We start from the raw sequence: 142,243 nt of genomic DNA on the forward strand, positions 1-142,243 counted from the left end.
GTGTATATGAGTAGTTAATTTGAGTATATATTACAAAATATCATTCAGCTATTTCTAACACATTTTAAAAAGCATATGAAATCTTTACACGTTATTCCAGTGCTCAGACCTCTTCTCAGTCACTGGATTGATTTTAAGATACTGCTGTCAGTGGATACGTCATTAAATGGCTTAAGTCCAGAATACATTACAGAGCTGAATTTAAACCACTGCGATCTTTAGGGGCAGGACAGCTGGTTGTACTCAGAGTTAGATCCAAGCCGCCTTTAGCCACTGTGCCACAAAGATGCCATGATCTTCCAAAAAAAGTTGCTGCATTTGACTGATTTATGTACAACGCTGCACTATTATCTGAATTGAAATGCTGCTGTATTTTAGACTTTCTTCATTTTACTTATCGTTCTTACCATTTTATTGCCTTTAAAATTTGCATTTTATTGTGTTTTATCATTTTTATAAAGCACTTTGAATTGCTTAATAGTATGAAACGTGCTATACAAATTAAGTTCATTTGCTTTGCTTTGAACATATTATTTTTGAGATATACAATGCTGCTGTGAATGATGTCAGCAATAACCTTCAGTTGGCTAGAATAGACAGGACAGGAGTGAATGTACAGATTGGAAGAAGCTCTCTTGATTGGATGATGCTGTAAGCTCTAGCTGCTTATCCTGAACAGGACCACTGGAGGGTCCCAGACCTTATCCCACGCAGCATGAGATGTGGGGCAGGGGGTTACCCTGGGTGCGATCTCAGTCTATTGCAGGGTACACTGTTCAAAAATTAGAACGTGTCTTCATATTATCTAGAGATACCTAAAATTAAATAAAAAATTTTGGATGTACCGAGTTGTTGCTATCAGTTTAAAGAAACATCGCATCAATTTGCATTTAACATTGTTTATTGATCCCACAACCTTGGATAAATGGATAAATGGTTGGAAGATGGATGGATAGATGAATATGTCGATCTAGATATCAATAAATTAATTAATTTGGCTTTCCGTGCTGCTGGGTGTGAAATCAATTAAGTTTGTTTGCACTGTGTAAGAAGCGGCGTTGACCAGGACTGCAGATGAGAGGAATCCTTTAGCACCTCTGGAGGACTTAGAAACGCTTCACAGCTTCCGTAGGCAAAAATCAGTACTACTTATGCAGAACTGAATCATTGTTATCCACTGACTTGTTAATGAGCAATTGCTTTGATATACTTAACCTTTGATATCGAAGCTAAGAGGACCTGCTTCTTAACTGCGGTGAGTGTTGATGCAACGTCACGGACACCGAGTCTCACCAGTAGACGGCACTTGAGGCATTGTCACGGTGGTGGCCTATCGTCACTGTTTACAGGCCGCTGTAGTCTCTGAGGGGGGGCGGGGGAGCCGGCGACCCGTTTAATGGGACGCGAGCAGGTTAATCATCGGCTCGTCACTCAGGGCGACAGCGAGGAGCCAATGAGATGCGCCGCGGCACGGTGACGGACGCCTGCCTCCGTCCCACGCGTCACTGGGGGTGATCGACGAGCTCCGCAGGACCCCCTTGGGACAATGGGTGCGGGGGGGACGCATCAGTCGAGGAGCTGGCCTGCCTGCACAGTTCAGTACACCCCACCACCCCACCCCAGCATCTTCCTTCTCCCTGCTGGCCAGCGCCATCCCACAGAGGCAGGGCCCCTCACCAATGGCCCATCACCACATGTGTATCTCCTGAGCACTGCACAAGGGAGCGATCGATCAGCGCCTACTCCTTCCTGTTCCCCCGGCGTAAATGGGACAGATGGAAGAGTGGGGTGGGGGCAGCTTGGGAGAGGGGGGGTTAAGCTGAATCCAGGATGATGCTATAGGTTTAAGTTAATCCTCAAAGCAGAGAACAAAAAGGTTCACCTGTGTCATGTATAATGCGATATAAAATATAATACAACATAATATAAATAATTTTTGATACAGGTTATTTTTTTGCAGGTTAATAACAACTAGTGTAGCAAAACTAGTCTATTTCCTGTGCACGGCTATTTGATCAATTACGGGACTGAGGAAAGCTCATGTGACCATGTTCTGACCCAGAAGTAGGGGCTGCAGGTTCTTCTCAGAGTGAGCAGGGACCTTTGCTGCATTTTGAGCACGAGACCCAGCACTTGATTCTGTGCTTTGGAGACCTGCTTGCAGGTTTTGGGCTTCTGCTTGTCTGCATGAATTTCGGCTGCAGGTCAGTGTCTTTTCTTGTGTCTCGTTTCTGGGTTGAGGGTCTCTAACTGGTGTCTCTTCCCTGGGTTTGTGGTTCTGGCTGAATGGCGTCTAACCACAACCACCTTCCCAGTTTTCGTTGACCAGAGTCCTGTGTCTAGGCTGCGGGTGTTTATCAGTATGCATACTTGACTGTTCCTATGTTGCTGCGCTCCCGTTTGGTGTCATCTTCCATACTGCTTTCTGTGTTTGTCCACCATGTCCTGGGTCCAGTTTCTCATTGCTCCAGATCTCCACATCTGAGGTCTTCTGCTCATCCTATCAGCAGCCAGAAGTCTTAGCTGCCAACTGGTATCATCTTCAATGAGCTTGGGAACCCTCAGGCAGAAAAAAACATCATCAAACGGGTGGGCTGATCTGCTTTATGCTGCTGTGATTTGTATTTGTATTGAATGTTGAATTAAATATAATGAGATTTAACCCAGAGTCCCTTGTGTTACAGTTGAAATTGTTTTTGTGGCAATTCAATTCTTCTCTCCTGCTGATTAATGCAATGAACTGTTAATTTTTATTAGTTAGAAAATTAGCGAAGCCGTATCTGCTATCCCATCCATGGTGTCCCCTGCTTGGTGTCCTGGGCTCCCTGGGACAAGGCCCCAGGCTCAGCACAACCCATTCCAATCAGCGGTTATGGAAGTCCGATGGATGGATCCCTCATCTGTGTTTTTTTTTTATGTTTTATGGGCCACATCCGTTGGATTCAAAAGAGATGTGGCCTTGGTGATGTGGCTGTCAGTGCTGTGGTCAGGCTCCTCAGGTCTAAAGTGCTCAGTGCTGATTTACAGCTCTCCTGCAGTCCGGCGTCCCTCCACAAAGGAGCCTCTGATTCTGCCTGAAAGCCTTCCCAGTATATCCTCCTCCTTTTTGTTTTTTTGCTTAAGCCACATCCACAAAAAGATACGTCTCCGCTGTTTGATCATACACACCCCGGTTACTGTTTGGCCTTTACCCCCCACCCCCCGCCCTGCCACCCTGCCACCCTGCCACCGACACAGGAGTCGTATTTATTCCAGACTTCCATCTTCCCCCTGGAACTAATGTGATAAAATCTAAGCAAAAGACAAGATGCACAAAGAGAGAGATGTAGCCCTCGGCATGGCTGTCAGAGGTCTAAGCCAAGGCAATGAGTCCCTTTGGGACGTAATGGGATTTTCCGGGTGCTTCTATTGATCCCGCTCTCGCTCATTCAGGACGGGTCTTTTTTCAGCCGGGCGGCACACTTCGGCCCCCGTCTGGGGGTGGAGAGGTGATGCTGATGGGCGGGGTCATGGCCACTCTGACCAAAGTGGGTGTTCAGGAGGACACAGGTGACCCACAGAGAGATTTGGTGCCAGGAGGGAATGCAGCTGCAGCTGGATTTTAGGCCCAGACCTTGTTGGTCAAGAGGGCGGAGGTTCTGTTCGGGGTGAGGTGGAGATGTCAGAGATACAGGTGATGCTGGAACGAGAGGCTGTCCTGGCAAAGTCTAGAAATTAAGTGATTTTTAACGCTAAAGGAAGGCTAGGGTCAAGGCCCTGCGTGATGTCATACCTGGGGGAATGTTGATTGTAGCCAATAGATGATGTCATGGGCACCAGTCTACAGCATGGCACTAGAACTTCGTGTAGGCCTCTCAGCTGGGACATGTTAGAGATACGCAATAGCTAAGTGATGCTTAGCGCCGACAAATGGATAAAGGAATGGATAAAGCCATTAGACTTTGGTCACCCATGATTAAGAAATATGTAATTCACAGTTCACACGCATCATATGTGTCGATATATATGTGCCCTTGAGAGGTAAAGTGGGCTTTGCCACAAAAACAAAGTTTTGAGAAAATAAGCTCCAAAGTTGAAATTTTTAAAAAAAATCAGTGTGCCTATACCCTACAATTGATATATATCATAGGTAGCACAGAGGTATGACTTAGATAATAACAACTTATCCTGTTGAAAATATTCAATAAAAAGGGGGTAGGGGTCAAAAATGTGGGATAGCCCACTTTACCTCTCAAGGGCACATATAGAGGATGTCTTACATATATTACAGCCTGGTATGCATTTGTAGACATATTCTTCAGCGTGTTACGACGTTAATTGGTGTACTGCGGTAGCTCATAAACACCGATGCTGAGAGAGCACGGCGGCTGAGGCCTTTAAGCGCTGGAGAGCCATCAAAGTGATCTAAGCTCCGGGATCAGGGGGGTCACGGATCAATGACTGCCGTCGATTGTCGGGACAAATGCTTCCGACGCAGCCCAACATTCCATTTTTACAATTAACAAAGGATTTGAAAGCCCAGGACTCCTAATCAGGAATATTGCTGTTGGACAAAACTCAGGCTGCTCTCCTGAGGGACGTGTATCAGAAAGGACACAGGTGTTTTTTTTTTAGGGGGGGGGGGAGTGGGCAGGTGGCGGGGAAGGCTGCTTTTTCCTAATGGTGAACCCAGAAATGCCCCCAGGCCTGACGCAAGAGTACGCAGGGCTGACAGTAAAGTCAACATTGTGTGTTTCCGCACGTGGAGGGGGGGGGGGGGGGAACGTGGGTTGGGGGGTGGATCGAGGGGGCCGTGTGGGAGGACCCTTGAGCGTCCAACCTTTTCAAAGCTTTGTCATCCACTTTGGGATGCCCCCTGGTGACCCTCCCTGTGCACTCACTTGGCGCACTGAGGAAGTCGGGGGGGGGGTCATTGTGGAGGGGGGGGAGCAGGGTTCAAACACACACGACTGCCATTCCCTCGAGGACCGGCAGAGGTGAGGACCCTGCCAAAGGTGAAGCAAAGAAGGACTTGTCAGGCTTATCGGGGGGGTGGTGAGGCAGGGAAGATCAGTGTCCACAGGTGACCCCCGTGTTGCATGAGGCTGTTATACACTGTCTCCATTCTATCAACCTCTTTGTCTGCTCCATCCCTTTCATTTTAGAATGAAAAGCCAAAATTTTAAACCCCCCTCCACCCCCACTGCTCAAAGGTGGGCATCTGTGCCCACTTACAAGGTGGGAGCACTGCAGTGCCTGAACATGCAGGTGTAGCAGTTGGACAAACTACGACAGGAAGAAAAGTTTGAGCTTTAAAATGATCCACTACTGACAAAATGACCCGTTCTCTTCGAAGAGATTCTTTGCTGTTTCATTTAAATTGTATCTTTGTATGATTTGCCAAGAAACTGCAGGAAAATTCCGGACAAATTAACTAGCTAACTTGTTAGAGAACAGATTAGAGTGAGGAAATAGGCCGAGCGATCAGGGGGAAAACCCAGTTCGTGTAGCATGGACTTAAACTACACAATTTCTTTTAATTTCCAGCAGGGAATTAAGAAGCTGATTTCCAAGTTGATACAGCTATATGCCCCCCCCCCCCCCCCCCCCCCCCGTAAACCCCTTTGAAATGTATCCTTGTTCTGGGCAAGAAACATTCAGTGGCCTTTGGTTGGCGCCGAATCAGTCGCTCGTTAGCTTTGTGCTCTGCGTCTCCCCGTGACGTATGATCCGCTGGATGGCAGGTGGGCCGTGTTTCCTTAATTACCTTCCCAGGAAACGAAACTCAGGCAGTTTCATGAAGTTCGCCGGCGTGGCGAAATGACACCCCTTAGGACCCCAAATAATAATAACAGTAAAGGGAAAAAGATGGACTGAACGTGTCTGTCTACCCTCATCTGGGATTGTGTGTCGTTTTTATCAATACTACTATATCCCCCCCCCCCCCCATCACAGAGCTTCATTTAACTCGTTATGCTTTCAGAAGTAGCCTGGGACACGGATCTTCCCTGGCGGTGCAAAAAAAAGGTGGGGGGGGGGTTTAAAAAAAGAAAAAAAATGCAATTAAGAAGGGCTGGCTTCTTATTTGCCCGTCCCAGAGACTTTCTCTAAGGCTTAATCCGAGCCTCGGCTCTAAGACCCTAATGCGATCTGGGGCACACGGCTACCATTCACGCAGCTCCATCCCGGCCCTTTGTGTCCCTAATTGTTCCACGGTATTAGGCCAGTTGCGCGGCCCCAGTCTGCTCCTGAGCCTCACGCCCAGGCGCTTTTGTCCAGCGTCGGGCCCCCTTTCTCCCCCGCGCCGCCGCCGCGCCCCAACCCCTGCCGGCGGGGTGGCAGAGGTGTTGTCGGTGGCTGGGTGGAGGGGAGGTGGGGGGGTGGTCTTTCTCTGCTTTGTCCCGTTGATCCCGTGTCCCCTCACGTGCCCCCCGATGTCCCGGCACGCACTGACAGAGGGCCCACGCTAGCCTCCCATAATCCCCCCCCCACCCGGGGGCCCCCTGTCGTGGCCATCGCAGTGCCGGCTCTGGGGATGAGCGTGTTTTTAAACTTGGTTTCCTGTAGGCCGGTTGTTAACCGCGAGACAGTTTAACTGGCATCGGCCTGCCTGGTATTAGATCCCGGCAAACAGCTAAAGACGAACCTGAAAATCGTTTTCCAAGCCTGGGATTCATAAACATCTTGAAGCCAGATCTTTAAAGGATGCTCCACTGCAGCCCCAGCTACAGGAATGTTGTCTTCCTAGACGATCATGTGACCTTAAATTCATCTGAAGTATTATGAAAAGAAAGACTTTTTCTTTTTTTAGTGAAATATCTCAGGCTATCACAAAGGGCATGAAAAACAATTGACATTTCGTAACAGATTCACCTAATAGTAGCCTTGTCTGTTCTGTCACGTTTCACCATTGAGATTCAACAAATGAATTAAAACTGCCGACACATTGAATTGATTGGATGGGACAACAATAGCCTGCAGAATAATTAGAAATGATTCATTTAAGGTTTTCAAAATCAGATTTTGAAAAATAGTAACCTTCTTGTGATCTCACAAAACAAAACAAAATGTAACATCTACCATAACCATCAAACTTTAGCCAATCTCAGATGAGGAGAGGCAGAGTATAACTAATCCAGAAGTGGTGACAATCAAAATCCTTCAATTATCCAGGCTGCTTTAGCCAAACTTAATATCAATATTTATGTAAATAGACACAAATGCACTACATCTTCCAATAAACCCGTGGTGTTGATGATCGTTTGCGTTTGTAGTGTTTTTTGTTTACAATTTTAAACAAAGTCCATTTAGTTCATTTATATACTAACGCCTTTCTCTGCTGTTTATAGCGCTGAATCTATGACATTTCATCTTAATTTCATTGTATATAATTCAGTATCGAGTCCTCGTTCACACACACGGACTGATATGCATAAACAAAAATAGCACCGGAAGCCTTTGATGTCCGTTCATGAGAACCAGTCTCAGGTATTTTTACACTCTGGCATTCAAAAACATTTTCTTTTCTTTTTTGTCATGCTCTCCCCTCTTAAAGAGCTGTTAACTTTGGACAGGAAAAGAAAACACAGCCCCAAACGTCGCGCAAAAGCCCCCGAAAGTATATTTTAGTCGGCTTTGTTTTTATTTTCTTCTCCGCTCTTCTCCAAGTGCTCCTTCAACACCAACTTCGGGTGTCTTAAACAAATGCAAAGAACTCCAAAATCTGTCCATAATGTAACGGGGACCCCTTATTGAGAGATGGGATGAATGGAGTTAAAAAGAGGCCTAATTAATCTAAGCACACAGGCAATGGGCCCACTTGGAATTTTTTTACTCCTTTATCTGGAAAGAAAGAAAGAAAAAGGACCAGGCTACCCACTTTTTTTGCGCCCAAAGAGGGTCTACCTTATTCACTCATCCATGTTAACATTACCAACTTCTATACCCCACGAGGGAAGAAAAATCAATCTTACCTTCTCTTTTTTCCATTCCAATTTCTTTTTTACTGCAGTAAAAAAAAGAGGGGAGGGAGAGGGGAGGGTAAAAGATATATAGCAATAATCTCAGTTTGGGCCTATGCCTTTTTTAAGGAGGGAGAAGCCTGGTGCTAGATTTGTCAGGTGCTGGGGTGGCTGGCCTGAACAATGGGGAGAGAAGCAGAAGGCTGTAGATGAATGGTTTGGGTAAATCAGTAATAGAGCTAAAGGGCATGAGCCTGTGGGGAATTTGCTTGCGTATAAAGAAGCCTCAAGAGGCCTTCATTCATATGGACCAAAAGAGGGCTGAATTGCCCCCTTCAGAATCACTTGAAAGCCTAAGCCCTGGGTGTTCCGAAACAAAGTGGAAATCACTCTGCCTATGAATGCTTCTAATAAGCTTTTAACTATTTTACATTATGGCGTTACCCTCCTCTTCCCCCCCCGGCTTTTCAGTATTGTTTGCCAGCCATGCGCAAGACCAACTTAAATGTCTGATTTATACTTTTCTTCATGGTGAATGAGGAAGGTAGGCAGCAGAGAATATTAAAGAGCAGAGGTTTCGGTTTTATAATGTTGGGGAAAGTAGATCGGACTCAGCCAGGGGAGTCGCTTGAGATGTGGAACAAAGCAATTTTGACGTAGATTTTTAAAAACTTGAACGAGATTAAAGAGCGTCTGGTGCAGTTTTGCAAATTAAATCGTGTGAAATTAACATGTGGCGGCAGACTTGGTTGTAAATTGTGGGTTGTGATGACGATTTTCAAATTCAAGACAGGATTTGTGTTTTTTAATCTCCCCGATGATCTGTGTGAAGAATTTATAACTCAGCAGAGTAATATTTTGGGTTGCGTAGCTAAGATCTCACGTGTGATTCCCTCGGTGGTGAAGGCGGCACTGTGCACGTTTCACACGCAAAGCAAAGTGCTCCGGATCTGCGTTAGCCCTCCTCAGTGTTTTCTGACAGCCTGTTGCCACGGCTCTCTTTACAGCCCTGGAAATTGCCCTCCCCCTCCCCTTCTTGTGTGCATATAGGTCAGAGGTTCATCTTTGGCCAAGCTGGACCCCCACCTCCTCTCAACAGAACCCCAAGAAGCGAGGTTTTCCAGCTTAGTCTTGGTGGGGGTGGGGTGGACTTTAGTGGCTGGGGGGGGGGGGGCAGCCCCCCTCGAACATTCGTCCTTTGGATGACACGTCTAACTCTGAAGTCTCCTCGGCGGTGTGGACATTAACAATTTCATGGTAATTGTTGGAGACGAGGAGGAGGTACCCGACCTCTGCGTCCCTGATTAAGTTCTCATCAAAAGCTCATGGCCTCATCCTGGCAACAGCACCCCGACTGTAAAAAAAAAAAAAGGAGGGGGCAGGGGGCCTGAAAAAATAAAATATTGCCTGCAGAGGCTTCAAAGTTGCCCAGGATGGATGTACTGGGGATGCTGCTTTTTGTTAGGGTGGGGTCACAGGTCATGCTAACATACATAGACATGCAGACCTGCCCCCCCCCCACACACACACCTCATGGGGCCCCAAAAAAAAGAAGGCAGCTCCCCCAAACTGAGAATCCGGAACATTCTTTGCACACGTGCGAAGCACCTCCACCGCACATCGAGAAGCCGTGCACTTCACCATCTTCCCTTTCTGAGCTCGCATCACCTCCTGAGGTCCTGAGAGTGCCTTGGCTTTATTTTTTGTGTGGCCACCAGAGGCAAATAATGGCCGCCGTCTTCGAGAGGCACTTGGAGAGCTGACACTGATTATCGTTCCCCTCACTTAGCCCCAGGCTCGTGGAAGCCGGTGGAACAATTGAGGTTTTAAACCTGCATTTACGCTCCACAGTGATGTATGGGCGGCCGTTCAAAGGGCCTGCGGAAGATGCACGCTTCACCCGAGTGCCAACATCGTTAGTGGAGCCGGCGGGTTCGGGCCGGGTGCACTTACATCGCCCACGGACTCTGGTTTTCTTTCGTTTTTTGTTGTTCGTTTTTGTTCTCGACGGGTCCTGGAAGCCGAATTGGATTCTGGCAGACTCTGGGACAGCTGAGTCGCCTGTCTTTAGAACACCACCCGCGCTCGCTTGCCGTCATTGCTGGCGGTGCGGGGGGGGGGGGGGGGGGGGGGCAATGATATGGGTGAGCCGGTGAACTGGCCGTGCCCTTTTTTTATGGTTCCTCTTTTCAGGTCTTCCAAGGGGGTGGCTGGGGGGGGTCCCTTTTTTGTCGCAGGGGTTTGCCAGCCTTAGACAGTTAAATGCCATAGGGGGCTGTCCTTTCTTTATTGGAGATGGTGTTGGTGGGGGGGGGGCTCTTGTGTTTTTCTGAGTCTTAGTGAGGTTGGGAGGGGGGGACAGCGATACTTAACGGGCGTGTGGATGACAGACACCCTCCTGAAAGATAACAGTGGGTGTAAAAGTACCCCCAGAAACCAAGAACCCAACAAAAGCAATTGTTCTTTTTGTATTTCCGCTCAGAGTGGAGCAGCGTGAGTTTTGTGTTGTGTTTTGCTTTGCTTTCGGATGTTTATAAGAGCTAAGATGGATTGGTGTATATATCCGTGCGTGGATGAGGGCAGGATGAATGACTCCCCTTATTTACAACACTCCACCTCTCAATGTACTCCTTCCCCGGGACAATGGTGACCCTCCAGAGCGGTTTGGGGATCGCTGCCGGTGTCTATCACAGGTCACCCAGCCGAAACGGCGGCATTGGGTGGAGAGAGAGGGCAGCTCCACAGTCACCCATAGCGAGGGGCTGCAGTGCGGCTCCCCCCGTGCCCCAACCACCACAGCTCCCCTACAGGTGCAGTCGGTTGGCGGGCGGAGAGGTTATCTCGCATGGCACTAGACGAGACAACAACAAAAAAAAATCACTCACAATCAATCTGATTATCTGCAGCCTTGGGTGAGATTGGATTTCCCAGATTTCTATCTGGAGTCTCTAAGTCCGCCCACCCTGCCCCAACTCCCTTGTAGAGGGGGGGGGTAAGAAAGTCATTCGTTTCCAGGACTGGGGGTCTGATTCCACTGCTGCTTGGCTGCCTCCCTGATTGACATTTTCCTGTGTCTCTGTTCTGCCTCCCTGGGTATCTAAGCATACGAATGCTCCCCTACAGCCCTGGAGAAAGGTGACACTGGGCTGGGGGGGCGAGCACAGGTGACAGTGTGTATCCACACAGGTTGGCACACCTCCACCGCCCACACCTCCGACACCCCCCTCCTTTCTCATCCCCTCCCGGGCCACTCCAGGCTAATTAGACAGCACTTAACATGGTCGAGAGCACTCCACACATACTGCCAGCCACTTCACTTTAGACCGGGGGGAGTGTGCGTTTGGGGGGGGGGGGGGATTGCGTGTGTCCTCCCAAAAGAGGTTGTATTCTGAACTTGTAAAACAGAGAGAGAAGCACCACCAGCTTTCCTCAAACAGCAGTGCTGTCCTCTAGAACTTGTGAATTAACTTGCTAGCCTGCTAGTGACATTCTAGCTAATTTCAACAGATTAGCTCAGGCAGTGGCATCTTGTGGTTTATCATATATGGCATAAGCGATAAATGGTTCTGTTTTTACTTTTTGCGTGAGTATCTAAAGAACAGTTTCTTTGAGTTTACGCGTGTTTGGTACCCAATTGTACAACAAATTTACGCACTATGATAATCAATGTAAGACAGCGTGCATGTGTCTACTTGCACATGCAAACACCGGCACCCTTGCCAGCCCTGGGTAGATCCAGGGTGTAATGGTTCTGGGACCGAAATCACGTTACAAACGTTCACAACCTCATAAGATAACCTGATGACAGAACAGCAATACCCCCGGCCCCCCCACCTCAACCCACTGCTGTAGGTGCACCTTCTTGAGCTCTCTTTATATTAATAAGGCTACAAAAGTAATTTTCATTTCACAACTAATGCTATAACACATCCATCCATCTATTTTCCAAACCGCTTATCCTACTGGGTCGCGGGGGGTCCAGAGCCTACCCCGGAAGTAATGGGCATGAGGCAGGGAACAACCCAGGATGGGGGGCCAGCCCATCGCAGGGCACACTCACACACCAGTCACATGGTCGAGAGCACTCCACACATACTGCCAGCCTCTTCACTTTAGACCGGGGAGGGGGGGTTTGCGTGTGTCTTCCCAAAAGAGGTTGTATTCTGAACTTGTAAAACAGCAGAGAGAGAAGCACCGTCAGCCTCCCTGAGGGTAACCGCCGTTTAACACCCAGCTCCTCATTGTCTGCTTCTCGTGTCGTTCCCGCTTGACCTGGCCCTGCCTGCCTATTCTGGCCCCCTCCTGCTGCTCCTCTCGTCCCCATTTTTACCAGCAGAAGTGCCTGTAAACTGACTGTCTATCGCGAAGCCTGCCAGCCGACACTATCACGAGGTCCCAATGAACGTCACATGATACTGCTGTTGACCATAACTGAAACCCTGACCATACGCTTCCACATGGTCCGAATGGACCCCATGTGACCATTCCCTGCTGACCGTAACTGAAACACTTACCCTCGGTTACTCATACCAGGCCGTTATCATGTTTCCTTCCTGAATTTTCCTTGGTTCTTCAAGTCAAACCAAGTCAAGTAAGCTTACTGTCATACCAACCATATATAGCTATACAGTGGAATGAAATAGTGTTTCCTCAGGACCACAGTGTAGCATACAGACAGCCAGTGAAGGGGGGGAGAGTTTCACAATACTCAAAGTGCAAAACACAGGACAGTGCAAAACACAGGACAGTGCAAAACAGAGGGAGCTGGACACAAAGGTTTATATACAAAGTACAATGTGTGTACATGTAAACAAGGAGTAATCCAGTTGCAGGATAGTGGTGTGGAATATATGTAACGTTTAGCTATTGATAAACAAATGAATATATAAACAAAAGAGTAAATAAATAAAGTTGTATTTGTCTTTTGTATTTTCGATGTGGCCGATATGACAGATCTGTAATGACTGACTAGTCTCTGGGCCGGAGCTTAGGAGCACATTAGCAGGAGTGGCTTGCCGGTAACACTAACGATGTATTTTAATTTAGTGCGATGTCAACAGTGCCTCCATTGCAGGCAATCCATCAGAGTGTGCGTGTGCGTGCATGCGTGTGCGAGCACTGCTCTCCTTTGCAAATGAAGACGGGATACCCTTGCAGATAGGGGGCAGCCACTTGAAACGGACAGCCCCGAGGCAACAGAGGCCCCTGTGCCTTTGTTTCCTGCCCGCCCTAAGTGGAAGCTCCAGACTCCCAACATCAAGGTCCCCCCGCTCTGCTCGCATGGTGCATTTGCTTATTGTACCATGGAGACACATCTGCACTCGCTTTGTTGCGACACAGGTGGCACTGTGGCTCGATCGAGCGGGCCAAGCGTCGGGGAGAACCGGGATCGGCGTTACGCTCATGTTCCACCTGATCGAATTGCACTCGTCTATGGGATTCACCTGTGGGGCTCTTCTCGGCTACAGGGCTGTGAAAGGCATTGAGTGTATCTTGGGTGGGGAGGTCCTTTCCTCAGACAGCAGTGCTGTCCTCTAGAACTTGTGAATTAACTTGCCAGCCTGCTAATGACATTCTAGCTAATTTCAACAGATTAGCTCAGGCAGTGGCATCTTGCGGTTTATCATATATGGCATAAGCGATAAATGGTTCTGTTTTTACTTTTTGCGTGAGTATCTAAAGAACAGTTTCTTTGAGTTTCCACGTGTTTGGTACCCAATTGTATAACAAATTTACGCACTATGATAATCAATGTAAGAAAGCGTGGATGTGTCTACTTGCACATGCAAACACCGGCACCCTTGCCAGCCCTGGGTAGATCCAGGGTGTAATGGTTCTGGGACCGAAATCACGTTACAAACGTTCACAACCTCATAAGATAACCTGATGACAGAACAGCAATACCCCCGGCCCCCCCACCTCAACCCACTGCTGCAGGTGCACCTTCTTGAGCTCTCATTATATTAATAAGGCTACAAAAGTAATTTTTCATTTCACAACTAATGCTATAACACATCCATCCATCTATTTTCCAAACCGCTTATCCTACTGGGTCACGGGGGGTCCGGAGCCTATCCTGGAAGCAATGGGCACGAGGCAGGGAACAACCCAGGATGGGGGGCCAGCCCATCGCAGGGCAGACTTATACACCAGTCACTCACACATGCACTCCTATGGGCAATTTAGTAACTTGAATTAGCCTCAGCATGTTTTTGGACCATAGGGGGGAAACTGGAGTACCCGGAGGAAACCCCACAACAACATGGGGAGAACATACAAACTCCACACACATGTGACCCAGGCGGAGACTTGAACCCGGGTCCCAGAGGTGTGAGGTAACAGTGCTAACCACTGCACCACCATGCCACCCCACTATATCACATGTAAATCACAAAATTATTATTTTATTTAAAGTTAAGGCAAGTTTATTATATCTTGTAAGTATTTCACATTACTGTGGCTGTAACAGTACACGTACTTGTTTACTTTTAATTTGTATACTGTTACTATTTTACATGTGCTTTTGTATTTCCAGATTACAAACTAAGAGCACAAAAGACAGGTTGCACTTTCTATAATATTATTCTTACTTAGAATGTGCCAGTGATGCCACACAATATTCTTCAAGTTATTACAAATATGGCCATAGGTAGAGACGAATATGACTGAGGTGTTGGAATGATTGGACTGTACTGTGCATTTCATCAATTCAGAGCGTCGAATGCTGTGAACTAGATTTAAACAGTCTTAAGTTAGTGATATACTGTAAGCTTTGGCCCAGAATCTGACATAAAGCTTCAGCTTGTGTCTGAAACATCTCATCCCTGTTACAAATGACACAACCTTAAAGGTTAGCTATATGGCAAACATTTTTTTTTTTTTTAAAAAGATATTTAATAAAAGCTACAAAAATCTAGGAAAACATTCCTGCCTTAGCGGTGCAGTCTGAAGGGAGAAACGCTTTTCTATTACATGAAAATCAAGATTTCAAGACTCAAGAGAATCACAATTGCAAGATTTAAGAGAATCAAGATTTCAAGGTTTAAGAGAATCACAATTTCACGATTCAAAAGAAATAAGATACAAGAGAATTAAACTTTCAAGATTCAAGAGACTTGAGATTTACGAGAATCCCAATTTCAAGATTCAAGAGAATCACGATTTCAAGATTCAAGAGAATGAAAATTCAAGAGAATTACAATTTCAAGATTCAGGTGATTAAGATTTAAAAGAAGCACGAATTTAAGATTCAACTCAGTCAAAATTCAAGAGAATCATGATTTCAAGATTCAAGAGAATCAAGATCTAAGAGAATTGTTATTTCGAGATTCAAGACACTCGAGATTCAAAAGAACCAAGATTCAGGAGGATCAAGATTCAAGGTTTGAAGATTCAATGGAACAGAATATTTTTATCATCAAAATTTGTTATGGTACTCCATGGACAATGCAGAAGGAAAAAATAAAAAATAAATAAAATAATAAACAAACATATAAATAAATGTGACGTATATACAAAAAATATTTATATATATATATATATATATATATATATATATATATATATATATATATATATATATATATAAGACTATATATATATATATATATATGCATGGAGAAATTTACAACAAGGATAACATAGACTGGATGAGAAGTAAAATTCTAGGAGGCATGACAATCATGAGGTAAGAGAATCAACATTTAAGATAAGAGAATTAATATTTCAAGATTCAAGAAATTTTATTTGTCCCATGTACAGTGATACTGGTATAACTTGCAGTTCAATGTAAATCTGTGAATTGCATGTCCTAATCCTCAGCGTTGATTTTTGTGCGGATTGCTCAGAGTGTTCCTTGTCACTGTGACTGGACATTGGAGTCTTTCAGGTTTGGTCTGACTATCCAGGCTCTGTCTCCCACTCCTGGGGATAGGGGTCTGAATAGCTAGATATGTCACAGGCCACATCACCCCCTTTCAGCAACTTTCAAGTGCTTAGCCAAACACACAATCCAATAATTGTCCCATTTCCTATCTTCTACAAGGGTGGAAGCTCGCTTGATTTGGGGGGTCTGGAGCATTGGGATGACCACGGGTGGGTAGACGGGGGAGGCTATCCTGCCCGAGTGGCAGGAGTGGGATGAGGTGCGGGGAAGCCGGAACATTCTACCTGTCAGCATGTTTCCTGCCGTCAGAGGGAGACAAAAAAGGATCCTTCCATTCACTCATTCACCACTATGGGAAGTGGGCGGGCTGCGTTGTGCTGTCGATGATTACCTTCCATCAGACAAAGGGATCTAGAATTTGTTAACTAGCTTAGAATAATTTAGGTGGACTGATGAATCAAGGCACTTCATTTACACACATCTTGTGATTGCCTGAACTCGTCATGCAGTACTTTAAACAAAAACTTCTGTTATCCATTAATAAATTCAAGCCGTGTATGTTAACAATTGAATTCGCTTTGACGACAGATTTCTCAAGAATCTGCTAATAACACTTAGACTATTACATTTCATATCTGATCCAGTATTTTGCTACTCTTTACCTGCTGGATTTAAATCACGTTACCCTTGCTGACTCTAAAGTAAGTTATGAGGCAGCCGAAGACTTAAGTCAATTAGTATCCAGAGATTCCATTTTTAGGGGCTCAAATGGCCTCTTTCATGTCTGCCTCCGAGGCAGGGAGTGCAGAAACGCCGTGAGTTATTTATCCGTCTGTTTATTTATTTATCTGGACATCTGTCAACCTGGACGGACTGCTCAGCCAAGGCGGGCACTAAGCCGTTCGCGGTACTAATAGCCCCAATTACGCTGAAAATAATCCTCTATTTGCTCAACAGATCATTAGCCACCTTAATCGCAGCCTTCGCTGTCGGGCTGAGCTTTGAGATCCTACCTACAGCATCAAGGTGTTGGGCCTTTGGTGAAGACAGTGGGGAGAAGGAAGAGTTGGTGACAGTGAGGGCAGATCGGAGCTGGATAGTGACAGGAGGGCAGGGAAGTCGCTCCACTAATCGCTCCTGGGGCTTCCACCCTAACAGCATCAGCCTGGCAACTGTGGACTCCTAGAGAGGCTCAACCAACCCCAAATAATCCAGGGGGGGTGGGGTGCAGCATCTCAAGACCTGATATCCAGATGCTTGAAAACAGCCCTGGGCCTTTTATGGTGAGGAATCCATTGTCAGATGTATTTTGACTTATTTTGGCTGCATCTGCTCTAGTGTCATTTTTGATATTGTTGTACATACAATCATACGCCAGCTTGAGCTGCCTTTTGCCTTTTGAAAATTTCATCTCAGAACAAAGGAACTACTGTGTCCTTCTTTGCTTTTTGTCCAGTTACTTTATGTCCCAGATCACTGTGGTTTATACTGTGCAGCTACTATTGCTTTATGGCTCTTCCTAAGCCCCGGGGTGGGAGGTGGGGGCCCCGGGATGGGAGGTGGGGGGTGGTTCTGTCCTTCCTCTTGCCCAGCTGAGCTTTATCTCCTGTCAGGAAGCTGTTTGGTCCCCCCCAGATCCCAGAGGGCAAAGGGACCCTGGGGTCTCTGTGTCTTGCTAGCAATTCCATGGAGCCACAATCAATATTTAATGGTTTTCCTGTAAGTATACAGTCAGGGGGCGACGCGGGGGTGTAAGTATACATTCAGGGTGCGATGCGGGGGTGTGGGACACGACCCACACACGAGATGTGCTCAAATAAAATACAAGAAGACTATGTGGCTCCGAATACATTTATTAACATGGAGGATGCTATAAACTGGGGGGCTTAGGACAGTTCCGGGGCCCCCTGAGTGGGGCCTGGGTTGGGGGCCCAATATGACATGCTTTCATGGGGCCGAAAATCTGTAGTAGCACCCTTGTCAACAGCAGCTTTCATTGAAACATTGTGCCGTTACACAACACATACTGGCACTGTGCTGACACATGCCGTCCCGGAGAAGCTGCCTCCGGACCCCGGGACCCCCCCAGTGGGACCATTGTTGCTGTGCCCTTGAGCAAAGTGCTTTTCCTCTGTGGGGCTCCAGCTGTGTGAATAAACAGCGGCGTGAGCCAGAGGTGCAAAGGTGTGCGTGGGGTGGGTGGGGATGCTGGTAGTGGGTGGAGCAGGGGGAGAGCAGCCAGGGCCACCCGGGGATGAAACAATGCCCCCTGTGAAGGGGGGGGGGGCACATCTCAGGCTGGGTCGGTGGCGTCCCATCCATGGAGCCACTAAGACCTTCTACATGTGTGCTCTGTGTGGGGTTTCCCTAGCAGGGACAGATGTAGGAGTCTGGATGTGGGCTAGGCGACCCCCCCCCTCCCCCCTTCACTCCCCCACTGCTGCGCTCCATGGTCGGTTTGATGTTTTTGTTACCGTTTGACTCCAGAAGCGGCCTCTCTGGGGGGGGTCAGGGGTCCTCCACCCCAGTGACGCCCTGTGACCCTCCATCCCTGTACCGGCTTACAGCCTAAGGGATTCTGCGTGGGGAGGGGGCAAACACACAAAATTAATCTCTGTGTTTGGGTAGTGGAATAGGATTTCAGTTTCCAGCATAAGACGGCCTAGCTGGAGATAAGAAGCCCGGATATAATGTGTAGAATTTATACTCACCCATGTTGAAATTCATCCTTTTATTTTTTACAGCTTTAAACAAATGCGCGTTTTTAAATTGTTATATACCTTCATTTGCGATATCTTGAGATGTGTGTTTCACGCCGTTATAGTTAGCTAATAACACATTTGGCGTCGGTACTTTTAAGCTGGAACAGAACCAAGCCACTAAAATCGCAAGACGCAAGCTACATCTCATCAACTTAAACATTATATCCTCCTTCCTAACAAGTATGTCCCTGTTTATCGGGGACGCGAACGCTAACCGACTTTTAATTATTTTTAAAATACCGAAAAACGGAAAAATAAATTGCTTTGTTTTCGTTAATGAGATTTAAGTTTTTCCCCAATGGGTAATGACAATGGCGCGGCTTATGGAGTCTGGAGGCGGCGTTAATTGGTTTGCAGGTGCGAACCAAGCCAGTGGCTCTGGCGTCGGTTTCTCTGTTTAGTAATTGCTTATGGTCCTGTGCTTACGGACAAAGGCGCATATTCATAAAGCATACGCGCGTTATTGCGCGTTACCGCTGTCATGCATCGGCACCCATTTTATCCTGCTGCTAAACAGAAACAGGTGGCATAGTATTGGCGGCAGCGTACCACGGCGAAAATAAATATACTTATTGACATGTTAAATTTAAAGTAATCGAAGTTGTTCCGTGATATTGTTCTTGCTCTGTTTTTAAAACAATATCTTATATGTGATATATGTTTCTATTCGTAGGCCTGTATAATTACAAAAAATTATATTACACTGCAAATGTTTCATTTTTTTTACGTAGTATATCCTAAATCCTGAACAATGCAGGAATATGGTGTTTTCTGTATGTGTTTATTTTTGAACATTCTGAAACTGAATTTTAGGTAAATAAATATGTTTTCTGCAGCATCTCTATAGCCTAATGTTTACGGGGTTGTTTGTTATCTTGTAAGAACATTGGAAATGTGTTTTTCGTTTTTTTTTAAACAATGGCAAAATTGCGAAAATGCACAGCAAACGGAGGCTCAGTCAAGTTACATAGTAAATAACTTGCTAATCTTTATTATTCTTTACGATGAATGCGCGTGAGCTATAGTGTGAGGCTATTACGTATTCCGAAACTTTCCATCACGAAATAATTAATCGTCAGATTAAGCTTTAGGCTCGCCTCCATTCTCGTGATTAGACAGGGTGCAAGCTCGCTTCTTTCTTTCTTTTTAATGTTGGTTAGCATGTGCTTTTCTCCCGGGGCTCGCGCCACTCCCTTTATCCCAGTCTATCCCTGACACGTGCAGATACAAGAGACTTGGCCGGACCTCATGCCGAACTCACAAATAGAGGATTTAACCTGAGCCCCTTCAGAAATAAAATGATCCCAAAATCACAAAGAGCTCCAAATCAAAACCTCTTTAAGGCCATATCAGTGTGAAAGAATCAGTGTGACTGACTTCCCTCCGCAAATAGCAGAAAAAAGACGAAAACAAGAAAAAGTGCTAGCTACCAGCAAGCCGTGCATGTGGCGTTCTAAAGTAACAGTTGGCAAAAAAATACAATTCTGATTTATATACAGCATTACATACATTATAACAAATGTACAACATTCCAGCTTGCAGGAGAAGATTTTATAATGAAGGGAATGAGATGTTAAATTTGTAAAAATCGTATCAGACGCGATTTGGATTTGCAATTAAAATTTTTTTCGATCACTTCAAGAATTATTTACTGTGTAATCAATTAGTCTATCGAATTATATGATATATTCAGAATTATGGCAATTTCAACAAAATTGCAACAATCAAATGCTGATTTTTAAAAATATTTTTTCGTTTGACATGTTTCAGTTTATAAGTACGGTAATTAAATTGCTACAATATGTAGCATGAAGTTATTTTAAATCAGGGTAAAAATCTATTTTCTTTTGATAATTATTCAAAAGAAATCTGAAGGAAACAAACTGGATTCTTTTGCGAGTACAATGATAAATATTTTGACACGTTAGCATTTATTTTTGTCCAAAACAAAGATCGATGTAAACTAACGATCTTGATCGGTTGACTAAACGACCTGGCAGCAATTTCCTTAACAAGTGTATCCACCTGCCGTTGTGACTCTTTCTAACCGTCATTTTTAATGCCTCGCATCTCTATTGTTTAAGGGAGACTCACGAAGACAGATACACAGTGGAGCGTCTCTAACGATTATCGTTGTAATAAAGACAGTATTGATGGTAAGCAAATAAGTCACAATCGCGCAAATGTAACCTATGTGTGCAACTTAAACTCCGAAGTCTAAATGAGTCGTTTACCAGTGGAAACAAATACCACGGCTTCTTACACTAATTCAAAGAAATGGAAGAAATGTCACCAAATATTTTTACAAACGTTATAATTTTATTTGTACAACAGTGTTTGCACCAGACTTAAACTTTGAGGTAAATACATAATAGAATAAATCTCTTTATATACAAAATACATTTTCATATGAAAGAAAATCGTTGAATAAATTAAAACAAAACTATAAAGTCAATGCTGGAGAAACCATTGCTGCTTGTCTGAGAGATCGCGTCTTTCTGCAGACCACGAAGGGCATTTTCAGCGGGTCAAAATACATAATGCATTAGGGCCAGATCCTCCCTCTTTCACGGCCTTTCAGGCTATTGTCAGAGCGTTGAAACCGAATTTCCACGCTCGTTTTTTCCTAATTATCATTCGACAAATTGTAAAATTGACTTTTCACCTCACTCTGCTATAGCAAATCTGTCTTTTCTTCGTTTTAATTAGAATTTTGTTTTAATAGAGGTAGGGGTCAAGATTCTTAGAGTGGATATTGTTATATGTGGACGCGGCGAAAAAGTGCAATGGTTTGAAGGAGAACTGCAGCAAAAGCTACCGTTGGAAATTCCACAAAACAAAATGATGCTCTTACACGCCTTCATGGACAGCAATCTCACTGCAAATTCAACAAAAATGTACATATGTAAAATACACAATTCATCGAGTATCAATCCTGTGAAACATAGTTAAGGCATATAGTGAATTGCTAGAATAAGCTACGGTCCATCACTTCGCACTTAGATTCTTCTAAACTGAGTAACTGAGTTTCGTCTTAAGGCAGTGGCGTTTCAGTTCGTCCCTAGCACACGCCAAAGGCCACAATCGCGTAACAAGATCAAGCCCATTTCCTAGAAGATGCCTGACACAAAGTTGTGGTAGCTGTACAGACTATCTGTCTGCAAAAAGCCATAGTCTTCCGAAGCCGCGGGACTGCTGGGGTTTGAAGTGCAGTATGAAGGGGACGAAGAGGAGGATGAGGCGCTGGACATCCAAGAGCAAGCGTCACTGCCGGGACTTGGCGCATCCACGATGCATCCGAGCCCAGCCGGGAGCAGCGGCGCGTCCCTTGTCTTGCTTGGGCACTGGTCCGCAATTCTGATGGTCTCAGAGAGCGCCCAGATGTAATTGTGGGCGAAACGCAGCGTTTCGATCTTTGTAAGTTTTGTGTCGTCCGGGAAGGCAGGCAGAACGCTCCGGAGAGTGTCCAGTGCATCGTTCAGATTGTGCATTCTGTTCCTTTCCCGGTCGTTCGCCTTCATGCGCCTGTTCTTCTTGACCACATGCACGGTGGCCTCGTTCCTCACGCGTCCCCTGCGTCTCTTTTTCTGCTGCTGCTCGGGGGTCGGCGCATCCTGGCTGTTGCTGATGGGTGATGACGGCTGGCAGGTCGGTGAGCCGACGTGCATGCTGCTGCGAGAGTCTTCGTCATCCGTGTGCGTGTAAGACAGGTCGCAGCTGGAGCTGTCCAAGTCTGAGTAGAGGTTCTCCATGGTGCTGCACATGTCGGTCAAGCTGCAAAGTGATGGAAAAGGGATAACTGTTAAGAGTGTGGATACGGCAGTAAATGCACAACTGTCAATTGGCACGACATTCGCAGAGCGGAGAAAGAAGAGGAATACTTACTTCGTTGGTGCAGATCTTGGAGTGGTAGAAGGTATCAGAGAAGGCTGCCCTTCAGGGAGACAAAGTCTGGTAAAAGTGTTCGGACGCTGAGTAAAAGGCACGCGTCTGTCTTGATCTTGCTGCAGTCAGCTCGTGTGAGCCAGTGAGCCTGGCACACGACTGGCGTCATATCCCTTATATACCCTGATGAAACAATAGACATACCCCCCTCGCTTTTGCATTTTTGTGAAGGAATAATGAATAGGCTGCATCAGGTCTGCCCCGTGCCGCACAACCATCTCATTAGCATAATATATGCCTGTTGTTTGTTCGCCCTTCGAAGCGTGCCTGTAATCACGGCTATCCAATCAGAGCTCGGAACCGCTGCACAGCCACGCGAGCTGCACTGTTGCTATCAGCCCACCGAGGACCAAGCGCACTTTAAGCCAGTCCTCAATAGGAGAAATGAACAGATAGGAAGACCAAACAATCGAAGCGCTTAGCTCCCGAGGCGGGGCTCACTCCGTAACTTTTAGGGGAGTTATTCTTTTTGAACACCTGGACACCTTGCAGTGCTTTCGGAAAAACAGATAAGCGCGCTTGCTAATTGCCCTAGAAAGCACCGCTTTTCATTCTCCCAGGAAGGCAATCTGTAACTTTTAAAAAGAATTCTTAAAAGTCATTATTTATAATATTGCCTGTATAGTACATTTCGATCACACTTAAGGAGCATTTAAAATAAGAAAGATGTTTCCATAATATACATATACTCTGTAGTTTTTTTTACCCGAAGATATACGCATAATGTACACGCATAATTCGTTTATTCAATTTTATGCAGCCTTGTCCTAAAAATAATATGACCTATATTAATTTTGTTCGTTTACATTTAGAAAGATTTTTATATCTTGTTGATTAAAGAAATCCAGGTTAAACCAATGATGCAACACGTAATATTTTGGAAAATCTCGCTGTTCAAGGGAATGGAAAATAGCCGTAGACCGTAAACACACTAATTCATTAACGATCACTTTACACGTTGCTGTGATTTTTATTTTTATCTGTAGGCCTATAGTTTGAAAAATAACGATGGACAAGTAAAGATACTTAAAATTCAACTCGCGGAGAGGCTAGAATGAAAATTATCCAGCCTTGCTTTACGCAGTTTCATTTAGTTAATTTAAAGACATTTTTATGAGACAGCCATACAATCGTCCATTAATTATTCCATTTATTCAATTTCCAGCATCTCGCCTCTCTTTTGAATGCGATGGATGGGGGCACTATTTAGCAATAGTTTGTGGAGAGACCTGCCGCGCCTTTCTCCCTTTGGTTATTATGGGACAGGGGGACAGTCATGTATAAATAATTACACAATGTTTAGAGTCTTCAGGCATGTATAATATATCAAAGCGATTATAAGGTGAATTGTTCCATTGTAAACGTCTCCCCTCCCTTCTTTTCAGTCCCATACGCCTTGTCCCCCTTCCAAATTCTGCTCGTCTCCGCTTTTGTCACTCATTTTTTTCTGCCCGCAACAGTCCAATAGTATTATGCTTATTCAAATAGTCCCAGCGTGAACAAAACACGCCGCCTCTGTCGCAAGTTTGTACTTTCGCTGTTCCATCTTAAATTTATACATGTTGTCCAACAGCAACGAAAACAACAAACTCAATATTACGCAGTGGCAGCATAATAATAATACTAATTATAATTATATTTATAATTATGACAACATCAATAATAATACGACTAATAATGGTGTTTTAATAGAATTGAAAATGCAGTATTATAAATACTGATTATAGTTCTTCTTTAGCCTGAATGTTATAGTGATTTCTTGGTAATCACTATATATTTTTTTACTGAACGTGGCTCACGTCTAAACTTTTTTTATTCATTTGTAAACTGGAATAATTTTAATATGATATATTTAATGGGTGGTGTTATTAAAACATTTTAGACTAAGACGACCGCGATGTCGGGTAAGTGGTAAACGCTGTTTACAGCTGTTTCTTTCATAAGTAGATAAAGACGTCAGCGCGAGCCTTGATATGGTAAAACAGCAATTTCTACTGTTTAGTTCGTTCGTTTGTTTGTTTGTCTCCAATTGTCGTTTTTAGACCTTCCGTTAAAAAAAAAACTAGCGGATTTGAGTGAAAGGTAGAACTTCTTTTTTATTACAACACCAACCTGTTAGCAATAACATGAAAGGCGCGAAGCATCTTGATTGCTTATTTTGCCCTTATTTGGGACATTAGCAGTCTTTCTTGAGAACATGCTTATTGGCCGTATAAAGTGATAAAAGTAACGGTTTCACAGGATGATTTGAATTCAATTCCGCACGACGAGAGAACTGGAGGAATTGAATCTGGTGAATCCTACTGGGGGTTCCAAAATGCACACTTGCTGCCCACACTCGGGAGGGGTTGCCTGGGAGATCCCCTGATAGGATTAGGCGCAAGTGCACGAGATGTGATTGCATTTCAATATAAGAAACAAATGAGAAAAAGAAACAATCGGCTTGCTCGAGGACAGATTAATCCTTGTTAGACAATTCAAAAAGTTCTGTGCTGTAATCAATAGGATTAAACAGAAACTTATAATAATATAATAAAAAACTTTCCCATTTCTCAATGACTCGAAACCAATTATTTTCGATGTTCAATGATTATGCATATACACGTGCACTCTTAAATAAAATGAATAAAAAACTATAACTTAATATTTATACATTATAAACATTATAAACTATGATATATAACTATATAAGCGTGTGACATAAATATTACGTTAAATATCTTTTTTTATTCCAAATATATATATATATATATATCCAATATACAATACTGTTATACATTGTAGGCCTACTTATTGATTTTCTGTTCTAGGCATCATATATTGGACATAAGACTCGCAAATAAAGCGGACGGCGTGTTGCCGAAGTGATTAGCCCAAGGACAGAATATACATTATCATGGCAGGTGTCAAACTCGCCGCGGGTCCGAAACTAAATGCCCAGTGGATCGGCCTACCGATTGTTCCTCTCGCCCCGTCGCCATTAAAACTAAGCAAAGGGACGAGGGGGATAGACTCTCTCCATTCTCTTGCAATAGATTCCTCAATTTATTTCATATCTATTTATTTAATTCGAATTAAAATTCAATTTTGCAAAGCATTAATCCCCGGGTATTAATGCGATTACTGTCCGCAAAAGATCTTTGAGTCAGAAAGTCTGATAGGTGTTTTCTGATGTTAATCTCCGGAATAATCCCTTCCCTTGGCGTTGTAGCAAGACCGGGGCCACGACAGCCTTTCTCCTTGACTAAAAAAAACTCAAGCATGGCAGAATAGGGCCATTACTTTTGAATGGTAATTAATTCTTTACTCCAATGCCCCAATTGTATCTGGATACTGCTCTCCACAATCTAAAAGCTCTCCTTCATCTTTGCAAAGGCGTTAGAAAGAGACAAAGAAAACAGAGTCCATGCTTACAACAACGATGGAAGCTAGCTCCTTTGTTGGTGCCAAACTACGTGTGTCTCAGAGTCTACTTCGCAATTTCGCTAGTTCAGTTCTGCGTTCTCCTATTTTTTTCAGTTTCATCTAAATGTTATGAGTCCTTGCATGACGGGAAGAAATAAGCAAACACCAAACGCAACGCAAAAGGTGTATGTTCCTGCAGCGGAGATTATCCCTCTCAAAACAGAATTAATGTGCACAACGTAGACTTGACTTGTAGTAGTTTGTTGCATCACATATACTTACTTATTTACTATATTTAATTGCACGGCTGCCAAGTAGGTCTTCTTTTACACGAGTATCAGACTTTACAAGAGTAGTGTAATAGTCCAAAATCGAGGTAGAGGGAGCCTCCCAGTTCCTTAAGACGTGCACAATTCGATATAATGTGTTCCCTCACGTGCTCGTTCACGCGTGCCTGCCGTTCTGTCTCCTTGTTCTTATTATCTTCAGTACATCCCTATAAAGTGACAGACTTTAGGACTTTTATTATACTTTTTATTATGCTGTCAGAGTCGTGACAGTGTGTTTACAATATATACCCTGTGGTTTAACTGGTATTATCCCAGAATGTAAATGAAACCCAGTTGCTTTATGGTATATCATATATTATAATAATATTATAATTGTATACGTTATGCTGTAACGTATGGAATATTATGAATTATAACTGACGCACATATTTCAGGGAATATTTTATCTGCTCTCATCTACCCACTTTTCTCCAATTTCACGCGTCTATTGCTTCTTATCAGAATCGTAGAAATCAGGTGTCTTCGAACTTTTACAAAAGGTCGTAAGTGCGGCAGCCTCCGAATCTTCAGCGTAACCATCATCATGCGTATCTATATTGACCTATAATGTCATAAAAGATACTGGAAAATAAATCACCGCAACATCAGGCATTTCGCAATCGGTGCAAGTCAATATGAAACAGTTAGCAATAAAAATAAGTAGTAACAAGATATCGGTCTAACACTGTGCTCGATAGGAAACTGGCCGTCATAAACTATCCATGTTTGATATTTATCAGTGTTGCCATATTGTACTATTCACTGACTCTACAATACCTGAAGTCAACACTGACTTGGCTTATTTAACTAATAACATCCGATGGATGTATCACCTCATGAGTAGGAGCAGCGCATGCGCTCACTGTAGGAGCATAACTACGGTTAACTACGGAAACACAACCTCCCTTCAGTCACGTGGTGCAACACTATATATCTATATGTATAAACCTGTAAGTTTATATCACGTGGTGCAGTATCTGCGTCTGTGTTTGGGTCACCCATCTGTGAAGCTACCCACATCATACGTGCAATATGTGTAATTGTGTGCACAGATTTTTATTTATTTTTATTTCTTACAGTATCTTTTGAACTCTTTTTAAATCGTTTTCATTTATTAATTTATTTATTGGCAAGTAACAAGTATATTTCCCTGGTGTGGGATCAATAAAGTCTTATCTTAATCACCTGGGAGACATCAGATTTAATATAGAAATATTAAAGTCCAAATACCAAATATCTTTAGTGTGCTGGGCCAATCAAATCCTAATTGACTAACTAGCACCAGAAACTCGTGTCATGCTTCACAACAAAACCAGGACGACAAAAGCTTGCGAGAAACACCAAGAATCGAGCCAACTGAAAAGAGATATCGGGGCACACAAAAGCAGGGTCTCGGGTGCAAGTCTCGCCAGGGCACACATGCCTCCGCTGGCACCGTGACCCTTGCCGGTGACGGGCACATTTCTCCTACCTGAAATGTTTATTTTGGTGCATTTCAGCCTTTTCTTCTCAAACAGGCGCTACCATTGAAGTGATGGAATCCGGCTGGATCCGACCTGCATGCTAATTTTATGTCTTCACTATGAGCGTGGCTACAGCAGCATGCCAGTTCATGAACCTGGCACTATCAATCAGACGCCCTGCCCTAAATGCGGAGGGGACACCGCCAGCCATTCACTTGTCTGCACGTATTTGTACAAGTGCATAATTTACCTCCGGTTTACCCTATATTAGCCTGCGCAATAAAAAAAACCCTTTCTGGGGACCTTAAAATGCAGTGTAACCCTGGTAACTATTGTTAGACAATAAGCGATGGCTTTCCCAGTTTATGTCCTGTTCAAGGGAAAACAAATGAATCGTAGTGCCTCAACTATTCCACCACGCAAAAATAATTCCAAAGTACACCTGACCTGGCGGCTGGAGAGTAAATAAGAGGAGCTCTGGGAACGTCGCACGGCCATATGCCTCTCTGTGAACTGTCCCCGCTGAAACTAAAACAGAAATAATTACAGATAAACAGATTAAATCACACTACGACTCAGTATTAGATTAGTGGCCAAGGAGAGCGGATGAGTGAGTGGATTGAATTACAACAGATCGCAAGAGATTGCATCGTATGTGTCAGGCATAAAATATGTGTATGTTGCATGTTACAAAGTTTTGTGCAGAGGCAAGACTCCCCTGACCCGATATTTTCAAAACAGTTTCAGGGGCTGCTAATTTGATATTTACGTCATCTCTTTTATTTACATCATTCCTGGGTTTCGGTTGCTCGTGCTGCTCAATGGGTCAGTACCGGTGCCAGAAGGCATGCTGTTAAAATGGGCGATCCTGCGAAGGTGGTGCCACTTGTGCCGGACCCAAACAAGCCATATGGTTTGGAGAGCGATAACTTGAGTCTGGAGCCAACAATGGCGTAACTGAGAAGGGGGTCTGAGTTTGACTTGACAAAGCTGCAAAGAACTCCCTCTTTCAGTCTAATGAAGCTGTTGTGCGGAGGTGTGTGTGAGTGTGTGTGTGTGTGTGTGTGTGTGTGCGTGTGTGTGTCTGAGAGTGTGTGTGTGGATGGGGGCTGGGACATGATTTGTCAAACAATCTGAATCTTTAGGAGGGCAAGAGAAGCCCTCCTCTCCATATGTCCTGCTTACTTAGCATGTGAAAGCAGAGTTCTGTGAGGTGGTGCTGGGGTGGGGGTCTGTCAGAGAGGCGTGGCGTCCCCCCTCCCTCCCATGGGAGACGCTATTTGACACCAAGCCAAGGAGCGTTCACAGTCACTGCTAGATGTAATAGAGTCTTTAATAAAAAATTAGCGTCAGAAATTTGGATAGGTTTTCCCTGGAAGCTGCCTTCACCAGCCACTCTGCTCCTCTGCTGCACTCAAAAATGCACACCATCTGTAGTCTCTCTGTACTATATCTCTTATACATTCATGTTTATCACAACTGACACTACAGGTTTTATGCAGACAACATTCATTATTGAAAACTCAACATGATTAGTAATCAAGACAAAATATTTTAAATTTGGCAAAAATGGATGGATCCCATTCTTTGATTTTCATCACTAATATTAATAAATTGCTTGAATTGAAATAACTCCCAATATGGTAAATGCATAAATTAGTTGTTTATATCACAATGAAAATGCAAAAATATAGAGACTGTTTGGCTTTTAAATAGCTTTTTTCCCCTGAGAAAACTAACTGCCACTTACATGCAAAATAATTTATTTAGGTAGTAAGCAGACCTCTATTTATGGTCAAATGCTTCCCAAATGCATCGAGAGGGTAACAAATCATTCATATGCAAGGAAGCAGTTAGAGTTTTCAGGCCTCCATACTTCTGCTGTGACATTTTCCTGGGCTGATTCTGAGCACCGAAGAATCACGTCAAAGGGCACCTTTGTGCCCCCCACCTCCCTGAAGACGCAACTTATAACACATTCTTTCAGTTCCACCTGCCTCCTCTTCCGTCAATTTGCTTTTTTAAAAAAAAAAATGTTTCACAACAAGCAGCTTCACTCCAAAAGCGAAATGAACAGGTTAGAGAAATATACTTGTCTTTCATCATCCCCCTTTCTCAGAGACCCAAGGGCCCACCAAGGTGTTTATTATCCCTTTTGTTAAAACAAGACCCCCATGCCAGATCGAAACAATCCCCGATAAAAACGAGAGCCACTTGAAAGAATGCGAGCAGACAAAGGGAACTCAGAGACAATGGTACCACACTTACATTAGGTGTCTCTACGAGGGTAGCTGGACCGCCAAGTAATGAAAGGCCACTGACTGGCTATGCAACTGCAATTATGGGCGCCACAATGACCCCACACAGCCACCAATATAATCTGCTGGGCCGCAGGACTGAAAGCAGGTGTGAAGGAGAGGGGTTCGAGGGCGCCGCCGCTGTTTACACGTCCTCTGCCGAGGCATGGAGCGACTCTTGAGAAGAGATTAGCACACTGCTCACGGGACGGCGATCCAGTGAGCTGAAATGGAGACTTGCTGGTTTTCGAGTTTTCTGGGAATTAAGGGGAATGGGATTTGCTGGGCTTTCTCTTCTTTTTTCTTCTCCTTTTTTTTTTGTCCCTCGTTGTTTGTGTCTTAATTCGGTTCGGGTCGCAGTCTAGGACCCCTTTCGCACCGCTGTGAAGCCATCAAGTGGTTCCCTTCAAAAACCCGGGGGCCTCGTGGAGAGCCTCTCATACTGACGCTGGAATAAAGACCAGTGGGAAAAAGCGGAATCCCTTCCTGTCGTATTCTCCGGCGACGACCTCCATTCAGCGCATTGTGATTGTAATACGCCGCTCGGAATCTGCACCGCGGTGAGCTTCTTGCCTCCGCGTCGCCAGGATCTTATTACTTCATTGACGCCGAGCTAAATGATGGAGCTGAATTGGCACTGATCACTTGGGGAAATCAGAAATGGTCAAATAGAATTTTTTCGTTCCTTTTTTCGTAACTTAATAACGTGATCGTCACATTTGCAGACGTCCCTTGACATATGGCGGCATTTGGAATTCAATTTGAAAACAGAAATGGTGGATTTTGCATATGACCTGGGTACCAAATTTTGGCCGTGTCCTAAAGGGGGCGCACAAGCGACTGGATGGTGGCATCTGCGTGGTTTGTCCGAATTGTTTTTTTTTCCCTTTATGATGTAAAGGTTAATGACCCGGGCTCCCATTTTCTCCCATCAGGATGTCGCGTGCGGAAAGGAGGGACGTCCCCAAGGATACGCATCCACAGGGGCTTGGATCGGTCTGTTGAGCATTCCTTCAGTGGTGCTGGACATTTGCAGCCATCTGCCCAACTTCATCAACATGCATAGCCTCAGTTGGGGGGGGGGGGGGGGGGGCGGGGGGAGGGTCACCTGACCTGCCCACCAACAATAGGGAAGCAGTCTGATGTACGGCGTGCCACAGCCCTGGCCTTTGTACCACCGTCAATGCTGTGGACTCAGGGGCTGCCCTTCAATGTGCCTGCTGAAAAAAAAATGGGGTCCTTTTCAACCTGCAGCAGGAACTGGTGTTTCGTCCTCCTGTTTCTGCTTCTGCCACTGCCTCGTCCATGGCGATGCCGTGTCCCCGGGCGACCGGCCTTTTGTCCTGCCCTTTATCCAGAAGACATGAATTTAGTGCGGGGGGGGGGGGGGGGGGGGGGGGGGGGCGTGTGGGCCAGTGGTGCATAGGTGGTGCGGGGAAGACAAGACGGATACCGTGTGGGTCGTGCGCTCGCTACCTTTTGTCAGCGACCCGGCCCTCCCACTCAGACTCACAAGTTCACAGCTAAAAGCATTCTTACCACAATTGTGGGCAGATGGACGGGCCGTGGTCAGGCAGGGGGCTCAGTTCCTCCCCTGTGTCGTGGTCCTCCTTTTAAATAATTACTTTAAATAATTACCAAACACTACTTTGTACTGATTGTGAATATTCAGGTCAAAACATTCATTTACTAAGAATATTCTCCTACTTTCTAGATACATAATGGACAATTTCAAATGAGGTAAAAATAAAAAGTAAATGATGCACCATGAGTTAAACATAGTATTTTAAAACAATGGTACTAGCTACTGGCCTGGTGTCTGATGTAACAGTTAACTAAAGAATGCTTAACATTTCTTCCACAGGCCCATCTGCTAAATGGTAATTTATCCCTGTATATCATACCTAGACGTACGATCTTGGAGACAGGCATTGTTTTTTTTTTATTACTTGTTTTTTATTTGATTTTATTTTGGATGGATGAATGAAGGAGTTTCTGCAACTTATGAAGATACACACGGTAAGTTAATCGTCCCGTCTTCACAGCTAGTGGAAATGGTTTTAGATGCACAATGCGGACTACAGCGCCCTCTAATGGGAATTAAAACCGACCATGGAAATGCAGCCGTTCGCAAGACTGAGGTCCGGTCCACTGAACAGCTGTGAAATTCATAACGATTTCGTGAAGATAGCTTTGGGAACCGGCTCCCCCTCATTTAGGATATGATTTTATTTACTTTCTATAGAAATACGCCGTTCCCAATTATTTTCATGTTTTTTATTTCGCACATGAGTTCAACACTAATGACGTATGCATTACGTATAAGTAATTTAAGAAAACGAAACAGACATTTCCAATTACCATGCGATTTAGGTTAATTATTTTTGCAAAACCATGTCGGGGATTTGAAAACGGCATGGACCGCACACCTTTCTTTCCGCAGGAGTCCGACGAGTTGTGAAGACTCCCACCTCCAAATTTTCTTAGATTTACTCAACGTACACGTTCCTCACTCGTATCCGCCTGTCTAGGTTTAATCCTCGCTTCGGAAATCACGACCACGGCATTTACGCCTGGGAGGGAGTTTTATTGCATTTCCCCTTCATCTCCCATGATCATCGGGATATCATTCTGCATCAGCTAGCAGACGTGCGCATGACCAGCAGGATCAGGACCAAGGTCAACGGGGCCGCTGGTGCAGAATTTGAGAATCCCAGCATTTTGGGAATAATACTAAAAGGTCATGCATGCTTCACTGCGCCCATTAACGAAGCAAACAATAGCAGGTTGTAATCGCCTGTAAAATATACACGAAGATAATTTTGATGTTCTCATTAGAACTGCCTGAACACGAAAATAGGCAACTATGTAATCTTTAGCAAATGGATGACAAGAATACTTACTTAAAAACCCGTTACCCAAAACTGCTTCATAAAAAAATCCCCAGGACGAATATATTGCAACTTGAGTACTTATAAAGCTAGCCAATATCAGCCATTACCTCTTTCATTGCCAAAATTCTTTTCGGCATTGCCTTGAACAATGTACCAAAGAAATACCACAACACAAGCTTGACAGACTAAAAAATACTCCACCAATATTTATTTTTTTAAATATTTTTGAAAAAATATATATTTTTTTAACATTTTTGTTTTTAACGTGCCTTTTTGCTTTAAGCACTATTCACATTCAACAGACATGGCAGTGTGGAACACAAGGTTCAAGAAAAGGGGGGGCGGAGACATGCCCAAGGGGGGGGGGGGGGGCAGGAGGGGGGCAACAAGTCCTGCAGCCATTCTGATTAGACAATTCTGCCATAAAAGCGAGTGACCACAACATAGAACGTAAGGAACCTCTCAGTTCTAAGCAATTTTTCCCCAAGAGGCACCGTTCAAGTTCGTGTCAGACAGGAATAGTCAATGCGATAGAGATCAGCTACCGGGGCCCATGCATGTAATGTTTACAGACAAACTTCAGGAGGACAAGACCTGAAATAAACAAGCCTATACCACCACCTTTTTGAAAGTCCAGTGATATAAAGCTGCTCTGACAGAAAAGGAAATTATAGGGCATGAATACACCCCACATGAAACTCAAGAGGCTTATATTTCCATAAAGAAAGCAATAAAACAAAAACATTTCTGAATTATTTTTACCAACTTCCTACCATGTGTCCTGAACCAGAAATAATTTGATTGCAGCCCAGAAATTGTACACACTCACTTAAGCCATTAAAATATGACCTAGAAAACAGTTAATGTCAAACAAACCATGGGAAACTGCTTCGGTGATGGCAGAACCTGCTCTGCCCATCTCTCCTAGTGCCTCTTGCGCCCATTGTACCCAGGCAAGGTTTCAGAATATACTTGTTTATATGGATATATAGTTTTCTATATATACACATATATATGTTGAACATTCTCGGAACTTTAAGCATGCAAGACTAACTGAAAACTTGGCGTCGCATTAAGTGTAACACAGTGAAAAAAGAAGAAGATTCCACGACGATGCTTCGAATACTGGCTTCACAGTGTGGTGAAGGGCTACATCCAGCAGGGGGCTGCAACTCAGTATTTAACACCAGGTACAAATTCTTTAGCATTGGGGTTTAAATTGCTGTTGACCTGAAATTAAAGAGAAATGAATACTGGGTTACTTTCCTCACACCGCTGTGACAAATTCAATACGCATTGTGAAAGATATTGACAGATTCAGCACACACTGTTGGCCAAGTCAAGCGGTGTTGAAATTGGTAAATATTTCAAGCTGCAAGTCAATTTTAACTTCCTATTTGAAGGCATGGTAGAAAAGGTAATTGGACAAACCACTACAGGTCTTGTTAGAAAATATTACACTTCGAGCTAGAAATGAATCTGGCCTGTACACAAGAAACACGAGGCTTGTTCGACGGCAGGTTTGACAGATACTGACCACAAGGTCCTCCCAGATGTTTCCATCACCAATGGCCAGTCCATTGAGCTGCTCCTGCAGATGGTTTATGGTCTGAGGCAAGTCCCGGGACGGAATAAACCATTCGTGTTCCTCCTCCTCCTCCAGCATCTCTTGGAAGCAACGTTCAATGAACTCCTCCTCCCAAAGTTCCTCTTCAATCTTCAAGAAGGACAATATTGCAGTTTAACTTATTTTATTATGTAGACAAACAGCACAGGATAATAAAGCATACTGTACTTTATTTAGAGGACATTAAAATGGAACAAAGGGAATCAGAAAAGGGACATGGTGAATGGGATAGCTGAACTGAACACATAGTACTTGGAAAGAACTTAAAATCTGCCTTTAGCCTATACGCTAAGACTTATCTTGTTTCTAACCAAAAGATACATCCAAGTAAAACTAATTATTTGTCATCAATTGACTGATTAGAGTAGCCACTAACTTTTCTTTCAATTCTGACTATTAGCAGAAAAATAAGTTGCTATTTGGAAACAAATGATACACATCAAGAATAATTTCCTGGGATGGGGGATGGAGTAGCAAAAACTAGCTGATGATGATGTTATAAACATGTTCCACACCTGTCTGTTGAACTCCTCCTCATTCTCCATCCACATATACTCAGCAAACGGATTTTCCTCATTGTGGAACTGGCCACTGATGACAACGTCGTCACCAATAATGCTGGGTGTACTGCTGCTGCGACTTGGATCTTTCATCTCTGCCTCTTGCCCCCAGAAGGTTCCCTTTTTCCAACAGAAAGGAAACCATAATTAAGCACTCAAGCCGATCGTAAAGTTTATTCATTCCTGGATGCTTAGTTTCCCAAAGAGCCCTAGGCTGTATATAAATCCTTTTTCTTTCTCTAAATGCCGACAATAACTTCAAGTTTTGCATAACAGAAAGTTAAAAAGTTCCCACTTATTACATGTTTACCTGCTGCTATAACATGGAGAGAAGGTGCCGTTCCCTATGAAAAAGGTATGTCTATTCGACGCTCTGCGAGTCTGTTAAGGTCATTAAAACCATCTTTGGCAACATACTGCGAATAAATGGGAGTTGACCAACTCCCCATTGTCCTTTTTCACCAAGAGTTGAGGCGTATCCCCATCTTGTACATCGCGGCAGTGATTACACTCCTCGAGGGCCAAGAATGATTTCCCAGTACCTGGTTCCGAAACAACTGAAACACGTCACTAGAACAGTTTAACATAATATTTCCAACATTTTAACTTGAGAGCGTCGGACATACTTTCACTACGGATTTTCACCCACTAGTGCCCCCTGGCGAACGTGATACAAAACGACGTCCATTGTACATATATGCAAAGCGGCTAAGAAAAAAAAAAGTACAGACAGGATGTCTAATAATTTACCAGGAGACAGATTTGGTATCTTTTAGTAGCTCAAAGAACTAACATACAAAAGAAATAACCCTAGATAACAAATAAGCTCAATTAATTCAACAATGCTTTCTTTACTTTTCCCTCATGAAAGTTAGACTACAACAAAAACAGTGCAATGCGTTATAAATCCGATTGGTAGTTGGTCTAGTTAAACGGACAATTGGATGGATTTAGTGGCTGTGGAAGGTTTCGGAGACTTAATACATGCACTGATAAGTAAAGGTCGCATAACGTAACAAACAAAACAAAAGCTGTCAGCTGAGATTCAGCTGGCGTGAAAGCTGGTAGACTGCATTACCAATTCGTTTAACTAAACGGTTTTCTTTTCAAACTCGCCTAAAGGTAATTGATGTAATAGTAAAATACACAAGTGGCGACCTATGCGTAGAAAACCCGGACAACTATTTTTTACATTCACTAGTTTCAGACATCTGCCATTTTGACGAGTCGCTACCAGGTGTAGCAGCAAACAAAACCTGCGCCGTTCAGATCATTTTGCGGGCTGCTAACCAAAGGTATACGCACTTCCTAATGACCGAGAAAGGCCTCCTACCTACTACTGTAAAGCAAGTCGTTACCCAAGAGAGTGCCAAGCGTCTAATGGTTGATAGCGAGACTGGCTTTCTTCTTTTCGGGTCAGGTGTAATGGCCGCCCAGCGTTCTTGTTTTGATTGCTTAGCGTCTTTAGCAGTTAGCTTACCACCCGTCTCTGGCACACATAATACGCATGCGCCGGCTCCGCCCCGGGATGCTCACGCCCTCTTATTTCGGATGGATTTCCGAGGGTGACTTGTATTTTTTAGGAAAGACACCAACTTTAGCTGTGATTACATGATCGAATCTATTTTTCTTTTCACACAAACACATTTTGCACCCGATTTTATTAACCACAGTGAGGATAACACTAATCACAGGCCTCGGATGATTTTTGTTTCGTTCGTTTCAGCTAGCTATAGTGCGCATCGAAGATCATTGCATAAAAAATCAAAATCATCGTCTTGTCCATGTTTCAAGATTTGCATCTTTGTCATGATAAAATCTACTCAATGGTTCGGTTCTTGGGAAGTGAAATATAAATAACTAGTAAGCACAGCGAGCATTTTCTTCAGTTATTTCTATGGTACGTTTAAATTAACATTAAGTAAAATTTTAGAAGAGCATGGCGAAAAACATTTAGTTTAAATGTTTCAGTATATATAGTGCTATAACAAACAAGAAAAATGACAACTTCAGTCCATACAGCATAACAGTTATCAACTTGGAGACAGAACAAAAGTAGGTAGTAACTTCTCCAGGGCTTGAAATCAAAGGTTACGTTTGGCTATACTACATACACGCTAAAGCCACAAACAGAAAAAGTCGGCAACTTTCATTATTTTTTTTGAATAATTTTCTATGTAGCTGATGATTTGCAGTTCATTATGGCATAAAGAAACGACGAGGGTGCATATTATTTACAGTAAACCTCCAACATTTCAGTCCCTTTTATTGGGTTCCAGTATTGGAATATTAGCAATGCCCATGATGTTATCAATGAAAATGCACAAGACAAATTATATAGATATACTATGATAAGTATATCAGATTATTGATTAAAAGAGCGAAGACTATGTAATGAAAATTTCTACCGAACATTATATTGCAAAGGCAGCTTTGCGGAAGTTAATGTGGTCTGAGCGAATCAAAAATAGTTTGGACTTCACTCCGGAAGTGAAGACATTTTCTTCACTAAAGGCTCAGATTCACGCCGTGAGCGATAAGGTAAGGAGAAGGAATATCGGAAAATACCACACAAAATGCATAGCGAGGAATGCCCAAGGTAACACAGGCGGGGCTTTTATAATGTCCCACGTTACATTTTCTTATCATTTAGCGTTCGTGAAACTGAAATTCACTAGAGACGAAGCAGCACTTGTTTGTATGCGAGACTTCTCGCGCCACTGTTACCTGGCAACGTTGGTTAGCCGAGTGGCTAAGCTTGTTTATTCAACCGAGCCATTAAACCCAGTGCTGCCCTCTGCGTAAACCTAAAATACGGTAACGACTCGTTAAAATTCCCTGTGGCTTTTTAGTTATTATTATTTCTGCATTCAGCGCGCGGCAATCTGAGTCACGCGCCTTTAGCACGTCTCGGTAGTCTGCTAACGGAGTTAGCATTAGCCGGTAAAATTTCACTTTCCATTTTAAGCCGTCGTGGATATGCAGTGTTTGTTTACCATGTATTTACATGGATTGAATACTTTACTGTAATTAATTCGTATAAACAATTACAGTAAACAGTAAGCCTTATAAATGGTAGGCAACACCTGAACAGTGTATAAAATATTTGTGTGTGTGTGTGTGTGTGAGAGAGAGAGAGAGAGAGAGAGAGAGAGAGAGAGAGAGAGAGAGTAATATGTATGTACTACGTATGTTTAACTCATCCTTATTCGTCCACAATTGACCAAAACGCATACACCGCCCTGCCTCGGCCCGACATCGTGGACTGAGTGCTTGGGCGTTTTTTCCACTGTCAGCGCCTTAATAGATACGGTGCCATCCTCAATAATATTGCTAAAATAATTACGAAAGCTTTTTACTTTCTAGCAAAGCCTTTCAGATGGTGGTATTTTGATCCACAGCCTTGCTTCCTTTGGTGTAATTTCTGCTTTGTTTTGGGGGGGTATGCGGTTACTGTACTTCTGGTTGACTCCCGTTCTCCTTCATGAAGCTCCTCTCCATTATATTCTTAGAACATTTAGCCCCATAAGAAATGCCACACTTTACAGTTCTTTTTGGGGATTTCTTACTGTTTTACTGGTAAATTGTTTTCAGTCTTCTTGCTTGAATGTCATTTTGCTTAAGAGTTGTCATCTAATGTCCCATGTCTTTAAAAATCGCTAATGCAGTTGTCCTTTACATGATTAGGTAATCATTCATTTGGGATATTATACTCTGTCTTCTGCATTTCCTCAACCCTTTGAATGATATCTACAGCCATTTGAATGGCAATCTCCTGTAGCCTTCTCCCGACTCTGCGTTAGATCCGTTCAGAGCTTTGGCGTTGTCCCTCCCGTTTTGTTTCAGTGTGATGGTCATATGCCAGTGATTGCTGAATTCCAGATAGTTGAATGTGTGCTACTTCACAGAGCGACACTCGACTTGAAATCATCCTGGTCGACATTCATGAGCTGTTCTTAGCTAGCACTGGATGTGTGCTATGGAGTGTATGCCAGGTCTAAATGCTGAATGGTTGTGTTTCTGCAGAGATATTGCATACCATCACAGAAGAGGAGTATCCCTTTCACTAAGTTGACTTTATCTTTTGGTCTTAAAAGTTGGCTTATCCACTGACTTCATCCTCAACACTTTGAGACTTTTTTTTTGTATTTTTTTTTTTTTGAGCCTGTGGCTGTGTTTCTTTCTTGGGCCTGTGTCTCCTCCCACCTTGCAGAGTCATCCTCCAGCCTTTGTGAGGCAATGTCCCAGAAGGTTCCTTCTGATGGAGTGCAGAAAGGCTTTGCTGTGGGACGGGGGCTCCTGGCCGCGGCCGAGACCCTTAACTTCAGCATGAGCGAGCGCCGCTCTGATGGCCTCTACGGCATGCCCTCCCGGCCCTCTTATGGCATGGCATCGGCACTTGGTGGTGGGGAGGGTAAGGACCGTGATGCACCGATGTCGCGTGGCCACAGCGGTGGGGGGGGCGGAGTTGGTGGAGGCAGTAGTGGTGGTGGCAGCCACCTTAGCAGCACCATGAAGCTCTTTAACAGCCTGGGGCTCTCGCCCACCGACGTGGACGCGCTGTCACAGATCCCCGAGGAGAACATCAGTGTGGAGACCTTGCCGCATCTTATCATGCAGCTGAAGAGCCGCAAAGCAGAGGCCGGTCGCCGCATGGGGGGCAGTGACCCCCGGGACTTGCCATCCCTCTCCCCTGAACGCTCATACAGGCCAAGCCGGGATGACTGGGAGGACGTCCGGGGAGGCCGCATGGGTGGTTCTGGAGGACAGGGCCTGGGGCATGGCCAGCAGGTTGACTACGGCTACAACTCCATGCAGGAAGGCCCATCTAGGGGCTACGATCGCATAGACTATGGTGAGAGCAGCGGCGGAGGGGGCAGGGACCGGCCGTATTCCGAGCTTTCCCGCGATCGCTACGGTGACCTCGGCTTGGGATCCTCATCCTCGTCTAACAGCTTTATGCCGCGACGGACCGGCGCCCCCTCCCACGGCAAAGTGCAGGACTTCTTGGGAGTCATGCCCCAAATGTTCCCACACGTGTGCTCTCTTTGTGACTTTGACGTGCACTCCACCATGGTGAGTACCCCGAGTGACAGCCGGCACAGAAACACACTCAGCCCATTCAGAGCCATTATTCCCTACGCACACATCTCACCGCCAGGATCACGTTTGCTGATTGTTTCTGCTCATATCCGTAAAGGGTTGTATTTGGCTTTCATGAGGCCGCTCCAGCATTTCTGAAACACACGCGCAGTAATGCACCAGTGCTTGTGCAGGGTTGACGCTGCCTCTCTTGTATTACTGTGTTCCCCTCATGTTCAGCTTATTAAATCATTTCATGATTAGAACCTGCAGTTTTTACCATTTTGGTTTCAGGAAACCATTATTCACTTGTTCCCTGAGGACACTGGAATTTCACCTTCTCTGCACACTAATCATTTTTAGTTTTTTTTATTTTTAATTTTATCTTTAATCTCTTAAATGAGGTCTGTACTTGATCATTGTATTTTGAAAATGTCAGGGGCCTCACACTCAGGACATGCTTTCTGAAAACCAATCCTCTTTCGCTCATAAAATGCTCCCTTTTGTTTTGTTGCAGGAATGGACTCAGCACACAAATGGACTGCGACACAGTGAAAACCGTAGGATCCTCCTGCAAGTGTAAGGCTCCATACTGTTTATTTTGTGGCAGTAGAAATAAGATGTTGGGTAGTTTTCTTTTATTCTGAGTATTGAATACCATTTTGAAATTGCAAAAGATGGTAGATCTGGATATCGGTGAATTTTATTGATCCCAGAGGAATAATCTTGTCCACGCAGCAGCAAGCATGTAGAGCAACGATGAACATACATTTAGTGCAAAAGACTTGTTGCAAAAATATAGGGTGCAGATAGTGTGTGTGTGGTTTTTCTATGAGCAGTATGACGCATGCTGCTGTTTCACCATATTTCAGGTATCCAGACTGGCGACCACAAGAGGCCTCAAGTAGAGTGTGAGTGGTTCACATCTTTATAATACTGTGATGCGTGGTAAGGAGAGAGCGCTACATTTGCGTTATCACTGAGACATCATTGTCATGCATGCAGTTGGGACCCTCCACTGATCAATAGGTGATGAGTGATCTGCTCTGTTTTATGACCGGTTATGATAGTCGTACATTAACACTGTTTAATTTGGGGCACAGCAGCATTGTGTAAATTGATATCTGTGTTCTTGTTGGATGCTACATGGTGTCTAAGGTCAATGCATTAGAATATCAGGAACACCATTTAAGGGCTCCTGCATGTTTACAAGGTAATAAAATATGTATGTATGACACAAATGACTGTGATCCTGTCCTCTAATAGGTCAGGGTCACTCCTGCTGGAAACAACCAACCGTTCAGATGGAATTCTGGGTCCGGCTCCCCTTGTCCAGGGTCCACATAGAGGCGGGATGAACTCCAACTGGGGTATGATTCTCAGAAATAAGAGATGATAGGTGTCAGTCATTTGACTGCAGTACACCAAAGTTTTTAATGTCTTAGGTTTTAATAGCACAGGCATTTCTTAACTGACGTAAGTAAACTCTTGCTTAAGTCACATTTGTGTAAGTGGGATTTTCCTTCTCATACTAATCAAGGAACCTGGAGCATCGTGATACATATTGAACATAAATGAAAAGAGGATGTAAATTTACTTGCCGGCTTATGACGCTTTTGCATTGGCGCTACTGTAAATCTTCTTATTTGTTTTTGCACAAGTCCAGATTTACTTGAGTTGGTTGAAAATATAGAAGCTCTTCAGCTTAAGATGGGGTTACATTCCAATGAACCCATCGCAAGTTGAAAATGTTAAATACGATACGACACACTGTGATGTGTAAAGGACATAGTGGGTTTGGGAAAATTTGTTTAAACGCTGGAAAATATCGCAGGTTGGGCCACCATAAGGCGAGAAGCATCTGTGATGGTTTTAAATGGGGATAGGTTGTAGTGCTCGTTTTTATTTATTTATTCTTCTGGTAGGTCCTGGATCGATGAACCAAGGACAGGGACTTTTACCCCCACCTAAGGTAAACCGGCCCTGCATCTCGCAGCACGTTCATCAGTGAGAGCTTCCTCCTGAGCATGTGCTCAGTGCTGGTGCTCAGTGCTGGTGCTCAGTGCTGGTGCTCGGTCTGACCGCCCGCCTTCCTGCGGCCGCAGATACGGAGCAGAGTCGTGGTGGCCAAGTACGAGCGGAAACCTCTGACGCTGAACAGCTTGCTGGTGCTGGCACAGCCCTTCGGGACCGTCTGCGAGCACCTGGTGCTGAAGAACAAGGTAAGCGGAGAGCTGTGCCCCTTGGCCAGACGAGTCGTGTCTGCGTGGGGCAACAGGAAAAGAAGTGCTCACTCTTCAGCAGTGACGTTTCTGCTGGTGACATTGCTTGGAAGTGCTGTTTTGTTTTTTTTTCTATCCAGTTTGCACACACTCACTAGCTGGTGATGACTTGTGCACAATACAATATACTGTGGGTGCTGTTTTCATTTAGGTCCTGAACAACACGGTCGTTTTGTGTTTACAGGCAGCGCCGATGCTGCTTTTCTGCAGGGGCAGTTGCCTCGGCCTGACTAACTTAACGCCTCTGTCATTTCGCAGGCCTTCATGGAGATGCAGACTCACGAGGAGGCCGTGGCCATGGTCACCTTCTACCAACGCAAGCCGGCCGTGATGCACGGGAAGGAGATAACCTTCTACCTTTCTCGGGAGCTGGTGGTGATCGAGGTAATGGGGCCGCGGTGGCCGTTTTCTGCAGGTACGGTGTCTGTTCACATAGTGAAGATATTGGTCCGGACTGATGCCGCTTCTGTTTTGTTCTTAGAAAGGCAACAGGCCTGACAAAGACCCCAGGGATGTGAAGGGCAAGGCCAGCCAGGTGGTTTTCTTCTCCAACCTGCCCAGGGAGAGAGAGAAGAAATCTGAGCTGTTAACTCTGGCACGGCGATTTGGCACGGTGGAGAAATACCTGTTCTTGAGCGAAGAGGTAAAGTGCTCAAACCAAACTAGAATTATCAATACCCTTAAACGCACTCCTAAAAACAAGATTTATCTGAGTAAAAACATTTGTCTAATGTGTTGAGAAGTCCGTGCTGGCCATCTGTTTGTTTGGCTTTTGTTAAATGGAAGCATTTTTGGTGCTTTTCTCTCAGGCGTTTGTGCAGCTGGGTACCCCTGAAGATGCTGAAATGATGGTGAAGTATTATACTCTACACCCATTGACCATCAGAGGCAGGAGCATCAGGCTAAACATCTGCACGAAATATAAGACCTTGATGTAAGTTAATTCATAAGCACAGATGAGTCGTTAGTGATGGTTTTTGTGCCACAATAACTTGCCTTTAGCTGGGCTGTAGATTTTTGGTTGTGTTTTCTTTTCACCGTATTGTTTGTGGCCGTTCAGAGTGAACCCCTCCAGGAACATGGACAGACAGGACTTCAGCAGGAGGAGCGGCGTTGGCTCGGGCACCAGAAGCTACTCGAAGAGCCAGAAATCGCCATCTTCTGGGGACAGGGTTGCCCGAAGCAAGGAGCAGTCGGCATCCAAGGACGAGGAGCTAAAGGCTGACGACGCTGCCATGCCAGAGGGCGGTGAGGGTTCCGGAGACGAGGTGGCTGGTGTGATAGAGGCCGATGACATGGAGGAAGGTGACCACGAGGAAGCTGGCGATGAGCAGGAAATGGTTGCTGAGATGGACCTGGACCAGCCCGAGCCTCCCTCGGAGGCCGGGGCCCAGATGGAAGAAGAGCCCCCTCCCCAGGCCACGGATGCCGGCATGGGGACGGAGCAAGCTGGCGACGTGGGGTCCTTGGACGCGTCTACCGGAGCTGCCTCGGAGCCATTGGGACAGGAGGAGCAGGTGGAACATGCAGAGGCTTCCCCTGAGGAGGAGGCTGAGGTCAAAGGTGATTCACTGCTGGCAGAACCTTCTGGAAGCTTGGAGCCTCAAGGGGAGGAGCCGATGCCAGATCAGGCAAGTGTCATCCCCATTTTCGTGAGCTTCAGTGGGATTAAATGTCCAGGAGGCAGTTACTCTTACTGCCTTTTGGACGTTGTACAAACCACTCGGGTAGTGAGTGAAGCTTCATGTGGGTGTTGTCTTGAGCAAAAAACAAAAAAAAAGAGTATTATAGTTAGAATGCTTTCACAAGGTAGTTGTCTTAATGCTTGGAGTGTGGGTTTTTACAAAAGGAATTAAAGAGAAAATTGTTGCTCGTGCCAAATACAAACCTTTCTCTAGATCCATTTAAGGTCATGAAAGTCTGGTATAGATGGTAGATCAGCATGCAGTGGTACATATTGATTTGTCTCCATAAAACATTGCTATTAACCATTTGTGCGCTTCCTTTGTGCACCTCCCAGGACGTCCCAAATGAGCAGGACTTCCCCGAGAACATGGATGACTTTGTGACTCTGGATGAGGTGGCAGAGGAGGAGGATAGTGACACCCAGATGAAATCGGGGGACACGCCTACAGGTACAGCCTTCTCTCGTCATCCTAAACGTGGCACTTTTCACTGTGTGTAACGTGTCCTTGACTTTGTCGAGTGTGGAGCTGTATGGGGTCATTAAAGTGAAAGTCCTGATGAAATCCCCCCAAGTAAACAAACTCCTAAAGTCCAAGAGTATCAGAATGGGACTGATGCCAGATACTGTGTTTATAATTACCCAAAGTGTACCAGTAATGTACATAAACCACTGGGAAGTGTTACTTAGACCGGTCGGTCCTTTTGAGAACTTTCTGTGACCTTAAATAGCAACAATAATGATTTAAATTTGTGACACGCAGTTTGCAAGCTGAAGTTACTGGACAGTGTTTAAGATGGCAGCTTTACGCGCTACTCCTATTTGAGTTCTCAAGATTTATCGTGTTACTTTTCCTAGTGATTGCATGCAGATTTATCCATAAATTACTTTTTTCCATAAATTACTTTCTTTTGCTTTTTTGCAGGAAGCTCAGGCAGAAGTGGGGTTAGTATACTCCTTTACTTTACCTTCTCCCAAAATGACGTGAAGTTGTTAAACGTTTTAAGCCTAATTACGGTTTGTGTGTTTGTATTTGCTGGAGTAGAATAATACACCTTTTCTATGAATTACAACTAGGGGCTGAGGGTCGTCAACGTGGTTGGGTTCAAACGTGGCTACAACTTCCTCGATGAAATCCTTATGCTGGCTAAACCTTTTGGGAAAGTGGTTCGACATTTGGTGCTGAAAGTGAGACCAGAGGTGAGACACTATTCCTTCCTTTCATATCCGCTCTGAGCAATACACATGAATAGTAAAATACATTTGGATTTACTCCTGGGATTGAGGTGCTGGTTGTTATACCTGTAGGTCTTGTAAACCTGTATTGCGTTGCGGGACAGGCTTTCTTGGAACTGTCTTCGGAAGAGGAAGCAAGAGCGATGGTCGACTTTTACAGCGGTAATGTGACGCCGATGGTGTGCGGGAAAGCCGTCAAGATCTACCACTCACAGACCTACGCCACGATCCAGGTGTGTGTAAATCTTCTTATTCCAGATGCTGTCTTTTTTATTTTTTTTTTAAATCAGACCTCTGAATAGACTACAAATGTTCTCGTTCCACAGAACGGACGGGTCATCTATGTAGGCCAGCTCCCACCCTTCCAAACGTCAGATGCCTCGCTCCTGAAAATTGCCGAGCCCTTTGGGAAAGTGAGACGTTATTTCCTCAACCGAATCCGCAACGAGGTTCGTGTTTTGCTTGCTTGCTTTTTTTTGTTTAACAATTTCATTGCATTGAAGTATAATACAATTGAGCCTTCTTATCTTTGAGTTCATGTCATTTACATATCATGGTAGTTTGCTGGTATGTCCATCAACACGTGAAAATTGTTTTCTTCCGCCCAGTGTTTTATTGAAATGAAACGAGATGAGGATGCAGAGAGAATGGCCAGTGCTTACAAGGACAATCCACCGAAATTTCATGGAAAGCGGTTGACCGTGTATTTGAGTCGGAAGTACAAGCAGCTTAAACACGGGTAAATATGAAGAACATTTAACTCTTTACGATAGTTTTTAGCACCAGGTGTTGCCCGATGGTGCACTTTTGAAACCATGTTGCTGCTCATTCAATGGTCGGCCACCCTCTTCCCAGATACAGACCACCAAAACCAGACTCTGACGAGGAGAGACCCCTGAAGCGGGAGTGGTCAGAGGAGAAGGAGGACGCTTCTCCGAAGCCCAAGATCAAGAAGGAAGAGGAGCCCCCAGCCAAGAAGGCATGTGTGCGGGCAGAGTCGCCCCCTGCAGAAAAGCCTGGTTCCCCTGATGAAGACCAACCCCAGCAGGAGGGAGAGAAACAGCAAGATGAGGAGGGTCAGGGAGGTAGCACTGAGGCCCCCAGTGACCAGAAGACTGATGATTCTGAGCCGCAAGCTGGCCAGGCCTCTGCTGCAGCAGACAGCCAGAAGGATGCCCAGGAGGTGAGCAGGACCCACAGAGAAAGGGAGAGCATGTCCGCGACAAACAAGTGCAAGTCATTTGGGTAAAGTAGCTCCCTGTAGTGTGCTGAGCTACACATTACTGCTACCCACTCCAAAACTTTACACCATCCTCTTTCGAAACGTTTGCAGTTATGTTTTGGGTTTTCCTTCTCTGTCCATCTGCTGCATGTTAGTCAGTGTGCGCCACAAATATTTGTACGGAAACATCCAAGGAATTCTGATCGACATGCACACCTGTCCCGCTGAAGGATTCTGTCGTTCTTTGTTAGGAGTGTAAAGGTGACGGCGCAGACACTGCGCCTTCGAATGGAGTGAGTGAGAAAGGTGTTGAAAAGGAGGATCCCTGCACCAAGACACAGGCCGAGAAAAGTGTACCGGAGCCCCTGGGGCCATACCAGCCCAACAATCCCGTGGGTAAGAGCTCCTGAACTCGTCCAGACTGACTAAAAGCAGTTAAGGATCAGAGAGGATTTCAGGCTCTCATGGTATGGTAGACCACCTAGTTCTCAAAGTTGGCATGTCATTTTCTGATGGCTGTCTTACATCTGAGGCTGCCTGTGAGAAGTGCCATGAATTGTGTGTTTCAGGTGTGGAGTACGTGAAGATGGGGTACTACTGCAGAGTGTGTTTTCTCTTCTACTCCAACGAGGAGACTGCCAAGAAGGTGCACTGCAGCAGCTTATCCCATTATGAGAAACTCAAGGTAATGGGGACACAGCATGGGAGCTAGACACTAAGCTACAGCCAATCAATTTCAAGGCACAGGCACACAAACACTGGGAAATTTAGACAAACAACTTGGCCTATTTGCATGCCTTTGGATTGTGGAGTAAAGACCGAATATCTAGAGGAAATCCATGTAACACGGAGCGAAGAGGGAAATGCTTCAGAGAGAGAAAGAGGAGGCCAGCTTCAAACCTCCAGCCCTGAAGATGTGAGGCAACAGTGCCACCTACTGGGCGTCAGTGTCATTCCACCTTAGACATCTACAGCACTCAACATTGTGATCTTGAGCGGTGGGGAAAAAAAATCATAATGAAAATGGTTTCCGATATAGGGAGAGAAATAACATGTGAACGTTTTCTGAAGTTGCACAATGAACCATGAGTTTTATGATTCTGTATCTGATTTGTATTTCCCCCTCTCTTTCTCCTTCCAGAAATACCTCAGTAGAGAGAAGACCAAAGCTCAGTGAGCAACAAGCGGTTCACTCTGCTAAAGTGTTGCTGCATGACTGGTATCTAATTTTAGTTTGGAGGTGACGTTGTACTGCTCTGGCTTTTATGTGGCTTACGGCTCCTCTGGATTTTGATAGCGGGGGTAGATAGGGGGATTGGGGGTTTTTCCAAAGGAATATATAAATATATATATAACTTTTTGTAATGCTTCAATTTTTTTTTTTTTGTGCTGTAGTATTACTATCCTGTTTTGTTGGTATTATTTGAGTAGTATGTACGTTTTAGTATGTTTGAACTGACAGGATTTTTTTTTTGACAATAGTGCTAAAGATCTTATGAGTATGCTATTGTGGGTTGCCAGGTCACATCAGTTTTGAACACTTCTCCCTTCATCCGCCTTCCCCTTTTGAGAATAAGTGCCATTAAAATATACTTGTACTACCTTAAATGATGTTAGACTATCCTTTTTAATTAATAAATTGAGTTAAATACTGCATTGCATGAAAGCTTCTCTTTTGTAAAGCAATCATTGATACCAAAGTTGTAGATGATCACCAAAAACCTGTCAGCAGTCCCGTGGGATGCTGAAGTGGGCATCATCTTCACATCTGGTTACTTATTTAGCAGTTGTGTGAATTAAAAGTGGTACAAATTTGGGGAAAAAAAGATTCTACTGTAATCTGCAGAATAATAATGTAGTATTAAAGGAGCGAAAGAACAAGAGGCTGATGTGGACTGATGTGAAACAGCCAAAAAAACCTTTACATCTCTCCCTGTCGTGTTACAGTGCAGATTCTACACAGTATTCATTGATACAGCAGGTATCACAACTGTCACCCGGACCCTGAAACGGCAAATCATGACAGGGTCCAACAGCTGTTCAAGCCGTGTCTATGTACCTCCCCGCCTGAAGATGGCGCTCTGCTGAGGGCCGCGTTGCCCGCTATTGGAGAGACCATAGAAGTAAGATGACGCATACGGTGGCCGCTGTCGCGTCACCCATACATAACAAACCTTTCTGCTTAGCAATCTACCATCGGCGATAGTTCAATAGTCTCATCCGCTGCGTTGTGAGCAGGTCCGAGCGCTTTCTTTACGGTAAGAACCTGAACCCCTCGCTCTATAACGAGCCGCAAACTGACGTTTTATAACCCTGCGTAGGTACGCTGTCATAGCGTCTCAAACTGAAAGTCATATACATGGGCTGTTTATCAACACCAAGAACGTACTTGTTTTCTTGGCAAGAGTGGTTTTGCTAACTTGGGACGCAGTGAATCACTAGATTGTTCTCGTTGACTAGGATGCAACTGCTGCGTCCCTTGACTTTTGAGGCTGGGCAAGAACCAGGGTTTGTTTATTTTCTTTTTTTACCGTCCGTAATTCTGTTCTGGGGCGTTGGAACTGTACTTCAGCAATGTACAACACAAGAACGGTCATGTACAAATATTGATTGATGAACACAGGATTTAATAACTGGCTACCTGGGTGGACGTAAACCGCTGTGTAGTTGTCATCCAAAAACCTAATCGTTTGATGCACGTTATATAAGAATGAAACACCCATACAGCGCTTTGAACATAATCAGCCATAAATCCTATGACTCGTTCGTCAGCTAATATTGAAGACCCTAGAAATTTGCCGGCAGAAAATGAACAGTTGATCGCAAATTCTACTGCTACTAGTAGCGTCGTACGAGTGAACCTGACACGTGTATATATATATATATATATATATTACACACACACACACACACACACATATATATATAATGAAAAATCACGGTGAATGTAGGGAGTGATTTGAGCAGAATGAATGAGTTGTCATCCGCTGGTCGTATGTTATGCTGTTGCCTGTCAAGTTATTGCCGCCTACTACCGAAGGTGAAAGGAAACCGTAATTTTCTGTTTTCTCCTTCGTCGAGTTTCATTTTGTATTGTCCCCTGGCAATTGCCACAATTCGGTGCGAAGCTGCATCTGTGCGCAGTAACAATGCAGAAAATGTCGTAGCTTGTATATTAATTGTTTTTTTGGTAATTATTACATTTTGTAAACGTATATGTATTTTACCGATAAAATGATCACGAAAGACCTCATTGCTGTTCATTTCTGACGACTTCGAACCACCCATAGTTTACTCATTTAAAATAACCGCTTAAGTATTGATCTCGCAAAGCTGTAAGGTCTGGATGTGGAATTGCAACTACACAGTGATTAGCTGGATAACAAACAAAACTATGTATGCAATTATATAAAAACGAATCAACATCCATGCTAAGAACCCTGCGGAATCAAATATATAAATATATATAAATATAAATAATCCCAATAACTTTCATACTCAGCTGCTACCATGGGCATATTTGAAAGTGTATTTATTCCTGAATTACATTTACATTGCTTAAAACACTACAAGTATATTTGTCCCTGAAGTCCTGCTTGAGAAAAATTCCTTTTGGTATGCTACTCTCAGGAAAGACTCCTCCTCATTTCATCATTGGTAACATTATTACTATTTCCACAGAGAACCGGTACGTTCTCCACCAACATGTCTTACCCATATAGAGGCTCTTCAAAGGACTTAAAATCTCCACCAGGCCCCTTTCCTTCTTCTGAACCTACACATCTGGGAGAGCATGATGCTTATAGAACTTCTCAAGAGTCTTCTACTCGCACAGTGTCCGCTTTCTCATCCTCAAGAAGTGCCCTGGAGTCTTACTGCTCCCAGAGATCCTCGACTGTTGAAAACGCTTTGACCCTTCTGGCCAGCTGTGGGCTGGATCCTGAAGACCTCTCTCTGCTTGCTGGGATGCCTGACAACCTGATCACCGTGGAGACACTCCCACATTTGCTCATGGAGATAAAGGAGAAAAAGACAGGGAGCCAATCTGCACAGTCTGTGTTGTCCAACGCACCCCCAAAGGATACATGTCAGGGCAGAACTGATTTTTGCCCTGATGCAAACCCTCCACTTAGGCCATTATACCCACCATCAGGAGAACAGACTGAGAACTGGCAGGATCGATGCCCCCCACCCAGTCAGTCTAGCCTTTTACCACAGGAACCACTTAATTCCAAGTCTAGCTATGTGGGGGACTATAATTATAGCCATCCTAGGGATGAACAAGGTAGAAGCCATGAGAGGCCATCCAACAGCATGAGAACTGGGAATGGTGGGGACAGGACTTCAGATTACCCTAGAAGAGACAGAAGTATTAGAGCTGGGAGTGGGTGGAACACAGCCAAGTACTGCGGGAAAGATAACGTGCCAAGAGAAGGAGGCAGTCATCAGGATGTAGACAGAATTACAAGGGTGGGAAACAGTCTTGAATGTTCAGAAGATTATCAGAATGTAGACGGAGCCACGAGGGCGGGAAATAGTCGTGAACATTTAGTTAAATATCAGGATGTAGACCGAGCCCCGAGAGCGGGAAATAGTCGTGAACCATTAGTCAAATATCAGGATGTAGACAGAACCACGAGGTCAGGAAATAGTCGGGAACGTTTAGTTGATAATCAGGATATTGACAGAGCTGTGAGGGCTGGAAACAGCCGTGAACGTTTAGTTCATTATCGGGATGCAGACAGAGCCACGGGGGCAGGACATGGTCATGAACGTTTAGGTGATTACCATGATGTAGACAGAGCTATGAGAGTAGGAAACAGTCGTGAACGTTTAGTTCATTATCGAGATGTAGACAGAGCTACAGCAGCTGGAAATAGTCGTGAACATTTAGTTAATTATCAGGATGTAGACAGAGCCACGAGGGCGGGAAACCAACGTGAACGTTTAGTCGATTATCAGGATGTGAACAGAGCTACGAGGCCGGGGAACAGTCGTGGACGTTTAGTCAATTACCAGAATGAAGACAGGGTCTCCAGAGAGGGAAATAGTCATGAACGTTTTGTCAATTACCAAGATGTAGACAGAGCTGGAAGGGTGGGAAACAGTCGTGAACGTTTAGTTGATTACCACGTTGTAGACAGAACCTCAACAATGGGAAATAGTTGTGAACATAATTTTGATTACCAGGATGTAGAGAGATCCTCAAGAGTGGGAAGTAGTCGTGAACATTTAGTTGATTATAAAAGTATAGACAGAAACAGAAGAGCTGGAATACACCAAGAGCCATCCACTGACCAAAGAAGCTTGGAAGGCAGCACAAGAGCTGGGTATGTCCAGGAGTCTTCCACTGATCACTGGGAAGTAGAAAGAGATCGAAACTTGGCAATGGCCTGTACAAAGAAAGTTGACAACCTCCCTAGGCATCCCTCCAAACAAGAGGCGGACGAATTCCACGGCGTGATGCCCCAAGCGTTTCCTTACGCATGCTCTCTCTGTGATATCGTCATGCTCTCCGAAAGGGTAAGTCAGGGTGCCCACGTTCCTGTTTCTCTGCCTCAAGCAGGAAGCACATCTCATGCCCTTGGTTCTTCTTGCTTGTAACTTTGACCTTCCCCTCTCATGTCACTTTGAGGCCGATTTTAATCAGGTAGGTTTTCCACTGTGGCCTGTCACAGTGAGTAAAATTTTGGTATGTGCGTGAGTAAGCATTGTGACATGCAAGTCTGATTGACCTTGACATTGGCAAGTAGGTATAGTATTTTTTTTGTTTTACAAAGTCAAATATTTAAAACAGCTAGGCTTAATACATCCCAAAACTGCTATATTTTTCAGTAATTCTTTTCCCTCCCTAAGGTTTGGACTTCACACATAAATGGGTCTCAGCATGCAGACAGTCAGCTTAAGCTGCTTCAGATGTAAGTATATTTTCATCATCCATTTAATGTACTTTGGTGATGTGTTACTTTACTGGAAACTGTGAACAGGTAAAGGCATTAACCTTTCTCTTTGCATGACTTTGAAGGTACCCAGACTGGGACTGTCGGAGTGACTCAGCCAAAGGGTAAGTGTTGGTGTTGAGTATTACCGATTTAGCAAGAATCTGCCTGTAACCAGCTCTGCTGGGTATGTGGTATAAGTCTAATGCTGCCACACACTGGCTGACTTGTGAATATGATCTCATTTCTTGTAGGGATCATAGACAGTTGGGGGCAAAGAGGGAGGTGGACACAACTGAAAGGAATAGACATGGATCTGCTCAACCCCCAGGTAAACGTCTGCTTTCATCTTTTAAATGAATGACTTTTCTGTTATTCCCACAATACAGGCATTTCCAGTTATCCAGAATAATAACATTGAGTTCTATATCTGATAAGCTATAATAATTCATCATGTATAAGGCTAGGCAAGTTTTGGGTTGACGTGTCGTCCTCCAGATTGTATCCCACTAAATAGTAGCACTGGGCAATTAATCAAATTTATATTTTAAATATGGTTTTGGCTTTCGACGGTTATCAAATAATTGAGACACAATTATTATTGTGCCTCCTTTAGTTCTGCAGTGATGTTCCCATTTTGTCTTGCGTCATACATAAAGTGCTCCCTTTTGCAGACCCTTTTTTATTTGTTTTTCAGACAAATCAAGGAAATGCACTGTTGAAAAGACAAGTTTTGTAAAAGCTCCAAAATGCATGATATTTCAAAAGTCAATGAGTAATCGATCCATCCATTTTCCAAACTGCTTATTCTACTGGGTCGCGGGGGGTCTGGAGCCTATCCCGGAAGCAATGGGCATGAGGCAGGGAACAACCCAGGATGGGGGGCCAGCCCATCGCAGGGCACACTCACACACCATTCACTCACACGTGCACATCTACGGGCAATTTAGCGACTCCAACTAGCCTCAGCATGTCTTTGGACTGTGGGGGGAAACCGGAGTACCCGGAGGAAACCCCACGACGACATGGGGAAAACATGCAAACTCCACACACGTAACCCAGGCGGAGCCTTGAACCCGGGTCCCAAAGGTGTGAGGCAACAGTGCTAACCACTGCACCACCATGCCACCCCCTCAATGAACCAAACTATCAACCAAAATAATTGTGATTATGGTTTTTTTGTCATATTTGAGCAGCCCTGCTAAATAGCCCACAGGTGAGGAACTTGTAACTGACGGGAAACTGGCAGCCCTTGCTTAGCTGCAGGAGACAAATCAAAGTGAATACATGGATTATCCTGTGAAGAGGCTCAGGCTATCCTGTAAATGACAGCGTTCAGGACAGTCATGTACTTTTTCTTTTTTTAAAGCTGCAAGACCCATCAGTGGTGAAAAATGGCGGCCTGGGAAGGATGAGGTAGGTTTCCTTTTCAATTGATCTTATTTCGAGAAAGCTAAGTGCTAATTGCAATGAGGCTAATCCTTTGCCTGCCTCTTCTGAGTTAATTTGAGATCCACTCCCTTTATTTCATTTATCTAGGAGAGAAGTAAAGTAATCCGTGTGAAATTCCCACCTGATGCTGTGGATGAGAGCTACCTTATGAAGCTGGTTCAACCATTTGGGAGCGTAGTAAATGTTTCAGTATTCCCAACAAAGGTGCGTGTGACTGGAATCATGACTGTTCTTACCCCGTTTCAGTGAACTGTTGGATGAATTTTTATTCATTCATTTTTTAAATGCAAATCCTCACATCACTGTGATGAGATGCGTGCAGGTCAGTTTGCTTGGCTTATGGAGTAACTTCTCAACTTTCAGGCTTTCTTGGAGATGAAGACTTTCCACCAGTCAGAAGACATTGTGAAGTTCTTCACCAAGAATCCAGCTATGGTGCATGGCAGCCAAGTCCAGTTTAATCTGTCTGCCACGTATACATTTTCCCAGGTAAATAGGGCGTCTCATTTTCCTGTTCTTGCACATCCAGATATGTTGCCTGTCTCTGAAATTGGTCTTATTCTTCTTGAAAATGGAAAACGACTTGTTCACTTTTGAGTTTGCCTTCTTCTTGCCGTCATCCTAATGTTTAATAAAGAACATATTTTAACAAATAACCATGACTATCTGGCAAAAATTGTGTGTTTCTAGGTCAGGGTTATGTTAGATGGTAAGCGAGCATTTGGTAGCCTTAGTTGATGTGTTTAATGCAGAAGAAGTAGGTAGGGGGAGAGACTTAAGTGACCTTGATATGGGCCAGATGATTATGACCAAGTGACTGGGTCAGAGCATCTCAGAAACTGCAAGGTTTGCGGGGCGATGACGGCCAGCCGTGGTGAGCACCTACTGAGAGGGTCCTGAGGTGGGGAAAGACCACAATCTGTCAAAAGGATGTTTGGCGGCTGGTCAATGCAGGACGTAAACAAAGACTATCCTGTCTGGTACGAATCAACAGGAAGGCTGCTCTGGCACTAATGGCAGATGATTTTAATGACGGTCATGGGAATGTGCTACGTATGGAGCCGCGTAACTGCCGGCCAATCAGAGTGCCCGTGCCGTTTACCTAGCGTGACTCTTTACATTTCATTTTCTTGAGACAATCCTAAGTTTAATTGTAAGTAGATCCTTGAGCATTTTATTGTGGAAGGGGCAGGTAGACATAAAAGGCAGTGCTCTAAGTACTTGGCTGTCGTAGTAACTGCAATATAGCAATACCGTGCTACTGACAAGCCAACTGCGGGGGATAGCAGGCTACCGCCACAACTGCTACGCTCATGATTTTTTCATTTTTTTCACATGAGGGTTCGTTAAATAAATTCATACCAAAACAGAAGCTAAGACTGTATTTAATCCCACCAACTGTATGCATTGGGTGCTGGTGAGTTTCAATCCATAAGGGTCCAGTGATCGATATCTGTCATAATCCTTTATTCAGAAAATTATTTCAGCGAAAGTGAATCGTGTGTACTTAAAATTTGAATGTTGAAATCCACACGTAATCACGGATGATGTCACTGACGCCGAGTAAATGAGTAATTTTTTCTGGTTGCCCAATTTAAATTTATTTTTAATATAGGACTGTGACAGATGTCGATCATTGGACCTTTACAGAGGTACGGACATGGATGTCAGTATGCTTTTTTATTGTTTTATGGCTTTTTAGAATTATTATTTTCTTTTAATTTATGATCAACATCTCGGACTGCAGACGGGCCCTAGATCACTCATTAAAAAGCTGCATCACACCTAATAACAGCCTAACAATAAAGCTTATTTATATAGCACAAAATTGTGATAAATGAAGTAATTTACAAATATGCACACACACACACCGTATATTGCGTTGTTGAGTCACGCTAAATCACCGCATCAGCCCTCGTAAGGTCAGCACTCAGGAGACACTGGTCACCTGGTGTTTAACCGCAGTCTTCATGTGTCGCTGGGTGTTAGTTTACTTGGCCATGAGTGAATGTTATGCCTGGTCTGATTTTCAGAATTCTAGAGTCGTGTGCTTCTCCCGGCTGCCCCCTGGGAAGGAAAAGAATGCAGAGCTGATCGCCATGGCGAAACGTTTTGGACAAGTGAAGCACTCATTGTTCCTGCCAAATCGGGTAAAATGGCAGCTCCGATCACCTTCATTGGTCACTTGTTCATTGACGTCTTTGTGGTGCTATGGAATCACTATTGTTACATTTTCTTTAGGTGTTTGTGGAAATGACAAACAAAGACGACGCAGACAAGCTGGTGGGACATTATGCCTCCCATCCTCTCAAGATGAAAGGCAAAAACGTCCTTGTTTCCTACTCGACAGAGTACAGCACTCTAAAGTAAGGCTGATTGCTTTTCTTTTGCGTGCTGTTTAATTTAATGCTCTGTAATTTGTGTCTGAAAAATGTGCCTGATCAGTGTTCACACTGTTTTTCATAGTGGTTCGTAGTCTTGGTTTTTCAGGATTGCTTAATATATTAATGGCTCTTACTAACCCCTGTCTCCAGAGAGGAGAGCCCTGACACGAATTCCGAAGGGAGTGAGACGTTAAATTCATACTGTAGGAGGCAGTCTCCCAGCCCGAGGAAGTCTCCCAGCCCGAGGAGGAAGTCCAGTGAGATGGAGGATAGCTCCAAGCCTCCAGACATCACCACTGAGCTCCCACATCTGTTTAAAGCAGAGACTCCAGCAGACTCAGTCAAGGAGACACCTTTGGAAATCCAAGGCAATGACAGTGACATTGTGAAGTCAGAGGGTTGCCTGGATGCTGGAAACTCACCGTCTCCAGACAGGGACCAAGAGTGTCGGGAAGGGAACTGGGAAGGACACAGTGACCTGGACAGTGACATTGAAGGCATGGAGGTAATTGGTGAGGATGAGGAGGAAGGGATACCTGATGAGGTTCTCCTAGAATTGGAAGGCAAAAATTCGGTGGAGGAAGCAGAGCCCAGAGGAGAATGCAGGGAAGATGTAAAGGTTGATCCTGTGGAGGCCAAATCCTCAGACTTCCAGCCTGGGGACAAACAGACTACCGATGTTACAACATTGAGCTATGAGTCACTAGAGCTTCAAACAGAAGATCCCAGTGATGCAACTTCAGCAAGCGGAATGCCGGCTCATGTACAAATAGCCATTGAGGAGGTATATCCTTATTATATTTTTTTTCAAGATTTTTAAATCTAGATTTTAGACACCAGTAGAATCAATTACAAAATTGGGAGCTAATGTTTATGTTTATATGCTGTCTGAGAGGTGCTAAACATCCAGGCAAATATTGTGAATAGCACACATGGCAACGTGCAACCCGCCAACCTTAAATACATCCTGTAAAAATATCCCCTACATTTTTAGTACAGTATTTCCTTACCTCTCATTACATGAATCATATTGATGGCTGACATCAACATAAGGCTGTCAGCTAAAATATTTGATTCCTAAAGAATAAGTCATTTCTTAGGCTTTTGCTGTTCGAAGGGCTGATAATTTGTCATGACATACGTCTATTGCATCATCATGACATCGCTGTACTGACGTTTTATTGGCCTTCACTCACAGGAGGAGCCTGGCTTCCCTGAGAGCCTGGAACAGTGCATTACTCTGGACGAGCTTGAGGAGGAAGATGAAGAAGAACTTGAGGAGGAACCTGTATCGATGCATGATTCTGAAGAAGTGGCAGGTACACCGGCTTCAAGCCATGTTCCGTGAATGTAGGGGTGTATATGTTGGCTTGCATGTTTTCCAAAGTCTGCTGTAAGTAATGATGCACATGGTGGGTATTGCACAAATTTCTTGGACAAATTGTAACTCCCAAGTATTTGTTTTGCAGAAGAAACCTCCAAGGATGACGCTGAGGTCAGTTTGTTAAAATACTAATAATAATGTTGCTAAATGCCATTTTATTTCTGCCGAAGAATAATTTTTTTGTTTGTTTGTTTACTTTATTGCTAAAATCCCACCTTGCATTTACTTCTCAGGAGTATTTCAACGGGAAAGTGATCTACATCAAAAACCTTCCCAAAACATACTACACCGATTCACAGTTTGTGAAGATTGTGAAGGGTTTCGGGACGGTGAAGCGCTACTTCCTGATTCGTACTCGGAAAGAGGTGCTTAGAGATTCGCAGATACAAGGAAAATGATGGACAGATGGGGAGCTTCTCACATAGTCCTACCAGTAAAAATGGCATTTTTGTGGGTTTTAAAGAGAGCTGGCTTCTCTGGTTTGAGTGGGAGGGTGAACCAGCCAAGGGTTCCTTCAAGTGGGTCTCTAGCAGTAAGAAGTTGCCCCTTCAGTCAATGCCAGTTGCCACAAGAAGGTATCTGGTAACTTCTCACAGGCATTATGTACATCTGATGCATGCTTCAAAAACTGTATTTGTTTCCAGAGAGGAATTTTGCATGACCTTCTTAGCTCTTCCAAGCTAGCGTGGTTAAGATCTGTACTCAAAGCATTTCTGACTCTGGACCAGGGCTTCATCGAAATGGAGACACACGAGGAAGCCCAGAGAGCAGTTAAGGAGCTGGTGCTGAGGCGGACGGAGATACGTGGCTGCCCTCTGGTCTTCCAGCTGTCAAGGAAGTACCTGACACTGACAAGGGGGTGAGTGCTTGGGGAGAGAGAGAGAACCATTTAGAGAAAGGATAATTCTCAAAGTCTGCCCTGCAGGTTAGGCCTCTGTCCCAATGTCAGAAGGGCACTGGTTCAAATGCCATACCTGGCAGTCAACTGCATGGTGCTGTAGACCAAAGTTTTAGTCTTTTTGAATTGTGGAAGGTTTATCTACTGATGGGTGTATCTATATGCACAAACAGTGGAAATCACTTATAGTGATCATGGTTATAGTGATCAACTGCTTATATAGATCAAAAAGCTTGGGACAGAATCATTCCTGTACAAATACTCCTTAAATAATTCACTTATAGTAATCAAGTAGTGTTTATTACAGTGTTTATTTTGGGTCTTTTTAAGCATGGTAACGTATGGAAAAAATTAAAACTGTTTTTTTTAGTTTTTTTCTTTTACTTTCATAGCCTTACATTGCTTTGCGGTAACCAGTCTGCTTTTGGTTAGATGCCTGCAGTGCATAGTGCACAGAAAACATTATGGGGAAAAAGTCATTTTCTCTCAGTGACAAATATAGATTCATCAAAGCTTGTGACACATTGCCAAAAACTAGACAATGTAACTTTGGAAAAATGCGCTGTATAAATAAAATTGAATTGAATATTATTTACAGTACAGTACTGTGTTATAGCGTATTCGAATTATACACAGTAATTAAATTTGTACAGTACTGTAATTTGAAAAGTGTTTGAAACGGCTGTACTGTCAGTAAAAATTAAGTAAAGGACTCTGTCTGTTTTATTACTTTATATTCATGAAATAGATATACAAATGTCAATTAGATAGCAGTCTACCTGAGACATAAAGTAGAAGAAATATATTGGTTTTAATGATCATCCGCTTATAGTGATCAGTTTCACCCAGACAGACGTGATCACTAAAGGCAGTTTCCACTGTACTACTGTCCTTGGGCGGGTTCATACAAGGCTTTGCAGGGAGGGGGCAGCCTGGCTAGGAATCTGCTTGGTTTTTCAGGGTGTGTGCTGTTGCATCCACAGGTGGAGTCCTGACCGTGAAGAGGAGGGGGAGAGTAGGACAGAGCAGAGGATGAAGAGCAGAAGGGAGACGGGCTATTCTGGCTCACCGTCTAAGTCCACGGCGATCCAAGAGGAACTGCCCGCTAAGAGACAGTGCATCCGGGAGGAAGAGGCATCACCTAAGAAGCCTGTGGCCCACAATGAACAACTGCCCCAACAGCAGCAACAACAGCCCCAAAAGCAGCACCAACAGCCCCAACAGCAGCAGCAGGAAAAGCTGAAGGAGAAGCAGCAGAGGAGCAGCAGCCAGAAGGAGGTTAATTTAATTACAGTGGATTCTGAGACAAAGGCCAGCCAGCCCTCTGACTGCCTGGATGGTGGGAGGGACATGCAGCAGGTGAGATGAGCCGTTCCCTGGGAAGTAAAAATTAAACTGAATCTATCTCATTTTAAATGGATTTCATAGTTTTTCCAAGTCCTGTGTGGATATTTTAGGGTCCTGGGAGTATTATTTAATGATTAATGATTGGGTCAGTGAGATAACCAATCAGATTGTAGTGAAAATGGGTCCAAGCAACTAGAGAAGGCGGGACCAAGACATCCGATTGGTTGGTGCCACATCCTCTAGTTGCTTAAACCCACCTCCTCTACAATCTGAGTGATTATCTCTCTGAACCAATAATTTTTCTTTCTGCCCTCAGAACATTTTTGTAAGATGCCCATGAACATGTTTTAGTGAAACAATTTATATACATTGATCAAGGCTACAGAAGCAGAAAGGTTGTAGTTCGTTAATGTCTATGTTGTATAATCCTCATGGAAATGGCATAACCAAGCTCACGGCAGACTGCTGAGAGCTGCATATGTTTTCATATAATTATGCCTTTTTCCAAATGAAGATCTGTCACATTTATTTACACTTGTGCAGTAGTTTTTAAGGGCCTGGACTTGTGACCTGAGTTTTTAGTCTGTGTTGGGTTTTGAATTAAGATTTCTCTGGTAAAAAGATTGGGGAGGTGCATTAGCTGTGACTGATGCACAGAACACCTTCCAGATTCCCAGCCCTAAGAGCCCCATAACACAGGCCAGAGACAGGCCAGAGGGGGAGGGTCACACCACAGAGGATAAAGCGAAGGACAAGCCAGAGCCAACAGCAGAGCCTCCCGCTAACCCCTTTGTACCATACCAGCCTCACACCCCCTTGGGTAAGTTAGCCTGGACCGAGAGAGGTGCTCGAAGGTTCTGTGGCATTTAACGTTCTACCTGCTAGCTAGTCAGTGTGTGAATAGAGGGTGTGTGGGGTGGAACCTGAGTAATGTGAAAGATGGCAATAAAAAGTCAACAAACTAGTATTCTGTGCAGCATGCAGCCTGGCTGTGTGCTGCCTGGGATAGGTTCCATGTGGGGCTGAACGATATCACAACACTATAGTCACTGAAGTGGCAGTGAAGAAAAGGACAGCTCAGCAGCCACATCCTTTAAAAGAGGAGATATTTTGGGCAAACAAGGTAAAAAGACATTGATGATGTAGCAGTACTTTTTTCAGTTTAAAGTACAACACGTTTATTAGATATAAGGGTATGCCCAATTTATACAAATTACTAACTTTTTGGTGTCACAATACGCCTTTCATTGATATTTAAAGTTACAGTGGAACCTTGGAACTCAAACGCCTCTTGACTCGACCAACTCTGTTGTCTTTTTTTTCGACTTGTACTTCGACCTAAATCTTGGAACTTCTCCATTCCTACTAAAACTTGTATGAATCGAGATGCGTTCAACGGCACCAATTTGGACCTCAAACGGGTTGGTCGAGAAAAATATAACCGTAACTGAACCGAAAACTCGGAACACGACAAAAAAAAAAAAAAAAAACTAAAGCTAAAACTTGTACGGATCGAGACTCGGCTGATGAGCTGAAACAAAGGCAGACGGAGCTGCTGGGACGCTGATGCCCATGAATCGCACTCAGTCTCACTGTGCCTCTCGACCGAGTTCGACATGTGAAAGCTGTGTTCCTGTGTTCGGTGTAATATTTTTTTGTGCTTTACCTACAGTACATTTAGTGATACAGTAATCATGGCCATTAGAAAGTGAGCAGTGATAGTAGCAAACCAAAGAGGAAAGTAGTGAGAGTAGAACTTAAAAAGGAAATTATAGCGAGACTTAAAGGTGGTGCATGTGTGTCTGCTCTGTCTTTGGAGTGTGGGATTGTCATTTATTTCATTTTTATCGCTTTTGTATGTGTGCTTTGTATGTTTGTATAGTACCGAAAAGCTGAAATCCAGATAAATGTTTACACCTGACATCTAATGGTGATTATTGCACATGCAGCATATAATCTCAGCATGATACCGTGTAGCCATAGTATCCAGGCCCTGAGCAGGACAAGTGACTGGAAGGTGAACAAATGGAAAATCAATTCATGAACAAACATTAAACAAAAGTTACAGTGTGTAATGACACAACCTTGTAAAAGTAGGGCAGAGTGCTAAACAATGGACTGTGGTGAATGCAAGACGTACTTGTGTTTAGGCAATTGGCTGCTTGCTTTGCTGATTCATAGATGAGCGTTGTGGAGAGGTGGCTCAGGCTTTCCCCAGACTGCACCTATGACCTCCAGTACGGCTGCTAAGGATTGCATGCATGCAAAATAAGAATAGAAACTTTTTCTCTGTGCTGCTCAGTTCATGTAATGCTTGTTGTGCTTGTAGTCCATATTATTCTCCTGCAGAACTCAGGATTTTGACTGCAGAGCCGACTGAGCATCTCAAGCAGCTTGTACCAAACAAAAATGCCATGTCTGTCGTTTGGACACATTGAGGCTTTAGTGAAGATGACAACGAACAAAAAAGAGGTCAAATGTAAACACTGCGGAAAAACTGTCACGCTACCAACAGTAATACCACCAATCAGTTTAAACAAAGCAAGATTTAAAATATAGTGGAAACTGCTCATAGTGATCACGGATATAGTAATCAACTGCTTATATGGATCAAAAATCTTAGGACAGAATCATTCCTGTGTAAATACTGCTTAAATAATTTGCTTATAGTAATCTAGTAGTTTAAAAGTCTGAGTCTTTTAAAACATGACAAGATATGGAATAATTAAAACTGCAGTAATTTGTTTTTTGATTGCCTTACTTCCTTACTGCCTTGCTGTAACCTGTTGATCTGCTTCTGGCTGACTACCCGAGGCTAATGCTGCATGCATAGAAAACATGACGGGAAGAAAGAAAGTCGTTTTCTCTCAATTATGAATACAGACTTGTCAAAATTTATGATGAACTGCCAAAAATGAGCTAACATGATGCAATAGCAAAAATACAATAAGCTGTATTTTATGTACAGTACTATACTGTATTGTCGCATATTTGAATTATACACAGTTCAGTAATTTAATTTGTGATACTGTAATTTGAAAAGCGTTTGAAACAGCTGTACTGTGTTTTGAAAGAGTCAGTAAAATTTAGTAAACAGCAATACTGTTATATAATTACCTTATATTTCTGTAATAAATATACAAATGTCAATTAGATGATAATCTGCCTGACAAATAAGGGAAAATAAATGGGTTATGTTGATCACCTGCTTATAGTGATCTACTTCACCCAGACAGACGTGATCCCTATAAATGGTTTATTTTGTTTGCAAGAAATGCAAACTATTTATTTTATAGTTTTGGGGAACTTAGTTTTTTATATTACAACTAAAGTATGACCTTTTTCATACGGTGGTCTCATTTCAAGTGATTTGTGGTTTGATTTCAGTTTCTCTAAATATTCAATGAATAACCATAAATGAATCATCTGTGTGTGATTCCTTCAGTTATGTTAAAATCATACAGATATACAGTCTTTCATTAGAAAAAATATCCCAGCTTTAATAGCTGAGCCTATTTACAGTACAAACCTTGTCAATGAAATACAAGGGCAAAAAAAACAAACAAAAAAAGCACAAATAATCGTTCATTTAATCGTAATGGAGGTAAAATGTTCAATTAATCGTGATGTTGATTTGAGATCTTATCACCCAGTCCTACGCTACAGCCAGTAATAGCAAACAATGTGGACATAAAGAAATTGTCTGTTTTGTATAGATATAGAAGTTTAATACTGTTTTTAAACTGAGCATGCATGGGTGGTAGTTAGAACTGATTCCAGTTTTTATGTCAGTCTGATTTCTGCTAGAAGCAGCTCAGTGTAAAATCAGGATCTGTGTGCCTTCTGAGGACCATGTTGCCCTTTGGTTGCAGGCCAAGAATTTGTGCACCCTGTTGTCTGCTACATCTGCAGACTCTGCAATGCCATCTACACCAGTGAAGATGAAGCGAAGAATGAGCATTGCAGCAGTCGCTCTCACTACGAGAAACTGAAGGTGAACTGTCAGAATCTGTACTCCCCCGTGTGACGCTGAGGGTGTGTACTGCTCCTGGTATCTGTGACTGCTGCTGTTGTTGGGACCAAGGTGTCATACAGAAAAGCAGCTTGGTAAAGTTAAAGAAGCAGGACATCATACACATGCTGTTGATCAGGGGTGGCCAATCTTATCCGCAAAGGGCCGATGTGTGTGCGGGTTTTTGGGGTAACCTTTAGGTCAGCTGCTCCTACCCAGCAGTGAGGACTCTTCAGCCAATCAATCCTCTAATTAGTTATCTAATTAGGGAGTCGCAGCGAAAACCTGCACACACAGCAGCCCTTTCTGGGTAAGATTGGCCACCCCTGCTGTAGATTAATAAAATAAAATGAAACAGTTTGATACACCTAAATATCACCTAAAAATATAACTGAAAAGCTTTAAAAAGGCAAAAGTATTTTTTAACCTGTCATGCTAGGAGAGCTTTACACAAAATAATATGAAATTCGTCGTATTTCAGCCAGGATTTCAGGGTACGCAAGTGGCTCCCCCTCCAGGGGCAAGAACAGCTGCACCTCCTGCTTCTACTGTGCCTGTCCCATTCCTCCGGTTCTGTGTTCTAGGTACACTTGGAGCGTGGCACCACCTCAGGACTCCCACTCAATATGGAGAAGTCGCCAAAGTAGTTTGGTCTGTCTGCTATTGTAGTGAGGAAACCCGAAGAACCCTGCAGAACTTCAATGCGAGCAAGATACTGCATCCCAGGGGATAGAACAAAATTGTTTTCATAAACTTTATTTGAGATCTATTGTTAAAGAACTTTTGTTTGTTTTTTCTATTTTCTGTAAATTTTTTGTATTATGGGGTACTAAGTTTTAAAAAGTTAAAAATTTGGTAGTTCGAGATCTGTAATGTTCCCCAATTCCTTATCGTGTACATAACTGTTATTATGAAGAGTACAAAATCTCTTGCACATGTGACTCAATAAATCTGTTTATTTGGATTTGTTTATGAAACACACGCATCTTTGAGAACCCCATACAAGCCGAAGATACATTCGTTTCCCCCAGAGTAACAAATTTAACTCATAATTCTCTAAAAATACATGTGTTCTTATGGATGTCCTGATATATAAACCTGTAATATAAACCTTAGTAAATTTCGGAGATTTCTAGTGCCTGGTGATACTGTGTCATATCCAACATTTATTTCATTATACATGAAATGTGACCTTGTCTTGCACTTATGCATTTTCATATAGTCGATTACAACATATTTCTAATTTAAACTGCATTTAAATTGTCCACATTATTTAACGTGGCGCAGGCGTGTTTGTCGCAGAAATATGACGTAAATCGAAAGGTGTCCTGGATAATCTGGAGAGGACGCTGTCTCCATGGCAAGCAAACATGGCCGCGTCTGGTGAGTAACCTAGTAGCAGCTTTGCGTTTGCGTGCTGCTTTAGATCTTTTGTAAGGCAATTATGAGAATAAGCAAGCAGTATAGTTTATAAATACAATTAATTGTACATAGTGACAAGGTTGGCGTTATAATGTTCTTTTTCTCATCCAATAGCTTCATGGCGGTAGCATTGGCATGACTAGCAGCATAGTGTATAGACGTTGGTGCTATGATTGCATTCAGTTGACAATTTTGCGAGATTGACTAAGAATGGTTACCAAATGTAACGGAAATTTACATTTATCGCGACTTTGATTGAATAAGCGGATAACGAAAATGTATGAATGAATGGATTAATTTAATTCATCTAGCTATGCATCTACGACGATCCTATCTTGTTATACAGCAAATATTCTAGCGTACGGCGTAGTATGTGTGCGCGCGGGTTTCATATTTTTGTGCTTGAGGGGTTGGGGAGCGTGGCGCTAGGTGATGGAGGGGGAGGGGGGGCAAGGGGGCAAAAGGAGGACAGCCCACAGCAGTCTGGAGGGTTGGCTGGAAATCCAGGCGTGTGGTCGGTGCAGAGTCGTGCTGAGCCTGGCTCAATCCCAGGAAGAACGGGGCGCCAGGCAGGGAATACCCTGGCAGGGCACACTCTCCGAAATACAATCCCCCTCTGCGAAGAATTGGTGACCCAAGCGCACCTGTTAATTTATGGATTGTGGGAGAAAACTGAAATGAAAGAAAAACACAAATTCTACACAAGGCGGCAGAATTCGAGCCCGCAAACAAAGTTTTCCGAAGGGGCGAAAACACAAACTAAATCATATGTGCCATTTGCAGTTTTTATACTGAATACTGTATAATGTGTGCATTTTTTTCTACAGGAAGGAGTGTAATTGTATCCTTCATACGTAGCAGTTTACGATGTTGTTTATTGAACTCTGTTAGTGGCTGAACTGTTAAATTTCCCAGCCTTTTAGCTTGTCAGGTCCTTAACCTGGTAAACCGGTAGCTGTCCTCTGCGCCCCTGCAAGTCCTTCTGCACCTCAACGGCTGGTACTTTGCTGCCTACTTCCTTGCTGAGATTCTCATGTTTGTTTACAAAGGTTGGGTGTTTTGGCATGAGCCGCTTTCATACTTGTGTATTTGTAGCATTTCTGGGAGGATAAGATTAATATTGTTACACAAGTTACATAAGTATTTGTCATATGATAAATGTAATATTGTTCTTATTTTAAAAGATCTCTCAGTATTAATGTTACTATGATTAAGCCTCAGATTGTTTCTGAGTGCACTGAGTGTTTAATGTTTTATTCTTCAGGGATATTGCTTCCTTATCCACCAGCTAACCTCACCCTGGACATAGTGCTGCTCTTCCTCTTCCTCGGATTGGAGACTCTCAGAATCTTTTATGGTCGGTCTGGAGTATTTGAGAATCTCTGTGTTGGTTGTCTTGTCATTTCTGTCTTTAATTTAAGATATTAATTTCCCCACTGAACATGTGGTTTCTGTGCAATTTTGCATGACTCTTTGTTGTTCTGTATGATTCTCTGTCATTCTGTGACCGCAAATCTGTGTCAGTATGGCTGTAATTCTGTATGTTTCTTATTGTGTTGATTCTGTATGACTATGATTCTGTCACTTTGAATGACCGTGTGATTCTGTAATATTCTGTGTGACTCCCATGAATTCTGCGTTATCATATGTGACTCAGTGTTTCTGTAATATTCTATGTGACTCTGTGTAATTTTGTGTGACTTCCTGATTCTGCATTTTTCTGTGTGTTCTGTGTAGCGCTAATTCTGTATGTGTGTGTCTCCAGGCCAGAAAGGCAACCTGTGCCAGCGTTCCCTCAGCCTGGTGGTCAGCATCGGCGTGCTGGTGCCCTGTGCCGTCCTGAGCGTGTATTACTTGCTGCTGCAGACCTTCGTCCTGCGCCTGGAGGTGATCCTCAATGCCGTGCTCCTCTGCTTCCACAGCCTGGAGCTGCTGTTGGGCCTTGTCACCATCTCTGCCTTCTCCAGGTACACATTGTTTCATAAAGCATCCAACAGCAGGAACGGCATCAAATTACAGCATGCGGTTGTCAATCCCCCCCCCCCCTCCTCTCCACATGCTTCAGTAACCCCGTGTCGCTGTTAAAGCCGGTGAGCGATCTGACAAGCCTTGTGATGTATTTATTTTACGAGTTACTGTTTGGTAGAGGGTTTCACCTTTGTGACTGTGGCTCAGTTTGCACAGACAGAAACAGCATTCTGTGGTTTCTCTCTGGCTTTCTGTGCTCCCAAAGATGCACAGTGAGGTACAGCTCAGTCCTCTCCTGTGCAAAGGCAGTATTTGTCATAGATATTGAGTCTGAAACATGTTCCATATCATCATAATCGAACGACATCCCTTGTTTTTCTGTGTCCCAGGGCCAGCGTCTACTAACGCAGCAGAATCATGTGACCCACACCTCACTCTTCGCGGGAAGCTCTTTCCGGATTTTTCTGTTGGGTAGTTAAGTCTTCAAAACTGACATGTAGGAACTACAGCTGTGGTATCAATAGCTGTTATGTATTCATATTGGATTTAAATGTATATAGATACAGCACTATATTTTTTCAAGAAACTTTATAGGTACAAATGGTTCAAATGAAACGATAACTTTTGTCATTTTGTCTTTTTTATGTAATTCAGATTATAATGAATTTCCTATTCAGTATTGGTCTTCAATATTTTTATTGTTATGCTTCTTTATTTGTATTTAAATGCAACCTTTGTTTTTTAATAAAGTCGTGTCAATGTAACACTTCCTGCTGATTTGAATACTAGATTTATTTATGTTCTTGCTTTGTTTTAAAGATGATTTGTAGCTGTTGTTAGAATACTTAGTACACTTGTATCTAGACATTCTTTGGATCAGAAAAAAAGTATCAATTTGTACCTTTGAGGGTACAATTACTCGTCACGGGTTCTGTACCCTGAAGGGTCTGCCAATTGTACCCTAGCTGCAGGAACATGTACCTTTTTGTCTAATTTTAAGGTGCAGAAATGTACTCTGAAGAACATGTTTATACCATGGGGGTATATTAACATCGTTTGTACCTCGGAGAACAAAATTGTTCAAAGGTGTGCAGCCTTTTCCTCTGACAATTTTAGCTGCACTACGCACTGTCAGAAAAAAAGGATACCAATTTATACCTTTGCTTGTCACTGGGTCTGTCACTGTTGCTTATAATCCACTTCTGTACCTTATAAGGTACAATTACCTACAGCTAAGGGTACAGTTGGCAGACCCTTGAGGGTACATTGCCAGTGACAAACAAAGGTACAAATTGGTACTTTTTTCTGAGTCTGTCTGTAATGTGCTATATGCCTCACTTGTGTGTTGTTTTGGACGAAAGTATCTACTAACTAACGTAAATAGAAAGATGATACATTAGGAAAGTCTGCAAAAGCCCATTTCATGCGCATAAGCTAAGGGATACGTTTGGTTGAATTGCTTCTTCAGGGAAAAATAAATCACTGTTTTTTTAAAGCTGAACATTCTAATGTAGCTGGTTATGCTTCATTGTGACACAATATGGACAATATGCGAAAATCCAGCACACCATTTTCCAGATGAGAACGATCAGAATAACCTGTAGCACTATTCTATATCGGCACGACATAACGCTATTAAAATACCTAACTAGAAACGGAAAGTCTTCTTACTAACGGAATTTTCAGTTGATCACGTCTCAGGAGCCTGTAGTGTGACTTTCGATAATAAGCCTAAAAACGAGGTTACAGATTAAATAATCTGGATTAAACTGGAGGATGGCCTAATCCGCATCCGTATATTTACATGATCTGAATCCGCATCAAAGGAAGTCCATATAATCTCAACCACACTGCCCTAAAAACTACCACAGCAAAGCACTTAAGGTGACCTCAAACTGAACGGGAAGCAAGTCATATTGCTCAGATTTACATCCACAGCTAACTGCACATCTTCTCTGTACTTTTAATAATTTAAATAAAACATTTAATACTGGAAGTGAAAATATGGCATTCGCTAAATGTTTTATGCATGTTGAGTCTGCAGGCATATCTGATGCTATTCATTGGTGGTCTGCAGAAAGCCGGATTAAATGCAGGATGAATAATAAAACTTGCAGGTTATTGGTACGAGAGCCGAGATTCCTGCTCATGGACGTCCGGGAAACTGCAGTCTGCCGACAGATACAGGCAGGAGCGAAAAGCACATCTTCACAGCAGAGCGCATGCAGAAGGTCGCAGGTGGCGAGGAAAGGGGGCGCAGGCTGGGCTAGGCTGGGCAGGGCTGAGCGAACCTCGGCTCTTTGTACGGATCCCCCCCCCCCCGGATGGGTGGAGCTCCGAGCATCACGGCAAGGGCAGCCTGGTTCTCAGGGCTGCAACTAGGAAAGCCCAGGACGGAGCTACACGGCGGGGGTACCGCGGATGCAGGCTGCGCGTCTGGGAGGCGGCGCTGCCTTTTCTTCCACGTCAGGTCTGGAGGAATATGCCCATTGGTTTTGAACTGATGCTTTGTTAAGAAGAAACACCTGAAATACTGCTCCGCTAGTTTAAAGAGAGGATCGTCCACGCCGGAGCGATCGTTTAGCCGGTCCGTTATTTAATCGATATATTTGGGGAGACGATGCTGCCGTGTCCGTCTTCGCCCACGCCGGCGAGCGACAGCACCGGTTCCGATGAGAAAGATGCACAGAAAGTGAAAACGGAGGTAAGAAACGCTGCAATTAAACAAAGAATTTCATTCACACCGCTTACCGGCGTAAATGCAGAGCATTTGATATAGGCACTATACACGTGCAGTACTACTTAAATTTGCAAAGAAGACATATTACCCTATATATTTTTACTTAATTATAATTTTAATATTTATATTTGTAACATTTCAGTGAATTTTTAGGGAGCCGGCCATTCAGACGCAGACACGCTTTCATCCTTTCCTTTATGCCGGCTAACAGTTTGGGGGTGTAAGGCTGCGGAATGACTGGGACAAATGCCGGTTTGCGTTTATCGCCGTTTAAAATGTAATCGTGAAATATAGATCTGAACATTTGGCCTACAATTTCACCCATGTGTGCCCCCTGCACAAGGGGTTAGATGCATGAACGAGGGAAAGTGATCTGTCACCACTTTAATCAATTTACATATGCCGACGCCCAGCAAAAAAAAAATGCATAGCGACGTGCTGTTTAGTGCAATAAAATCACTTAAATGAAACACACATCCGAGACGGCAATAGATGTCTTTTTTATTGTTATAACATTGCCGATCTCAGTATTTTATATTATAATATTACCGCGGGTATAAGTATTATTTATCGCCTCCCATGAAACGTTAAACCCATGGTTGCAGGTATTATGTGCGGGACCACGTTCCACTCCCAGCTAAGGGACCGGTCTTACCTTCGTATGGCTGTAGCTGCATGTCAGAGGCGATGATAGAAAGGGTCCGTCGCCTGACTGAAAAACACAAATGTTCCTAAATTCTATGTTTATGGTGTGAAGTTTTTCCAGAAGTCTTGGAAAAGTGGGTTATGCGCCGCGGCATCCAGGGTTAAATGTAGGGAGCATGTCGGACAGCAGTATAGTAGACACTGCTATAGTGACTTGATTTCTGACTTGGAATGGAGAAAGGTGCTTTTGATGATACGGTCTTTGCAGGAGGCTTGAGAAAATATAATTAAAAATGGTGCAACAACCCAATACACGTGAATATGAATGTGCACAGATATCATGTAATATGTCTGTTTAGTGTTGCGCTAAGGACAGACATTCCTGCTGCAGATAGGAGACAGGCTTACGACTTTTTTTCACTGCTGCAGAAAGCATGCTGTTTTGGTCTGCGGACTCCTGTAAAGTCAGGATTGACCTTATTTTGTCCTGCAGGTGGCTGGCGTTGGGGGACAAGGTGGGTGGGGACACTGCAAAGTGTCAGCTCCGGTGACTGTGTTGACCTATCTTTGTGGGAACTTTGGAATTCATAGGAAACGGCTGTCAAATGGATAGAGAAACAGTCACTAAAGACACAGGAGCCATCTGCTGCATTTAGTGCTCAGGGCCTGAACAGGAAACACAAATACAAAAGGCGTTTGTAGCATTGCTGGCGTTATTATTGCAGTATAATTGAAGTGTTTGCAGGGACTGAAATGCTTTGTCAATTTTCCAGTCCTGAGGCATATTGATGTTGTTTTTGATTAACTTCATCACCCCTCGCCCCAAACAGGTCAGCGATTATGTCAGTGTCATCATGTATCTGTCATATTGGGTATTCGGCCTCAGGGCGGTGAGTTTGGTTACCCTGCGGGGGGTCATAGGTCACGTTTCCTCAGTCAAGTTGAACAAGTGCTTGAACAAACCTAGATCACCTAACCCGGCTTGATTTACCTTTCCTGGTTAATTAGCAAAATGTTTGAGCATTTTTGTATCAGACAGTATCTTCATTCGTTACTTTGACAAGAAATTTAGTTTTTCGGCCTTATTGTTGCCTGGGGGGGGGATCATCCCTGTATTTCAGAGGACATATTCCTGAACTGCCCTGTTCCAGAATGAGTCATTCCATGAGGAACAGGCAATGTTGGTTGGGAATACTCAGACAGAAAAGGCAATAACTATCAAAAGCAATAAGTGAAGATAGTCAGGCCATTAATGACCTGAGGGTGATCTGGGCACGTCCTGGAGGATGTCCTCCATGAACGCCGTGTTTCGGAGCCATGGATCAGCTTCCTCTTTTTAATGATCCAGCATTTTCTCTGCTTTGAGGTTTCTTTGAAATGCACTCTGGTGTTCAACTTGCCTCCCATAATGAGCCCCCAGAAAAAATATACAGCATAAATCTTCAGTCCGTGGAATCTGAACAGAGAAATATAAGCGTTACATTATAGTAAGAGATCATTAACTACAAATACCTGCCCTGGTGGTAATTTAAGTGTCCGAGAGGCAGATAGATTTATTTTACAGCAAGACTTAGACCTGAGAGCTAATATTTTCATCCAAATACATGTCATATGTATCGATTGTAAATGAACAGTGATAGTGCTGAAATTAATAGTAAAAACATCCTGTACTTTTGAATAAATCAAAAAAAGGTTTGATTCACCTCACCATATCATAGGGTTACAGTACATAAATACTGCTGATCTCAGTAAAAATGAACTGGCTGTTTTTGCATTACAGCCTGTTAGGGAGAATTACTTTGAAATGACCCCAGATCAGTTTCTGTTTTTTTTCTCTCCCTCCCTGTATGCAAAGAAAAGCTGTGATAATATTATCCATGCAAACTGGTGATTGCTATTTGTATTAATATGCTATCTACTGGTTAACGTATATATGATACTGGTATATTCATCCGTCCATATTCAATAACCACTTTTCTAGTTATAGGATCACGGTGAGTCTAGAGCATATCCCAGAATCCACTGGGAACAAAAAACGGACACCCTGGATTGGATGGCAGTCCTTCTCAGGGCATTTAGTTACACAGCCAATTTAGAGACAGCGGTTCACCTAAATGTGCCTTTTTGGGCTGTGGGAGGATGTCAGAGGGATGTGCACAATGGGATGTGCACACTTAGGGTGGCTATCGGGGGCCACTTATATTTATGGGGGTGGCATGGAAGAAAAAGTGAAATGAATGATGACATGTTTGATAAGCTCGTAAAAGCAACGCCTGCAGTGTGAGCCGCTCAGCGTGTCTCTTAGAATGTAAAATAACCCATATTTTATTTATATTGTTTTAATTCGGGATGGTCGCAGGGGTGCTCTGTATTTACTAGGACCATCCCTGGCCCCCCTCAGATCTGCACCTGGACACACCCACACACAACTGCGTGATCCCAAAAAAAAAGAGCCCGGTCTTTGAGAGCTTTAATGCAGGTGACTCCTAAATAGGCACCTTGATGAATATCTGTGCACATGGGTGACCCTGCCTGGCCTGCGTTTGCAGTGACTCTAACTGCCCCCTTCTGTCCCTCAGTGCATGAGGCTGACCGAGGAGAGGGATGAGGCGGAGAGGCAGCTGAAACACATCAAGCGAGGTGAGTATCTGCCGTCTCTGGGGTCAAGATGCCGTACAGTGATTAAAAATCTCCGCCATGCTAGAGCCTGCGCGCCCGCAAACGTCCCTCATTGGTCACAGTGACTGCGGATACAGGCAGGTCAGCTAAAACTCTGCCCTCTTGTGTGCTGCACTTACCTGCAGCCACTCCTCTGACTCAAACTGGACCCCTGCTGCATTGCAGGAAAGCTCAGATGCGCATGCTGTAACACCGCCCCCCCGTACCAGACTTGAGCCGCATTGATCCTCTACCGCCATTCTTGGGAAAGGGGGCCCAGTGCAAAGGATTCTGGGTTACATGACACTGGAAAACACTTGTGCGGTGATGGGCGGCATGTCTCCCATGGCAGAGTAGGATTTTGAAAGGCCCCGCATCTGTCGCTAAAGCTGACTTCAGGTTACCTGGGCTCCGCCCACATCACGTGTTAAAGCACCCGTGAGTGGTTGTGTGTGACGAGTCCAGTGGAAAGAGCCGGAACACTCATGGCACTGTCAAATAGCCCCTTTATTAAAAACACTCACACACACCCCCTGCAACCCTGCGCTTCTCTCCTGTCATGCCCACACCAGAGCCTACCCCCCCACGCTATTATCCCAACATTGAAGAAAAGGGGAGGGGGTTCCCAGTTTCCATGCCGACCCCGGGCCAACCGTAGCGAAGAATTAGTGTATGTCCGGCCTTGCCTGGTCCCCAACCAGTGACACCTAAAGATCGAGAATCATTGTTAGCTTTAGTGGACCGGCGCCCAGGGTTGCTGGAGACGGCTTGGAGGTGCCCCTGATGTGCAAAGACAATGCTGTGAGGTAAAGGAAGACCGTCACTCTATCTCTCCTCTCACCTGTACCATTTTGCTCCATCGTTAACCTGTTGCATGTAATTAGCCTGTTTGACTGTTCATGTAGGGGTTTAGATACAGAATATTCCTCAATATCCGATCCCGTGTCAGTATTTATTTATAAACTTTGTCTATCCCAGCCTTTGTTTTTGTTCCTGCGGATCAGGCCTTCGCTTTTTGTGTGTGCGATGCTGCAGGATGTATTTCATTACTGAGGTCTGGGACTGGGATGAGTCACAGACAACAAAACCCTGCTGCTTAAAGTGCACTTTTACCAATTATTGGAATTACAGAAGGAAAGAAGAGTTCAGAGCAGTTCTGTGAACCTTCTGAAGGTTATGCAGTTCAGAGAGATCGTGTGTATAACAGAGAAGCACTTCTGAAGAGTATGAACTACATGTGATAGAAGAATCCTTGGTTGAAAGATGAGTTTATGTATCCATTTATGTAATTTACATATAAAAAATACTGGTAACACCTTACTTAAAGAAGTCATTATAATGCATTATAGATACCTTCATAATGCAGCTGAAAGCATCCTTAATGCTTTTACTGACCAAAATACTGCATTATAAAGGTATTTACCTGAAGCAGTGATATAAATGCTTTATATATGCCTTCATAAGTGTCACCAAAATACTTTTTAAAATTAAATGAATTTTAATTTGGATGATTTTAGTGGTTTTATCTCTTGGGTTGAAGTGAGCTTCAGTTCTTGACAGTAAGTTCCTCCCTCCCACATCAGCTGTGGATTAAGTATGAATCTATTGGGGACCAGGGTTCCACCAGGTCTCCTTCCCGCACCTGTGAAGGTTTTGATGACGCAGGACTGAACGCTGCCCGAGATGGGCATGAACAAAGAAAGCGAGAGATTAGGCACGCAATTTGGCAGTGATCGAGGGGTGAGGCGACATCCTTTCAACGGGGATTGTCCTATAGCCCCCCAAGGCGAGTGTAGACAGCAGTGATCCCTGTACTCTTCCCCCGTGATGTTATTTCATTGAATTATTAAAATCTCCAATTATAAATTATGCATGGCTAGAAAATGAAGAGCCGAAGCAAGTTTACGGCCCTTTGTTGTGGACCAGCCGCGGTGCTGGTTACCTGCTCCTCTATTTTTCATGGGCGGGTTGCAGTCTGGTTACTCTGCAGAAAGAGCTCCGTTTAATGACGAGCCCCTTTCAGAGCCGCGACGCTGCGAGAACAAAGCGCTGGGGAGAGACTGCAGAGCTCCGTAGAGCCACGGCACTCTGTGGAGTAAAAAGGCGATGAAAGTGCAGAGCGTGATTCGGCGGAATGCAATAGGCCGGCTGCCCGCCGCGCGTAACTGACAGAGCGTAGCTTTGTTCCGGGCTGTTTTCGTGTAAACAGATGAAAACTTTGCACCTACTGCACCTCCCTATGCAGAAATGGCACAAATTGATACAGCTGTGTGTTATTTTGGGAAGGAACTTGGACATACGGTGCATCTCTTGTGGATTTTTTTTCTCTTTGCCTAAATATCTCCGTCCCGTTCACTTTCACGCAAAGTCTGATGGGCTTATTATGTATTTTCTACTGCACTGAAATTAAAGCACCCAGCTCTGAAGATCTCAGCAGTCTTAGATGAACGTAGTGTGATTGTGTCTTCCATCCATTCACCTAGCCATCATCCATCCATCTTCAAGCCACTTATCCTGCTCAGGGCTGTGGAGTGATGACATGATTTCCCATTTTACGCAGGTGTAGGGGTTCCACCTCCCCTTTTTATCAGGCCTGATACGTTATGACACGAATTTGCCTTTGGTTGCTCTTTTATTGGATGGTGCTCCTATCCTCCCATGTCACTTAAGGCGGATTTAAGCCGAAAGGGAAAGGTGCCTTAACCACTTCACCTCATGTCGCTTCCTGGTGTAGCGAGGGCATCAGCGGCGCATCGGCCCGACCTACAGCAGTCATCCTGAAGCGTTTCGCATCCTGTGACCTTGATAAGAAAGGATTACTGTCCAGGTTCCCAGTGCATGCAGAGTCTTCCTGCTTCCTGTCCAGCGGCCCGCGTCTTCCTCAGCTCGACGTGGTGCTCAGCGCGCGCAGGAAATGCTTTGCTGCCCTACATGCCCCCGGCCCCCCCCGTTCCGGTCGACGAGCGGCTGTCCGCTGTGCTCGTCCTTGATTGGCTGAGGGAGAGAGCAGGATTCCGTGAGTGCTGCAGACTACCTGCCATGTGGCGTCTCTGCGGCTGGCTTGCCCGTCGTCTCCAGCCCCAAAGCATGCTGGGTAAAGCAGCAGTAGGTGGTGCTTAACATTCCTTTATGCGCATGCAAAACATCGCACTGAAGCTTCTTCTGTCACTAGCTATTTTAGCCTTTTAATCCCAGTAGGATTCTCTGATCTGATATGTTTTTTGGTCCAGCGCAGGTACTGATAGGATGCCTTCATGTGCTATTCTAATGACAGATAACTTTCAGTCCGATTTTAATCTTGCAAGGTTGTGTTAAGGGAAAAGCGTATGACTAAGGGAAGCATGTGTATTTGAAGTGGTGCTTCACTAGGTATAAACAGCTTCTCCACACGCGGAGCACATCCAGAGCCCCGGTCCTTTCCTTGCATGACTCCTTCCCCCAGAGATACACACTCAAACAAAGGGCTTCTCTCTGTTCCCGGGAGAGGAAATTATTTTCATCTGATGAGGATGTGGTCTCTCCAATTTCGGCGGCTTTGTTTTTTTAATGTTCATCTTCTTTTCTGAAAATTCAATTCGGCCGAGTTAAAGCAGTAAGTAATCAGAGACTTAAAATCCCGCCTCGAGGCTGCTCCGTATTCCCGGGCGGGGGATCCGTGAGCCGAGCTGGCAGGGGCACACAGGCCTATTCCCAGAGCTCATCTCCTTCTCTGGGCCAGCACCTTGCTCCCCGAAAGGACGCTTGGCATCTCAGCACGCCTGTGAGTGGCCAGTCACTCAGGGAGGTACTTGGATTTAAGGGCTGAAAATAGCTCCCATTCCTGCCTTGCTCGGTCTCTCTGGGGTGATTCTGGGGGAGTTGTAACCCCTCAAATAATCAGAACCGGCCAATGCAACCCCCTCCCCCCCCTCAAATGATCACATTCTCATGATGAATCAATGGGGACCTGAACTTCCACAATGTTCAGTCCAAACTTACTCCCTTGGCTTTGTCAGTCGTGTACTAAAATGAGCTGGGGGGTTGGGGCGAGTGGTTGGGTGGGGAGATGACACTGGGGGCTGGGGGCTGTCATCTGGCAGGAGATGATCCATCCCGTCACAGCGAGTGGATTGTTCCTGGAAGAGGGGCAGGCCCCACCATCCCTTAATCGCACTCAAGTGCTGAATGGACAGCAGCTGCGATGTTCCGGAACATTCCTAAATCAATTTCCTGAGAGTGTCCTTTTTTATATGCTCTGGCATCTTTCTGGTGTGGCTGAGTGTCTGTGCTGCAAGGGTTGCTCTGAGCCCACGATGTCGCTGTCCGGGCAGCGTGATGACCAGAGGATCACTGAGACTCGTGGCCAGAGGCGGACATTTCAGGTCCAGAAAGTAAAAATCCAGACCAGGGTTTTGTTTCAACCAACCTTTACTCTGTGACTGTGACTCTTTATGCTCAACTGGTTGGTTGAAACAAAATCCTGGTTTGGATTTTTACTTTCTGGACCTAACAAGGCTGCCTGGGGGATAAATTAGGAGGCCCTGTGTGATGTTATATTGGGAGCAATCATGCTGGCCGTGAGATGAAAGCGCGAGACGCTGAAGTTTCCCCTCAACCCATGCAGGCTTCCTCAGAAGTGCTTCGATGAGGGTAACCTCATTCTGCCGGCATGTTCATTTGCATTTTCATTTATTTGCCGGGTGCTTTTATCCAAAGCATCGTACACTTTTTTGGTGAAATCAGGGTTATACAGGGTCATAACCAGGTGAACAGCTAAGAATAGCGTCGGTTAAACAATGAGGATCTGAGGCTGAGGAAGCCAGACTCTGCCACGTCTCCGTAACTAAGGCGAACTCAAGTGAAAAACAGCAGGAAGCTCACAGTGTACCCCCCCCCCCCCCCCCCCCGCGGCCCGCCCCTTCGTGTGTCCGTGCTGCAATAGACAAACCAGCACTGATGATGGACAGAAGGACAAACCAGGTATTATTAAGTGGAAACGCCTTTAAATGACAATTAATTAATAATTCACACTGATTGGAATAAGTATACAAACAAACATCCATCCATCTTCCATTGTCTCTTATCCAGTTCAGGGTTGGGTTGGTACCCTGGACCCTATCCCTGGAAACTCAGGGAAAATGCAGGGGTCACCACAAAGGGGGGGCTGGGCGGTCCTTTACAGGGAACACGTTCATTCACTATGGGCTATTCAGAGGTGACAGGTGACATAACCACATGCCTTAGGACTGCAGGACACCCTACAAACCCACACAAGCAGGGATGGGATTTGAACCCACAACCTTAGAGGAGTGTGGCTACCCAGTAATTCCCACTTGTGTACAAAGACTGACCCGTACCAGAGCACCATTTACCTCAAAACCTTTTAGCCGAACTTTCAAGGTGGAATCGGCCTCTGTTTGAAAAGATGGATGGTGGTTCCATTAGAGTGTGTCGGCCATGCGGCCCCGCGAGGCAGTCAGTTTGTTAGAGGGACACGCAGAGCCTGTAGGGTGCGTGTTTTAACCCAGGACGCCCCTAATGGAGGGTGATTTTTACCCGTCTGGGGTTTATGGAGCGTGTAGCCAGTCAGAACACGGCTGCGGACTCCATTTGAAGGCTATCCTCCATTTCTGGCTGCCCCGGGCATGTGTGCTAACAGACAAAAAATTTTTTTTAATGGGACCAGGCATGATTTTACCTCCCACCCCCACCCCCACTAGCTGAAAATCCAGCAGCTCTGCTCATCATATGAAACAGAATCTGACACCAGGAGCGTACCAACTGTGGGGAGACGGGGGGGATGTGTGCATCAGAATAATTTGGCTTCATTTGCCCATTTGTCTGACACCATGTGGTTGGTGGGTTAACATTAAGTTGGTGGGCCCTGTGAAGGAGCAGGCCTGTGCTGTTTGGGGAAGTCTCCTCAAGGTTCTGGGATCTGACCCCATATCTTGGGTGTGAATTACGTGGCTGGCAGTGTAACCATATCCCTGTTGATCCTTGAGCAGACCCTTAACCCCAACTCATCTGGGGGTGTAACATGCTGTGCAATCTTGTGGTCTTGTCCTAAAATTTACTCTCAGCTGTATGTTTGGTTTTAACGACCTTGCTCAAGGATATGATGATGACATCATTGTGCTGACCACAGGATTTGAAATGGCAACCTTCCAATCGCAGCCCTAACTTGCTGAACCACACACCACCCCCATGTTTGTGACTCTCATTATTGCTCGTTCACGCACGACAGTGGAACCCATCCCCGTTCCGGTTCCTAAACTGTAATCAATATTATTGCCTTTGGAAGCTGTAAAAAACCAAAAGGACTGAATGGCAGGACTCTGGAGACGATCTATCAGTGGCCGGGAGTGGATGCGATGGTCTCATGAGTGACAGGGTGACGTGGAAGCAGCGCACCTCTGTGGATGACGGTGGGTTAGACTTGTACTGTGCTAGTGGGTTGATTTCATAGAGAAGCACAACAGGACACTGAGGCGTTAACAGTGAAGTACGAGTGTGGGCATCTCGTCCTGTTCTCATGTCCAAAAACACACATTTCCAGATTTTCCCGCTAGGATCAATAAATCCATCTTCGTCTTAATCTGAAATGTCCTCCATCACACAAGCAAGAGGTCAAAGGTCAAGTTCCGTCAGATTGGACTGAAATCACTCCAGGCCGGCACAATTACAAGCTGCTCTTTCAGCCCCTGATTCCTTGTTTCTGACAAATGTCATTTTTTTTATATAAAAATGTAATAAAAAAATGTTATCAACAGCAATTATTATTTGAAAATGAAATCCATATTTTATTGGGGCTTAATTGCATCTGTGTTTGGCTTCATGTAAGGAAATGCTGTCCCTTGATAAAACTCTATAATAATGCCCTTTTCACAAGGTGCCGTTATGTAATTATGTATGCTGTTTCATGTGTATATTTAAACATGGTAATATGACAGGTCCTGGAAACTGCAAACTGTTAGAGTTGTTAGATACTGCAGACTGACTCTCTCCGAGTCTCTTTCTGTCTCTGTCTGTCTCTCTGTCTGTCTCTCTGTCTGTCTGTCTGTCTGTCTGTCTGACACTCACACAAAGGTCTTCAGTTTCCAGGGTGGTAAAATGAGTTTAGATCATGCAAACACATACTCCAAGAAATCTATATTCTATTAAAAATGCATTAATATAAAATTCAAACCCTAGGACAGGCAGCTCTATAAATTAGCATAATTAAGAATTTTATAAAAAAAATTTACTACAGTGACAAATAGAGTCCTTACCTGTTTCTCTTTGTGGGAAGGTTCCCTTTGTGAGTGGGGAGGGGTAATGGACAGACTGACAGGCTACTGTTGTTTTTTTTTTCCTGGCTCATATCACATAGAAATCACACTAGAACAGATGGTGTGTGTGGCTCAGTGGGTTGGAATGTTGGCCTGGTGGTGAGAAGGTTGTTGGTTCAGATCCCAAGGTGGGCAGAGTCCTTTTTACCATTGAGCCCTTAAACACTCCGCAACTGATCTGGAGACTGTCGGACTTCACTTTGTTAAAAAAGGAATTGTGTTGCTTAGGATAAAAGTGTCTGCTAAACACAAAATGTGAACAATTTTTAAATTGCAGGGGGTTTTTTGCCAGTCAGTTCATGCTAATTCCCAAACGTGAGCTGTTGGGGCGGGGGGGGAGCCTAGCCCTTCTCACTGCAGTGCCGGGGTGACTTTGGCAGGTCCCCACACTGGAAAGGTCATCGCCATGGAGCCTCCTACCCGATTAGCCATTGGCTGCCTCCCAGACCCCCGACCCGCAGACCTGACCGGGCGTCCCGTCGCGACTCGCGGGAACTGCCTAAACGACCCGGCGTGAGCTGGCCTCTGGAGGGCCGGATTTATTGACCTCTCTGTTTTCCCGCCTAGTGTCCCAGATGGTGATCGAGGAGGTGAGTGTCCTGCAGACCCAGCTAGAGATTGAGAAGTCCTGCAGAGAGAACGCCGAGGCTCTGGCCACTAAGGTGGGCACCGTGCGAGGGCGGGCGTCCACCCATGCCTTACAAATTCAGCCGGTTCTCTTATCGACGTTCATGCTGGTCCATGTTTTACCTAAACAGGGCTTCCCAGCTCCCCATCCACGAACTAGTCCACCGGGTCACTCGATACTGGGGGTTTGGTTGATTTCCAAGAATAAATTAAGCCATTCCTTTGGTTTTTTTTTTTACCACCTGTGATGTTTGTGTGTTGCTGCCTGCATCTGAAAAAAGCATATAGTCAAACTTTCGGAGCTGACCTCCTCCCTCCCCTCCGATAAGTTTTACTGGTTTGTGAAATTTTTGCGCCACATATGCTAGTTCATGGTCATCAAAAGGCTGGGATCCCCTGGTATAGACAACAGCAGGTAAATGTAAAATGAACGTTTCTTCAGTGAAATGTGCTTTAAAAAGCATCAAAATCATGTGTGATGGATTTGGGTGACAGAGCAGCTTGCTATATACCAGCAGGATCATAGGTTTGAATCCCTCTTGTGTTGCACGGATCCTTAGGTTCTGTGAGATTGTGTGTGTGCCCTGTGATTTACCGGCATCCCATTTTCTTACACCCTTTGCTTCCTGGGATAAGTTCCAGGCTCACCGTCACCCTGTTCTGGATAAGACAGATGGAAATATTTACCCTGGATCTCCAGCTGGACACGTTGTCCGGCAGAGTGACGGACGATTGTGTTTGCTGCAGGATCCTGATAAGCGTGCGGTGGGCGTGTGTGTTTGCGTGGCACACGGCTTTTTCGCGCTAACAGATGCCCGTGTGCCTGCAGCTCAACTGCGAGAACAAGAAGCTGAAGTACCTGAGTCTGTCTTCGCGGCCCTGCCTGGACGAGCTGCTGCCCAGCATCTCTGACTGCATCGCCCTGGAGGAGGAGTCTGAGCCGCAGGAAACCAGTCCCGACCCTTACGCACAGTACCAGCAGCAGGTCAAAGGTCAGAGGGCGCCTGGCAGCCACTGGCTAGTGGGATGGAGCACTGCCTTCAGCGTGTCATCCGATTTCGATAGATTTTTAAAGCTGTAAAAAGATTTTCTTACAGCTGTTCAGTGGCTTTTCCCACAATGCACTGGGAATACAGGAATGTACAGAGGATCGGCGGCCAGAAAGTAACTTAATCCACGTAATAGACTCAAGCTGATCCATCGGAGCTACAGTGGCCAATAGCAAAGACTCGGTTTCAGCAGACAGCTCTGTTTACTGTGCCGGTTAGCAGTCAGTGATGGCGTCGCTCATCGTGACGGTGTGCCAGGTGTGTCAGTATGTTAACTCCGGTTTTGATGTGTTTTTGAGCCAGTGAGGGTGTCAGGTTTCCATTCAGGGCTCAGTGTCTCGGTTGAGATGCAGGACTATGTGTTGCTTAGAGTGTGTGTGATGTTTCAAGGGCAGTGAAGCTGTACTCCGAACTGATTTGTGCTTCAGGTGAACATGTGTGTGTGTTAATCAGCCGAAGGGACGCGTATGTGTTAATCGGCTGATGGCGCCTTTACAGACCTCCAGGAGATGGTGAACGCCCTGCTGGAGGAGAAGAAGCAACTGGGCTGTCAGCTGAAGGAGCAGCAGAGGGAGATCGAGGAGCTGACGGCACGTGTGAGTAAGGCAGGGCTCTACGGGTGAGGCAGGGTGTATGAGTGAGGTGGGGCTGTATGGGTGAGGCAGGGTGTATGAGTGAGGCGGGACTGTATGGGTGAGGCAGGGTGTATGAGTGAGGCGGGGCTGTATGGGTGAGGCAGGGTGTATGAGTGAGGCGGGGCTGTACGGGTGAGGCAGGCTGTATGGGTGAGGCAGGGCTCTACAGGTGAGGCAGGGTGTATGAGTGAGGCGGGGCTGTATGGGTGAGGCAGGCTGTATGGGTGAGACAGGGCTCTACAGGTGAGGCAGGGTGTATGAGTGAGGCAGGGCTCTACGGGTGAGGCAGGGTGTATGGGTGAGGCGGGGCTGTATGGGTGAGGCAGGGTGTATGAGTGAGGCGGGGCTGTATGGGTGAGGCAGGGTGTATGAGTGAGGCGGGGCTGTATGGGTGAGGCAGGGTGTGTGAGTGAGGCAGGGCTCTACGGGTGAGGCAGGGTGTGTGAGTGAGGCAGGGTTCTACGGGTGAGGCAAGGTGTGTGAGTGAGGCGGGGCTGTATGGGTGAGGCGAGGCTGTATGGGTGAGGCGAGGCTGTATGGGTGAGGCAGGGTGTATGAGTGAGGCAGGGCTCTACGGGTGAGGCAGGGTGTGTGAGTGAGGCAGGGCTCTATGGGTGAGGCAGGGTGTATGAGTGAGGCGGGGCTGTATGGGTGAGGCAGGGTGTATGAGTGAGGCAGGGCTCTACAGGTGAGGCAGGGTGTATGAGTGAGGCGGGGCTGTATGAGTGAGGCAGGGCTCTATGAGTGAGGCAGGGCTCTACGGGTGAGGCAGGGTGTATGAGTGAGGCGGGGCTCTATGGGTGTGGCAGGGCTCTATGGGTGAGGCGAGGCTGTATGGGTGAGGCTGGGTGTATGAGTGAGGCAGGGCTCTACGGGTGAGGCAGGGTGTATGAGTGAGGCGGGGCTGTATGGGTGAGGCAGGGTGTATGAGTGAGGCGGGGCTGTATGGGTGAGGCAGGGTGTGTGAGTGAGGCAGGGCTCTACGGGTGAGGCAGGGTGTGTGAGTGAGGCAGGGTTCTACGGGTGAGGCAAGGTGTGTGAGTGAGGCGGGGCTGTATGGGTGAGGCGAGGCTGTATGGGTGAGGCGAGGCTGTATGGGTGAGGCAGGGTGTATGAGTGAGGCAGGGCTCTACGGGTGAGGCAGGGTGTGTGAGTGAGGCAGGGCTCTATGGGTGAGGCAGGGTGTATGAGTGAGGCGGGGCTGTATGGGTGAGGCAGGGTGTATGAGTGAGGCAGGGCTCTACAGGTGAGGCAGGGTGTATGAGTGAGGCGGGGCTGTATGAGTGAGGCAGGGCTCTATGAGTGAGGCAGGGCTCTACGGGTGAGGCAGGGTGTATGAGTGAGGCGGGGCTCTATGGGTGTGGCAGGGCTCTATGGGTGAGGCGAGGCTGTATGGGTGAGGCTGGGTGTATGAGTGAGGCAGGGCTCTACGGGTGAGGCAGGGTGTATGAGTGAGGCGGGGCTGTATGGGTGAGGCAGGGTGTGTGAGTGAGGCAGGGCTCTACGGGTGAGGCAGGGCTCTATATATGAGGCAGGGTGTGTGTGAGATAGGGCTGTACAAGTGAGGCGGGTGTGTGTGTGGCAGGGCTGTATTGGTGAGGCAGGGTGTGTGAGACAATGTGAGTATGTGAGGTAGTGTGTGAGTGAGGTAGTGTATGTAAGGCAGAGTGTGTCTGTGTGGGGCAGTATGTGTTTGAGGCAGGGTGTGTGAGAGGCAGGGTGTGTGTGAGGCAGGGTGTGTGTGAGGCAGGGTGTGTGAGAGGCAGGGTGTGTGTGAGGCAGTGTGTGTGTGAGGCAGGGTGTGTGTGAGGCAGGGTGTGTGAGAGGCAGGGTGTGTGTGAGGCAGTGTGTGTGTGAGGCAGGGTGTGTGTGAGGCAGTGTGTGTTTGAGGCAGGGTGTGTGAGATAGGGTGGGTGTATGTTGGGTGTGTGTATGTTGGGTGTGTGTATGTTGGGTGTGTGTATGTTGGGTGGGTGTATGTTGGGTGTGTGTGTGTGTGAAGCAGCTCAGCAGGAAATTGTGTCTGGATACACAGTCAGAACTAAAAAGAACACTTTTCAAATGAGTATTGTTTGTTTTCCTGTACTACAGAACACATTGGAAAACAAACAAGAATATACACTACAAACGACATCATTTACAAATGTTTTAAGCGCTACTTCCCGAGTTCCCTCCCCTTACTTCTGTGGCATTGATATTCTGACTGTCCAATTTCTTTCTTCAGAGGGAGAAGGACCAGCTGGAGATAAAGGAGCTTCAGAAGACCATGGAGCAGCAGAACAAGACCATCAAGAAATTTAACCGAGGTAAGTGAGGTGACTGAGACTGAGACTGAGACTGAGATGGGGACCCGACTTGCGTCAAAAAACATGCTAAAGACCCACTAAAGGACACCAGCTGAAAGAGAAAGTAAGATAAACGAAACAGAAGAGCCTTAGCGATAATCCGTAAGACCCCAGAATCAAGCAAATACCAGCCAGTCACAGAATTTTTTATATTATTGTAAATAGGAGGAAAGGTAAACAAGCAAACTGTCACAGCCAAACACCATCTTAGCCCCCCCCCAAGAGAACCCCATGCCCCCCCCCCACATATCTTAAAGCTGGACCTGAGCCATTGGTAGAGCAGTATGTCATGGGAGCAGAAAGATAATGGTTTATGGGGTGTCTTGATGGTGTCTGATGAGACCCAGGGATCTCCCCACCCAATCCCAGGTGGAGGGGGACTGTCTTTGCACCTCTCTTCTGTTACCGGGGCGATGGCTGTGGCCTAAACATTCACAAGCGTTCACCTGCCTGAAGTCACATTCATCATCTCTGAGGAAGGTGTTTACAACGTGCAGCATTTAAAAATAAGCCTCCTATTTAAGCACACTCAGGTGAACCTGTGGAAACGCCATCCTGGATCCTGGCAGTGAGGGTGACCTGTAGCATCTGCAAGGGCAACACTATGCCTCCGAGGGTCAGGGGCAGTGAAACAGATCTGCTGAACTTAGACAGAACCCGCTAACAAGCAAGCTGAAGCGGAAACCGTGTGGATCGATGCAGTTCTAACCAGAAACATGCACTTTCTCTGGGGGGATTAGCCTATTCTTTTAATCGAAATGTCTTGACATAAAAGCAAAGCCACAGCATAAAGCATGAGTAAGGGACTGCCATTTGCTTATGTCACCATCAATCTCACCGGGCCGCCACCAAGAGTATGTGTCACTAAATCTCATTGGATGACAGTATTGGTATCCCCACCTTCCCCTAAATGTAGACCATTTCCACAATCACTCTCATACATCAGTATTGGCTGAATAGTATCTGAAGGAAATTGATGCTGACACTAACTGTGAATGACAACCATCCTTCCCCTCCCTCCACCCCCCCCACCCCGAGACCCTGAGGTCAAAGGTCATGCTTGCCCATGCTTTGGTAAATGGTGGGACAGACGCTGTACATAAATGTGTAACAGGGCCACAGCAGCTGTGGTGATGGGAATGAAATGTACACTATTATGTCACCAAGGGCATGCGGTCCAAGTTCATACAGCCATTAATTTGACCCAGGAACGGTCTCGGAGCTCAGCCACATGATGATGTCATTCCCAGAGACTCTCTGTGCATCTGGCTTGTACTGACTCACTCACACATACACAACACGTCTCCTGGCTAGCGCACAGCACCACTAAAATACATCATCCATTTACTGATCCTTCTTTCGACCGCCTGTCCTGCTCTGGGTCGTGTGGGTGGAGCCTGGAGCCTATGACAGGCAGCGGAGGGCACCCTGGATGAGATGTCTGTAAAGTGCATAATTCACTGGAGCATTAAATGAAACTACCTGTGACACTGTTATTACTGAACCTCAGTCTGTTCTGTTGGTGCAGAAGACTAAGCATGACATCCCCCGGTGTTAAAAACACACTGCTTCCCGTGACCCAGATAAAGGAGCAGCAGCACAATGAGAGTCCCAGGTCCCCAGAGATAAGTCTGCATTTCCAGCACAGCGCTGGGGGTTAGGGGGTGTATTGCAGGATGATTGGCCAGATTCAAATATTTACATACTGTGTTTCTCGACCAAGATGTACTCAGAATACAGCGGAGTCACTGCACAGTGTTATACACTGTTACTGTGTCCGCACAGGGCCTCACACTGACTGTCTGTGTCTGCACAGGGTCTCACACTGACTGTCTGTGTCCGCACAGGACCTCACACTGACTGTCTGTGTCTGCACAGGGCCTCACACTGACTGTCTGTGTCTGCACAGGGCCTCACACTGACTGTCTGTGTCTGCACAGGGTCTCACACTGACTGTCTGTGTCCGCACAGGGCCTCACACTGACTGTCTGTGTCTGCACAGGGCCTCACACTGACTGTCTGTGTCTGCACAGGGTCTCACACATGACTGTCTGTGTCCGCACAGGGCCTCACACTGACTGTCTGTGTCTGCATAGGGTCTCACACTGACTGTCTGTGTCTACACAGGGTCTCACACTGACTGTCTGTGTCCGCACAGGGCCTCACACTGACTGTCTGTATCCGCACAGGGTCTCACACTGACTGTCTGTGTCTGCACAGGGCCTCACACTGACTGTCTGTGTCTGCACAGGGTCTCACACTGACTGTCTGTGTCTGCACAGGGTCTCACACTGACTGTCTGTGTCCGCACAGGGCCTCACACTGACTGTCTGTGTCTGCACAGGGTCTCACGCTGACTGTGTCTGCACAGGGACTGAAATTGACTTTCTTTGTCTGCACAGGGACTGATATTGACTTCACAGGGTTGTACACTGTGTTAATGTGTTTGCACAGTCTTATCTGATTTTTGCCCTGTCTTCTCCCCCCCCCCCCGCCCTCCCGCCTGCACAAATAAACAGTGTCGATGATGGCTGCGCAGGAATACGAGGGCTTGCGGGAACAGCTGGACCTGGAGCAGAGCCTGAGGCAGAAGGCGGAGAGCTATGCACACGAGGTACGGGGTCAGAGGTCACACTGCAGGGGCCGTGGGCCCACTGCGCTGCTGCTGGCCCTGCTGCTCATAGTCCTGCTCATCATCATCTTCGGCTTCGTCGAGGAAGCCCTGGACTTCTTATGAGGCAGTAACACCTGGCAGCCCAGCCGCCAAACAAGACCAGACAGTTGGCTGACATGTTTACAGGGGCAACTGGGTTCTTTATTTATCAAATTGAAGCAGGGATTACATGTGACGGGAAATGATTCACACAGTATGTAATGCTGTACTTATAAATGTCTAAAATTAAAATATGATCTGAAAAGCTGCTGGTATCTTTAATAATCAAATGGTCGGCTTTTGTGACAGGTGTGTATGGATATTGATTTTTTGTTAACAGACTGAGGTTCCCTTCCTAGCCTGTTGGAGGCACTCAGAGTCTTGTTTTTTAAGTGTGTGTGTGTGTACGAGCCAAGGTCTGCCTAAAGTGGTGCCTCACTGGTGCCGCTGGCTGGGGGAGACTCACAGCTCTGGGTCGATAGGCTGAAGTGATCGACCCCCCCCCCATTGTGCAGATGCTGGTGAAACAGAAGGAGGCCAACCGGCAGAGCATGGTACTGCTGCAGCAGTCTGAGCCCAGCCTCCAGCTGCTGAAGGCCCTCGAGGACCTGGCCCACCTCACCAAGACGCTTGAGCAAGAACGTCTGCAGCACCAGCAGAAGGTAGGCCATCAGAGTGGCATCCAGCCCACACCGCCTGGGTATTCACATCCCTGAAGAACTGGAGGTCCACCTAGGGTAGGATTACAGGAACCCATATTAGCAAAAAAAAAGACCACTGATTTTTGAAAGTTGGTGGCTCTACTTCTTTTCATCACACAAAAAAAGAAAAAACTGTTCTTTTAGGGCTTGAAATATCAAAAGCAACTGTTAATTTGGAAATGATGATAGCCATAAGAATCGTCCAATCAGATGTGGGCTATGTGTGAGCGGAATGGGATTGGTCGGATCACCCGGGTGAAGGCATGGAGACGACAGAAAGCCTGTTCATTTTCTACTGTCTCTTGTGCACCTCGACCTGCTATGCTTCCCCAGGAACCAAGCTCTTCAAGGAGGTCCCAGAACATTGGCTGCTTCTAGCAACCACCACATACAAGTTATTCCCAAAGCTGAGCACAGCTACAATTTCCCAAAAGGCATCACTAGTGTGAGCCTTGCAACTAAGATTAAGAATAAGATTCAACTTTATTGGTACTGCACATGACACAAGTTCAAGTACAACAAAATGCAATTTTGTATCTAACCTGAAGTGCAAGTAGTAGTATAAGGTGCTTTTGAGGTAATATTTACAAGAGGGAATATAAATAAATGGGGGGGGGGGGGGGGGCACAGATGATGTGTTGTGCAGTTTTCACCAGAAAACTTGTCACCTGAATGGTGACAAACACTCGATCCACTTTTTCTGTCGTCACCTGCTCTGGTCCTTCATCAAGACGTTTCATCTCCTTCTTATGACTTCATGCTCCAAAGCAGTGACCCTGGGTACTGACCTGCTCGGTTCCCGAGCATTTGAAAAGCTCAGTCTTTCTCAACTTTCCTACACTGCCAGCAGATGGCAGTGTTTTCATAAAAATGCAAATCCAAGTGCATTCTGGGTGTGTGGCCATCTGCAGCTTCAATGGACATGTGGTTCCTAATATGGCCTGTTCCCAGGGTCTAGGTGTGATATAAGTAAGAATGGCTTTGATGTCAGAAAGAAATGGACACAGGAAACAGAACAAAAACATTAAATAGCAAGATGACTGAGAGGTAACTGCATTTTATTACAAAAATGATAAAAGGAGCATACATCTGGGTTTGCCTTTCGAAAGACCTGCGTCTCTCCCCAGGTAAAGGCCCTCGAAGCAGAGCTGGAGGAGTGCGCCCTCCGCAGGCAGCTGGCGGAAGTTCAGAAACAGATGGAGCTACTGGAGGAGGAGAAGCGGGAGGTCGAATCTCGGCTGCAGGAGGTGGAGAAGCAGAACAAAACCCTGGAAAACCGAGGTGGGGGCTGACAGCGACCCGGACTGTGACTTTGAGCCACAGCGGCCTTATAGCTGTACATGTCATGTAATCCAGCATACAAACCACACACACCAAACACCTGTCAGGTTCTTATCACATAACCTGCTACTCATCTGGAACCTCACGCACCAAACACCTGCTACGTTTATATTCCATAACCTGCCTCTTGGCTGTTTACCCATGCACCAAAACCTGTTATGTTTATATCACATAATCTGTTTCATCGGTACACCGTTATACTGGAAACACAGCACGCACATTTTCAAGAACTCGTTTTTGCCAAGTATTTATGTTTAAATAGTCCCCATCTCAACCAGGTTCTCTCTCTCCCTGCCTCACAGTGCAAGAGCTACTGGAGACTCAGAAGAAGCTGAGTCCTGCACACAGGCCAGCCCCAGGGACTGCCCCTCCCCCTGCGCCCCCACCGCAGCCCCCTCCACCCCCTCCCCCACCCCCGCCTCCGCCCCCTCCCCCTCCTCCTTCACGGTGCAACCCCCTCAGGTAACTCAGGGCCATCTGGAACTCTAAGGGTGTACTCCCAGTAGGTGACCCGTACAGTGCCCGAGCAGATTTGACCCCTGAAGTCCAGTTTGACCAGTGTGACCACTAGCATTATTCACAAACATGGCATTGATGATACGACCGGCCATTTAACAGTCATGGCAGCGAAGGGATGACGTCGGTCTACGTCAGAGGTGCAGTGTTCGTTGTAAATTTGAGCTCACGACAGTAGCTAAGAATAACTGGATGCAGCACACAGAAACTCCCAAGAAAATTTGGCAGAATATGCAGCAATGTACCATTAAGTGCAGCATGATTAATTGATTAATTGAAAATTGCTGCTATGTGCACTTAATGAATCTGTAACAGTGCCGTGTGTCATCACATGCAAAACGACTAAAAAAAAAAACACAAAATAAGAAGATTAATCATAAATTCCATTGTGCTGTGTGGTAACACTTCCTGTGTTTTCTTCAATAAATTCTCACGCTGATGATGAAAGAGTGAATTAGCCCAGAATGTTAAGCGCAATGTGAGTGCAAACCAGCAGGAGAGTTGGGGGGGGGGGGGGGGAGTGATCATTCTCAGGCACGGTACAAAGTAATTGGGCCAAGTATGAATATATCGTAAGTGCTACAGAAATCTATGGGTGGACTTCAGTTTCCTACTCCCCCTCCCAGTGGGGAGTGCTTTAATGGTTTGGGGGGGGTGGGACTGAGGTTTAACCTGCACTGAACAAGCATAGAATGGTAAAAGTTATTAAGATGCCTTTTCTTATGTTTCTAATGAGCGTAATTATTTCAGGAGGGGAAATATTGTATATAACAGGTCAATTACGTTAATATATTGATTATAGTGTTTTTTCTGTGTAACAGCTCCCTAATTGCCATAATGAGGAAGTCCTCCAAGAGCTCCAAGGGGCCGCTGAAGATGGAACCAGCCCCACGTAAGTGTCCTCCTCCAGGCCTGTCTCTACCAAATCTCACATTGGGAGGGGGGGGGGGGTTCTGTCTCTGACTCCCACACCCTCTCTCAACCATAAAGCGAGTGCTGGCATGGACGACGTGAAGGTGAAGGCGGTCAACGAGATGATGGAGCGGATCAAGCACGGGGTGGTGCTGCGGCCCGTGAAGGGACAGGACACCAAGGTGGGCGTCCCCCACCAGAACGTTGTGTGGTCTCTCCCGGATAGCCTGGGGAGTGTATGGCTGGCCTTCAGCTCTATTTATCTGATACATGTTCATACTCTCCATGATCGTCAACTGCATAACCTGTCTATCCATCCATATTCTGGCCTAACCTAGTCAGGGTTGGCAAGTCGTCTGGGTAAGTGGAGTAGAACACTGATCAATGGATATATTTTCTATATTTTTTTGACTGTAATGAACATGCTTGAGGTGGATGGTTCATACAAAGCTCTGCTGTTATTTGTTCTAGCCGTAGACACACCGGTCTGTATTTAATGTTTGTCCTCCTTTTGGTTCCCCCGTTCTGTTTCTGTGGTGGTGGATGGTCTTCCTGAAGAGATTCGGCATAAAGGTGAGCCGTGTGACGCTGGCGTTTCCGGCATCTTCCATCCCTGATTAGACGCCGGCTTGTGCGCCGCACAAACCGCAAAACTAAATGGAAGCGTTTTTGCCTGCGACGAGCAGCATGACTGTCCGCTTTCAGCCTCAGTTTTTGAAATCCGATATCGAAGAAGGCCTCTCCTGTTTCCTCGAAGCCACTCTTTCCCTTGGCTGTCTTGGAACTTCCTGGAGGATTATGGGATGTTCTGATTTCAGCGGCCTTTATTGATTAACTTTAAAACACTCTTGGGAGTTTCAGTTACACAAAAGTTATTGGTTGAGAGGAATAACCAATCAGGATGCTGAGGAGGTGGGTCAAAGCAACTACAGGTGGTGGGACCAAGACATCTGAATATATTTTTGTATGAATAAAACTGCAAGCCTAATAAAACATCCATAGATGTAATTTTTAGCACCAACTCTGTTGGGTACATGCAGTATCACTCATGACCATCCACAGACTTCTTGTACCTGCTTCTCCCATTCAGGGTCATGGGGTTTCCAGAGCCTACTCTGGAAGCTTTGGAGTCAAGGCACCAATAGAGCACCAATCTATCACAAAGCATATACACAATTTGGTAACTAGAGTACCTGGAGAAATGGCCACTACAACACTGAGAGAACATACAAATTCCACACAACAAGCCCTGGCAGTGACTCAAACGCTGGTCCCGGAGATGTGAGGCACTAATGCTCACCACTGCAGCACCACAGCACCCTTCATTCACGGCTGACGTCATTTAATGCATGTAAATCAGCTGTATGCCGTATGCATGTCAGTATCGAGTGGCGATCCAAAAGATTGCGGGATTAATCCCAGTAGTCAAACAGACATCAATCACGGACTGAAATTTTATTTCTGCCTGACTGGATGGTGCATTTAGTTCATCTTTTATGGCAGCTACTGCAATGTTATGGCCCCCGTAAGACTTTAGCATTTAGCATTTTGGAACAAAACAACAGCATCAGAGAGAGGCGACTCGTCTAAAGCAGTCAAGAGTCACTGTTGGGGAACAAAAGGCAAGACAACAGAGAGAGGACATGCTTTTATGGGGAATTTATGGAAGAAGAGAAATGGCTAGCCTTGCCCCCAGAGTGCGCTAAACAAATATAGGGTGTTTAGCACATATTGAATAATGTATGGGGGGGGACAGGTTATCTAATAATCCTGTCTTGTCCCTGTGGATCATTTTATGGCGACTTGGGTCATGTGACGTGAGTGAAATCAGGAGGAGAGCATGGCTTATCAGGACCCCAGCATGAGCCTCAAGTTTATCACGTCTGCTGCCACCATTCATCACAGTGTGGTCAATACACGGCGGCCATAGTGAGGCGGGGACTGACGCAGGGTCAGGGGTCATGAGGGAAACTGCACACCTCCTGTCATGCTGAGAAATATCACCAGCGGCACCGGGGGGCCTCTGAGCGCCACCCATGTGACAGACAGCGTTCTCATGGGTGACACTATGCTATCCCCTGCCCCCCCCCCCCCTCTAGCCTCCCCTGGCAGGTGAAGAGAAGCAGCAGGAGAGTGCGATGGAGGAGCTGAAGGGTATCCTGGTACGGTGTGAAGATGTCATCAATCCAGCAGCCATGTTTGCTAAGGCAACTCACATGTCATATTATTTTCAGAATATCAATGGCAGAGGAGGAAAGTTCAGCTTCAGAAAGTACAAATCAGAAGGTTTTTGTTTCAACCAACCAGTTGAGTATAAAGAGTTACATTCACAGAGGACTCAAGTGGTTGGTTGAAACAAAAACTTGGTCTGGATTTGTACTTTCTGAACCTGAACTTGCCACTTCTGAGTAAAGCTATTTTACAACTTTTACAATGCCAACATTTATTTTTGAGAAAATTACACGGTCTATACTTTATGTTCTTCAACTTCGTTTTTAGCGCTTGGGTAGATATTTTAATATAATGGTGGTAGAAAACATTTAATGACCCAATTTTGTGTCTTGGGTGACCATACATGCATGCTGTCCTCACTGTCAGTTAGTAGTACTCAGTGGCGCCCCCTATGTGCTCTGTTTGGACCCACAGGAGACGGTGAAGAGGAGCCCAAGCCGGGGCTTCCCAGAGGCTCCACCTAGCAAGAGGGACAGTGAGCTGGAGGTGATTCTCAGGAGGAGGCGTAAGCAGGCCTGTGATGCCACAGCTGGAGGTGATGGCCAGTCTCACGGCGACCCCACCGTGCCCACGGCCCCCAGAACGTGCCCTGAAACCACACCCAATCCTTCAAACTCAGGTTCAAGGCTCTGACCCCACAGCCCTACCCATATAAACCCACCCCAATTGTTTCACCCCCAAAGCCACATCCACGCTGGTACCCCTTCAACTGTGCCCTACTCACCTGGCAGTTAGGGGGCGCCCTCGACGCTCCAGCATATGGAATTTATGGCCAGTTAAATCATTAGGCGACATAGGCGGCTGCTTAGGGCGGTACTTCCCAACCTGGTCCTTGGAGACGCCCAGATAATCCACATTTTTTGGACCTGGGAGGGAGCAAAAATGTGGTCTGGCAGGGAGTTGAGAGGGAGCAAAAATATGAACTGGCTGGAAACACTGGCATAGAGTGCCATCTTCTGAGGGGGGTGCCGGCAGTGAAGCTTGCCTAGAGTACCACATGGGCTTCGACTGGTACCATGCATGGCTTACTGATTTCCTTAATAATGGCTGAAATTGACACGTTGTAGCACATCAGCAAGGCAGTGGAAATAATATCAATGTGCTGCCACTGCAGTCTCTCCAGCTTCCAAACTCTGTTGCGCTAATGCTAGCTATTTACGGCAGACCATTTTGCATCATTCATCATCCATCGCTGCTCATCACGCTCCCAAAAGTCACCAGATCAGAGCAGAGACCCCCTGCATCTGTGAGGTCTGACACTCCCTCTGGCTTGGCACTTTTCCTGCAGATGAGAAGGACAGTGAGATCAGCAAGGTGTCCTCCTCCGAGAGCCTGAACGCCCGCCACAGCTCTGACTCGGGCAAAGAGGTGTGGGGGCCACGGCGAGGGGGCAGCACCAGGAGCTCCTCGTCGGACAAGGGCATTTCTGAGCTGTTCGCCAATGGCAGCTGTGACAGGTAGTCTTCCTCCAAGTCCTCCCTCGGCAACACCGATTCCTCCCTCAAGGGGGCGCTGCTGTTCTACCAATCATTCTTAGCCATATTCCATGTTATCACAGAGATTACAATCAAAACCTTAAACTCTTAACTGTGCAATACCTTTTTTTCCAGTAATGTTAACCCAGTTGAGAAATCACATACATTGATGAATAGATAAGATGTTTTTGTGTCTGATGATGAAAGGTAGTACATGGGGACTGGGCTGGACCTGGACCTGCTCGCAATCCTGTGCCTACAAGCACCTCAGGGAGTGCGACCAAACTGTGGACGATGGAAGGGATTGGAATGGGTCACATGACTGGATCTGGGACTTTAAGGGAATCTGCTGGATATTTATGGATTCAATTAAGGGGAAATCAAGAGTTTTCTCAAGAGTACAATAGCAGTGCATCCTGTAAATCTCCAGGGCACATATCAAGGGCTCCACCATCCTGCTACTTAGCAGCAAATTGTGCTGATTTGTGCTTGTCTGTTTCTCTCAGTGGGGAAGAGGAGAAGACAAATGAGGAGAAGCCTGCACCAGCAGAGTCTAATGGAGAGAATCACACCGTCCTGAACCAGGAAAACCAGGCCATGCTCACGCCAGGCTCACCAGATGGTGTCAGCCCGCTGATCGGGGGCACTGATGCAGAGTGTTAACGTCAGTTCCATAGGTGGTCACTAGAGGGCAGTGTTGAGCAGAGCTGGACAGGGCAAGGACGGTTGCACTATTTGCACAGAACTTCAGTTTGTAACTTGAGACACATGATTTGAAGAGCTTTAGTTTTCATTCTCATTTTACCTGCACAGACATCTGGTGTGGATTTTTACCGATTAAGGAATGCACTATTGTCCTGTTTAGTATGCAACATATACAATAGATTTGTGCCCTTATTCTCTCATTAGGAAAAATAGAAAATTCAAACACTTGCTCTTTCACATGTAAGAATACCCATTCACATATTTATTTCACAATTTCTAAAAACTAGCGTTTGATATTATTATTACTTTTCTTCTTATAATTACATAAATTATTGCCTTCAGTTCTAATTTTATAACTGCAATGTATTAATGCCTTCTTAAAATATGCTAAAACTGGATCGACATATTATCTCAGAACGCACTAAAACGCTTGATGCGCCAACAACAAAATGATGACCACTGGTTGTTTTACAGTGGCCATTAGTGAAATCAACAGCGTTGAGCGTCGCACATAAACATACCCAGGGGCACGTGAACCCAGCTTTGATTACTACACTCACGTGTCTCATATGTCACCTAATGTCAGCAGATCTAGTCGACCAAAAAAGGATGGTGTCTCCACACACCTGGAAACAAGTGCTAATGTATTCAGCCTACCTCCAAACAGACACACTTCACCTCCTGACTAATCCTAAATTGTACATCTACTAGCTTCGGAAAAATGGGTAATAACTGGAAGGGAGCGATACCACACAGTTAAAAAAATGTCTTCCATTCCTTCCTTAGAGGATCTTGCACTTCTAAGTGACCGCCTGAGAATTCAGGGGTAAAGCATCCGCTGTGACATTCTCGTTGCCTCACTGGGGACCAGGTGCTATATCTTGCGGTCAAGCTATATGTGGATGTGCGGAAGGCACAGCAGTCGAGGAGCTGATGGTACTTGCAGTGATAGCCAAATGATAGCTTCATGAACCGTTTACGTTTTTTCTGACCCCAATAGATGGCGCCGTCTGTTCAAAAAAAAAAGGCTCAAAGCATGGCCCAAAGCAAGCTAAAGAGCGCCACCTAGTGGGATCAAAAATATAGCATTTGGTTCATAGCTTCATTTGGCCATCACTACTTATTCGCATTAAGGCACTGTTGGGGTGATGGGGCAGAATCACGCCACCTTCAGACGTGACTCTGCAACAGTGCTGTCTATGCCTTGGAGTGTGTGGACTGAAACAAAAAGCTGGAAGATCTGTTACTCCATATCTGCAATAAAAACGAAACATTTCCATAATGCAGAACCAATTATAAATGCGTGCCCCCTTCCAATCAACGAAAATTAATTTAAGAGTGATTGACCTTATCTATTTGCTTGCTGTCTATTAAAGTGAAAAGATGTGGACAGAGGAGATCTGAACATCTGAACTTTGGGCTGTGGCAGGAAGCTACGACAGGGATGCTTCTGTCCACCTCTCATAAAATTTCTATATCAGGATGTCCTTGATTTGCAACGATTGGCTATCAACCTTTTCAATTCCTTAAAGCTGCCTTTTATTTTGACAATTCGTTAACACTATTGTAATTATTTGTTTGTGCGAGTGTGCTTGTACCTTGACTAAAGTGTGTGTTTAAGATGGAAAACAGATTGTCCTCAGTTAATAAACCTTTTCATCGCTTTCATAATCATTAAGCATTCTTTTTTAGTTAAAGGAAATAAACGTTTGGCCATTGAAATACTCAACTGTCTTTGTTCCATTCATAATTGAATGCATTTTAAAGAACAACAGCTTTATTTTGTTACAAATTCACCCCCATCCTTTTCTGTCAGTGTCTAACCTCTACTCAAATTATACAAATGTCTCATTTTTAAACAATATTATTGAAATATGTTAATAACCACACTAAGCAGAACAATCGTTTGTAATTCTGCTCATTCTACTACTTCATTCTACTATTTAATCTACTACATGCTTGTAAGCAGTTATCACGCAAAAACCTTTTTTTATATTAGTGGCCAATACCGAATGTCAGAGACTAATTAATCAGTTAACAAAAATTCAAGGTTTTCCTTTCCTGGTTTTACAGTATAGGATTTACGCCATAAATTGTTTGAATTGCAATAATAATAATAATAATAATAATAATAATAATAATAATAATAATAATAATAATAATAATTTACACTTTATTGATCCCCGTTGGGATATTGTAAAAAAGGCAAACAATACATTTGTTTATGAAAACCCCAGCTTTGTACCGCCTAGAACAGTCCCCCAGCGACGATAAGCAAAACAGCAGTTGAATGAATGAATGAATATCACTGTGATTTTAAATAAAGTTTGATTCGTTTTTGAATGGACTGAACCATTTGACGTTTTAAGGTTTTTCAATTTCATCTGTTACTAAAACCTCTCCAGTATGACATATGTATTAAATAAAGAACGAAACATATATACTTTTAAATTTCTTCAGTTCATCAATAACATTAATGCGGGATTAATAAGTAAATGTTTTTGAAAGTTAATCTCGCCCCCCCCCTGTTCCTCCTCGATATTACTAACGTCTCCAACATGGCGTCGCAGTACTACCAAGAGATGCAGGAGAGTTTTAAAAATAATAACAAGAGTCGCGAGTTTCCGGCCCATAGCGCTAAAGTACACTCGGTAGCTTGGAGCTGTGATGGCCGGCGTCTGGCTTCAGGATCGTTTGATAAAACAGCGAGTGTGTTTGTTCTGGAGAAAGACCGCCTGGTACGTCTTCTTTCGATGCTAACGAACGCCTAGCCACTGGGTAACAACCACTATCAAATGGGAAAATAACACTTGATTAGCGAATGTATAAATGCTGCACAAATGCCGGAAATGTAATGTGAGAGTAAATAAGTTTAATTAGCCTTTCATTGACTGTAATAAAATTGCAGTTGTAGAGCAGGTTGTCTTCCCTCCGTGGGCTCTTGTCCCTGTGTGCAGATGGACTGCACAGGACTTTGGGGCAGGTTTGAAAATGTGGAGCTCGGTGTTACTCTGCTTTGCATGACGGTGTTTCTGTGGAGACACCAGGACGTTTCAGTAAAACTAAAAGGGCACGATTTGTTTGGTTTCATACGTCAGACTGTCCACCTGCAGTGTTTATAGTCCCCCGTACTAGACGGTTTAATGCTGGTTTAATGTGGTCCCTTTTTCTTTTTATTATCCAAGTTTCCTCACCAACTAGTGGACCCCCCAGTATTCATAGGCAGGGATTTTTTAGTCCAAGAGATTCGAGATTTTTGTTCAGCGTAAATAGTTATGCAATTTATATACAGGTATGCTGTTTATACTGGAATGGAAATTTGTTTGCTTTTCAGACTGTACAACAGAAATTTAAATACATTTAAAAATAAAGTAAGTCATATAAGGGAGGGGAGTGGCGTGCACGGAATGTAAATAAGGATGTATAGTATTGCAAATATACATTTTATGGTGTGAAGGACAGGACGGAGCGCAAGGATTTGTCATAAGTGGTGTCATAAATATGATGTGCAGATTGCAATGGACTTTGAGTGTAGTATCTGACTAACAATCAGCTGTATAAATGAGATGAGGGGGTGGGGTAACTGTGTAAAAGGATACCATGTTGCACTTCATTATAGGTGAAGGAGAATAACTATCGTGGCCATGGAGACAGCGTCGACCAGCTGTGCTGGCATCCCACAAACCCGGACCTGTTCGTCACCGCCTCAGGAGACAAGACCATCCGCATCTGGGATGTTCGGACGACCAAGTGCATCGCGTCCGTCAGCACGAAAGGTGAGACCTTAATTTTAATGTTGCCTTGCAATTAGACGGTGGAGTTAATCTTGTGTTTGATAGTTCACACAACTCCTTAAAACGAAGTAAACTGTATTTATGTAAGCGGTTTGGGTTGCGATGATCCAGCACTCTGATCGGTGACGCCTGTTCGGCCTGTAGGGGAAAACATTAACATATGCTGGAGTCCGGACGGGCAGACCATCGCCGTGGGGAACAAGGACGACGTGGTGACCTTCATCGATGCCAAAACGCACCGATCGCGGGCGGAGGAGCAGTTCAAGTTCGAGGTGAACGAGATCTCCTGGAACAACGACAACGACATGTTCTTCCTGACCAACGGCAATGGCTGCATCAATGTGCTCAGGTGCAGACGTCGGGGACGCCTCGTGTTAGCATTCGCTTAGTGATGTGCCACTCAGGGACGGATTACGGACCGGGCCAGCGGGGCCCCTGCCCAGGGGCCCTTGGGGTACAGGGGGCCCATGGGGCCCCTAGCCCAAAACAATTTGCAACGCTTATCAACAATGTATTTTTGTTTGTCTATTTTAGAGGGCCTACATTCTTTGATCCTCTGCCTACAAGGGCCCCTGACCCATAATCCGTCTCTGGTGCCACTCATCACTGTAAACATTTGGAACCCAGGCTAACCGCTAATGCCACATTCACCATCCGGTGCCCTAGTAGATAAGGGCATATAATGTTAAGTTGGTTGGTTAAATGTCATATGATATTCTCCAGTGCATGTCTCCAAATTACAAGTTTCCTTTGAAATCGGAGCTCTTTGCTTTAACGTGCATGATGTTGTCTCGTGATGCAAAGACTGGACAGTATGTAGATTGGTGCTCAATGTTAATTTGGATTATGGTTTCAGAGTCTGCATTTTTAAATTTTGTATCCGAACCAAGCCAACAGAAAAAAACGTAACCCCTGACCATTTCAGCTACCCTGAGTTAAAGCCAATCCAGTCCATCAACGCTCACCCGTCCAACTGCATCTGCATCAAGTTTGACCCCACGGGGAAGTACTTCGCCACAGGCAGCGCAGATGCCCTGGTCAGCCTGTGGGATGTGGAGGAGCTGGTGTGCGTGCGCTGCTTCTCCAGGTGAGGGCGCCGTTTCATTCCGACCAGTAAATGAGTCAAGTCTGTGAAGATGAGCTTTTTATGTTGGATTCTTCATAGAGGCTGGAGTTTTCATAACTCTGGATTGTGTTTGGACTTTGATAGGAGAAAAGCGGTGGCTGCCTGGGGTGGTTTGGGAAGGACGCTGTGTTGTTTCTAATCCAGCTCTAGTCAAAGCAGAAGAAGCATTTAGTTGCGGATAAATATGGTCTGACAGGAATTTGAGTTCAGTTCAGTACTTTTCCATAGCAACTAGGGATATTCTTTAAACCACAGAACTAGAAAGTAGAGCAGTCTCTGCCTACGCGCATAATTATATACACCCGTAATAATTAAATCATGAATCGTGCAGCCTAAGGATAGAAGCCGTTTTTAGCAGTGACGTTTAAATCCTGAAAAGCTTAATCATTTACTACATGGGAGACAGTTTGGGAGGAAATTTGCTGTCTGTTCATTAAGATAAAAAAATGTTCCCATTAGTCTTGGTGATGTCATATTCGGCTTCAGCTGACCAGTAACCATTCCAATTTAGCAAATTGTCATAAGGCTGAAAAAGTGGAAACACAAAAACATTTTTAAAACGGTGAGCATGATATTGGGTTTAACCCCCCCCCCCCCCCCCCCCAAACGCTGGTCAGGCTCGACTGGCCCGTCCGGACCCTGAGCTTCAGTCATGATGGCAAGATGCTGGCGTCAGCATCCGAAGACCATTTCATCGACATCGCCGAGGTGGAAACTGGTGAGCCATCGGCCCGTGATTGGCCCATTTCCCTGAGTGTGTTGGTTGTTGGTTCTCTCCCCCTACCGAGTGCTGTAACACCAAGTGAGTCTCTGGGATCCTCTGCAGGGTAGGCTTCATGGGGGGGGGGGGGGCATTCGCAGGTCATCCTGCCCCCCCTCCCGCCTAGTACCACCCATAGAGGACATCGACTTTTTTTTTTTCATTTTCAGTTTATTAGGATCTGAACTGCCTCCATACCTGAAAGAATTTGCCGTTCAGAGCCCGTTTTTTGTTGTTCTCCGGTTTCAGGTGAGAAGCTGTGGGAGGTGCAGTGCGAGTCCCCCACTTTCACAGTGGCCTGGCATCCCAGACGCCCCCTGCTGGCGTATGCCTGCGACGACAAGGACGGCAAATACGACAGCAACCGCGAGGCGGGCACCGTCAAGCTCTTCGGCTTGCCTACTGATTCGTGAGGAGCAAGATCGCCGGCTGTGTCGTGCACCTGACCAGGTCGACCCCCTGTCTGACCACGAGAACTGAGTATATGTGGGAATCCTTTTATTTTTTATTTTTTTGCCCACACCATAATAGTTTTGTTGGGCCCTCCACCCCCTGCACAATAAAAGTCAGCAGCTCATCACCAAAGAAGGAAGCATGGTTAGCTGGTGGACCCGCCGGCCCTTATTCTTCTTCTGGTCGCCGTCTGCATGCTGCAGCCAGGTAATTAGGTGTGTAGGTGGTGGAACGCGGTAAAAACGTGGACTAGCTTAGGATGGTGACTAGATTGGGAAGTTGCTGTTCTCTTATCAACCACCAGGGGGCTTTCTTTCTCCATCGCCTCTGTCTAATATTTTTTCTGTGTCCTAATAATGGTGTGATATTTGTTTTTTTTTTGTACCATATTTTATGAATCGTAACTGAATTTTGTAATAGTATTAAAGAGGTTGACAGGAAAATGAAGAGTCTGTTAGTCTTGTAAAAATGGTCTGTGGTCACATATCCTGGTTTTACTTGTGTTTTAAGATGCCTGTGTGACCTCATCTGGGCGCACAAGCACGCCTGCGATACTGTGAATGAGATCTGAACAGAGGTGTGAGGTGTTACTAGGCCCACTATGGGGGAGGGGGAGGGGGGGGGGGGGGCTGTTCACTGGCTTCAGATTCAGCTAAACTCCCCCATGTGAGATTCATCTTTGAACTTGACATTATTAAATTGCACAGGATATTCCCCTCTGAGACCTTCATTGTTTTGGTATTAGATGTATAAATATTACACTCCTGAATATTTGCTAAATGACTGATTAGTTGTAATAAAGTTATTTACTGCAGATTAAGGATAAAGTGGGGGGAGGGGAGAGGGATATCCTGTTTTTTCTTTCAGCTGCTGCCCCTAATTGCTTCCGCGATGCTCTCATTAGGGCAGGCTCTGTGCTCGCCCCCGCACTGCAGGTGTAAATCCGTCGCTTGCGGAGGGGGAATCCGAAACCTGCACTCACATGGGTCTCCACGTGTTATGGAGACCTGAGGTCAACATTCCTGTGCAAGTTCCTTCTCCTGTGTCCAGTATTGCTTCTTTTAATAGCCTAGAATAATAATAGAATGCTGATGCTGTGTTTCCCTGCGTGAATATAAAATATTCTCTTTACATCCATTTGATTATGCGACTATTGATCTGACCATGATGTAAATCTTCCGGGCTGTAAGTCTCTGCTGTCCCTTTCCTTTCTGTTCCTCCTCTGCGTACCGTGGTTGCCGGAGCCCCCCCCACCCCCCCGCCCTTTCATCCCTGAGGGCACGGTAACACAGCTACTCGGACAATGGGAGCTTGCCGTGTGCTTCTCAGATCCCCGGCCTGCCGCATTCAGAGCCCTGGTTGGTTTCCGTAAGGACTCTCCCTGGTCCGTCTCTGTCCTTCCTGGCTCCGCCCTCCACCCAGTACCCAACAGAGACGTGGGGGGGGGGGGGTTTGTTTTCCACAGCACGTGTTGGTGTCGCAGGTGCTGCTCTGTCCCCCTTCTCTGCCGTGTCACGTTTCCTGCAGGATGAGTTTATAGCGCTGCGCCATTAAAATAGACCAGGTGGGCAGGTGACCTCTGGACCCTCTCGTGCCGTGGACGTTGCACCGTGAGCGGCAGCGTGCGGGGAAGGCTTCCTTGGCGGCTCTGCGGCGGTCCTGGCACAGTGTGGCACCTGCAGGAGGGCGGGCGGGCGGGTGGGCAGGCCGGGGGGGGGGCGGGAACAGGGGCGGACTCAGGGCCAGTGTTTCAGGAGGCTTGGGGCCAGGTCCGGGCGGCGGTGCTGATCTCCCCCGGCGGTGACAGACCCACCCAGCATGAGAGCTTACGGTGCCCAGATTGGGGGGGCCCTCCACCTGGGCCGTGGCAGCTGGCCGCTCCCTTCCAGAACCGCGGGGCCCAGGATGTCTGCGTACGTAACTTCCTGCACCCAGGGTGATGGAACAAGTTCTCTCTGATTGCTCCTTAATTTAAATTAATTTGGTAAAGCCTGTTTCGGCTTCTCCGGCCAGCACTCCCTGGGGGGCACCCGCTGATCTTCCTTTAGCTGGTCACATGACACACCTGAGTTTCCAAGCCGCTGCTTTTTTCTTTTTTGTGAGCATTGGTATGAGAGTCATTGCTGTCGACTGCAGCATTAAGGTAACGCATGCGAGTCCTGCGCTGCGGATCTGCAGCGATGCAACGCGAAACAGGATTTATTTTTATTGAATCTCAGGTAGCTGACCTTGCATGTTGTCCTAGAGATCTTAACGTGTTTACAAGTATTTGTAGATCTTTACATGAACTGTAACATTTCTGCCCACTTGAAAGATGCACTTTACACTACAAGCAAAGGTTTTTTTTATCGTTAGTGTTTTCATCTTCAAGTTGCGTTACATGAAATATTTCATCAAAGCAGGAGCTTCAAAAGGAGCTTTAAAGTTTGGAGCGACATGGAAAGGAACCTTGGGTAAAGAGGCTACACATCTTGACATCAAATCTGGGTAGCAGCTGGGGCCCAGGGTGACAGGCTACTTTCTGAGGTGGGGAGGCATGGTGTAAACGGCACTTTGATAAGGTCAAGGCTGGATTTGTGGCTGTTACAGGGTGGGTGGGCAAATTGGAATGAAAATGACTGGCAGAAATGTAATTAGGTGGGAACAGCTGGAGGGCAGTGTGAGGGCTACACTTTCTCTGGGGTATATATTGGGGCGGTGCCACAGGCTCTGACCCCAGCTGATTGGTCCCCTCCTCTGTCACTCTCCGACTCAAAACATATCATTGGCTAAATATTGGCCTCTCTGATGCCCTCCACCTATCGCCTGTTGCTTTGTTTGTCCAGAAGTAGATATCGGGTGTCCTACTGCGCCATTGCCACTGCAGCCCGTCATGTGATGGGATACACTACCAAAGGTGTCGCGTCCCAAACATGCGGCCGGATTGAGACCGATTCTTGCATGTGGCCCGGTAATTGAGTTTTCCTGCCTGGGCGTCCCGCGGGTCGGACTGGGATACCGGACTCTGTAAAAAGGTCGTGCCTCGTTAATTGGCCAGATAAATTGGCGGACGGCCCCCTGATCGATCCCGGAGTACTGTTTCCCCACCCCACCCCCCCCCAAGGGCTGCACACAGAGACTTGCCATGGCCCTAATGGGATGAGATGACGATTTATGGCAAAGGGGAATTTGTTTCTTTAAATGGATGACCCCCCCCCCAGCATGTGCTTGCCTCCTTGTTGGTGACATCAATCTTCCTTATTGTGGGTTGCTACTTCTGGGGGAGGGCTGCCGTGCATAATTCCCAGACCTCAATGACATATATACCCTCCCATCTGGACCCTCTCCTGGACCACCCTGGGCCTGGGACATCTTCCCTATTGTCCCCCATTATTACACCTCATCCACGTGACACATTCGGTGGTCTCGGCGTTTGAGAGAGGAGGTGGACAGCCATCTGTTGGTCGATGAGCAATCATCTGTTATGGTCGTCCTCCCTCCACCGTGCCGCGTGTGTCATCCGCGTGCCGATGCGTTTCAGGCGTTCGAGGAGTCACCGCCGCTCCCAATGCTGCAATGGGGGTTCCAGGTGCCGGACCGGTCCATATGTCCGGGAGATGTGACGGGAGAAAGGGGGTACTATGGGGGTATTAGAATCAGAAAAGCTGGCTGTTTCTCTTGGGGGTGGGAGGAGATTGTAAATATGGGGGTGTGAAACAGGGGCCGAAAAAACTCAATCCTGTGCTTCAAGCATGAACTGGCACCAGGAATCTGAGCCGGCTTGCTGGACATGAACCGGAACGGAAGAGGGCAATGTGTCCAGATCGCTGACTGCGAGGGACAGGTGGATAAATCAATATAAGTAAACCCAGTCAGCCTGCCCTCCATCCCTCAGGACAGGTGGTGGTCTTGTCCCCCAACAGGGAAGGATATGCAGATATGAGGGCAATTAAAAAGTAATGGCAGTTTGAGCTTAAAACAATCTCCCCAGAACACACACCCAGGGTTTGTCATGCCTACTTCCTCAACAGGCCGACATCCAACGTGCTTTCTTTTTCTTAGGTGGGTGTAAGCGACCGATATTTTCTGATTGCACCATTTACAGACTGTGATCAGATTATGGGATCGGCCCCTCGCGGACTTGCAGAAGAGCATCAGCACAGCAGGGGGAAAGCTGTGTGTGTGAGTCACAGAAAGGCCTGTGAGTCATAGAAACATGTACATATCACAGAAAGGTATATAAGTCACAAAAAGGTGCACAAGTCACAGAAAGATGTGACAGAATGACGTATGAGTCACTGAAAGGTGTACATGGGATAAATAGGTGTGTGAGTCACAGAAGGGTATACGAGTCACAGAAAGGTGAGAGTCTGAGGGGAGTGTGTCATAGCATGCGAGTGATGGAAAGATGTATCGCAGAAAAGTATGTGAGTCACTGAAAGGTGTATGAGTCACAAAAATGTGTGTCATAGAAATATGTATGTGGGACAAATAGGTGCATGATTCACAGAAAGGTGTGTGAGTAACAGAGAGGTGAATGAATCACAGACCATTGTTAATGAGCAGAAAAATCCAGAAACAACCACAAGTGGCTGACGACAGAGGTAAAGGGTGCTGATTGAACTGACACTCTCATCTAAGAGCAGCCCAACCATCCCTCCGCCAGTCTGCCTTCCACAAACGAGGTCTCGTCCAGAGTCTGTTCCGTGAAGATCATCCCCCATGGGCCTCCGGCATTCTCTCACACAGCCGGATGCCACTGCTGCTGAAGACTTACCGACTCGCTCTGGTCCCACGTCTGCAGAGCACAGAGGGATAGCGGGAGGAGCTGGGGGGAGGGGCCAAGGGGGGGGAGGGGCTCCACGGGACAGAGCCGCACCGCCAGCCTGAATCCGGAGCGCCGGAAAATTGACCCGGCTAAGCTGCTGTCCCTGCGGTCTGGACGGGCCAGTGTCTCTGTAAACTGAGCTGAAGATCCAGAGCACTGGCCAATAATGGCTGATAGCTGGCGCTCAAATGATGAGGCGGAATAAACCGGAATCACTGAGTTTGTCTGACAGCAGGTACACTTTAGATTTCAGTTTGCTGGGGCTGCCCACTCAGCAGATCACTACACATCCCTGAAGACCCCAGCCCTTAGCATGTAAATGATAGATAGATAGATAGATAGATAGATAGATAGATAGATAGATACTACTATTAAAGTTGAAGGAAATCACAGCTTTATTTTTTTATTATAGTACAGACTTTTTGGCCATAATAACACATTTTAACATTAACAGACAGTAAGAATAAATAATAAGCAACAATAAACAGTAACAGTGCAAAGAAAATCAGAGAAAGTATTGCATGGAATTCTTTAGTAATGGCTCAGAAATGAATAATGTTGCATGGTGGGTTGAACAGTGAACCAATGAATGTTCAGTGGATGTGCCTAAGTGGTCCTGATTGGTCATCCTCCACTGCCATAGGCTGACTCATCGCGGAGTCCAATGCAGGGGTGGGCATCCTTGACCCTGGACTGCCAATATCCAGCAGGTTTTCCATCCGGCAGTCCAGGATCAGGGTTGGTCACCCCTGGTTTAATGGCTGAAGGTAGGAATGACCTTATGTAGCACTGCCACTGTCTCACCGCAGCCTGGGCCGCATAACGCCAGGCTACTGTGGACAATCTCAGCAAAAGCCATCTGTGGTCCGGCACCTTCCACATAGAAAGCGTAACGTGAACCAGCCTCCTGAAAAGGTCTATTTTTACCATTTCTTTAACAGCCCAGATGTGACGTCCCTGGTGATGGGGGGCGGGGGGGGGGGGGGGGGGGTATTATTAATTGCACAGAGCTGCCTATTTGAGGGGAGGGGAGTGAATAGATTTATATAAAGATAGTGATGCCTCAGGCACCTTTATTAAAAATGACAAGGTGGGGGCTGGTAAGGGAGGTGGGTCACGCAGGTCTTACCAGGCCCCCCCTCCCACCTTCACGTGGCTGAGTTACCTGATTAGCTAGTGCTCTGAACAGGGACTCATGCCTCAGGCTGCCCCATGTTTCCACAAAACAAAGTCATGCCCCCCCCCTCCCGGTTGCATGCTAATCCAGGCAGGGGAATAAAATTAAAAGCCAGGCAGAGGCTGTATGCATTTGGCCAGGTTCTGACGATGGCCATTTCATGTTTAACACTGTCATTGACAAAATAACCTGGACCTGGTGGCACAAGACAAATGGACTGTACCACTTTAATGCTGGCTGGGGGCCATTTCTGATGGATGTTGCGTGATATGTAGTTGGTTTCTTCACTTTTATCAATCAAATGTAGTTGCTGATACATGGTATGGGTTTGTTTGTGGTTCAATGTCTGACCAGGCTGGTGGGTTTGAATCCTGACTCTTCACTCTGCCGGTGGGGTTTGCATGTTCTCCCTCTGTCATAAACCTGCCCAAACAATAATTTTCTGCTTGTGTAATGCTGAGTAATTAACCATGTTTATTAATAATGGCTGTTAGGGAATTAATCATACATCCCAGCTTTCCCGGCTATAAACAAACCTTTCACTGGTTCCCTCATGTCATGACATGTCCTGTTTCCTTCAGCCCGTTGGACAGAAGTGTGACCACCTTCATCTCCAGTTGTGGCTGAGAAGGAAATGGCGTTAAAGGTTAATCCCATATCTCAAGTCAGCCAGCCATTATTAAGGTGCCCATTGCCTAGGAAAGCGGTGAGCTGACTGTGCTTGGTGGATATTATCGAGGTCATAATAAAGTGTAGGCTTAGACCCCATGACCTTCTGGTGTTACGGATGTGGGCAGAGTTGAGGGTGAGCATGGGTTTCTGAGAGATACATCTTCATAATAAGTAGCACAGGTATTATGAGAAGGCTGAAGATGCATGTCAGAAATGCAAAGTTTCAGAATAAAATTTAAAATGGTTCAAGGAGCCAGTTATTGTAATAACAAGTTTCTGTAATAAACATAGGAGTTTTAAACCCATGACAGACAGTATAAAAAGGGACTGGTGACTGATTCTCTTCCCAGGCCTATATTGTTGTATTTAACCTGTCCTTCCCTGTAGATTTTTGTCTCTAATTGTTAACAAGCTGTCTATTGACAGAATGCCTACAACTATCCCCATTTACCTTCCATAACTGCTTATCCACTATGGGTGATGGTGAGCCTGGAGTCTGTCCCAGGAAGCCCCGAGCACATATACAGGCAGATTACTCTTATGTACCCAGCTGCCTGTCTGCCCGTCATCATTAATGGGACAATCACCCCGTTGTCATTAGTGGGACAATCAGCCCTCTGTCGTTAATGGAATGATCAGCCTGTTGTCATTAGTGGGATGATCAGCTCTCCATCATTAGTGGATCGATCAGCCCTCCATCTTTAGTGGGACGATCAGCCCTCAATCGTTAGCGGGACGATCGGCTCACCTTCATTAGTAAGTGATCAGCCCTCCATCGTTCGCAGAACGATCAACCCTCCATCGTTAGTGGGACGATCAGCCCTCTGTCGTTAGCAGATTGTGGCCCCACAGCTTGCTCCAGCTATCGGTAAAAATACACCTCACTGTGCTGCACGCCCACACCCCTGTCTCATTTCACCAGCCCCGTCACCGAGCTCAGAAGAAGCCGGTGGGGGTCTGTTTGCAGTAAATATGACCCTGTTCCCATGACCTGCTGTCTGATGGGGGTGTGTATGTGTAGGGGGGAGGTAGTGGGATACATTCTCATTATGTATAACTGTGTAGCTATCTATATTTACTGAAAATAAGACAAAGAATATTCTATATATCTTTAGTATTACTGTGTTAGCTGGTCGGTCTAGTGTTAATACGTCGCTGTGGCTAACACTAACACTAACACTAACATGGTATGACTCAACAACCGCTGGAGAAACTGACCTGATAGGCTGCAATCTGCTTGCAGCTGATTGGCTGACACTTCTAATCCCCTAGTCTGCTCCATGTGGGAATGACAGCAGCCTGCTAAAGCTGCCCTGCCGGACCCCAGAGGGCCTTGTGCTACGGCTTGAAAGCTGACACCCCCCCTGCGCTCCTGTTAACCTCCTGCCGAGCTCACGGATTACGACAGAAGCCGGCCAATTTCGCTTTCCGTAAGGGGATGCCTGCAAAGGCTGTCGGGGGGGGGGATCCCAGCCCTCCCACGGAGAAGCTCATTTTCAAAATGGCTTATTGAATGCCCCCCCCATGACCCAGCATGCTCTCGACTGTACTGAGGTGCACTCTGGGAAGGGGCACTCATAAGGTTTATAAATATATATTAAAATGTCTGACATTCTTGCTTGTGATGGCCAAATTCTCCACTATAAATATACAAGCTGAATGTGCAAAGTCTCTGTGTGAAAATGTCCGTAAGAATTTATGTCTAGCACAGATCTTTATAGACACTGATTGAAGCGATTTAGAACAAAATATTTAAATGAATCAGTTAGGAAATGTGCTCTTTGCTGTGTTGCTGTGTCATGCTTCTAGCACTTCCCATAGGATACAGCTTAGAGTGAGCTGTGCTCAGAGCGCAGTGTGCACTGCTGAACACGTGACATCCCTACAAAACATTCCTAATCAAAGGGTAAACACATTAATGCCGTTCTCCTTAAAGCCATTAATTAAGCAGGTAGTTCTGTTCTATTCCATCTTATGTTGTGCTCTCTTTTATCTACAGTAGTAAAGTACCTACAAAGTTGGCCGTATACCAAGGCAGTGAACTTCAGCATGTTCAGGGCAGACAGCAGATTCTCTACTGGGATCTTTAATGTCTATGCCAGATCTATGCAGTTTCTCCAGGTCAGGATAGAGGGAGCTCTTGTGCTTGAGGGGGCAGTGTGTAGCTCAGTGGGCTAAGCCTGTGTGCCTGTAACCATAAGGTTCAAACTCAGCCTCGTTGAGCAAGACCCTTAACCCCCAGCTGCTCTTCCCAGACAGCTTACTCTACAAAATTGAGCAAGTTGAGGGAGGCGTAAAGACGAAGACAATCAATAAAGTGTCTATTATTATTAATTTAATGGCACCCAACACTCACAATCAGAGGTGTGCTTCTGGTGAGGCAGATCTGGCCAACATACATCATGTGACACATATACCCTTTGAAGGACCAATCAGGGCGTCCCGTGCCTTTCGCCCCTGCTTCCTGGAATAAGCTCCAGGCCCAGTGTTACCCTGCACTGGATGGATATGTAGCTGCATTATACTTATACACTTGTTATTTGTAATTTTCAATTAATTTTGAAGCAAAACCTTCCCAAGTTCTCCCACACCACTCCTTTGCTGCGCTCCCTCCACTGGCTTCCTGTAGCTGCACGCATCAGATTCAAAACACTGATGCTCGCATACAAAGCCAAAAATTCTCTGGCACCATCCTACCTAAAGGACCTCATCACACCCCGCTCTGCACCACGATCTCTCCGATCCTCCACCACTGCTCGACTGGTCCCTCCTCCCCTCAAAGCACAAGGAAGACACGCATCTCGGCTCTTCTCTGTCCTGGCACCTAATTGGTGGAATGAACTCCCCCTAGATGTCCGAACAGCTGAATCCTTGACTGTCTTCAAGCGACGACTCAAAACTTTTCTTTTTCAGAAATACCTGACGTAGAACTTCTATATTCTTACTCGACTCTTTTTCTGGTGTGTGTTTTAAAAAAAAATTAAATAAATAAAAAAAAATTCTGCACTACTCAATGGAGTTCTCAGAGATAGTATTCATAGCTTGGGTCCTTATTGAGCTAGCATCGGAAATTCATTGCAGAGTCTCAAAGCACGTATGTAAGTCGCTCTGGCTAAGGGCGTCTGCCAAATCCTGTAAATGTAAATGTAAATGTAAATGTAAAACCTTGCATTTACTTTTAAACAGGCCAGCACCAGAATCCTTCTGTTCTGAACAATTGCAGAAATGCAGTGTCACCGAGTCTGATTCCATCAGGGCTGATTGCCCAGAGAAACACATCTGGTCACCTGCTTTATCATAATTTTTTACATCAATGCTGGATCAATATAAGGGTATATATGTGATATGCTGTCTGTGATACAGTAACCTTTATTCCCCATCTACACTGTATGGACAAAAGTTTTGGGACACACCTGTTAATCATTGAATTCAGGTGTTTCATTCAGACTCATTGCCACAGGTGTATAAAATCAGGCACCTGGCCATGCAGTCAGGTTAACTAACATTTGTGAAAGAAACAGGTCATTCTGAGGAGCTCAGTGGATTTATGTGTGGTGCTGCCATAGGATGCAACCTTTGCAGTAAGTCAGCTTGTGAAATGTCTTCCACGGTTAACAGTAAGTGATGTTATTGCAAAGTGGAACATTTAGGAACAGCAGACACTGAGCCACGAAGTGGGACAGCATGTAAGCCAACAGAGCGGGATTGCTGTGTGCTGGGGCACGCAGTGCGTAAAAGTCGCCAGTGTTCTGTTAACTCGGTAACTGCAGAGTTCCAGACCTCCTCTGGCATTAACTGCAGCACAATATTGTGGGACGGGAGCCTTATGGAATGGGCTTCCATGGCCGAGCAGCTGCATGCAAGCCTCGCATCACCAAGCGCAATGCCCAGCGTCGGATGAAGTGGTGTAAAGCACGCTGCCACTGGGCTCCGGAGCAGTGGAAACGTGTTCTGTGGAGTGACGAATCACTTCCCTGTCTGGCAGTCTGATGGACGAGTCTGAGTTTGGCAGGTGCCAGGAGAATGTTACCTACATGACTGCATTGTGCCAACTGTAAAGTTAGGTGGAGGAGGGATAATGGTATGGGGCTATTCCTCAGGGGATGGGCTCGGCCCCTTAAGAGAACTCAATGCTTCAGCACACAGAGATTTTGGACAATTCTATGATTCCAACTTTTTGGAAACAGTTCGGGGAAGGAAGGTCCCTTTCTGTCCCAGCATGACTGCGCCTAGGATCCATAGAAACATGCTTTTGTGAGTTTGGTGTGAAAGAACCTGACTGGCCACACAGAGCCCTGACCTCAACCCCTTCAAACACATTGGAGATTGTGAGCCAGGCCTTCACGTCCAGCATCAGCACCTGACCTCACAAATGCTCTTCTAGATGAATGGGCAAAAATTCCCAAAGACACACTTCAAAGTCTTGCGGAAAACCTTCCCAGAAGAGTGGCAGCTGTTACAGCTGCAAAGGGGGGACCAGCTCCATATTGATGCCTATGGATTTAGAATGGGATGGATGTCATAAAAGTTCCTGTAGGTGTGATGGCCAGTGTCCCAATACTTTAGTCCATATGGTTTGTCTGTCTAATCTGCTTATTCATTCATATCATTGTTTCTTTTGGTTTATATTTGCTCTTTATTCCATCCGTGCTGCTCCTAACTGTAGGTAGACAGTCTAGTGTTAAAAATGTGTAAAATTTCATTTATACATACTTGGATTTTGTCTTGAATCGTCTTGCATATTATTTGTTATATCGGGATGAAATCACCAAGTCAAATTCCTTGCATGTTGGCCAATACTGATCATTCTGATTGTGATACTTGACCAAACAGAGAGAGCAGTGACAGATGGCTTCCTTGACGTGTCTGAGATCCTGTTTGTCTGAGGTTTGGTGAACTTCCTGATGCTTCTGGACAGCTTTCATACTGCAGCTCTGTCTTCAGAGGCACAGCACAAGCAGGCAGAGCTCTGCGGAGGTTTGCAACAGCTTATATATTCTGTGTTTCGTGTGTCCTGGAGGGCAAAATGTCCTTCACCTGCTGCATCGCCCCGGGCAGAGAAATAAAGAGCTTTGACTCCACGCTGGGCCAGCAGTTCTTCCAGCCGTGGCCGGTGGGGAAAAGAAAGAGCCCCTCTGATTGATCAGCTGAGAAGGTCATGTGTCACAATGGGCTGTATGCGGAGAGGGTGACGAGGTGTACATCCATCACTTTGCTTCCATCTTACTCACTGCTGGGCATCTCCACCAATCCACAGTCAGCTTGTTCATAGTCACAAAGGCATTGGCAACAGATGGCGTCCAATCTGCTTCCATCTTACTGAAGAGGGAGCTCTGCCTTCAACCCAAGGTCATCTTATTGGGAGTCAGGGGAAATCAGAGTGCTCCTACAAATTCCAGCCCACCTTACTGGGGGCAGTGATTGCTCTGAGTATAAATGACAAAGTAATAAACCTTTTTGTACTGGAGGAAGCGAAGGGGGCGGTTCAGATCCACATTAGATCTGCTTTGGAATAAACTGGTCTGAACACCACTTCCTGTCTGTCAGGCTTTGACAGGCATTGACTGAATGCCATCAATACTTATGCGAAGCGTTGGGCTTATTTACCAGCTGACACAGCCGACATCTTCAGTTCCACTTTCACAGTTCATTTTCAAAGAGGCAGATCTAATTAACGATACATGGGATGTGGCCTGTAAAGGCTTTCGAGTAGAGCGCAATATCCGTGTGTATCTGATGCACAATTCCAGAGGGTTGCCTTTCTGTCATGGCGGAGCTACTGCTTTCACTGCTGAAGCCTCTCCTTCAGGGTGTCCTCCAGACCAAGAACGAGGGTCCCGAATGGGCCGAAAGCCTCATCAGTTATCAGAAGGCTTTGAGGGTCCAGCTCTTTCGCGGAATTAAGGGCGGTTTGAGAGCTTTTAAATTTTTATATTCCTCATATGGTTTTCTCGGCATTTTTCAGTCTTTTAAAGTTTTTAATGATAATATATCTAGATAAATATTTTTATGAACATTCATCCATCCATCCATCCATTCTCAAGTGCTTATCCTTGTCAGGGTCTGAAGAAGCATAGGCCAGGGATACACCCCTAGTCAGGATGCTGATCAGCGGTGCCAGAAAAAGTTTGGCATTGGGGGCCTTGAATTTGCCCCTGGGGGTGCGATGTGTATCGTGACAATGCAGTGGACAAACATGCAATAGTCACATTGTGAAAGGATGATATTTAAGAAATAACTGATCCATGTGATAAAATGAGTTTGTCTGATACAGGATTACAATCTTCATTCAGTATGTTGGTCATCCTCTGCATACACAGTGAATTGGCCCCAGTAATGCGCAGATTCATAATAAAAGATAAGGAACATGCTCATCATTATTTATTTGGGGGGGGGGGGTGTCCTATGCAACATGGGGAGGGCATGCAGCCCATACACACCGAGCAGAGGTGGGATTCCACCCCCACCCTGGAGGCGACAGCGCTACCCGCAAAGCTACAGGTTTGTCCTGATATAACAAAACAAACGAAAAATAAATAATAAATGAGTAAATGAAATGAAAAGGTTTGATGGTTCTTGGAAGAAATAATGAGAAAATGTACCACATGAATCCTCAAATCACAATCGGGCAGCCTGTCTAACTCTGATGTCTGTAATAGATAGATACAAAAACAATTTATGTAGCTGGCTGACAGATTCGGCGCGTCCCTGAAGAATCACACATCTAAAATGCTCTGCCGCAATCTGGACGCTTTTCAGATGATATTCCGAGTTCCCAAAATCCGGCCCATATCTCACTCTGATTATCCAAGCTTGTCAAAATCAATCCTGCTCTATTACTGGAGAAAATTACCTTTCCACTGTCACTTCTGGGGGGGCTGTTTGCATGAGGGGGCTAAAAGCGATCAAAACCCCTTCATTGCGCAAGTCAAAGGAATGGCGATGTATAAAACATTACATCCTGCATGGAAAATAAAACCTAATCAAAGCTTATTTCCATGAGGTCGGCAGTATGGTTCCTCAAAGCCCCAGGGTTGGAGGCTCTGATCTCACCTTCTTGTTCTTTGTGTTCTCCTTGCGTGTTCTCCTTGCGTGTTCTCCTTGCGTGTTCTCCTTGCATGTTCTCTGGGTTCTTTGGTTCCATTCTGCAGTCCACAGACACCAAGGGTCAAATTACTGTCCCTCAATCACCCAGAGCGTATGAGTGTGTATGTGCCTGTGCTGCCTTGGGATTGGTTCCAGGAACCCTGTAACCCTGCTCAGAATAAGACGTTAGAAGGTGGATGGATGGATGGAGGATGGATGGATGATGAATGGATGATGATGGATGGATGGATCTCAAATAAATGGAATACAAAATGTTTTGCAGACACAGTGGTGTAAAGAAAACACTTGTCAAACAGCTATGTAGGAAGAGTCGTCATGATTAATTGAACCTTAACCAAGCCTCAGGAAGAATATGTGAAATTCAGGATACACGTCAGTAGCTAGACCTTCGCAATACCTCCATTCAAATTAGAATTGCTGTGTATTTCAACATGTGTTTCAATTTCCCTGCAAGCAGCCAAGAACGTGACACTACTGGCAGCCTGATTCCCACTAATGACCTGGGAGCCGCGTGCAGACATTGGCGACAGAGGAGGATGGAGCCCGGGCCCTTAGCGTTAGCGACCTTCCCTTGCCTGCTGCTAAATCTGCACCTGTCTTGCGTGTTTCCCATGAGGCCTGTGCCTTTACAGCCCACGAGCAGCTGCACATGCTGCTATAACTCTGCCCGTGACGGTTACTAGGGCAGCGAAAGCTGGATGGCTGCTGTTCCGAAATGGAGGATTCCAAGTGATCGATCTTTCAAACAGCACAAAAGAATTCGCACTGTTATATGGGATCATCATAATACATTCAGTGTTTAACATCCATCCATCCATCTATCCATCCATCCATCCATCCATCCATCCATTCATCCTTTCCATGTGTCCATTGCAGGTTCATAGTAAAACCATCTCAGAAAACTCACACAAACGTACACGTTCACACCCACGGTCACGCTACGGGCAATTTAAGGACGCTGCCTTATTTAGCGGCTTTAATGATTTATATAAAATCATATTAATATTTTATACTAGTTAGACTTAACTGGGTTTTCCCCATCTACTAATACAATGGCCAATTCTAGACACAATGCCTTTATTTATAGACTCCATCCATATTTATAAGTGTAGCCTTATAAAGGAACTCCAGCATCCTGAATATCGACCAGTCCGAGTCGCTGTCATGTCAGACAGTCGATGAGTGTGATTTATATTCTAATTCCCGAACCCATTATAACACCATCGACAGCCCTGATTGTTGCTTGTTTGATCTGTGCATAGATCAGGTGTCTTGGCTGCTGTAACGCTTCCTTGAGCCTCTTGAGCATTTGTAGGACTTGCTGCCCGAATCGGGCTGCTTAGGTTATCAGGCAGGTGCAAACTGGCCCCTGAGCACAGCTTGTGTTTGTCGTCATTCTGCACTCCTGTCCATCCACAGAGGAGCTGCAGGGCACCCGAAGAAATGCATCGTGGGTAAACTCATGCATTCCACTTGCACTGCAACTTGTGTCATGAGCCGCCCGCGCCATGCCTGTAAAAAAGAAATATTCTAGGGTGACCTTTCCCCACGGAGAGTACAATATCCAAGCAGGTCCCCAAAAAATTAATGACAGGGGTCCCTAGACCTCGTCTAATTAATTGAGTGGTCATGCAGGCTCCATAAAAGGAAATAATTCTTGTAGAAAACTGAATAATATACTTTAAACAGCACCCAAAGGATAGAGCAAAATTTTCCCTAAATTTGTATATCATTTTTAATTATTATTTTTTTTAATCTTTCTCATGTTTTTAGAGATTCTGGACCATTTGTTCCCGCACCTGTAAAAAAGATCCGCAACTAAAAAAGCATCACGTTTTACAGAACATAAAAACTAAACGCCACAACGGGCGTGAAAACAACATCTTCTAGCACAAAACCACTGGACCACAGACGCCCATTTTATACGCTCCCTTAAGGGGCCGCGATTCTACCCCCTATTTGAGTCCAGGCTTATCTTGATCAACGGCAAAAAAGAAACTGTCAACTGTGGCGTCTTCGACATTATTCTGCGAGTATATCTGCCTGTCACGCTGGTCATGTGACATCCTGCCTTCTCCTCTTGGGGCCGTGTGCCCGTAGCCTGCGGAGGCCATCCGAATGGAAGACAGTTTGTCCGCCGGGCACCGAATCGGGAGAAGATAGCGGCTTTCCCTGGAGCTGATCCAGGAGCAGCCTGTGCTAACATGACGCATTACTCGCCCCGCAGCCAAATCGCGAATAAGCCAGGAGGTCGCAGATGACTTTCACCGCGTCCTGCCGCGTCTGACGAATTAATGAATGTTGGTAAATCCCCTGATCTGAGGCCTCAAAGACACTAGACTATTCCGGCTTATAAATGTGTCTCTATTTTTCTTGAAGCTGTAGATTAGTGGCATGTAAAAACAAAGTAACTAACAGATAAACTAATGTAATGCATAGCAAACGAGTTATACGGAAAAGTGCGATAATTATTCCCAATATACAGAACTCTAGTAATACCTGCGTTGGTTTAAACACGCCTTGACTGACAGCTTAATCCCAAATCCCACAAGTTGTTTGTGATTCCTAAATCCCCACAATTCCTGTGACACGCTTTTGTATTGACTTAATCATAAGTGTATTCATAATGGAGTGTATTCATAAGTCATAAATATGCATAAATATGCAGAATTTATTCTGAAACAACCTGATTTTTTCCCCATAATGCAAAAACAAATAAGTAGTTGAACTGATATCCTGTGCTGCCGGTATTGGTTAGGTTTGTGTCCCAATCGGGGTGTCCCCTGGCCAGAAATTCCTCCAGGCTTATGAGGCCAGGGGTATGGGGGGATGGGGGGGGGTTCGCTAAATCCTAGTGGATGAAAATCAGCCCCACTGCCTTGGAAGAGGAAGTACAGTCCCTACTGCGAGGGCCAGCAGGACAGCTGATAATTGCTCCATAGAGGGGGTGAGATTGGCTCCCCTGACCCAGTCTAAAGCCCCGACTGTGCGCAGGGTGATTAGACAGCAATTCGATAACGACAGACGATGAGCCGGAAGTTACTGCCATTTCCAGTGTGTTCAGTCGTCAGGCTGAACACGGAATGGTCCGTATGGGGAAGGGAGGAAACCCCCCTCCCAGGCTGTCTGCATCATCCCCGTCGTCAGCCTTTTAGTGCAGCATAACCCCCGTTACCCTGAACAAACACAGCCCATGTCTCCGATAAGCAGCTGGAAGATGGATGGACGTGGTCAGCCGGTGTCATATCGCTTACACGGCTCAGCAGATTATGCTGCTGTGTCTGCGATCGGAAGGTTGCTGGTTTCAGTCTCAGAGGTCGGAATAACATTTTTCACCATTGAGCCATTAAGCAAGGATCTTAAGCCCAAATCTCTCCCAAGACCCCGCTTTCTGATAAATGTAGTCACTTTGGATATAAACATCAGTTAAATTAAAAGAAGTACATATTTAGCAGAGGCTATTGTCTAAGTCGTGAGGAACGTGGAGATCAGACAGCATAAGTAGGCTCTCGCAGGAGCCATTGGGGTTAAGAGGCTTACCCAAGGGCCCAACGGTGGTATAATTACTCTGCACAGGAATCCCGACTGGGATTCTAAGCCACGATGTTCCAGACGCGGGCGCTGATCCCTAACTGGGCTGCTGAGCTACACAGTATCCCTTTGCCAGCTAATCACGGTGGTTACAGGCGATGACTTTTAGTTTGAAGGTTACCGGTTCCATTAAGGGCTCACGCTAACTGGCGTAAATAGAGCAGGGTGGCCTAGTGAACCTGAACCGGTCCAAAGAAATATCCATTAATGCAAATGAGTGGAATTGTACATCATTTTGTATTTTAAAAGAACTACCTAAGTGGGAACTCTTCAAACACCCTTTCAAAAGCTCTGCTTGTCTTTCATGAACTATTTCCCCAATCATTAGCATAGAAAGGACAGCAACATATATTTACACTCCCAACTTAAGTGAAGTTTTTGGGTCTTTTTGTCATTCCCCCCTAAAATCCCCCCATGGCCACTGACGGCTTTGTTATTCATTTATTTTCCCGCATTCGTCTATCTTTCATTACAAATGCCAAGAGTGTGTGTGTGGGGGGAGGGGGTCTTCAGGCCCCATAAATCTACTGTCAGCCACAGCACACTTAATTATTTGCTCACATAAATGTCAAAATCACCATGTAGCCTCTGTGCCCATGACAGGATGGGTGAGTCCTTCTGGTTGGAGCGCCTGATTGGCTTAGTCGAAACCTGCGCCTGATTGGCTGAGTCGAAACCTCATGTGCCTGCTGGAGGTGTGGTCCCTGGCGATGGATTGGGAAACACACTCTGTGCAGTTTTCTTGCTTGTATTTATTTATGGCAGTTAAGAAAATGATAAGCTTGTGTGATATTTTATCTTAGATATGTTGCAGACGGCACAGTGGACTCCAGTCATGCGACATGGGGATTGGGAGAGGATGAAATGGGCTTTTCTCTTTCAGGAAGAAGGGGCAGGTGTGTCAGGGGTCAACACAAGACAAAAATTGAGGAAGCCATTTTGGACAATGAAAATAGTACAAGTAAAATCAAGGAATGAGGCGGTAGCCAAGAAGTCAACACTGGAGGGAGCCAAGGCTGGAATTATAATATATACTTGGGGAGGGGGGGGGGGGTCATTGTCACCATCTGAATATTGAGGAGGAGGACGTGTACCCCCAGTGTATATTATAATTATGGCTTTGTGGGCAATTGTATTAAAGAAAAGGAAAGATGATTGGCTTCCAGCTTATGGGGTTAAATGAAACAGAGTACAAAAGTTTCACACCTTATTTATGCAACAGGAGGCTGGCTGAAAAGAATCAGCAGCTCGTACCTCTGATATGTGACCCTCTGGCTAGAGATGGACGCCCCCCCGCCCCTATGTGAGACAGACAGACACATTGCTGCGAGCTGATGTAAGATGAAGTAAGCCACTCGGAACGCTTCTCACGCTAACCTTACGACGTTCTGGCAGACGGGACCTGATTCTCCTCCTGGCTAACCCCCCCCCCATGTTTAAGGTGCAGAATCCCCCTTTCAGAGCGTCCCTTCAGGGGCTTTCAGAGAGGGGCTGCCGACGATGCCGAGCGAGCCAGATATCCATGCAGCTCCGAGATGGACGGGAATCCCTTAATGTAATGTTTACCGCCGTCTGAGTGTTTGATTTGGAATGAAATTGAGGTAAATGAACAGGTAATTGGTTTTATGATTGAGCATTTGGGAACGCCCTGCGCAGGGGGCCGGCACTGGCCACGGGGCTATGATGGTCGATTTTTCATTTCCATCTCATTACGAGCACAAATGCTCCCTCTCGGACTTTGGCGATGATGTTTCCCTAATGGGTTAATGCAGGTGCCTCCGAACCCCAGGTAATATTATCTGCCCCCCAACCCTGCCCATAATATTTACCCTGTAGCATCCACTTGTTTGTCTTTACACATCATCCTCATTAGTCCAACCCGATTTGATTCAAACCACCTTAGATATGTAACCTTTCTCTTCATTCTGTAGAGCGACCCCCCCCCCTTTGAAGGTGGGGTGCATAAGAAAGGCCATAATTTATAGCCAATGATTAGGTTTAGAATTGCTGAGTGACAGGGGATAGGGACACTCTGACAGCCAATCAGCTTTCAGCTAGGGCGTGTGCTCCTATTGCACATTCAAAGCAGACGTCTGTTATGTAGGCCTGTTTTTTTTTTTTTTTCGCGGCCAGCCTGTAGGGGACACTAGGGCTGGGATCTGTCATTCGGAAACCGATAATCGATACCGTAGTGCAACCTCAGGCTGAGGGGTACTCTGCGGAAATGCCCGGAATCTCTTTCTCACATCCAGCTCTCAAATAAATCTTTCCTTCGGTTCTTCGTTGTCAAGTGGTGACCGAGGCAAAACGCTCATTTCTTGCCGTTCGTTGGACTCACGGTCGTTGCACAGATAATGAGATTACCCTCTCGGGAGGTGACCCAGACGCTGTGGCACGCAGAGGCCCGGTGGCCCCCAGGACAAATAAAAAATGACTTAAACTGGACCTCGAGGTCAGAGGGTCATTCCAATTTATACACCCAGCAAATGGAAAAATCTAGAGATTTATTGAAAGGAACCCAATATGTGACATCACCTGTGGCCAAAAAACACTACAGTCTATAACTTGTCTGTGTCATGACAGGACGCTGTAAGTCATTTTGGGAGATTTCTTGAATATTTCATTAGAATAAAACCTTTCATTTCAGACCTATCTTCATATCTCATTATCTCCAGCATAAAATAACTGCTTTCTGATCTGAAACATCTTTTACAGGCACCATGACTAAAATCTCTACACTTTTATCTGCAAAGTTATTTACTTATTTAATCTTCAAGCTTTCCCATTTACTTAGTGATTTTTTTGAGTATTTTATTTATTAGTGCATGCAATCACATTGTTATTTTTGCAATGGCCAATATAGCTTTGTTTTGTGCGGTGTGTGTGTGTGTGGCTTATATATTTATTACAATGTTATAAAAACCTGTCATGTTGACGTTGGAATGGTGTGTGAGTGTGCCGTGCGATGGGCTGGCCCCCCATCCTGGGTTGTTCCCTGCCTCGTGCCCATTGATTCCGGGATAGGCTCTGGACCCCCCGCGACCCAGTAGGATAAGCGGTTTGGAAAATGGATGGATGGATGTTGACGTTGTGGGGACCATTTTTTCAGTCCCCATAAGCAGAAACTAATTTCTATAAAAGTCCATGACTGCAAACAAAAAACTAAAAATGCCAAAAGTCACCAGGAGTTAACGTCACCATGTTGGGATTAGAGTTTTCCCATAGAAATGAATGAAGAGTCCCCACAATAATATGACTACAAACGTGTTACATAACATTTTGTGGCCTGGATTACTTACATCAGTCAAGAGCTGCCTGCACTACATAAGCAGGTAAGGAAAATGGGGAAGGATCCATTTCCATTCGTTCGGTTTGAGTTAAGTTTGATGTTATTTGAATGCAAGGCATGGAGGATCCTTCAGTTCTGTAATCTCCAGGCATCTGGTGGAAGGTCACTGTCAGTTATACCCGGTATTACGAAATGAATTGTTTTTAAAATGGCTGACAGTGTATAATCGGATGCGGGTGATTTATGGAAAGAGACGTAAAATAAAAACCCCGAGTGGCTCGGAAAATGAAACACGGCCCATGATTTATCCCGCTGCCTTTCTTTTAACATAATGCATCTGTTGCCTCTGATTATACACTGTCATGTGCTTTTTTTGTGTGTTTGTAACAGACATCCACTCCGCGTCGGATCACGCCGGAGCCTGCCACCGGGCCGTGCCGAGCCGCTCGTGTGCGGATCCTCTCTGACATGTTTGCTGTTGTTCCGATAGACGCGGGCCCCAGGAACAGCGAGAGGCGCGATTAAAAGACAGAATAGCGGAGAGGATGATCCACTGTCAAGCTCCCCCCCCGTGCCATTTGTCAGCGAGAACAAATAGGATTCTCAGGTTCTGGATGGTCTGTCATATTCTCTCATTTTTTTATTTTCCTGTGGGCTTGGGGGGGGGGGGATTTTGGAGCTGCAGTGTCAGAGTTACAAGCTCTGCTTTCTGTCCCCCGGCTAAGGGGCTGCTGTGTTTCAGTACAATCACTGAAGTGTATAAACATGACACGAGCATCATGGTGAAAAGCGAAGAAAATCATTCCACTTAAAAACCACTAATGCTCATTAAAAACGTCCATATTGCAACTAAATTATGACAGAATGGAAGTGCAAATCAGCAGAGGCATATAGAGGGGCGGGGCCGAAGGGGCACAGGTTTCAGCTGAAAGCTGATTGGTCCCTGGAGTGCCCCCTCCCATGTTACTCACGAATCAAAACATATAATTGGATAATCATTAGGATGACCCCTCTGTATGAATTATAGCCCCTTTTACACGCCCTGCCCCCCCCACCCCACTACCGTAATAAATCCTGGAATTGCAGCTGTCATACAGTAGTGTAGGGTTATGCTACATATTGCTATGACAACACCGTGGAAACACATCATAAATGACAACACTGTCGAGGGCAAACAGGAACGAGGAGAGCAAAATATAGCCAGGTTACTGGGAATCGGGGCGCGTTCTTGTCAGTTACTACTGCAACACGTATGTCAGATTTGCTCTGGGAGGGAGTGGGGAGCACGTGGCGTACGGACGAAGGGAAGGAATCGGACTGTGAGCGGAGATGGACTTGACGACACAGTAGGGGTGACAGTGAAGCAAAAGGCGGCCATTTTGACAGGCGTAAACAAAACTGGAAGTCAGGTCTTGGAAGCGGCTGCAGTGGGGCTCAGGACTCTGGCCTGGAGGGAGACGTGAGAGTTAAAAAGTGTGGGGCTGAGAGTTAAGAGGAAGTCAAAGTCTGGGGGTGGGGGGGGGGGTTGGATGTGGCGCATGAGCAGAGTGCCTGGGACCGTTTGGGTCCGATTGCACATGAAGACGCAGGTGTACACACACCAGATGGATTAGTCACCCCCCCTCCCCCCCCCCACACACACACACAATGTTCTTACACATAAAACTTGCTTCTTGTTGTATTGCAATGATCTCTAAGATACGTGGACTGAAAATGGATGGATGGATGGTGAATGGATACAATAATGGCTGATCCGTGGATTAATTTTGCTCTATTTATGTTTTTGGATTTTAGTACTATTAAGATTTTTTTGCTTCATTTCCAGAAAGGCAATCTAGTCACCTTTCCCATTTCCAGCTTAGTCCTTGAGTATATGCAATATATTTTGAGCTTTTTTCCTCTTTTTATATCACCCCATACCTATATTGATAACTCGAATTATTTATAAATATTTTGTTGGCATAATTTAATACCTTGAATGGCATGTATAAATCTTGGTATCAGGAGGGTAATAGAATCAGGGGGAAAGCTGATGCTTAAACTCCAAACTTTAGTACTTTCATAGATGTCAACCCACATATTTTCATCTCAACGGGGTTGCCACTGAAAGCTGTGCTCTAGAGAGCGGACGCTTTAACGTTTTTCAACTTACAGAAGTATCCATTTTATTTCATAAACACTCTGAATCTGAGCCCGATCAAAAATAAGCTTCGGGTTTTACTTTTGTTTTAACTGGGAAATAGCTCTTAACCGCTATATCAGAATATCAATTAGTAGCAAACCGCTAAAAAGACTTTATGAACTGCAGCTGTACATCATGGCCAAGCAGTCGAAAACGCGGAAGAGTTTAGCGGAGGCGCACATTGATTTTTATGTTATGATATGAAATATGTTCCCTGCAATGCGCGAGCCCGCGGCGTCGCGCCCCCGACGCGCGCTAATTGCCGCGGATACGATCCGTGAGCATCTGCGCTGATGAAAAGGTCGCGCCACCGGCAGTCTTCTCTTTTTCCACAAGATCCTATTATCACTTTTATTATTACTATTTTGAATATCAAACGCCTGAGCTGACCGTGACTCATTTATACATTATCGCCAAGATGTGTCGTGTTACCTTTAAGATTAATTGGACTGAAGGAAAAAAAAAACAGCATCTGGAAAATCAATTTCATTGTACCCCTTTGTGATTTGTGAACGTTTTCCTTTTCCCAAAAGCCTAATCCGCGTTATTCTGGGTAGTACAAATAGGTACAGGTGTGATGGCATCGTGTGGCATTGGTTTGGCTTTCTGGTTGTGGGCATGCTTCGAACCTCCATGGTGAATCACCGCTTCTCAGATGGAAACCTCTGACAGGAGCGGCTCATTATTAACTGGACTGGAGGATATCAGGTTCAGTCTGGCACATTGGTAGCACCAGCAGAAAGGTGATAATTATGTGACTGTGTGCAGGTCCTTCCCAGGGCTAAAAGTGAGGCCCTCTGGCAGTCTTGTGGCAATTTTTTTTTGTGTTCCTCCAAAGTGGTTGTGAACAGTGCTATTTAAATTCATATTAAATGAAAGCTGGTTTAATAGATATGATTCAGGTTTAAGTAGAAATAGCTACAGAAATACAATAGTTGGTTGATCTGAAATACAAAATAGTAAATGTTTAAAATTTCATTACACTGTACTTCTAAGCATTTTCCATTGCTTGCTTATTCAGTGTTTTCCTGTTTAGTTTGTTTATTGAGCTTTCAGGTGTATGACTATTAACCTGGTTAGTTGATGCTGACTAACCCCTAGTTGCCTACATCACTAACCCAGCTTTCCAAAAAATGTCAGATTCACGGGTCCTTGTGTCATCAGGATGCTTCAATGATGCATTAAATCCAGTTAGATTTTGCAGTTTCTTTTTCGACCTAGTTTGCCAGTGCTACAAGTTTTTGTTAAGAACTGTGAATACAACCAAAAAGAAGAAGAAGAGTGATGAAAGGAAAAGCTCACCCTCTATTGTCAAGCTAGAGAAAGAGACAAAAAGAGTTACAGTTCATCAATGTCGTTGGCGAAAGCACATTCACCGATGAACACCCAACGGCACCATCGGCAATAACAGCAGCAGCAGAACTCACCACCATGCCTGGCACGGGGGGGCCATGTAAGAGGGGTTATTGCCAGTTTATTGTTTACTCATTTTCATAAACAATTTACTCATTCAGAGCACCATGGGGTAACACGGTTGGTAGAAAGCCAATCTCTACCAGTCATTCAGCTATCAAAACCATTTTTGATTCATGCATCCTAATGTTTTTAAGTCTAAATTAGGACACTTCGGAGATACATAAATCAGGTTTTTTCAATTTCTTTTCATCTATCTTGCCAGTAGCACAGGCAATAATCTTTGCTTGTACTGGTCTTCCATCAGGGTGTAAAAATAAACACAAATGGTAAGGCACACAAGTTATAACTCATTCTAACTTTTTTTTTTTTTTAATTAGTCCTTCATTCCAATTACTTGTCTCAGGTGAGTGGGCGAGTTTAAGTGACTGTGGGGGGTTGGAGGCTCAGATGGGGGGGCTACTTATCAACTGTGGGGGGGGGGACTTTTTTTGATTAGCAGTTCTACTTGGCAGACAATTAGTTTATCTTGCCTGATGACTGATTTTGTAGTCAAGTCAAGTCAAGTAGTCAAGTCAAGTAGTCAAGTCAAGTAGTCAAGTCAAGTAGTCAAGTGAAGTAGGTTTTATTGTCATTTCAACCATACACACAGTATATAGTGAAATGAGATAACGGTCCTCCAGGACCATGGTGCAACGCAGAGCAGGACAAAACAGAATTGGTAAACGTGTGCCAGTCATCTTTTGGTGGAGAACACGCAAGAATGCACATAATTGGAAAGACTAGGTGATGCAAGCTTCACTGGGTAATTTTAAAACATGGCATAGTCCATAATTATCCAATTGACTCTTCAATAGGTGATAAGTAATACACTGAAGTCTATTAGCTTAGTGAGGCAGAAAATGTTTTGCTAAAGATGGCGCTGTTTTGCACAATACTTTGTTAGACATTGTTAGAATTGCTACACATTTGTGGTTTCACATGGCAGTGGTGGCAGTGGTAATGCAGTGGCATTAAAAAGATGTTTGTGATATGTGAAAGGAATTTTTTTTTATTTTACTTTTTTTGGTCAAGCACTACTTCACCTGCTGTCTTAAAGAAACTGAGGTGTCCTGAGGTGGACTGGCATCCCATCGAGGGGGGGGGGGTGTACACCACACTCTGTGCTGCCTAGGATAGACTTCAGGTCCCCTGTGACCCTGAGCAAGTGGTTAGAAGATGGATGCATATTTATATATACAGACGGCAGAATAAAAAATGTGGTTATGATGATCAAGAGTATTTTGGGAAAAGAGTGATTGTCAAGCAAACTAAACATCGATCCATCTTCCATAACTGCTAATCTGGTGGAAATTGGTAGTCCAGAAATTATGCCATGAAGCACTGGGAACATAAGTCTTTCATGGGGCAAAGACTATTGGTAATTTACGGAGATCAACACACTATGGAGAAAACATGAACAAGAGGGTAAAATATGCACTCCACACATAGAGACTGAAATCTCTCTCCCAAACCTGGAGCCACTGTAACCCCCCCAAAGATGCTTGAAAATGATTATGAGTATGTTGGGGTAGACAGGTATGATTTCCCTGACAATTGTCATTAATTTTCGGAGTTATTTAGACAGACTGCATACAGTATGTTTCATCACGCTTTAGCATTTTTGCGGTGGATGGGGGGGGAGACAGGTCACATGTCTGTGGTGGAGGCTCCGCCCACACAGAGCCGACCTCACGTGACCTCACACCACAGCAGAGTCTCTCTTAGCTTCTCCAACTCGCTGTTTCTTTATGAGGCCAGAAAGCAAAACACTCTGGCCATTAACAGTCTGTGAACTGTAGACTCTGAAGGATGATGTTTTAGAAAAGTGCCCCCCCCCCCCCCCACACACACACACACACCTTTCTCAGCAAGGTCCACCTCTCTCCAGTAAAGCAAGACATCAAAAGAAGAATCTAATTCAAGAACCGTTTACTTAAAACGTTCACCGCCCAGCTCCCGTATGCCCTGAGGATGCAAATACAGTCGCTCTGCCCCGAATAGTAGCTTTAGTGTCTCGGTCTTCATTGTCACCTTCACTGTTCTCTGATGCACTGTATTCAAAAGTCAGCCAGACAATCTTTCTCCCAAAAGATTTCCTTCCCAGTGCATGAAAATCGGTGACCAGAGGGTCCAGTCTAGACTGAATCCATGACTGTATATTTCTGAAATTTAAGCAATGATTTATTCATGTGGGGAATGATATATTAATAGATGCCTCATCAGTTCATGAGGTAGAGTCGTTACCTCTGGATCTTAGGGTTCGGGCCCTGCCCCCCCCAGTGGAGATTTTACAAGGGTGCGTCCTGTTCGCGTGAGTCTTCTCTCACATGTTTCTTGGCTCTTGGGTTGGATCAGGACCGGCCAGAGGCATAAGCTATCTGAGAGGCTGCTTAGAAGCTGGCAGCCACCAGGGGGCACCCCACCCATCTGATCAGTCTGTCAGAATGTGAAGGGAAACGACACATTTTTCGACAACTAGGTTAATCAAATTTTGCTTAGGGCCCCAAAGAAGGATGGGCCGGCCCTAGCTGGGATCTCAAGATTGGGCTCACGGTCTAGGATTCTGTGTCGCATTGTAGATTTGGTCCTCAAGCGTTTGGTCCTCATTTCCATGCAGTTACCCAATGTTGGACTGGGCTGCTGAACACGTCCAGGCTGCAGCACCCCTCAGCTGCCGTTCTGGCGTTAAATCCTCCAGGCGGGGGGGATGCAGGCCCCTGACCCGTGACTATGAGGTAAAATCTGCTCCTTGCCGGGTCAACTGGGAGACATAATCGCAGTGACAGCTCCTGCCGCCCTCTCCTGCTGCTACCGCTGTGACCATCAGGTGGCTCAGTTGGCCAGGCGGACCGGGTTCGAGCCCCACCCCTCTCTCTGACCAACTAAAAAGGGAAGGGAGGAGCGTCGACAAGACATTGGTGGAGAACACCTCTCCAGAAGCGATTTTTTTTTTCTGGCCAGGAGCAGCATTAATAAATAATGTGCATGGAAAAATGCAGTGGGGGGTGGAAAGAAATACCAGGGGAGTGACAGCCTCACCGCTGGCGTGAGTAACAGTGCAGCGCGCGATTATTCAGCTGCCTTGTGAAATGCCACCATCCGGATGAGCCGCTGGTTCAGAAAGGGCCTGAAAGACCAGCTCGCTTCTGTGACAAAAAAGGACGTCCGATTCGGACCTGTCAGGAAGAACAGCAAGCCGACGCCTTTTTAAAATAAGTCGAGCCGCAGTCGTATCCCTTTAATGACGAGTGGGCGGCATCCTTCCCCTTTACGACTCTGATGTGCGGCTCCTGGATTCCCACCTGCTTTGAAAAGCATCCACCACCCCAGACCGTTGTAGCGCAAATTTCCAAAACTCGGTCCACACAATACATTTTTAAAACTTCTGTTTTTAAGACTTATTGAGTCTTGGAAACTTAACGAGAGATCTACACTGGATCACTCATGAGGACTGAGTGAGTTCTGCTTCCCGATACTGTAACATATGATGAGGAATGAGGAAGCCTGACTTAAGGCCTTTGGAGGTCTTGCCTGAAAAACGAGAAAACGTGGACTGAGTGAGTTTTAGCTCTTCCATTACAACTCAGCATCTTTTACACAGACCGACTGGAGGGAACTGCAGGGTTTCCCCATGGCGTCAGTAAACAGCAGCATGCTTGGTTTCCGGAAAGCTTTGATAGATGGGGCTCGGTCTGTGCCCTCCCCCTCCATTCCCACTAAAAGCACCCTGCCAGTCACCGTGTTCACGTGCAAATGTGCTGTTTGAAGTCAGTGGCCCCTGCGAGCAGCTTGCTGGGCGGGGGTGGCGTTCGAGTGGCGCGTGGGGGGGGGGGAGGGGGCACTGTCCTTATGGCCAAGGAAAACGGGGGGGCAGATCAAAACGGAGGCCTGTAACGCATGCCTGGCATCTCCATATCAAGGGCCTCTCCACTTTGATTCCCACCCCCCAGCTTAAAATGTATAAATAACCAGCATATGACCAACTGTCACCCCCCCCCCCCCACCACCCCGCTTTGTTATGCTGACATTGCAGGGAATTAAATTATCATGCTGCCCCCAAGCAGTGAGCTTCTGTTTGCAGGTGGGGGCTCTCACGTGGTTAAGCCTTTCACATCAAAATAAAACATTTTGGCAACGTAGGATGGGGGGGGGGGGGATGTCCCAGGATGCGGTGAAGTCACACGACAATCGCAGGGATTGTTTTGGTCACCAGAACATGCCCAGACCCTGATGCCCAAACCCAAACTGTTATTTCACCTATTTCCAATGCACTTTAATTCCCTTACAATAAAATTCCAGTTCCTTCCTCCTGTCCCCATGCAGGGTTGCCAGCTCTCAGGTATCTGGCATGACACTCACGTTTTCAGACTCTCACGCTTACAGCAAATCTATATTATTCCAGTATAAACCTAAAATTAACTACATCAAAAGTGTTGGGATTCTTTGCGAACGCTGCCGACAATTTTCAAGGTCATTAAACTATAACATCCATGTACACGTGTTTGCAGGTTTTGCCTCGAAATGAAAATCTCATGCCAGCCAGCTGACCAAGGCTGGAAACCCTGCACTTTGTCTCACAGAAACTTTTCAACATTTATTCTTGTGTCATTAAAAATAGTAACGCGTTAAATAAAATGTAGTCTAATATGAAGAAGAAACAGCAAAAGTGGTGAAATTAGGATCGAATCGGCGTGAGATCCTTAACCATTCACAGTAAAAAAACCATTTTATAAGCAGTCACTCGAAATATGATCCAAGATGCTGGGTCATTTACTTTGGGGGGGGGGGGGGGGCTAACAGGAAATTAAATGCTCTACCCTTAAATGAGCAAGCAGGCCATGACGTCCCCCAGGGTTTCCGGAGAGTTCCATCCGCTGGAGAATTTCATCATGCAGAGAGCAAGGTGCTGTTATTTTATCGGCTCCTTTCCCCCACAGAGGAAATGAGGCTCAGTGGCTGGGCGCTCGGCCTACGGGTCACGTGACCTCGGAGGTGTCACCTTCTCTGCTCTGACAGACACTTGCCATCTTTAATTCTCTGCCTCGCCCGAAACGCGGCCATATCACCGAGGTGAGTGTGATGCGGGGAAGTGCGGCGGGTGTGATACAGAAAGCTGTGGTTGTGATACAGGGAGGTGCGGCATGTGTGATACAGGGAGCTGTGGGTGTGATACAGGGAGGTGCGGTGGGTGTAATACAGGGAGCTGTGGGTGTGATACAGGGAGGTGTGGGTGTGATATAGGGAGGTGCGGCGTGTGTAATACAGGGAGCTGTGGGTGTGATACAGGGAGGTGTGGCGTGTGTGATACAGGGAGCTGTGGGTGTGATACAGGGAGGTGCGGTGGGTGTGATACAGGGAGGTGCGGCATGTGTGATACAGAAAGCTGTGGGTGTGATACAGGGAGGTGCGGTGGGTGTGATACAGGGAGGTGCGGCATGTGTGATACAGGAAGCTGTGGGTGTGATACAGGGAGGTGCGGTGGGTGTGATACAGGGAGGTGCGGCATGTGTGATACAGGGAGCTGTGGGTGTGATACAGGGAGGTGCGGTGGGTGTGATACAGGGAGGTGCGGCATGTGTGATACAGAAAGCTGTGGGTGTGATACAGGGAGGTGCGGTGGGTGTGATACAGGGAGGTGCGGTGGGTGTGATACAGGGAGGTGCGGCATGTGTGATACAGGGAGCTGTGGGTGTGATACAGGGAGGTGCGGTGGGTGTGATACAGGGAGGTGCGGTGGGTGTGATACAGGGAGGTGCGGCATGTGTGATACAGGGAGCTGTGGGTGTGATACAGGGCGGTGCAGTGGGTGTGATACAGGGAGGTGCGGTGGGTGTGTTACAGGAAGCTGTGGGTGTGATACAGGGAGGTGCGGTGGGTGTGATACAGGGAGGTGCGGCATGTGTGATACAGGGAGCTGTGGGTGTGATACAGGGAGGTGCAGTGGGTGTGATACAGGGAGGTGCGGTGGATGTGATACAGGGAGGTGTGGGTGTGATACATGGAGGTGCGGTGGGTGTGTTACAGGAAGCTGTGGGTGTGATACAGGGAGGTGTGGGTGTGATACATGGAGGTGCGGCGGGTGTGTTACAGGAAGCTGTGGGTGTGATACAGGGAGGTGCGGTGGGTGTGATACAGGGAGGTGCGGTGGGTGTGATACAGGGAGGTGCGGTGGGTGTGATACAGGGAGGTGCGGTGGGTGTGATACAGGGAGGTGCGGTGGGTGTGTTACAGGAAGCTGTGGGTGTGATACAGGGAGGTGCGGTGGGTGTGATACAGGGAGGTGCGGCATGTGTGATACAGGGAGCTGTGGGTGTGATACAGGGCGGTGCAGTGGGTGTGATACAGGGAGGTGCGGTGGATGTGATACAGGGAGGTGTGGGTGTGATACATGGAGGTGCGGCGAGTGTGTTACAGGAAGTTGTGGGTGTGATACATGGAGGTGCGGTGGGTGTGTTACAGGAAGCTGTGGGTGTGATACAGGGAGGTGCGGTGGATGTGATACAGGGAGGTGTGGGTGTGATACAGGGAGGTGCGGCGGATGTGATACAGGGAGGTGCGGTGGGAGACTGCTTGTGGTGGATGCCATCTTGCTGGCGGTTTCTTGTTTTGCTCTCTGTGTAAAACTTCACCATCTTGCTCTCCTCACAATGTGGGGAGCGTCTCCCGCATGTGATGTTTTCTGCTCAGCAGAAATACAGAATTTAAATTGCTGGATGTGGATAGGAGGTGAAGGTCCGGCTCAAAGAACTGTTATTAGCATGTAGTAAAATGCTGCTGTACCAGTCAAGCTGAGCTCCACCCTCAAGCGGCCTGGAGTTCGATCCCAGCTGCTGGCTTTCTGGATGAGAAGGACCAGGAGAACCAAAAATAGTTAACAAAGTTAATTAACATGGGCTTTCCTTTATCTACGTTTTCCTTCATCAACTCAAAGCAATTTGGTGGTGGCTTAACGGTTAGAGAAGCTCATTCATGAGCGAAAGGTTGCTGGTTTGAATCCCAATAAGGCACGCACACACACACACACACACACGTTATTCCCTGGGTACTAAATAATAGCTGCTCACTGCTATGTCACCTATGGGTTAAATACAGTGGACTCATCTTGTTGTTGTGCTGTGACAACTAATCACGTTCAGTTTGTTAACATCTCAGGGAATCCAGAGTACACCCCAAAAGAAGAGACAAGCAAACTAAGAAATACGAAATAATCTACTCATTCATTGCCTTATCTTCATTCAAAACCATAATGCTTACTCAGGAAGAAAATTAGATTCGGAATTTTGAAACGTATTGCCGATTCCTAAGCAAAAATGAGCAGCTCCATATGCCGGCTGTTAAACTGCTCCTGTCTCAAATGAAAGAAACTCAGTCATGTAAATTAGATCTCAGTTAATTTCTCATCAACCAATCAGGTAGCAGCAGATGGCTGCCAGAATTAACTGTGAAAAAAAATCCTGGCTGTCCGTCACAGTACAGAAGCATTGTTCAGTCACCTGCGAGGAGCAACGACCAATGATTCTCTCCTGTCCCTTCCCACGTCACTTGGCTTTGCTTCCTGTCCAGAAGAAGCCTGACGCCATGGCCAGATACACTCCTCATCCTGTGGCCTTCAAGTAACCAAAGAGTTAAACCTTCGCTCTTGACCAAGATGGCTCCAGAAAAGGTCGGCTTAAGCTAATAGCAAAATGATTAAAGGGCTGGGGAAAGCAGTCATTTCTTGATTTACTGGAAATATATAAAGCTTTAGAATATCATGTCTGACATGAGGCACTGGTATCAGTAATAAAATCTGAGGAATCAAGGGGGTAATTAATGCATATTTAATTAGAACATTTGCATTAGCCAGCCAATGAAAATGGTAACTTCTGAAAAGGTTCAACACAAATTAAAGCCTAAGTTTTTGCTAGATAATAAGCAGTTATTACTGGGAAATTTAATTTTATAATCACGTCTCATGCAAGCAACCTACATAACAAGGACAATATTTTATTATACGATTTTAATAATTCAGTATTATGTCCAGAAACAGGAATCCTACACCTATACATTTATGCAGATATTATACAGCAGTTACGGTAAAATGTGTATTAGGACTCCATTAATTTACCAGTCTTGTTGAATCGAAAAAGATGTCATTATTTTGTACTTTTTCTTATAACTTTAAGGATAATTATTCTCTATCATATTAAAACCAACAAAAACTAAATTTCATGGCCTTTTGTAGAAGGTGTGAAAGGGAGAAAGCAAGACCCTTGATATTAAGACAAAAAGATTTTTTTGTGACAGGCAAATCTCTTGACTGCTCACCTCAGGTGGAAGACTCCGGAAGAATCTAATTTCCAGCTGTCACCCCGCTGAGCGTCTGTGGGGCAGGTGGGGTGCGCGTCAGATGAGATGAAGAGACCCCGTGCTGTGACGGGCACCTTTCTGAGCGACCGCGCCCTCCCGGGGAGAGAGGGTATGCACACTTACGCTCCATGTTGACGTGGAAAAGCCGTACTTGCTTTGGGAAGACTGTGGGAATTCCGTGCATCTGGGACAGATCCGTCTTTTAAAGCATCACAACAATGTAGGGCTCCCGTGAACCCCAATGAACATGTTTGTAATGCTGCCCAGCAACGGACCGAAATCCCAAACGAGGAGTCACTCACCAGTGAATTATGGGATAGTCCCCAGGCTCACCGTGACTGTGCTGGATTAGCGGTCATGGAAGGTGGATGAACGTAGGCCTATTTTTGTGGTGCTATGATGATTTTAGAAAGACGTCTTTTGTTTGGGAAAAGCACTGCTGTGTGTGGAGACCACATTCACTTATTCACCATGACCACCAGCCTGTACAATGGAGGTTACATTAACATCGGACATCTTCTGCTCTTCCCCGTCTTTTCTGTGAGATGGTACATTCCCAAAAAATAATTTTCTTAAGTTTCCCAGCACCAGCCGGGGTCACATCACATCATTGTTCTACCCCTTTTTCAAACCATCGTACGGTCAACCGAAGGGCATATTTAAGAAGCGCATGACAGCACGACTCCTATAACATGGTACTGTACCCCGATGCAGGTGCAGTCTCTCGAAATTCTAAAGACCGCTTTGTGTCAGTGGGAAGGAATCGAGACTCAGAACAATCACTATGCAAATTTTCTATGGTAATCTTTTATTAGGAGACAGAAAATCATTAAGCCACTTTCATCTGTCTATCACGGCGGCAGCAGAAACAAGACTCCGCTTCGGCTCTGACTGAAACGTAGCCGGCGGTTCCCTTATCTTCCGCACGTTCTTGCTCCAGGATTAACGTTCCTTTAGCATTCAGAGTGTCTGTCCTTTTAATTACACAAAGGGGGGGGGGGGGGGATTTTTCATATCGCCTGCGTCTTGAGTGTTAAGGAAACGTGGCAGAAAAGGAGGGAGCAAAAACGTTTTTTTTTTTCTTTTTTGCTCATAACAGCAAAATTTTTATGGCTGAAGTACAGGCGTTAATTGGTAGTCGTGGCTTAGGTAGATGCATTAACCAAAAGTGTGGCTGTTACTTCTCTGTTATGTCCGCCCGTTGGGGGTGGGCCCTGAACTGTCTTTGTATTAGCATAGTGTAATTGCAGTTCAGTTTTATCACAGTGGTGTGCATTAAATGCTCTTATGACTTGCTTCAAATGCACTTTTGAAAAACTTTTAAATTCTAATTCTAAGTCCATCGACTTCAATAACCATTTATCTGGCTCTGTGGTCCGGTGATCCCAGAGCAGAGGGCAGAGGACACCCCAGATGGGACGTCCCCACCAGGGTAACAAAATATTGCACCCCGATGGGCAATATGGGGACACTGACTCAGGGGTGTGGCTAAAGATTTTGGGCTCCATGTAAGCTCATCACATTGGGTCCCCCAGCCCAGACTGATCCAATTATGCTCCAAATATTTTAGGGCCCCTGTCACTCAGGGGCCCTTGGAACCATCCTGACTACCCCCCTCCCTTCTGGCTCCCCTGCACTGATTCCCCTAACTGCATAACTTGAATGACCAGGAAACTCAAGCCAACCTGGGGAGAATGTCAGTAACACATACAGAGAGTCAGTAGTGGGACTCAAACCCATAACCTATCCATGGACAAGCCCTGATTTTAATCCTGACAATTTACAATTACATCGACCAATTTACAATTACATCGACTCACCAGTTAATAAATGTGTGTCATGTTACCACTGTCAAACCCTGGCAAAATTTACCGTGGTGGACCCCCCCCCCCCCCCTCCGCATGGCAGAGCCGACTTTAAATCACAGTCGAACCCTGCCAGTAGGTGACACTGGTGACAGCCTAAGGTGGCATCTTCAGAGGGGGCACCAACTTTGGAAACCACCGACACCAGCCTCCTAGGCAAGACAAAGTTTGCGGGGGGGAGTGGGGGGGGGGGGGGGGCAAGGGTCCGGGGGTGAAGGTTGCCTAGGGATCCATAAGGCTTCGGTCTGCACTGCACGGGACCACATTTAAGTTCAGTCATGTTTAAAGCCAAAAATGAATTTTATGATCTTTGAAGGGCTTTCACTGGTCAGCTCAAGTGGCGCCAGTGAAGACCGCAAGACCCAAGCCCAGGCTGAGGCATATCGCGGGACGAAATGAATCACCAGCATGGGGGCCATCCTGTCACTCACCACCACCACCGCCTGCTTAAGAGAAGATTCATTTCCCGTCTGAAGGCTCTGCTTATGTCATTCTGGTCAGGATGGAAGATTCCGGAAGGCGGCGGGGAGGTGGAAGGGAGCTGTCCGCTAAACATGATGAATGACACCAGCTCTGGTGAGGTCACTGGAGGGGGGGATGAATTACCAGGCCCTCACGGTTCAGACAGGTAGAAACAGAGTGACCTCCTCTCCGGCTGAAGGAGAAACAGGATGAGGTGATGGGGGAAGACATGCACGACAGCCGTGGGGAAATTTCCTCACAGGCTAATGCACTTATTTTACTACAGAAAGATTGCAAATACTGTTTGTACACAAACAATATAAATAAAAACAAACATGCCAAAGTGACTGAATAAAAATTCATTTATAAACATTTGTTTTCATAAACTGCTTGTGAGTAAAAATAAAAATAGTTATAAAACCCATCCATCATATCCAGTATAGAGTTATGATGCAGGAGATCGTCTCACAAGCTCATCACAGAACACACAATCACACCATAAGCAATTTGGAGTCGCCGGTTTATCTAACCACGTGTTTTGACGATGCAACCATGCGCACACACAGAGCCTGCGGTTGGATTTACATTCCCAGCCCAGGAATTATAAGGTAACGGTACGCCTCCCTGATACCCTTAGCTACAAAGACTGTTAATTAAATGAATTCAAATTGAAACTATTTTATAGATAAAACTACAGAACGGGTTCATTATATTACGAGGGATAGATTTTGCTTAGCAAAGTAGCTTCTTATAAGCTATTGCACCGGTTTCGTCACTGGCAGACGCAAGCGAGACAATAATAAAATGTATTCATCTCAATTCGAAAAACTAATCTGCGAGTCCAGCACATATGTGACCTGTAATGTCAGCCTAGTAGAGGGTTATATCAGAGCAACTCACACTCCTGCCAATACTTATTTTCAGCCCGAAGGCTGAAATGCATCATTGGTTAATGAGAATTTTATCGCATCACGATAAAATTAAATTAAATTAAATAAAGAGCAGCAAGAGAAACGGGCGGGGTTCTCAAAAGCCTTACTTAAGCCTTTCTTAAGGTGGGTTGATGCTCTGCTGTCTGTGCTATGATGCAGGCATGGAGCCCTAAGGTACAACAGCTATACCTCCGGTTAATTCAGCTTAGCGAATGCAGGATCTGGAATCTGGTCCCAGCAATGAACCGAATTAAAAGGCATATTACCGTACGTGTGGCGTTTTATTGACAACTGTGTTGATTCGCTACCCCCCCAGCTGCCGCTCCCTCGCCCCTGAATAAATGATTTTGCGGCGACATTAAAAATACATGGTCGCGCTTCGAAGAAATGTGATTGCCGTCGGCCGGCGAAATACAACTGCGTCTCCATAAATAATTCAGGGGATTTTCAGAAAGAAAACAGGCTCTACATCAGTAGCCCGATAGCGGGACGGCAGTTAGACTGCTTTTGTAACCGTACTTTCTCTTTATTTGCTCAAACGTCCAAACCTTCCTGCAATAAACAGGATGACAATTAGGCTGACAGTGAAACATACCGCCTCGATCACTGTTTTTGGTGATAAAAGGGCGCCGTGTGAGCTTAAGGTCAGCGCTAACAGGACATGAGCAGAGAGAAGCAGATTGCGGATGAAAAGAAGCCAGTACAACTGCCTATGTACAACAGACTAGAATGAATACTTGAAATGAATCATTTATTCATTCATATATATTTAAGATCAGGATGCAAAACACGTGTGGCAAAAAGTAAAGCCATTTTGTTTTTAAAAAATAGACTCAAAAAGCCCATTATGCCTAAATAATTAAACAATCAGCTGCGGTCCTTAATTACTTTCCCGTGCTCAGTCCCACAAACAATTAAACAATTAGATGAATGGAAACCGTGTTATATTTCTCGAAACGTAACTGAATGAGTTTAAGAAACGATACCCAGAATAACTAATCAGACCCGGTTAAAGTGGTTTTCTGTTAGTGCGCTATAATAATTCATGGTCATAAAAGGTCATTTTGTTAACACAAGGAAGAAAATACTGATTCCATATGTGGAGCTGCTAATAACAGAGGAAAAGTTATTTGAAAGTCAATCATTCACAACATATAAAAAGTAATATTTAGGGTGAACGATGAGTGTAATAATGGCGATTATTGTCGCCCGCGTTTATTCATCTTCGCCGCCCTTTTTCGGCGTATTTGTAATATGTATGCGCTGCCGGGTACGTTAATGGAGACATTTAGATCTCAGAGAGAAACAAATAGCGGCCCAGCAGCCTCCGTGAGCCCCGCCGCGTCCGCTCGGCAGGGACCCCAGCATTACCGTCCCTCGGGGGCCGTGGCAGGGACAGACACAGGCGCGCCTTTTAACGCCCCCTCCCAACTTCATTACCATACACAATAACTCCCTGACCCCCAGCGTATGTTGGGCTTGATGGGGAGCGTAACACACACACACACACACACACACACACACACACACACACACACACACACACACACACACACACACGCATTTACAACCACTAGCAGTCATTACACTACATTTAGTTTCTCTAAAGTATTGTATAGTCTTTTTTCCTTAGTTTACACGGCTACATCTAGACACTTAAGTATTTCATAAAATTTAGGTTATTGCAATAACATTCAAATTATAAAGCCACACCTCTAACTACTACACCTCCTCGCACTCCTAGAATGGCAGCGAACTGTAACGCTGTAGTGCCTGAGAAACACCTTACGGTACCGGACTTAATTTGCATATTTCCCAGCGTGCCGCGCTGCTTGTGTCGATAGCTCCCTGTGCGTCTTGTCGGTAAACAGCTGTTCTGTGGACTCGATTGCCGGGTATGTCCTTACCTATATTTGTATTAGCTTCCTGACTGATTCTCACTTGCCTCTTTGTAATGTCTGTTTACTCACCGTGTGTGCTACCTGCTCGGCGATTATGTTATTCTATTCTGAAGCTTGTATTTTCTAGGTGTCGAAATGTCATGCTGAAGACGGTCTATAATTCTTAACATAATTCGAGTTTGAACTTAATTTCCTGTTAGTCTTAGTAGTAGTATGATGTTACTAAAACTTTTTCTACATTTTTTCAGTACAGTTATAACACTTTGTATTTCAAATAGCACTTTTTACGTAGCAGTTTTATCACATGCTCAAAGAGGACCGACATGATTGCAGTGGACTGGGCTATTCAAGTGCCATCTGGTATGAAACGTTTCGGTGGCAGCCGGAACTCACTTGTATTTTTAAATTTATGCATCTCTTGTGGTGTCTGTATGTGATACCATAAACACAAATTGCCTGAGAAAACAAACGCTGTAACCTGCCTTGTTCTACAGCTGAATTTGTGTCACAGCAAGAATGTTAAATGAGGACTGTGACAAGTAGCTCTTTGACCAAACACTCCACAAAGCTGATATGTGGTTATAATCTAAACACCACGTATGTGACTTGGGGACATACAGTATGCAGGTTCAAAGATGTAGTCTTTTGTGGAATTAGAAAGTAATTGAAATCTGTTGGAATCTGGCTTTTATGAAATTATACCTTGAAATTGCAGTAAGATGAGCAAATTGCAAACCTGTATTATTTTGTTCTGTTTGTTTAGCTAGGGCTTTAAATCTTGTGGAATCTCCTCTGGTTCTACAGATAGTTCAGAAGCCTCAGCAGAAAGACCTCCCTGAATGCAGAACCCAAGCTCACACTCTCCAGCTTTCACGAGTTGTGACTGGTGCGGCTACACGCTTTGTGTCCGCAAAGCAGTTCAGTGGTGTTTTTTTTTTTAACCACCATTGCAACCATGCATTTGTGTTGGGGCCCCCCCAAAGTCTGAGGGCCCCCTACTGGCCACAAACAGTCACTACATTAAATAATGCTGAAGCAGCATGTTTTGCTAACCAGCTAGCTAGCTACCACCTTCTGACTCTACTCGCTAGCTATCGACTTAGCTTTTTGGCTCCTGTAATCGGTTGGGAAATGGGACTAAATCTAATTTTATTTATTTTAGTTTACGTTTACATGAATCTCATTTCATAAAGAGCGTAGAGAGGAGCTGCCCGTGTTGAAGTAGCCTGGATCCGTTCAGCATCATAACTATATTTACTCTGCAGGAGCAAAGCGATGAAGAGTAAGAATTACGGCCACACACACACACACACACACACACACGACAGTAGGAGCATACGCTTTTTACCTTCTCTGCTTTTTTATGCTGTTTTATTTCGTCGCGGACGAGATTTATGAACTCTTTGCGGTTTTCCATTTGTCACCGGATGGATCGTAAAGGTCCGGACCCAGTGAGGTAATTAAATTCAGGCCATTCATCTCACAGAGTCCTGTCTGAGTGCATCGCTCAGCCTAAATAATGCATTGTTCCATAATAACCTTCTGAGGAGGTGGTCCTCTCCTCTCTCCCCTGTCACCTCTGTTTCCTGACATGACTGTTGCTGCCTAATCGAGGCGTGGCTCAGCTACCAGGCGATGAAGCAGCCCCCTCCCCCATCTGGTGCCTCCTTAGAGAACCACACCGTCAGGGGCGTGCACAGGGACAATGGCCCCAGCTGAAAGTTGATTGGCTCTCCTCTGTCGGTCACCGGTTGAAAATACATCATTGGTTAATGAGAAGGTTTGCTGCTCTGTATGAATTATGGCACCTCTTATGCCCCCACAGAATGGCCCCTGTACTGAACTGGCATGCTCTGCCTTCTTTCACAATGCTGTCACTCATTCGTTTCCCCAGAAAACTCCTGACAGCTGTCCTTTGTAGCCCAAGGGAAGAGCGTCTGCATCACATCAATTGGGGAGCAGAAACTTGTAAAAACGCAGCAGCTGGATAAACAGGAAGCTGTGATGGATGAGGGGAAGTGACACGGCCCTTGTGATGTTAATGCGTGGGACCCAGAGCCGCATGACGGCGTCTTCGGCCTCCGTTCTGGACTGTCCATAGGGATGCCCAGTTCTGTAATGATCAGCTCAACTCTCCTAGCGCCATTCATGGATTTTGGTGCTGTGTACTGATTGCTGCACAGTTGATGCTCAATCTTTGGTTTACTAGTTACGTGTTTCATGTGAAACTGCAAACGATAATTTAATACACAGTGGCAATCAGTCAAAGACAGAAGAAGCTGGACTTTCCTGCCATATTGAGAATGAATGTAATATAGAGACTAATGACGATGTTGTATGAAGACCCACTTAAACTGA

At 45.5% G+C, this 142,243-nt stretch overlaps 7 protein-coding genes across 14 annotated transcripts; 5 read left to right on the plus strand and 2 right to left on the minus strand.

Moving 5' to 3' along the window:
• Window positions 1–20,949: 20,949 nt before the first annotated feature.
• neurog1 (neurogenin 1) lies at window positions 20,950–22,647 on the minus strand. Its single transcript, XM_049028940.1, has 2 exons — window positions 22,473–22,647; window positions 20,950–22,361 (listed from the first exon to the last, which is right to left on the minus strand). The coding sequence occupies exon 2, from the start codon at window positions 22,349–22,351 to the stop codon at window positions 21,698–21,700; it is 654 nt and encodes a 217-aa protein (XP_048884897.1). The 5' UTR covers window positions 22,352–22,361; window positions 22,473–22,647; the 3' UTR covers window positions 20,950–21,697.
• Window positions 22,648–33,097: 10,450 nt separating this feature from the next.
• On the minus strand, window positions 33,098–36,617 carry LOC125750139 (polyadenylate-binding protein-interacting protein 2-like). 2 transcript variants are annotated; one of them, XM_049027538.1, is made up of 4 exons: window positions 36,466–36,617; window positions 35,063–35,227; window positions 34,458–34,637; window positions 33,098–34,150 (listed from the first exon to the last, which is right to left on the minus strand). In XM_049027538.1, exons 2-4 carry the CDS (start codon window positions 35,198–35,200, stop codon window positions 34,094–34,096), a joined length of 375 nt encoding a protein of 124 aa, XP_048883495.1. In that variant the 5' UTR covers window positions 35,201–35,227; window positions 36,466–36,617; the 3' UTR covers window positions 33,098–34,093. The 2 variants fall into 2 exon arrangements, with proteins under 2 accessions (XP_048883495.1, XP_048883494.1); XM_049027537.1 differs by having other exon boundaries at window positions 36,441–36,599.
• A 969-nt stretch (window positions 36,618–37,586) lies between these two features.
• matr3l1.2 (matrin 3-like 1.2) lies at window positions 37,587–48,267 on the plus strand. Its single transcript, XM_049027533.1, has 20 exons — window positions 37,587–40,183; window positions 40,707–40,768; window positions 41,062–41,100; window positions 41,456–41,559; window positions 42,115–42,161; window positions 42,295–42,411; window positions 42,730–42,855; window positions 42,953–43,114; window positions 43,281–43,405; window positions 43,532–44,102; window positions 44,492–44,606; window positions 45,081–45,100; window positions 45,233–45,355; window positions 45,496–45,624; window positions 45,718–45,840; window positions 46,000–46,130; window positions 46,247–46,574; window positions 46,865–47,009; window positions 47,183–47,298; window positions 47,755–48,267. Exons 1-20 carry the CDS (start codon window positions 39,347–39,349, stop codon window positions 47,788–47,790), a joined length of 3,456 nt encoding a protein of 1,151 aa, XP_048883490.1. The 5' UTR covers window positions 37,587–39,346; the 3' UTR covers window positions 47,791–48,267.
• Window positions 48,268–48,389: 122 nt separating this feature from the next.
• Window positions 48,390–64,993, plus strand: LOC125750135 (RNA-binding protein 20-like). Of its 3 annotated transcripts, XM_049027531.1 has the most exons (20): window positions 48,390–48,871; window positions 49,074–49,121; window positions 50,295–52,136; window positions 52,470–52,531; window positions 52,639–52,677; window positions 52,807–52,883; window positions 53,922–53,968; window positions 54,092–54,208; window positions 54,368–54,493; window positions 56,038–56,154; window positions 56,246–56,370; window positions 56,539–57,172; window positions 57,587–57,707; window positions 57,858–57,883; window positions 58,006–58,137; window positions 58,501–58,631; window positions 59,654–60,029; window positions 60,687–60,837; window positions 63,890–64,011; window positions 64,614–64,993. In XM_049027531.1, exons 3-20 carry the CDS (start codon window positions 50,319–50,321, stop codon window positions 64,674–64,676), a joined length of 4,284 nt encoding a protein of 1,427 aa, XP_048883488.1. In that variant the 5' UTR covers window positions 48,390–48,871; window positions 49,074–49,121; window positions 50,295–50,318; the 3' UTR covers window positions 64,677–64,993. The 3 variants fall into 3 exon arrangements, with proteins under 3 accessions (XP_048883488.1, XP_048883487.1, XP_048883489.1); XM_049027530.1 differs by lacking the exon at window positions 49,074–49,121; XM_049027532.1 differs by lacking the exons at window positions 49,074–49,121; window positions 50,295–52,136.
• A 229-nt stretch (window positions 64,994–65,222) lies between these two features.
• tmem216 (transmembrane protein 216) lies at window positions 65,223–68,196 on the plus strand. Of its 2 annotated transcripts, XM_049027534.1 has the most exons (5): window positions 65,917–66,292; window positions 66,407–66,500; window positions 66,716–66,808; window positions 67,217–67,418; window positions 67,809–68,196. In XM_049027534.1, exons 1-5 carry the CDS (start codon window positions 66,257–66,259, stop codon window positions 67,822–67,824), a joined length of 441 nt encoding a protein of 146 aa, XP_048883491.1. In that variant the 5' UTR covers window positions 65,917–66,256; the 3' UTR covers window positions 67,825–68,196. The 2 variants fall into 2 exon arrangements, with proteins under 2 accessions (XP_048883493.1, XP_048883491.1); XM_049027536.1 differs by lacking the exons at window positions 65,917–66,292; window positions 66,407–66,500 and adding an exon at window positions 65,223–65,412.
• A 1,587-nt stretch (window positions 68,197–69,783) lies between these two features.
• On the plus strand, window positions 69,784–97,687 carry shtn3 (shootin 3). Of its 4 annotated transcripts, none has more exons than XM_049029357.1 (17): window positions 69,784–70,123; window positions 73,384–73,444; window positions 81,340–81,434; window positions 82,229–82,391; window positions 82,947–83,044; window positions 85,308–85,389; window positions 87,948–88,042; window positions 88,597–88,743; window positions 89,910–90,063; window positions 90,426–90,585; window positions 91,461–91,531; window positions 91,630–91,733; window positions 92,110–92,124; window positions 93,651–93,758; window positions 94,198–94,402; window positions 95,072–95,240; window positions 95,765–97,687. In XM_049029357.1, the coding sequence occupies exons 1-17, from the start codon at window positions 70,040–70,042 to the stop codon at window positions 95,919–95,921; spliced, it is 1,968 nt and encodes a 655-aa protein (XP_048885314.1). In that variant the 5' UTR covers window positions 69,784–70,039; the 3' UTR covers window positions 95,922–97,687. The 4 variants fall into 4 exon arrangements, with proteins under 4 accessions (XP_048885314.1, XP_048885316.1, XP_048885315.1 ...); XM_049029359.1 differs by having other exon boundaries at window positions 94,198–94,318; XM_049029358.1 differs by having other exon boundaries at window positions 93,651–93,713.
• Window positions 97,688–98,487: 800 nt separating this feature from the next.
• thoc3 (THO complex 3) lies at window positions 98,488–102,539 on the plus strand. Its single transcript, XM_049029568.1, has 6 exons — window positions 98,488–98,701; window positions 99,583–99,739; window positions 99,902–100,106; window positions 100,683–100,844; window positions 101,501–101,601; window positions 101,893–102,539. The coding sequence occupies exons 1-6, from the start codon at window positions 98,522–98,524 to the stop codon at window positions 102,054–102,056; spliced, it is 969 nt and encodes a 322-aa protein (XP_048885525.1). The 5' UTR covers window positions 98,488–98,521; the 3' UTR covers window positions 102,057–102,539.
• The last annotated feature ends 39,704 nt before the right edge of the window (window positions 102,540–142,243 follow it).

This window comes from Brienomyrus brachyistius, chromosome 10 (assembly GCF_023856365.1).
Source record: "Brienomyrus brachyistius isolate T26 chromosome 10, BBRACH_0.4, whole genome shotgun sequence".
NCBI lineage: Eukaryota > Metazoa > Chordata > Actinopteri > Osteoglossiformes > Mormyridae > Brienomyrus > Brienomyrus brachyistius.

Excerpts from the sequence above, each read along its gene's own strand:
- tmem216 (XM_049027534.1), top strand. The coding sequence starts at position 66,257 with ATGTGTGCATTTTTTTCTACAGGAAGGAGTGTAATT. Across the intron at positions 66,293-66,406 it reads CTACAGGAAGGAGTGTAATT|CTGTCCTCTGCGCCCCTGCA; the intron begins GTATCCTTCATA and ends GTAAACCGGTAG. Across the intron at positions 66,501-66,715 it reads TCTCATGTTTGTTTACAAAG|GGATATTGCTTCCTTATCCA; the intron begins GTTGGGTGTTTT and ends TTTATTCTTCAG.
- matr3l1.2 (XM_049027533.1), top strand. The coding sequence starts at position 39,347 with ATGTCCCAGAAGGTTCCTTCTGATGGAGTGCAGAAAGGCTTTGCTGTG. Across the intron at positions 45,101-45,232 it reads GAAGCTCAGGCAGAAGTGGG|GGGCTGAGGGTCGTCAACGT; the intron begins GTTAGTATACTC and ends AATTACAACTAG. Across the intron at positions 47,010-47,182 it reads CCAGCCCAACAATCCCGTGG|GTGTGGAGTACGTGAAGATG; the intron begins GTAAGAGCTCCT and ends TGTGTGTTTCAG.
- neurog1 (XM_049028940.1), bottom strand. The coding sequence starts at position 22,351 with ATGTGCAGCACCATGGAGAACCTCTACTCAGACTTGGACAGCTCCAGC.
- LOC125750135 (XM_049027531.1), top strand. The coding sequence starts at position 50,319 with ATGTCTTACCCATATAGAGGCTCTTCAAAGGACTTAAAATCTCCACCA. Across the intron at positions 52,884-53,921 it reads TGGATCTGCTCAACCCCCAG|CTGCAAGACCCATCAGTGGT; the intron begins GTAAACGTCTGC and ends CTTTTTTTAAAG. Across the intron at positions 56,155-56,245 it reads CATTGTTCCTGCCAAATCGG|GTGTTTGTGGAAATGACAAA; the intron begins GTAAAATGGCAG and ends CATTTTCTTTAG.
- shtn3 (XM_049029357.1), top strand. The coding sequence starts at position 70,040 with ATGCTGCCGTGTCCGTCTTCGCCCACGCCGGCGAGCGACAGCACCGGT. Across the intron at positions 94,403-95,071 it reads ACCCAATCCTTCAAACTCAG|ATGAGAAGGACAGTGAGATC; the intron begins GTTCAAGGCTCT and ends CTTTTCCTGCAG. Across the intron at positions 95,241-95,764 it reads GCCAATGGCAGCTGTGACAG|TGGGGAAGAGGAGAAGACAA; the intron begins GTAGTCTTCCTC and ends TGTTTCTCTCAG.
- thoc3 (XM_049029568.1), top strand. The coding sequence starts at position 98,522 with ATGGCGTCGCAGTACTACCAAGAGATGCAGGAGAGTTTTAAAAATAAT. Across the intron at positions 100,845-101,500 it reads TGCGTGCGCTGCTTCTCCAG|GCTCGACTGGCCCGTCCGGA; the intron begins GTGAGGGCGCCG and ends AACGCTGGTCAG. Across the intron at positions 101,602-101,892 it reads CATCGCCGAGGTGGAAACTG|GTGAGAAGCTGTGGGAGGTG; the intron begins GTGAGCCATCGG and ends CTCCGGTTTCAG.
- LOC125750139 (XM_049027538.1), bottom strand. The coding sequence starts at position 35,200 with ATGAAAGATCCAAGTCGCAGCAGCAGTACACCCAGCATTATTGGTGAC. Across the intron at positions 34,638-35,062 it reads AGGAGGAGTTCAACAGACAG|ATTGAAGAGGAACTTTGGGA; the intron begins GTGTGGAACATG and ends TCCTTCTTGAAG. Across the intron at positions 34,151-34,457 it reads ACATCTGGGAGGACCTTGTG|GTCAACAGCAATTTAAACCC; the intron begins GTCAGTATCTGT and ends CTTTAATTTCAG.